The sequence below is a fragment of the Xenopus laevis genome, chromosome 3S, assembly GCF_017654675.1.
Source record: "Xenopus laevis strain J_2021 chromosome 3S, Xenopus_laevis_v10.1, whole genome shotgun sequence".
In the NCBI taxonomy this organism is placed as follows: Eukaryota; Metazoa; Chordata; class Amphibia; order Anura; family Pipidae; genus Xenopus; species Xenopus laevis.
The window spans coordinates 62,944,698-63,088,876 of NC_054376.1; the positions used below are offsets into that span (position 1 = coordinate 62,944,698).

Consider the following 144,179-nt stretch of genomic DNA (forward strand, 5'->3'; position numbering starts at 1 on the left):
AGAGCTTTCTGAATAACTGATTTCTGTTTAATTAAAGGATTGGGCTTATTTACCAGGCAGAATAAAGACAGAGAAAGGATTGCCACCTGTGTGGTTTTGAACTGGACATCTCAGTCTTTGAAATAGCTGTCCAGAAAACTTTCTGTCCGGTTTAAAACATTGAGAAAACTTAACAGAAATCCAGCCAGATAGCTAGTGATGCGATAATCCCACCCTGGTGTCATAACTCCATAATTGGCCTGCCTCTGATATTATCATGGCCAATCAAAAATCACTGCCCCATCCCAAATTCTATTTGCCCCACCCTCTTTGTTCAGGTTTAGCTGCCAGCAAAGGTGGCAACCCTTCATTTTACAGCAGCCCCTCTGGTATTTGCCAGAGCCCACAGATTGCTAGTCTGGGCCTGTACTGGGCCCTGTGATTTCTAATCACAGCCCTGCATTGACCTCTGCTGTTTTATCGTTTTGTACTGGTTTTAAGAAGTGACTTGGAACAAATGGTGAACCTGGACCAGTTACCTGAAGGGAAACCCTGCATCAAAACTAAGAGTACTATGCTCATGCACCTACAATATGTTGGCAATAATGTGCAGTCCCCATATGCCAGGGGGGTTACAATGGAAAATGCGTTGGAATACACTGAGACATTTACTAAACTGCCATAAACTATACAGAGGCACTCTGTAACTGTTTCTACATAATAAACGATTGCTGTAAATTCTTCAGAGTGCTGTGCATAAAAATCTAAAAGATAAAAATTTTTATAACTCTTTATTTGTCATGTTTATCAACATATGAATAAAATCATAATAGTACATAAGAAAAAGGCAAATGACAAAAATAATATACACAAAATAAAATAATACAAATAATCAAACCATGCAATGTCTAATCATAATTGCAGTATGGACGCTAGTAAACCTATGGTTTTTCAGAGAGAAGCTTATCCTAAGTTGACCATATGGAGGTATGTAGATCAAGTTTGTCTTCCAGGAGAGCCGATAAATGATGCATAGACTGTATAAATTTAAGTCTGTTAATAACATGTGAGATAGGAAGGGAAGGAGCCAACCAATGTAGGGCAATAACCCAACGTGTAGCTGCTAATATCTGGGATACAAGCTTGCATAAATGCGAGGCTAATTTAGGGTAGGGTAAAGATAAGTGCTGTTTTCATTGATGGTTTTCTACTATAATCTTATAAGCCATAGTGTACACTACTGTCCACAGCGCTGATGCAATGGGGCAATGACATCAAGCATGAAGATAAACACCCCCAATCGTGCATCCCCTGAAACTAGGGGGACCTTTTCTGGACAAAATACCGGCCTTCCTATTTATTTATCTTTTTTCCCTATTAATAACATTAGGATCAACCATCATTTTTACCGGCCAGACTGGTTAAATATCGGCCAGGTGGCAACCCTATCTGAAACATGTAGGAGGAAAGGCTGGAATAATGGCATGTTTGCGAATGGGTGTAAAATACCAACGAAACAACACTCTGTACGACGTTTCCTTAACTCCTACATTGGGGGAAGTTTTCTGATTGAATTCCATATTTTAGTCCAAGTCTCCAAAAAAATAGGGGTACCTAAATGTGTTTCTAATGCTATCTTTTATATTTATGTGAGACAGGAGAAGTAACCTCCACCAACTGAGAGTAAAGTGACGAAATTACTCTCCTGGTTCCAAGTGGATTCCTTCAACAGTATTATACAATAAACCCTCCAATCTGACTCTATGCGGAGTTAAAGATGCATTTTAACCTAGGCAAGGGGTTTTCGGATGCAGCAATTTATCATAAGTATTTAAACTCTAAACTGCGATTATTTTATATACTACTGTGTTAAATAGCCCCGCCCTTCGATCAAACGAAATACAAGACAAAGTCCTAGTTACCAGTCTGTCACGCCCACGTGAGGGCACGACAGGTTTACGCAGCGTAAATCATCCTTCCTTGGTAGTAACCAACGTGCCCTCCTCCTGACCCTATGCAGGACTCCGCCCAGTAATGTTAGCCCCACCCCGCGACCCTGCCCAGATTCGGTCATGCGCAGTCCCTGGCCCGGCTAGCAGGAAACATGGCGGCCACGGGACGAGTTTTAGGCTGAGGAAGCAGCCCGGGGTACGGGGGTGACATGACGAGACTAGCGGATTACTTCCTGTTGGTGGGGTACGACCTGAAGAAGAGAGGTGAGATGGGCGGGCCTGAGCAGTATTGAGGAAATTGATATTTTGTGAGATTAGGGAGGGGTTAAAGACCCGGGACTGTGGAGGGTGAGCTATTTAGGCAAAGAATCAGGGATGCGCACTCTCAGACCATTCATCTTGTCACACTGTGTATGTTCCTATTCATCTGGAGGGTTCTTTAGGTTTATGGAAGATGTAGCTGGAAATCTATGACCTGGCCCTATTTGTTGAATAAGGAGCTACGAGTGATTACTTACACTCTCTATTTGTTGTGAGTCTATACTGACAGTTTATGTGGGAAATGGAGGAAGCAATGGGTGGGGACAAGCTCTTCTACACTGGCCAGGTCTTTAGTGGGGTGACTGGTTAATAATAATACGCCTCTGCTTCTCAACTCAATCTGTGGCTCTCCAGTGGATAAACTACTACAACTACCAATAGCCTAATGGAAAATGTGAATAAGAGTTGGTTGTTCAATGGCCCTTTTTTCATGGCCTATTCGTGTTTAGGGAGTTCAATAGAAATAGAGAGTGCTGCTCTTGTTTATTTTCTTGCTTTTATTGCAGTCCTGTATATCATTGTTTCTGCTTAAAATGAATTTATTGTACAGGTATAAGACCTGTTATCCAGAATGCTCGGGACCTAGGGTTTTCCGGATAATGGATCTTTTCATGTCTACTAGAAATTCATTTAAAGATTAAATAAACCCATCGCTTCTCGGCCTTTTGGCTAAGATCAAGTGAAGTACCTAATTTGTCAGTTGGGGGTGGCTGTCCCTTCTGATGAAAAGGGGAAAAAACCAAGAGGCCATAGCACTATGGAAGCCGGAGTTGTAGTGGACCCTACAGGGGGTGCCTGACTCACCACTGGGGTCACGCACATTGCACTTCACGCTTTTCATTTTGCTTTTTACACTTTTCTTTGCTCCGGCCTTTTGGCTAGACAAGAAAAAAATTTTCTACCGGCCTCCAGCCGGAGCCTTAATTGGCACATATGGCATAGCACTTACACTTTTTTTGTGTTTGTGTGTCCTTTTTTGTGTGCGGTTTCAGTTCTCACGGGCTTTGGGTGTCGATAGTCCTCAGGCCAGGTATTGGTGCCCTGGGGGAAGCTTCGGCGGAACCCAGGGTAAAGGGACTCCCCCTAGCCGCGAGGTGAAGGGGAGTCTAAAGACCCTAAGCCCCTTGTCGGTGCCTTTTGGCCAGTGGGGCTGGGGAAGATGGGGCACACCCTAGCTTCGGCAAAGGTGAGCCCAACGATCCATGTTGTCTCTTGGCCTGGCCTGGGAAACAGCCATTCTGTAATTGGGAGCTTTCTGGATATCTGGTTTCCGGATAAGGGATTCTATACCTGTACTGTTGCCTTGTTTGGATTCTCTTATCAGATATGTTGAGCTAAAGTGTTGAAGGACACTAATTTGGGAGCTTGTTTATTATGTATATGTTATGTGCTATTAAATGTCTGTTTTAGCAAAATTGACAAAACAATCCAAGAATTTTGTGTAAATCATTCTGAAATATCAAATGCCAATGCTTATTATTCACGTAATAATAATGTAACAGACACCAGTAACTGTATTCAGTGCTTGCTATGTTTTGGAGAACACATTGGGGTATATTTATCAAAGAGTGAAGTTAGAGATCACCACAGTCCACTAGAGTGAAATACCGCCACTCTCCATTCATTTCTATGGGATTTTTAAAGGCATATTTATCAAAGGGTGAACTTTTCACCCCTTGATAAATATGCCTTTAAAAATCCCATTTTTCCCCATAATTCCAGCATCACGCATCAAATGTGGCCAATTTATCATTTTATAGTTCTGCTGGAAAGTTCAGATGGCACCACTTTCATTGCTTGGCATTAAAGTGGACCTTTCACCCAGACACAAAAATCTGTATAATAGTAGTCCTTTTTAAATTATACATGAAATAGAATTTCTGTTTTTTATTAAAGCATTCATAGCTGTTGTAAGCTCATTTAAAAATCTCAGCTGTCAATCAAATATTGCCTGCCACTCCTCTATGCCTTGGGCATAGAGGCGGGGCAGACAATTACTTTCACTTTCCATTCAGCACTTACTATATGTCACTGCTCTCCACATATTCCCCATTCTCTTTACAATTTAATTGTGTAGCCAGGGCATGGGGATGGACATTGGGTCCCCCATTCTGGTGCACAAACAAGATTCTGAAATGATGGAAGGCTTGCCTTAATAAGTGTCCACAAAATGGCTGCTGCCTGCTTGCTATAATTATGAGTTCCCAGACTGAAGGAAACAAGATTCAAATAATGTATACAGTGTAATTAAAGTTCATTTTGCTTGACTAATGTGATAAAATAGGATTTTAAATAATTTTTTTTGGGAAACGGACCCCCTTTAAAATGATGTCCACCTAATTCGGTAGGTGCTACTTCTCAGGTCACTGACCTTCGGAGGTGGCAATAGCTCCAGGGTCCCCCTGCATTACTTGCAGAAATTCATAACAGGATGCAGGACAAAGGTAGCAACACTGAATGTAACTATACAGAAGTGCCAGGAGCAGCTTTGGACAAATTTTTCATGCAGCAAACTTTTTATGACTGCAGTTGCACATGCAGAAAGTAAATGCCTCCTGTAATCTCTGCAAAAAGCTTTGAAATATGTTGATGCCATATAAATAAAGGACAATAGGGTTGCACCAAATCCATCATTTTTGTATTTAGCTTGATATGGAGCTTTTCACAAAAGTTTAGTCTAATAATGCAGAGAATCCAAAAGCTAATATCGCATATTAAGTTTTTTTGCAAAATGAAAAATAATCTCTATTAATGGAAAAAATATTTTACTTTAGTTGCGTTATGGGCAGTGGTGCATGATGATGATGATGATGATAGAGGCCAAAACAACCCTTGTGTGGATTTTGTCCAGGAACCATAAAGCAAAGGTGTAAGTTGGTTCCATCCTGTGCCAGCATTTTTTTCCACTGGAGAAAAAAAATACTGTGTGCCATTACCTTATAGTCACATAACATTAAGGGGGTTATTTACTAAAACTCGACTTTTTCCTAATTTTAGTAAAAAAAAAGAAATTTGACCAAGCTCCCATATGCGAACCCCCCCCCCATTTTACCAATAAATATTCTCAAAAAAATTGGTGAGACACAAATTTGCAACAAAATCGTACAACAATTCGAGTTGCGCAACTTTTTCTAATAGTCGCGTGACAAACACGAATTTGTCAAGTTTTCAAGTGAAAACAGAAGTAAAAGACAGGACTCTGTCTGTTAATTGGCTCATGTGACCTAACATGTATAGTTTGTTTGGTATGTTTGTATGCACTGTAAATCATAAGATCGCAGGGGGCTGTCCTTATGTTTTAAAATGACAATATTCTATTAATGATTACCAAATGGCACATACTACTAAAAAAGTATATTATTATGAAAATGGTTTATTTACATGAAGCAGGGTTTTACAAATGAGCTGTTTTAGGCAATATCTTTTTATAGAGACCTACATTGTTTGAGGGGTATAGTTTCCTTTAAGGCAAAAAACCTCCAAGTGGTTAGGGATTTGATTTGGATTTTAGCTACTTCGGAGCTTTATAAATCTCTAAAAATTTAATTTTTTTTTTCCTGTAAAAAAACTCAACCACAGAAACTCAACCTTTAATAAATGGACCCCTAGGAGTTCAGATATGGTTTGGTAAAGCAATCAAGATATATTCGCAAATTGCAGGAATTTGGCCAAATCCTTGAACTGAATCCTGGATTTGCCTCATCCCTTAATAACAGTAATGATTCTTCTAGCTATGGTTCTCAAGCTGTTTTTGGTGTAGTTGCAATACAGCATCTTGAAATTCCTGAATTGGCATTCACTCTGTTTTTTGAGAATGCATCTTACTCTCACTATTGTTTATACTGTGCCATGTTTTTTTTTTTTTAAAAAATATGCCTCTGTAGTGTATATATGTATTTGCGCCTCTTTTTCTGGGATTGTGTTGTAATGTTCTGTGCCACATTTACAAAATCTCAGTACACATATTAGATTTAGACACACCCAAGATCATAGAGCAATCTTGGTTTTCATATAGAAACCTGCATTGTTGCAGAGCACTAGGCTGCTTTTATCTTTGCTTTCTGGTTTCTGTGGCTTACTCTGTTTTTCTCTTCCGCACTAGCCTATGTTACAATATGAACCCTGTTCTGAAGCTTCATCCGGTAAATTATGTGACTTGCTCATTTTATGGAAGGAAATAATAAAGCATATTATTTTTCTTTTCTGTAGAAATGGTTTCTTTTTAGTTATCTTTACCTGTACCTCTGTTAGATATAAATGTTACAATTCCTGTCTTAAGTGATTTATGTAAGAATCATTTGTACTTTAAGTTCCATACATCCTACATGCCTGGACTGTGTATATTTTACAATGCTTATTTCTTCCCAAAGCCCTGTCTCCATATTCCAGTGCAACTATGCCCAGTATGTCTTGTTTAATCAGTGCTACATTTGTATATCTCTCTGTCAAACTGTGACTACGTTAGCTCCCACCATCCAATTCTATGTGTATACTACAGCAAATTCAGTTTTTGAGCGATCTGTATATAATGGACTTTTAAATGACAGCACTGCTTATACCCTACTGTTCGGTTTTTGTTTTTAGTAGTGCATAACTATCATTTTTTAAAACAATTCTATTTACATATTAAAGCTATTCGGTGCTCTGGACTATTTCTGTCAGGCAGCTGTAACCCATTTGTTTATGATATATTTTATGTATGCTTTTTTTACAGCTTGTCTTTTCTGCACCCTTAAAAGAACCCTGTCCTCTTACTTTATACAGTGCTCCCATTGCTTTGTATCTCTCAGTATCTGTTCAGCTTCGTCATGACCTGTTCCTCTCATTCCATGTGGCACACTGTGTCACACTATTCCAAGTATCCCTTCTGTGTGTACATTTTCATGCCCTATTATTTCAAGAGCGAAGTATATCTCACAGTTCTATTTCTGTGCAGTGCACATTTCATCATCCCCTTAACCACATGTACACCTCTAACTTCCTCCTCAGCCCCATCACTGACTTTGTTAATGTAACATGATTCTTCCTTCATATCTCAGATATGTGTGCACTTGTCTCTTCTCACAACCTGTCATGGGGAAAACATGTTTTTTTTTTAAAAAATGCATCTGTTAATAGTACCCGTCCAGCAGAATCCTGCATTGAAATCATGAGAGCAAACAGATTCTTTTTTTTCATATTTAATTTTGAAATCTGGCATGAGGCTAGACGTGTTTTAAGTTTCCCAGGTCCCTCCCAGTCGTTTGACTTGTACTCTTATAAACTTCAGTCACTCTTATACTGATGGCACATCAGGAGATTAATTGCCAGTGATAAATCTCCTCTTCTGCCTCAAGAGGACACGATTTTGGAAGACTGAAGTGATTTGCCACACTGTAAGTTGGAGTGATATCACCCTCTCTCTTTCTCCCCCATTAGCCCATCAGCAGAACAATGGGAAAGTAGCCATTGCTCCCTGCATGGTAGAATGAGAACAACCCTAATTAGTAAAAATTCAAGTCTGGCTTACCCAAGTTGCGAATCCTTCAGTTACATTGAGTTTGAGAAACGATAGCTTATCTGAAAGCAGTTCCATTGTTAAGTGCTGGCCAGTGGTGTAACTAAATATCACTGGGCCCCACAGCAAATAATTTTATAGGCCACAAAAACGTCTAGAGATTGACTTGTTTTACCAAGTTTTATTGAATTTGTATATGAATTAGAGCCTCGTGGGGCCCCTATACCTTCTGGGCCCCCCTGCAGCCGCAGGGTCTGCTTCCTCTATAGTTACACCCCTGGTGCTGGCTCTTTCTGAAAGCAAATGACCAAGCAAAATGACATGAGGTGGCTGCCTACACACCAATATTACAACATAAAATACATTCATTGGTTCAAGAAATTTTTTTTTTTAAGTGGTGCAATGTACAGAGTGTAATTAAGCAATAAAAACTATACCATAAAATCATGACCGAAAATGAGTTATAATTAAATATCATTTAATCTAAGTGTAGTTATAAATTCATTTCTATTATAATTAAGTCTTTAAGTCACACTTTATTACTCACTGAAAGCTTACAAATATTTACACAAACATTCTCTAACAATCATCTTTTTATAACTAAAGGGTAAATTTAGCATTTCTGATAAATTACTCCCAATGCATCATATATGTTAGCTGATGTAAATTAAAAAAAAAAACCCAGTTACATTTAGGAATTACACCTTACATCTTTCCCATAGATCCTTACTAGCAGTCCATCCCCAGATGCACAGTAGGATGCTATTAGCCAATAACAGCTCTGCCTTCACACAGGGTATTGTCAATGCCCATCTAACTGCTGAGTGGCTGTATCTGCAAGCCCCCTTGTATGACCTGGGAGAGCAGTGAGCAGGGACTGGAATGTCTGACTGGCTGGGCACTGCACAATAGAGCTTACAATCAAAAAGGAAAAGCAGTTACTTCCCCCTGGGCAAACTTTGTGCCTTTTATAACATATGAGGGTATGTGTGCAGAGGGAATTCTTAGTATTGTCTATGGCAGGTTATTTTTTGGCATTTTGTTGCCACAAGTAGCTGCTGATGTGTGTGTGATGGTAGGGGTGGTTTCTTGTGTTATAGCTGTAGAGTTTGAGACCTGACCCAAAGAGGTGTTACTAAGATGATTGATTGATGGATGATTGATTGGACCGCAAGTCTAAAGGTGGCATTAGACGTAGAGATCCGCTCGTTTGGCGTGGATCTCTCCCTGATATGCCCACATTGAAGTGGGCAATATCGTGCTGATTCGATCGTGGGCCCTATGGCCCAATGATCGGATCATAATGGATCGGATCAAAATGGATCCGATACAGGCGGTCGGGTCGCAGGGCCGCATATACGCATAGATGTAGCCGCGATCAGACAGGGTGTTTTAACCTGCCCGATCGAGATTTGGCCGACTTTCAGCCAGATATCGATCGGGGAAACCCATCGGATGGCCCCACACACTGGCCAATAAGCTGCCGACTTTGGTCTGTCGGCAGCTTTTATTGGCCCGTGTATGGGGGCCTTAAGAGTTCTCTATGTGGCATATACAGCGCTGTTTGCGATATGGAGTCAACCACCAGGCTATATAAGTAGATTCAAATATGTAATTTTGTCTTTTTGAGTTAAATCAATAAATGGTACAAGGCTGGCCATGGCAGTGATGGTACACAGTACAATGTATCAACTTGTTGTCAACTAAATTATGAGCATGGGCTACAATTTTTTAGAAAATACCTTTTGAATATAAGTTAATATGAATATCTGAGGCCGAAACATTTCAGTCACGTAACTGTTGAAAAATGCAGAAGTCTTTTTCCAGCAATTACATGATTCAAATTTTTTAACGCCAGAGATTCACCTAGACTTCTGTTAAGATTTATTTTTTTGATGTTTTGTCCCCCATAACACGTACTGTTTCCATCAGCAACCTAGAGGACCAGACACCACGACAAATGAGTGTTCTGTATGCATTTAAATAGAATGCACTGGGCATTATTGTGTTTGCTTCAAAGTCATTACTGCAGTTAATATGCTGGTGTATATTCAATTTCAATTGAAATAGGGCAGTATAGCACATTTTTAAATTAAATTGCAAATAAGCTGTGTATAATACAGTGGTGTTAGGTCTTGCACTGAAAGATGAGCTGAGTTTAAAGATACTCATGACCTAGTAGAGAATAAAAAAAAATAAACATTTGTCGCATAATATTTGTCATTTGTTAGCAAGGAATCTATTGTTTCAGATGGTAAAAGAATATATAAACCCCTGGCACATGGAGTTTGGCCACCACTGCCCTCAGATGGACAGATGCATTGGACAAAGTCCTTATCTCCACCTTTCTGAATAGTGTATGTGTTTGTTTATAAGACTTTCGCTAGGATTCCCATTTCTTTATCCTTGAACATGCTCACTGCTGTACTCGAGAGTGTGATACTGAATCATGTAGTTAAATCTCTTCCAGGATGAGATAATAAGTTCCAGAATAACAAGCTCTGCCTGAGAAAGCCACATCATGTTAGTGACAGGGCTGGTTTTCTTTTCTTGTTGTAGATTATGGTGTTACACATTTAGAATGTGCTGTATAAAATCTGTTAAAAATAACATTTGGGATCTGGGGTTTTCTGGATAAGGGTTTTTATTTCTGTAATGTGGAGCACCATGGCTATTAAAAAAAAATGATAAAGTCAATAAAATTGTTTCATCGTCTTCAGTGGTTTATCCTTGCATATTTAATATAAAGTATGAGGTATTGTCTTTTTTTTAAAATTACATATGTATTTTTAAAAAAATAACATCGGTCCCATATATTCATTTTCAAGCACTACACTGTTCCCAATATAAGTGTGTTTTAATATAAAATGAATTAATATCAACATATACCAAGGCTGGGCAAAGCTGACAAGTGCCCTAGACAACCTGTCTGCCCTCCCCCAGTGCGCGTGTGACCGTAACTTTTGCTGTAGTGAGATTTCTTGCGAGCTTAGGTGCTGGCAAGAGGGCCCTTCAGTTTGCACAAAGGGCCCTTAAAGTTGCTCTCCCAGTGGGGCCTGCACATCTCAGTCTGACCACAGTGGAAAAGACCCAATTAGATTATGACTTTTTGCCACTTTTCCCAAAATTCTTATATTTGTAATGAAATAAAAATCTTCAGGTGTGTCTAAGAGCAGTAATGTTTACATTCCACGCTTAGTGTTTTCTAAACTGGGAAACAGGTTGTTACAGTTTCTAGAACTTTTCCAGGACAAGTCTCTGTGTTGAAAAATCTGTGCAGGAAATTAACATTTTAAAGCAGGAACCGCTCTTGGAAACCTTATGTATATGTCTTCTCTCCCTCTGTATGATTTAAAGGCATTAACCACACAAAATAGACTATAAACATTACTGGAGCAGTTTTTTTTTCCATTAAACGTTATGGGGACATTAGTATGTGTATAAATTGGATGGAAATATCTTTTTAATAGGGACATTTTTTTTTAAATGTATACGTGTGTATTTTGCTCTTTGTACTGCGGAAAAAACTTTTCTAAGCTTTCATTTGGCTGAAATGGGAATGAACAAAATGTACCCAATTATTTTGAGAGGGATATAGATTTAGGTCCATAAATATTTTGACAGAGGCACAATTTTCACAATTCTAGCTCTGTACGCTATCACAATAGATCTAAAATGAAACAATCAAGATAGATGTGGTTAGTAAAAGCTCTCCTTGTTGCTTATGCAATATGTATTTGGGTATTTTCCATCTTTACTGTGAAATGCTATATTATCAATTATTTTATGAATTCTATCACTTTTATGGTGTGGCTTTCCTTTACATTAAAATTGTCAGTCTGCACTTTTAGGCCAGGTTCATTTATATAAATTCAACACCAATATTTTGTGTTTAAATGCTAAAATAACTTAAACTTTACTATGTCCAAATATTTATGGGCCTAACTCATTATGGCACGGAGTTGACATGAAAAGTGCAACACTTTCTTAGGAAATCCATTTGTAGTACTTTATTTACATTATTTAAGTGTGTTAATTTCTGGCATTATGATGTTTTGCTTTCAGAAAACTTGCTTTTTTAGCCAGTGTGTAGAACTTTTAGGACTGTGAGATTCGTAATGTGAGTTTGTTTTTCTTAGGTAGTCGGGAAATGTAGATCTGCTTCTCGGAACCTTCTGTGATATGGAAGTCTAATCTAAAAGTTAGACTAAAAGAAACTAATCACTCCGATGCAAAAAGTCCTTTTAATAATTATAGTTTACGTATGTGCTATTGTGTGGAAGCCTCAGTGTAGTGATGCTTTTTTTAAGGCCAGAATCAGTGTCCTGTTCAGCAAAATGCTAACCTTCTCCAAACATATGTAAAAGGCTCTATAACCTTTTAACTGAGAAGTTTTGTGAAGATTGCTGTTCAATTTTTTCACAAATGTTTGCATCTATGTTGCAATTTTATAGGTAAATCCTTAATGACACCTGTAAAAAAGGTAAGGTCTAGATTTGCTACCTGGATAATTTAGGAGTGAATAAAATAGTTATAAGCTTGCCTTTGACCTTCAGTCATGTTCATTATCAAGACTATCGAGTCTTCACTGTGATCAAGACTTGAAGTAAAATTTGAATCAAATTCAAAATGAGTTTCCTTCCGAACAAAAACTTGAATTTCAGGAAGGCAATTAACATCTTCAAATAGTTCAAGGGACCTCTGCCATTGACAAGTACATGAACTCGGCAGGTCTTAGGTGGCAAATATTCAAATTAGAAGTTTCCAGGGTCGAGTTGTAATCAATCTCACATTTGAATTGGATTTAAATTAGATTTTTTTCCGACCAAAAAATATTTTGAAAATTCAATTCACCATTCAAAACTTAATAAAAAAAATTTATTTTTAATTGCATATGGTTGTGGGATGCCAGCCCATATAATTGTGAAATGGCCGTCTATATAGTTTAAAGGGTGGTGAGTGAATTGCTCAATTTTGGCACCGTTTCTTATTATATTACACATATCTATTTGTTCTTTAGCTCAGGATTTTTCTTTATAAATTTTTGTAGTACTACAGGTTTAATTAAATGCAATTAGCAAATCCAGTTTCAGATAGCTGTCTTAATTACTGTACATGTATATACTATTCCACAACCAGTACTCTCATCCTTATACTACAGCATGCAGAAGAAGCACAGCTTTCCTTTGATACACACTCGCTACGGACGGCATGACATTTAGTATAAAGCAAAGCAGTTATTGGCTATGCCAGTCATCTCGCCCACACATATAACTCACTCATTTTGATATGTACAGCTGAAATTCTGTGCAGGAAGCAATCATGCCAACCTCCTTCACACCCACTTCTGCTGAAATTCATTGTTTTTGTTGTGTGAACCTCAATAAACAAATCACTAGCCACATTCAAGGTTTTGCTTTTATATTCTGAAGAACATTATGTGAAAAACATAATTGAGAAATAAATGTTTGTATCATTTTATAAAATAATCGATGCAAGAAAATCGCAAACATGCACATGCCGTTGCACAATTGCAGCAACCAGTAGCAGTAGCATTATATTCATTATGACATATTAAAATATTTTTGCATGCAATTAAATATTACTGTTGCCCTGCCGTGCTGTAATTGTGTGTTTGCTTAAGAGCTCTTAGGGCATTGACCCACGTCGTCATTTTTTTAAGCTGCTCTGTGCTGCTGTCAGTTACTGAGCTTAGGGGCAGACATACAATATACTGAATATATATCATAAAGATGTCAAAATATAAGGCTGATTAGTAATTAATACAGATACTGCACAGAAACCAGTGCAACTAGAGTCAGAATTTAATAATCAGCCTTGTAGCATCAGCTTATGTTACAGGCCAACCTAACTTTCTGCTCAGAGCACACTTGAGGATGTAAATGTCGCAGACCCTTTCCAAGATAGTGACCCTCTATGACAAGTTTGAAGTCCTGAAACTGAAACTTTAGGCTGGAGCAATAGGTTCAGTATATAAAATTTGGATTTTTTTTAGCCATATTACTTAGGATTTAGTTCACTCTTTTTAAGGCGTTCTCTCATGATGTTTATGATATATGAGGGAAATATCACTACAACTTGCAGTGCAGCAGTAAAGAGTGACTGAAGTTTATCAGAGCACATGACTGAGGGTACCTGGGAAACTAACAGCATGTCTATCCCCATGTCATATTTCAAAATGAAGTATTAAAAAAAATCTGCTCTTTTCAAAATAGATCTAGCTGCAGAATTCTGCTGGAGCAGCACCATTAACTGACTCATTTAAAAAAAAAAAACAAAAAAAACCCCCATGTTTTCCCATGATAGAATCCCTTAAGTTAATGGAGAAGGAAAGGTCAATAAACAAGATTTAAGCATGTTTGCTATTGCAAGTAGACCAGAGCTTTCTTTTTTTGCAACGATCATTTGTCACATGACCATGTCGGTGCGTCATTGGCTCGCAAGTTGGTTTTTTTTGTGGCAATAAAATGGATCAAAAATGAAAAATAACTATGCATGCACACTGATAGGTCGACTTTTGGGAAATAACATTGAATGAAAGAGACAGTGGACACAATGTCAGTGTAACAGACAGCATTTCTTCAAAGATGTATTTGTAAGGTGAAGTATACTGAGAAACAAACAGAACCAAGCAGTAAGGAGCATTTGGCTAAATCTATGCTGTAGATATACCTTTCCTTTTCCTTTCAGGCAAGTTGGTTTTTTTTGTGGCAATAAAATGGATCAAGAATGAAAAATAACTATGCATGCACACTGATAGGTCGACTTTTGGGAAATAACATTGAATGAAAGAGACAGTGGATACAATGTCAGTGTAACAGACAGCATTTCTTCAAAGATGTATTTGTAAGGTGAAGTATACTGAGAAACAAACAGAACCAAGCAGTAAGGAGCATTTGGCTAAATCTATGCTGTAGATATACCTTTCCTTTTAGGCAAATATCAGATGTGGCCCACTTCCAGGTATGCTAATAGATCCCATATTCTGGTTTGGGAAACAATATTATTTTGGCCAGAAAATGCCCCAAGCAGTGTTATGCCACTTGCGATAGGTGAAAGTCCCCAATGCAGACATCCATGTTTGTTCACGCCAATGTTCTTAAAGGAATTCTTCAGGATACAAGTAAAAACTGGGTAAATTGCTAGTCTGTGCAAAATAAAAAATTTTTCAATATAGTTAGCCAAAAATTTAATGTATAACATAATAGCCAGAACACTACTTCCTGCTTTCCAGCTCTCTTGGTTTCCACCGATTGGTTACCAGGCAGTAAGAGCCTCCCAGGTGACATAAGAAAAAGTAAAGAGTCAACCAATACCAGGCCACATGCATAGCACTCTCTAAGTGCATAGTATGGCAAAAATAGCATTGATTAATTAGCGTTCTATTAGCCTGCACCGCTGGGGGGGGAGGAATATTGTATTTGTAGAGGCCCTTTAAGTGTTAATAAGCAGTCTGTGTAATTTATGGGCCTCTGTACCCTGTTGGATGGCAACCTTGCTCATATAAAATAAGGGCTTGTGGAATATACAACTGATGACTTTACATGTTCATTAAAATGTGAAAATAAGAGATTTAAAAAAACAAGGGCTTGTGCCAAGAAATAATTTATTTGCAGGCTGACTAAGATATATTCTTTTAAATAGTCTACAAGTTGGTGTTACTGATTTTAAATATTTATATAACCCATTGCTTTCTAATAAAAATATATATTTAATATATTAATATTCAATAGCACCACTACTTTTGTGCTTTGTAAAAAAAAAATTCATTTAAGTACTGTGGCGAACCCCTGCTCAAGTAGTGCTTGGGGCATACAATATACACTATCCTTTAACTAACAATTTATAGAGGCTGTGCATGCATATTATTCAGAATTACTTTAATGGCATGGGTTGACAATGATCATAATTATACATATTTACATTTTTGGTGGCTTGGAACTTAATCTTAATGTGTAGGTGAACTTCCTGTTTAATTAAAGGGGTTGTTCCGTTGTTTTCAAATTGATTCACCATAAACAAAGACCATCTTTAATTTTTTACCGGTTTCCTAAAATTTTAGTTTAAAGTTTTATATTTGTGTCTCTGGTGTTTCAGTCTGACAGCTCAGTGGTCCAGGAGTATTCTGAACTGTACACACTGCTATATTTAGTTGTTACAATGAGTTGATACATTTTTACTGCAATATCTGTGGAATATTTGCAACAATTGTATCAGTTCTAACAGCTGAATAAAACTCAGGGAATGCTCAGCAGGGCTAAAGATAAATGTATCAACTAAATGTATCACTTTAAAACTGTCGAGTCTGTGACTAGTGATGTTCTAGTCAAGTTTTCTCGACCCGCACCCGACTTCCCTATTCCATTTATAGACGTGTCTCCCTTCCCTGCCGATGATATCATAAAAGTGGCGGGGCAGGTGTGAGTCTACAAAACAGGAAGCTGGAAGCCAGCAGTCTAAGGTTGCGGGTGGGGAGAGCAGGCAGAAGAGCTTAGTGAAGTGGACCCTTTACTGAAGTTCACCCTGTACTCTGGTGGTGGGCCTGGACATTGCTGCCAAATCTATATTTCCTGTTAGCTCATTGATTAAGTATTGAGTTAAGTATGAAGACCGTGGGTTAAAAATATGCCACTCATACACCCCCCCCAAACAATGTGTGCTACCCCTCAGTTTGGGCGTTCCAGATATGAAAACTATTTGGGTTACCCAAACAAAATCCCAGCAATTAACTTTCTTTCTTTCTTTCTTTCTTTCTTTCTTTCTTTCTTTCTTTCTTTCTTTCTTTCTTTCTTTCTTTCTTTCTTTCTTTCTTTCTTTCTTTCTTTCTTTCTTTCTTTCTTTCTTTCTTTCATAGCTTTACTTCTCCTTTAACCATGTTACAAACTCACATAGGACTATTAAAGACTCAGCTGTAATGTAAAAAATAAAGACTATATACATTTATAAGGAAAGTGGTGTACAAGCATGTTGGAGACTTGCTGCATACAAAATCTAAAATGGTCAGCTCTTCTTTTACCTGTTTTGTGAGTCATAGTTTCTGCAGATCTGACGATTATTTACAAATGTTGAAACATTTGCTTTTGGTCTAATTTTATTACATCTATTTTTTGCTTGCAATGTCTCTGGCACTGCATGAAATAGTAAGCCAAAACTAGTTCTGGAAAATGTTATATTGTTTATCCATGTAATTTGCAATATAACAGCATATCCAAGGGACTAGACCCAAAATTTCTCTTTCCTGTGTTAGTGCCACAATCCCCATTAATACTCTACAAAAAACAACAAACTAGTAATTAAGTTAAATTCTAACCAATATTTGGGTAACAAAGCTGCCTTTTCTTGACCCAAGGTAAGCGGCAAAGGTTTGTGCATATTTGTACATACGTGCTGCAGGTAGGGGAACCGGAAGTAGCTTTGACATAAATGTTGCCCTTTTATGGAGTGGATCACCGTCTCACATGGTGATGGAGCGGCACCACACAGGAAGAGCTGTCTGCTGTATTTCTTTGTAGGCTGCATGCACAGTAGAAAAGTACTGAAAAGTGTTTCTCATATTTAGAGGCGCACAACCAAACATTGAAATTATATTCACTGAAATTATGTTTTGTTGCATATTTAGGGACCTTGCATAATCACAAAAAAATGACTCAAAAAAATAAAATAAATAAAGCTTTAAAGACTGAGGAAGGGCCATACGGCCCGACACGTTTGATCTTTGAATTGTGTCGAGCACCATGAAATAAAACTTGGGATCACCCCGTTTGCTGCATACAAAGGTAATGGCTTCTTTTTCGTTAGTGGATTCATTACTGGCGTGCGGCTAGGCCAGTGCTAATATCTGCATCTCTGCTCTTTAACTTCATCTCCCATAGTCTCCATTTTTTAAGATCGTACCATGTGTTTGATCCAAACTAAGATATAATTAATCCTGACTGCAAGAAAAACAGCCTATGGGGTTTATTTAATATTTCAATAATTTTCTAGTAGTACTCAAGGTATGAAGATCCAATTTATGGAAATATCCATTATCTGGGAAAACCCCCACATCCCGAGCATTCTGGACAACAGAAAAATATTGACATTTTATAAATGCACTTACAGTGCACTTCCTGTGTTTTGATTATACCCTGTTTTTGGATTTACAGGGCTTATTTGAACCATACTTAACATTTAAAGAAGGTGACACATGTAACCTGCACATTCTACCCTCTTGAAGGCAACCTGGAATATTGTCTAAAAAATAGTTTTTCTGTAGTTGTATTTTTTGAGGTTTTTTTTATTTTAAAGGATCATTGTTTTTTTTTTCAAGTTATTTGTATATACATTGCTATTGAAAGCAGTGTCCCTTTTTCTATACCCTGGTGGTCCAGAATTTTGAAACAATGTAAGACAATGCAGCTGATTAAAGGAACAGTAACACCAAAGTGATTTAAAGGGGAAGGAAACCTAGTTGGCGCAAAAAACCCTCCCCCCCCTCCCGTGTGTTTCCCTCCCTCCTCCCCCTGGCCTACCCGTCCCGCTGGGCAAATGCCCCTAACTTGTTACTTACCCTTCTGCTCAGGTCCAGTCCAGGGAGTTCACAGACGACATCTTCTTCCATGCGATCTTCTTCCTGCTTTGACCGGCGCATGCGCGGTAGGAGCATTTCGCCGGTACGATCTACTGCGCATGCGCCAAAAGTACTTTGTGACTTTTGGCGCATGCACAGTAGATTGTACCGGCGAAATGCTCCTACTGCGCATGCGCCAAAACGCCGTTCAAAGCAGGAAGATCGCGTGGAAGAAAATGTCGTCTGTGAACTCGCTGGACTGGACCTGCGCAGAAGGGTAAGTAACAAGTTAGGGGCATTTGCTTCGCCTTTAATGGAAAGACAATATAACTGCTGCCATGCACTGGTACAACTGGTGTATTTGCTTCATATAGTTTATATAACAAGTTGCTGTGTAGCACAGGATACACAGTAGATAATAGATACATTCTGAATCCCATGTATACTACACAACTTATCTATTATGTACTTTTTACCTTTTTTCCAGCTTCAGTGGTTGCCCCCATTGCTACACAGCAACTTCTTTATATAAACTATAGTATTCTTCATAAAACAAACACACCAGTTTTATCAGTGCAGGGCTACACTACATTATATTTTAATTTGTTTTAAACATTTAAAAATTTTTGGTGCTACTGTTCCTTTTACAGAACTGTCTTTGCTGGGGAAAAAAGACATTTGCAACATTGGTTAAAGTAACAACCACAAGTTAAGCAAATGCTGCTTTCAAAAGCAAATGTTTTTCCAAATAACTTTAGTAAAATGCTTGAATTAAATAAATTTGTATTGGCAAGTTAATTAGAATTTTATTGTGTGGTTGACTTGCTCTTTAAGCTTACAACACGATTTCAGAAAAATGAAAAGACTTTACTTAAGATCTGGAGTGTCCAACTAAATGTGGCCATGCATGGGACAATAACTTCTGCTGTACTGGCCCCTGCTAAACAGGGTGATGAATTGTACTGTATAGGGCACTTCCAATAACCTGTCCAAATAATATCTACATTAAAAAATGGGTAGATATCTATTTGGTAGGTAAGAAGTTGCATTGAACAAGGACCTCAATGGTGCATTGATGTGGCCCTGTCACATATATATTTGTTTAGGCTTCAGCAAATTGCTTTGTTATTGTGAACTAGTAGGCCCAAGACATGCCATAATTTGGCCCAATATGTAAAAAATATATATAGGCAAGCCTCCTTTCTGTGCTTAATTTTTTAAAGGAACAGTTCAGTGTAAAAATAAAAACTGGGTAAATAGGCTGTGCAAAATAAAAAATGTTTATAATAAAGACTGGAGTGATTGAATGTCTAACTAATAGCCAGAACACTACTCTCCGCTTTGCAGCTTTCTTGGTTGCCACTTGGTTACCAAGCAGTAACCAATCAGTGACTTGGGGGGGGGGGGGGGAAATGTGTCATAACTGTTGCTTTTGAATCTCAGCTGCATGCTAAGGATCTATTGCAAACTGAACAGAAATGTACCATGTGGCCCCCCAAGTCACTGAGTAGCTCAGAGTTATAGAGCTGAAAAGCAGGAAGTAGTGTTCTGGCTATTGTGTCAGACATCCAGTCACTCCAGTCTTTATACATTACATTTTTGGCTAACTAACTATTAGAAAATTTTTATTTTGCACAGCCTATCTATTTACCCAGTTTTTATTTTTTTACACTGAAATTTTCCTTTCAAGGATTGTAAATACTGAACTTTTACAGACTATTTATTCCCTTTAGGCTTGTGACACACGGGCAGATTCGGGGAAATTTAGTCGCCTGGCGACTAATCGCCTCTTCTTCTGGGCGACAATCTCCTCGGGCGACTTCGGAAAACGAAGTGCCGCGTGTGCTTTAGCACAGGCGACTTTTCATTATAGTGGACGGGAAGACACGCAAAGGCAGTTCGGTGGAGATTGATGCCCAGAAGAAAAGGTGGCTAGTCGCCAGCCGACTAAATCTCCCCGAATCTATCAGTTTCACAAGCCTTAAAGGGGTGGTTCATCTTTAAGGTAACTTTCATTATGTTATAATGTTCTAAGCAACATTTCAATTGGTTTGCATTATTTATTTTTTATAGTTTTGCAGTTATTTACATTTTTCTTCTGAATTTTTGCAGCTTTCAAATGGGCGTCGCTGACCCCATCTAAAAAACAAACGCTCTGTAAGACTACAAATGTATTGTTATTGCTACTTTTTATTATTCATCTTTCTATTTAGGCCTTTTCTATTCATATTCCAGTCTCATATTCAAACCAGTGCATGGTTGCTAAGTTAATTTGAACCCTAGCAACCAGATTGCTTAAACTGCAAATTGAAGAGCTTCTGAATAAAAAGCTAAATAACTCAAAAACCTTAAATAATAAAAAATCAAAACCAATTAAAAATTGTCTAAAAATATCACTCTCTACATCATACTAAAAGTTATCTTAAGGCGAACAACCCCTTTAAGAAAAAAACTCTTTAAAAATGGCCTAATTAAGATAAATATGTTAGTTCACATTAATTGCTCTAAATATACCGTAATCACTGTCCATATGGTTCACTGGGAGATTTTGTTTTGTTTTCTTTGTGTTTGGTTCCATGGGGGATTAGTAGCTCTGTGGGTGGGTAGAAAACCCCTACACCTCTTCACCTCTGTGGCTGTAGCCTTCAAGTGTTTGCCAGGTGATTGTGAATTTGATACCAGAGTTACAAATTCCCACAGTTGAAATTGGATTACATTTTCCGTGTGCCGTAGCCATTGGGGTGAGAAAAAAACACAACTGTTCCCCCCAAGCCAGTCATTTCTTATGTCTTTGGTTTAGAGATGGAACTGCTCTTCGCTTACCCAGCTAAACAATGATTTGTTGAGCTACCAGTAATAATAATGCAACAAGCTGAACTTCTTAATGACATATTCAGTGGATCATTTGGTTTTCTAAATATCTCCCTTCTTCATAGGAAGTGGGATAGGACAGGGCCGAATCTTGCAGAGATTCCCAGAGAAAGATTGGGAGGATAATCCTTTCCCACAAGGTATTGAATTGGTGAGTATTGAAAAAGCTTATCTTAAATGATTGTCAGTTTTTATTTTACATGTTGTTTTGGGATTAATGTAGAGTTGTGTAAGTAACCCTCCAGAACATGGTTATACCGTTGCCTCTTACCTTTATGATAAATGGCATCTTATGTTGTCCTGATAATTTCTCATCTGTGTTTTAATATCATTGCACCATATACTAAAAACTGGAAATTAACCCTTTATACTGTCCTGCTGTGTGGACTTACTGGAAATGTCTACTTAAATCTTTATTTTTGTAATGCAACAATACCAAACAAGGCAACCTTGGGGCAACCAGTCAGATATTCGCTTTTATCGTTCTACCTGCAGCTAGCTGAAAAAAGTCTAATCTTTGGTTGCTTTGGGTTACTACCCAGGTGCAAATTTGCCCAGTGTTTATAAATAAGCCATATTTTATTGCTCATTCATGCATACAAAATCTAAGCAATTGTCGGGCTACATATACAATATATAAAATTGTGAACGTTGCCCATGTCTCTTGTAGTAGTCCAGATGTTTTTTTGTCATTCGCTTTACTTCTGTATTTTTGTTGTGCCCTGCATGTCTGTGCAGTGATAGGGATCCATACTTCCTAATTATTTCTATTAACTATAAAAGCGTAAAGCAAGTGATGCACACTAGGTATCTATCTGGCCCTTATGTATAAAATGTGTAGTTTACAAGTAGTTTTACAGGTAGCAAGAACCATTAAATTCATACTATATACCCACTTGTTCAGCAGAGCAAATTGCTCCATAGCCAAATATCCCCTCACTTTCATCTGCAGGGCAACATTTTCTTTCTTTTACTACTTCTGGCTGTACAACACATATTAAATTTCCCCTCTGTTCTATTCATTCACTTTCTTATTTGTACGTTATTTTATTGTTTAACTTTTCTTTTGAAGTTCTGTCAACCCAGTGGATGGCAGTTAAGTACAGAGAAGAAACCACCCACATTTTTTATTGCTGTTCTAACTGACATCAACTCAGAGCGTCACTACTGTAGCTGCTTCACCTTCTGGGAAGAATTGGAGAATGTACAGGTACTTTTTTCATTTTTTAGGTTTTTTTGGCTGCCTTTCTGTTTTTTATCCCCTCTTTGCATGAAATTATTTTTTATTTCATGCACACCAATTCCTCTTTCTTTTAACGTACTGTAATGCTAAGTAGTTACAGGTACTTCATTTTTTTTTTTTTTTTTTAATAAAACTTTGTGGGTATTTTGATAAAAGGTACGTTTGCACCAGGTGAATTTCACACACATGCATAAGCTAAAAGGGAACACAGCAGATACGTTATCTTGTATGTATTTATTTAGTGCCACAAGGGTACACGTTAGACTATAAAGCATAAAGTCACAGAGGTGATCACTTAAAGGAACAGTATCACCAAAAAATTAAAGTGTTTTAAAGTAATGAGAATATAATGTAGTGTTGCCCTGCACTGGTAAAACTGACCTGTTTGCTTCAGAAACACTACTATAGTTAAAGGGATACTGTCATGGGGAAAAAAAAAGTCGCATGACATGGGGCAGCTGGGAAATTGACAAAATGTCTAGCCCCATGTAAGATTTCAAAATTGAATATAAAAAATTCTGTTTGCTCTTTTGAGAAATGGATTTCAGTGCAGAATTCTGCTGGAGCAGCACTATTAACTGATTCATTTTGAAAAATTTTTTTTTTCCCATGACAGTATCCCTTTAATAAAAACTAGCTGCTGAGTAGCAATGGCGGAAATTGAAAAAAGGCTACATGGCACAGGCTAATTAGTGGATAACAGATAACATTATGTTCTACAGAGCTTATCTGTTATCTACTGTGTAACTTGAGCCTTTTCTCCTTTGAATAGTTGCCCCCATGGCTACACAGCAGCTTATTTATATAAACAATAGTAGTGTTTCTGAAGCAAACACAGCAGTTTTATTAGTACAGGGCAACACTGCATTATTTTTTTATTACTTTAAATCATTTTAATTTTTTGATGTTACTGGTCCTTTAATACTTATAAATAGAATTAAATGGAAACAGTTTTTGTACCATTTAATTGATCCATTGGTGGGTGATGAAGAGTGCAGAGTTTTGTACTTTCTTACAGTTGTGTTCTTGTTAGCAGTATTTCCGATACTGGCTTTTACTGTTTACCTGGCCCGTATAGTATTATTGTTGCTTACTGTAGGGACGAGAGGTAGCTGTGAGGCAGTCACAGAACTTTCTTACGAACTCCCTGCAGCCACCACCTATATATAAAATGTAAAAATTTAGGGAGTGCAGAGGTATAGAATTGTTGGTACATTAAGTTGTGAAGTGAGAGTTTGGTATGTTATACTCTACACGTATGCAATGGGTTCAAGACAAATCAGCCTTTTATCTAAACACCACATGTGGCTAAAATTTATTTTGTGCTTCTAAATTTGATCTTCTCTATATGGATCCTGAATTAGTGTAGTAGTTATGACTTCGCAGTACATGTCCATCACCTGTTGTACTTTCGTTATCTGCAGTCTCTACATGATCAGAGAGATGGGGAGTTGGAAGAAGATGCCCCTCTACCTTCAACCGATCAGCTCTATGCTCCGAAAACGCTTGTGCTTGTGTCACGTCTGGATCATCCTGAAGTGTTCAGGGTAAGTTTTTAGGTTCAGTTGCTGATGATGTACTTATATCTAATAGTGGGAATATAGGTTAATATAGTGAGTAGCATTATACCTCTCTTTTCCTTTGATTTAGTGAAAGACTTTCCAAATACTCAAAACTGAAATCCATAATCTTTCTATAGTAGAATATCATTCAATAAGACATGTTCAACTGAAAGACGAAATATGTGCCTGTTAAAGCCCTCTATATGAAACTTCACAGATATAATTATATCAAAATATACCTGTTTTTTTTTTTTCATTTTCATTTCACAGGGTATTTTTTATAAAACACGTTATATGTTATTTCTGTGGTATAAAACTGTGATACAGCTGTTAGAGCAGATTCATGCATATGACATGTATTTGTGCATCAACTGATGTGTAATAAAATAAGTGTATTACATGCAAGCTGTAGTTTATCTGTAGTAATATGAATATTTATATAACTACTATTTTTTTCTAGGATTCCCTGGGCTTGATTTATACTATTCACACAGATGGCTTGGGTGTGTCACTGGAGAATGTAATTGGAAATCTACTAACTTGCATTGTTCCTGTCACTGGGGGATCCCAGGTCAGTACCATGTCCTGATATGGTGCCTCTGCAGGCTATTTATGAACCTCTGTAATTGTCTTTCATACTTGTCCTGTCAGAGTTATGTTGTTCATCTTGTTTTGTTCAGTCTGACTCTGTATTAATGTATTTTTCTCTCAGTCTGACCTGGAGCAAGATAATGTGGTATGCATCAAATTTTAAACCCCACACTGCATGCATGTATCCTCCTACTGCCACCCTTTTTTTCTAGTAATAGTGCCTATCTTTCAAGACAATGGTAATAACTCCCTTGACAGAAAAACACAAATGGTCTATTTACAACTGTGTACTAGAGGCAGGGACAGCTTAACCAGGAAATACTCAGCGGTAAAGGATACTCCAAACACTCTTTAGGAATGGGATTGGTTTCCTTGTTGCTCTTTGTCTTGGCACCCTAGAATGGGGACACCGCATTTCTCTGGTAGTGCTGTTTTCACCTGAGCCGTGTGGCTGTAAACCATGACCTATCGCTGAAATTCAGTAGGGATTAAATATATATATATAATGAAGATTGCCATTTTATTTCTCAACCCAACTGTTAAGCAAGTGTTTATAGTAATAAGATACACATATTCCCTGTCATATTTTTGGAAAAGGTTAAAAAGCTGACAAACCAAGCAGCATGCAGTAAATGCTAATGCATAGAGAATAGTATATTGATAGATGCATAGCACACTTCATGACTTGGCATGGAAAGTCTCTTAAGACTTTTTTACAGTGAAAGTGTTGGGGAGAAATGTTGCCGACTACTTTTTTTTAAAGATTACATTTGTTTCATTTACAATAATGCTATTGAAATTTCAATCTCCTGATCAGCCAAAGATATAACAATCTGCAGGACTAAAATTTAGCACTCATGGCATTATTGGCTTCTAGTGACTTAATTAACATGAGTAAAAAAACAAAGCATTATGACATCAGTTCTGCCATTATGTGTGAAGGTTTGCACACATAGAATACCAGCTTATCTGTAATTCTAATACATTTGTGCTGGAGAGACTATCTAGCAGTTGTGTAATTATACTGAAAATTTTTAGAGAGCACCACAAACAAAGTTGTTCTGGAAAAGCATTGCCTCTAAGTATGACCTTGCTGCAGCTGTTGGAGATCTGCTCTGTAAACATGAAAAGGGGCCAGAATACAGTTTACACACACACACACACACTCACACTCACACTCACACTCACACACACTCACACTCACACACACTCACACACACTCACACACACTCACTCACACACTCCTATGTAACGAAGTAACTCACCAGATCAAGGAAAAGGCCCACGTGCACCACTCTGATCCTTCAGCAAAGGGAGCAGTTCAAACCAGAGATTTGTAGAGCAGGCACTCGAATAAAGGCAATCTTCCACCAGGCAGTAGCCATAATCATAGGTGTGTTGGTGACATAAAACGCCTAAGGCTATTCTTGTGACATTATAAATAAATCTCTGGTTTCAACACAAGCGCACACACACTTCTTATATTACTTTCTCATCTCAGGGGGGGACACAGGCACTGGAGGGTTAACTTCATCCGGGAGGAAAGGATTCCAAAACAAGCCCTCCCAGGGGGATTCAACAGCCCTACCAGGGGTCCAGCCCACCTATGCCAGCATGCTACACCCCGTCCAGGAGGCTGTCACTCCCCAGTTCTTTTAGTGTCCTCATGGGAGGAGGACACTCTTCCCTTAAGGGAGTTTTTTCTTATTGTTTTTTTTCTTATATTCTTTTCAGTTCTTCTCCTTTTTTCCCCACAGGTTCCCCAGGCAGGAATTCCGGTTCCGCTCCATTGTCACAGGGCATCATTCAGGGACAGGAGCTCTTGCTCTGTTCCCTGCACCCTCACGACATAGTTCTCCAGGCTGGGGGCAGGTGCTGGAGTTCCTCTGGCAGACCTCAGCCCCCAGTCCAGTAGTGGTTCCACCAACACACGCCGCAACACACGCTCTCCTGTGTCTTTTTGGATTTGGACGGCAGGTTCCTTTTTTTCTCAGGGCCATTTTTAAAATTGGCTCCATTTGGCACTGTCGTCATCCTGCCACGATGTAACGTGCGATCCTCCGCTCTTCTTGCGCCGTTTGTTCTGGCAGACGCAGCTGAGCCTACCACAAGAAAACTCGGCTGCCACAAATCTCCACCGAGCCCCTTCTCTACATAGGCACTGGCAAGATTATCTCTTCTCCCTGGGGCAGGTAAGGACCGAGGAATCTTCAGGATTCTGCTACAGCACTGGGTTCTGCTGCTTCAGGCTACATCCCCATGGACGGCTGATACCTTATTTCAGTCCTGTATTCTGCCTTGCTCCTTGAGGTACCTTGACTTATTATTATTATTTTAACCTATATATATATTTAAAAAAAAAAAAAACCCTTCTGCTTCAAGGGTAACATTTTTCAGGGTACCATGGCTGACCCCACCAGAGAAGGTCCCAAACTGCGTTCTACGCAGACAACTGCCAAGACCCCTTCTACTCACAAGGTTTCCTTTTTGGCATGCGCCCGTTGTCGCGCCAGGCTCCCCCCAGGTCACTCAGAGCCTACCTGTACTGCCTGCTTGCACCCTTCTCAAGCCCCTGTTCCTACAGACACTCGGGGTACATTAGCTTCAGTACCTGAACCTCCCTGGGCACTGGGATAAGCAAACTCTCTATTTTTTTTTTTTTTTACCTTCAGGGGTTTGCGCGGCTTCCTGAATCCCTAGATATGTTCCTTGCCCAGCTTGCTTCCCAACCCCCCTCTGGAGTAGCAGGGAAACGCAAAGTATCAAAGACCCCTTTGCTTCTGGACTCTTGACAAGGAGTCAGCATTTGCAGAGGATGGGCAGATTTCAGAAAGGGCTTCTGATGATTCCCATCTGGAGTTGGACGCTCCTCCTGCCATCTCAGACATAGACTGCACCTGTTTCTTCGGATCCTTTCTTCGGTTCTTTTTAAGAGACAGAAAAAGACTGCAAAGTTGTTCCCTTCACATGATCAGCTTTTTTCTGTAGTCAAGGATGAATGGGCCTCTCCAGAGTGCAAGATTAGTCTTTCTCGTCGCTTCTCTCTTCTTCCCTTTTATTTACCAAGGATGACACTGATCTATAGTGCATTTCTCCCACAGTTGATCCCCAGATCTCTCGCCTAGCCAAGTCCACCACCATTCCAGTCCCTTATGCCGCGGGCTTCAAGGACCACATCGACAAAAGGCTGGAGGTCTTCTGCAAATCCATATTTTTTGCCTCAGATGCGACCCTCAGACCGACATTTGCTACGGACTGGGTCAGCTGTTCTTCCGCGGTTTAGGCGGATCAGCTGTATCAGGCGGTCATAGACTGATCCGACCAGGCTTCCATTCTGCAGCTGGCTGAGCAATTCAAAGAGGCATCTCAGTTCCTCTGCCATGCATCCTTAGACTTTGCCAAGATGTTTGCCAGGGCCTCTGCCACCTCCATAGCTGCCAAGTGTTTCCTCTGGCTCAAGCAGTGGGGGATCTAAATCCAATAAGTCACTGGTCACCAGCCCCTTTGCAGGAAAGGTTCTCTTTGGCACTGAGCTGGAAAAAATCATCAGCCAAACCACAGGTGGTAAGAGTACCCTGCTTCTGCAGAACAAGCCAAAGCATCAGTCATCGAATCGCTGTTTATCTCGCTCCAGACAAGCAAAGACTCCACCCACGGAAAAGACTACTTTCTTTAGAGGAAAGTGGAAGAGACCTGCCTGGTCTGCTGGAAGACAAACTCAGAAACCTTCCAGTGACAAGACATCCACTTCCTGAAGGTTTGCCCACCTCCCGAATTGGGTTTGCCCGCGTCCCCTCTCCTTTCGGCAGGTCTGGTCTCATTCTTTCGTAGATACCTGTGTTCAAGACAGAGACCTGAGTTCTCAGTCACAGTTACTCCATCGAGTTCCATCACCTCCCTCCGAAGAGATTTCTTTCTTCAGAGCAGCCTTTTGGAAGGCCATTTCCTCCCTCCAACAAGCGGGAGTCGGTGTTCCAGTACCCAAGGAAGAGGAAAGACAGGGTTTCTATTCCATCCTCTTCTGCATCCCAAAGAAGGAGGGAGGAATTCGTCCCATTCTAGATCTCATGAAGCTCAATTGTTGTCTCAGACGATTCTTCTTCCGAATGGAGTCCATCTGATCCCTCATTGTAGCAATGGACCCCGGCGAGTTTCTTTCCTTGGTCGATATCAATTATGCATACCTTCATATACCCATCCACAAGAAGCATCATCGCTACCTTCGCTTTGCCACCCTGGGAAAGCACTTCCAGTTCGTGGCACTTCCCTTCAGTTTGGCAACTGCTCCTTGAGTCTTCACCAAGATGCTGGTTCCAGTTCTGGTCCTCCTTCACTCCTATGGGTATCAATTACCCCATACCTGGACAACCTCCTTATCAAGGCTCCGTCATCCCAAAGGAACCTGTTCGACCTCTCCCTTATGATCCAGACTCTGCAACAACATGGCTGGATCATCAACTTCAAGAAGTCATTTCTGACACCCAGGCAGAGAATGATTTTCCTGGGACCCTCTTCGACACCCAGCTTTGCCGCACCTTTTCATTCGCATTCATTCCTTAGCAGACCTTCCATGCACCCCTCTCAGATCCTGCATGAAGCTGCTGGGATCGATGCTCTCGGCCATAGACACCATTTCCTATGCTCAGCTTCACACACGCCCTCTTCAGCGAGCTATTCTGACACAGGAGATCTCAAGGGTGGTGGTTAGAGACCTCAAAATCTCAACCAGTGCAAGCCATTTGCAATACACCACTGGACCATCCTTACCACAGATGCCAGTCTTCGGGGTTGGGGCATGTTGTGTCAAGGCCAGACGTCACAGGGCAGATGACTCCCCTCAGAGACATCTCTTCTGATCAATGTTTTGGAGCTCCGAGACATAAGTCTAACTCTTCTTCACAGGACAGCCTTCCTCAAGGGCAAGACCATCAAGATCCAGACAGTCAACACCACGGCAGTGGCATACATATATCAATCACCAAGGAGGTACCCGCAGCAGAGGTGACATACAAGAGGCCATTGCGCATCCTGAGCTGGGCAGAGAAGTACATACCTGCCATCTCCGCAGTCCACATACCAGGGCTGTACCATTGGACAGCGGACTTCCTCAGCAGGGAAACTCTCTACAAGGGGGAATGGGCTCTGCACCCAGAAGTTTTCCAGACTCTCACAATCTATGGGGCATGCCGGACCTGATGGCCTCCAGGACCAATACCAAACTTCCACTCTTCATGTCTCGGGCAAGAGACCCAAGCGCCGTAGGGGTAGCCACGATCACGGCTCCATGGCCTTCAGCTTCATTTACATATTCCCACCCCTGCCTCTCCTTCCCAGGATACTTAAGAGGATCAAGCGAGAACGGATCAGGACCCTGCTTGTGGCACCATATTGGCCCAGGAGAGCCTGGTTTGTGGACCTCATAAATCTCGCAGAGACAGAGCCTGTCCCTCTTCCACTCCGACAGGATCCTCTAAGCTAAGGACCAGTATTCCATCTGAATATTCAACTGTTCCATTTGACAGCCTGGCTCTTGAGACCCTAGTCCTCATACAACAAGGTTTCGATGATAGAGTCATAGAGACCATGATCGCTGCCAGGAAACCATCCTCTTCTAGGATTTATTGCATGGAGGACTTACTTGCCGGGTGTGCCGCTCACACCTTCCCACAACATCGCTACAGCACGGCACGCATCCTCGGTTTCCTATGGCAAGACCTCGATAATGGTCTTCACCTAGCCTCCCTCAGGGTTCAGATCTCTGCCTTGTCCATGCTTTTCCAGTACCAGATAGCACAGGAACCGCCCATTCGGACCTTCTTTCAGGGGTCGCACACGTCCTTCCCCCCCCCCATTTGCTCTCCCGTCCCAGGCTGGGATCTCAACTTGGTGCTATCGGCCCTGCAGGGTCGAGCCTCTCGCTCACGCTTCAGATACTCTTCTCATCTGGAAGGCTATTTTCCTCCTCGCAATCACCTGAGCCAGGAGGGTCTCTGAGCTAGCAGCACTGTCTTTGGGCTCACCTTTCCTGATTTTTCATCAGGACAAGGCCATGGTCCAGCCCCTACCCTCTTTTCTACCCAAGTTGGTATTAGCTTTCCACCTAAACTAGGACATTGTGGTTCCATCTTTCTGTCCACATCCCAAGAGTCCGAAGGAGACCGGGCTCCATTCTCTGGACGTAGTTATAGCACTCAAATACTACGTCCACAGATCTGTAGCCTGCTGGGATAGGAGGGCTTTCGAAGTTCTTGTTTTAGTGTCCTTTCCTCTCAAAAGATAAAGTTAACCCTCCGGTTCCTGTGTCCCCCTTTCGATGAGGAGAAAAAAGGATTGTAGAGGTAAGACAAAAATCCCTCTTTTGTCATGAGATGGACATGGAACCTGATCAGAGTATGACGAGCACATATTTATAGTAATGCATAGTGTCCCTCCTCACGCTGCATTCCTTTACTTCCTTTATCTTGGTACCAGCACCTGCACTGCGCTTTGATATTTTTGCTCTGTTCTGGGCCATTTGCCTTATGATTACTTTGCTTTTGTTCTGTCAGTTTTATTTTTTAATGTAACCCCTGTATGGCAGCTCTTCATTTTCCTGTTCTGAATTAATAATTTGTAGATTTTTTTATATGTCTGATCTTTTCTACTGCATTCCTTTTCCTTTCACCTGAACTTACACTTCTGTCTGCCTCCCTTGGGTGCATTTGATACTGGCTTCTGGTAGAGGACCATCTCTCTTGGAGCAGGAGACCGACAAGTAATACAGACGCCAATATGTGACTCCCTTCCAATCAGCAATTGCAGTGTGGCTCTGCTTTTACGACAGCTTGGTAAGCAATTAAAAAATGCTGTCTATTCTTGCCTTTCTAATTGTACAAAAGATGAATAGATTGAGGGTATTTACTTTGAACACCTAAGTATTATTTTAAAGTCAATATTGTAATTTTAACTCAATTATTTTTGGCTGCATCTCCAGGTATTACCAATGTACTTTGCCTGTTTTGCGCAGCTCTTACTGAGCACAAAATTCTCTTCCTATCCAAGAGTTACCAGCGTCTCACTGAAGCTTGCAGAGGCCTTCTAGCCATAATGTTTCCACTCAGATATAGGTGAGTCAATCACAATGGGGCAATTTCATGCAATTAAATCTGAGGTTTTTAACATAACAATGTTGTTCATTAAGTTGTTTATTCTGGTAGTCTTCAGCAAGGATCAATGTTCTGTTTCTCTTTTTCAGTTTCACATATGTACCCATCCTCCCTGCACAGCTACTAGAGGTTCTCAGTACTCCTACACCCTTTATCATTGGTGTTAATGCCCTATTCCGGGCAGAGACTCAGGAGCTGGTAAGGAAAATGTTGATTATTTATTATGCTGTATGAAGCTAAACTACTGCCTCCTAGTGTTAGTATATGGGTGAACATGCAAGCAGTTCTTCTTTTTGCATTGAGAAGAACTGCTATTTGAAGCAACGTAGGTGGAATATCGGTTAACTCCTCTTATCTCCTACTCCTCCACGATCCTCAAAGACACAAAAAGAATACTTTGTGTAGTTCTGCGTTGTTTAATGAGCAGTTCCCTGCTAAAGAATGTACTCACAGGATTCCACTGATCACACAGGCAGATATGCTCCCAGGTGTCTGCTTCTCTCGCTCGTAGTGCAGTTTGCTGCTGTCTGTTTCACTTGCCCACGATCTTCTCTTCACTTCCTGGTTGCTTCAAACAAGCTACAAATCTCCAGGAGGGTCAGTCACGGAACTCTGTGGGCTGGAATATCTTTGCTGATTTGTCTTGATACCTAAAAGTATGTGGGTAATATGATGCTGTTGGTTGGAAATTTTGAGGTAATTTTTGGAAATGTCACCAAAATCGCCAAATTTAGGAAAGTTTTGTGACTTGGTGCTTTGGAGTAGAAAGAATTGCATTCTTGGATTTGGGGGAATGTGTACTTTCAAAAAATATATGGTTTTCTGGGTTGAAGGTACTATTTTATACATTTACCCCCCCCCCCCGCAAAACTATGTAAATGTGTTGATTTTGTAGTATCTGGAATTACAGAACTGATAGCTCAAATGGGGTGTCTATGTTTTGGGGGCCCTATATGCCATGTGCTTAGGAAAGAATTGAAACTTGGTAGTTTGGAGTACATAGATATATTTACCCATTTTTGATTCTCTAGAATCTGTTCTTTCTAATAATGGGTAGTTTTCTACTGTAAACCTGCTATATATATATTGGCAGTGTTCTCATACATTAAATAATGTTTCTGATATATGTGATTGTACTTTGTGAAACATGATTTTTTTCAATTTATTAGACACTTAGAAGCCTATATTTTTTTACAGAAGTAGAATTACACCAAAATTCTAGAATATTTTGAAAGCTCCTGTTGTCCTGAAAAAAAACAAACAATATATTGTTTTCCTGGGTAAACTAAAAGACCCCAACAGGAAAGGCCCTTAAAGTGAAAGAGTACAAAATGTCTAAAAACTACTTGGCAGTAGAGGTTCGCATTTAGGACCAAACGGCTGGCAGGGAAAGGGTTAAGAGTGGCTTGGATGATTTCTTGGACAGACATAATATCAAAGGCTATTGTGATACTAAACTTTATAGTTAGTATAGGTATGGGTATATATAATGTATGTGCGTGTATCTAGGGGTGTGTGTATGGATGCTGGGTTTTATTTGGAGGGGTGGAACTTAATGGACTTTGTCTTTTTTTCAACCTGATTTAACTATGTAACATACTGGATTATATCATGTGTTAATTGCTACTCTTAAATTCTCTCTCTCTATCAAGGAACTTTCTGAGCATGAAATATGAATGAAATCTCTAATTTCAAGCATAATTCCTGCTGTTTTGATGCCTAGGAATAGTGCTGTTTGTCACAAAATGTCTTTGCTTCTTCACAGAAGTCTTTAGTACAGGACAAATGTATTGTCTTCTCCCCCAGGCCAACATTGAGACATTTGTATGTGCTAGCAGCAATTTGTATTGGGTCATCTAATTTCTCTGATCAATATATTTTTATGTAATCCACTGTTTGCTATAAGACTTTACAATGGACACTCTTCTAGATATATATGCTCTTCCTTGATCACATATTCTCTATTTTGATGGCAATTCCTTGAGTTGTAAAACATTTTAAGTGTGTTGTTAGGTTACTTTTGCCTGTCTCTCTACATTTAGGATTAGGTAATTCATTCTCCGAGATTAAATCTGTTTTATTCCATTTCCTCTCCAGCTTGATGTGATTATTGCAGATTTAGATGGTGGCACTGTTACAATCCCAGAGTGTGTTCAAATCCCTTTTTTGCCTGAGCCATTGCTACATCATACACAGGAAACACTTTCACTGGTGAGTTTGACCCGTTATTATACACACACATATATACATATACATATATATATATATATATATATATAATCCTCTCCCAAGGAAGCCGCACTACTCAGGACTTATTGTGAAGTAATACTTTTATTGAACACACTAACGTTTCGGCTGCGACACCAGCCTTTGTCAAAGGCTGGTGTCGCAGCCGAAACGTTAGTGTGTTCAATAAAAGTATTACTTCACAATAAGTCCTGAGTAGTGCGGCTTCCTTGGGAGAGGATCGTATGAATTTTCACGTGGCATGCACCCAGGCTATCAGAGAAGATTTATCGTGAGTGCTGGGATTTGGGGGAAATATATATATATATATATATATTTATATTTATATTTATATATATTCTCTTAATCATTATCATTGCACATGATGACTTTCTCATATCAACGTTAAAAATTGTGTCCCTTTTTTATACCTACAGCCATTTCTTCCACAGAACTCTGTTAGATGGTTCCTCTTTTTTTAAAAAAATTATATTTCTTTCTTCTATGTATTCTCAGTCTTTGCCTTTTTACTTTTGTTTCTCTAGCTCATTCCTTCAAGTTTAACATATTTTCTATTTTAAGGTTCTAGATCCCTCATTAGTGATTGCAGATCTGGCGTTTCCACCATCTTCCATTACTGCATCTACTCTCAGAATGCAGGTAATGCTTTTCAGACAATTTCGTTTTGAGCACTAGACTAGCTAACACTAATTTTGTTTTCTGAATATGAGATCCACATACTGTCATGATGTTTGTAAATGTATAATATAAAATGATAAAAGGTAAAAATTTTTTTAGAAATGTGATTTTCATATTTTACATAATTTTGTTTTATAATATTTATATCTTACAGTATAAAATAATTTTGTTCATACTATTCAATTTGTCTGATGGACTACAGTGCTTTGTAATGTTGTACTGAGGTGTGTGTTTATTTGGAATATTCTCATATTCTTTTGCAGGATATGGAAATACGTGCTTCGTTTCTGCGTCTCTTTGGTCAGATCCTTCAGGGATATCGTTGTTGTCTGCAACTAATAAGGGTTCATCCTGAGCCTGTTATTTGTTTCCACAAGGTAAATTCACAAATTATTTACTTTCCTCATGTTGTATATTGTGACTCTTCTCAGACCTACCTCTTTCATCTACATTGTATTGGAAGTCACTGTCACTTATAATCATTTTGAGTACAGGAGTACAAATAAGAATTGTTTTTCCTTTCTATCTTCACTGCTTTTCCCAATCTTATTTGTAAATAGGCTTCTTTCCTTGGTCAACGTGGTTTGGTGGAGGACGATTTCCTGACTAAAGTCTTAGAAGGAATGGCTTTTGCTGGGTTTGTTACTGAACGTGGGGCACCATACCGAGCACTTGACCTATTTGATGAGGTATATGCTTTTTGACTGTATGTAAAACACGTTACTGGTCATGTTCTGACTGGTCATAGGCTGCCAGCAATAACAGTCTCTAGGCCAGGGCAAATTTCACACACAGCATTTTAAAGGGATCCTGTCATCGGAAAACATGTTTTTTTCAAAACGCATCAGTTAGTAGTGCTACTCCAGCAGAATTCTGCACTGAAAACCATTTCTCAAAAGAGCAAACTGATTTTTTTATATTCAATTTTGAAATCTGACATGGGGCTAGACATTTTGTCAATTTCCCAGCTGCCCCCAGTCATGTGACTTGTGCCTGCACAGGAGAGAAATGCTTTCTGGCAGGCTACTGTTTTTCCTTCTCAATGTAACTGAATGTGTCTCAGTGGGGCATGGGTTTTTACTATTGAGTGTTGTTTTTAGATCTACCAGGCAGCTTTTATCTTGTGTTAGGGAGCTGCTATCTGGTTACCTTCCCATGGTTCTTTCGTTTGGCTGCTGGGGGGGGGGGGAGGGAGGGGGGGGGTGATATCACTCCAACTTGCAGTACAGCAGTAAAGAGTGATTGAAGTTTATCAGAGCGCAAGTCACATGACTTGGGGCAGCTGGGAAATTGACAATATGTCTAGCCCCATGTCAGATTTCAAAATTGAATATAAAAAAATCTGTTTGCTCTTTTGAGAAATGGATTTCAGTGCAGAATTCTGCTAGAGCAGCACTATTAACTGATTCATTTTGAAAAAAATTTTTTTCCCCATGACAGTATCCCTTTAAGTTATTATTGATCAAAAACTTAGAGGGCTTCAGTTTGGTGGCACAAATATTTTCTATGTTCTGTAAGCCCCAATGGCTTATGTTGCCAGTGATAAACAGGCCCAAGTTTTGGGTGCCATTTTTTCCCCAAAACATTTAGATTCATCAATGTCATTGCCGGCTTTACGCTAATGTCCTACTACCCTACTAGTCCTAACTACTACTGCAAGGGGCATTATAGGACTATTTTCCGCTTGCACAGAAATATTTTGATATTAGTCTTTGTATACACCTGGTTATAGTGCAATAATACAGAGTATTAGGGCAGTTTTCACATGTATATAACCCACAAGAAATGTTAAAATTGTACTTTTATTGCCCATATATTCTTTCCTGTAAAGCTTGTTGCATACGAAGTGAAAAAATTGCAGTACGAGGGCAGTCAGCAGAACATAATGAAGCATATACGGGAGTTGGCAGAGAAGCTGTATAGAAATGTAAGTGATTTGCTGTTGGATTACTCTATATATTACATTCTCGTGTATTATGTTGCCTGTTATTGTACCACTGATGTGGTTCAGTGGCACATGGCGCAAATCCTAACATTTGTCACTTAAAAAACTCTGATTAGGTTCTGATTATGAAGATTTTCATTCATCCAGGTCATGGTATATCTAGTATAGGTAAATCTAAAACAACTTGCTGAGTAATTTTTGTCTTTAATGACAATTGCTTACACCTGAGATTGCACAAACAGGTCCAAGTAATTGCCACTAATAACAGAAGGGAGCGAGTGCTTTGTCATTTGCTGCATCACGTGCTTTGTTCTGTTGTCTTGAGGGTCTCAAGAGTCATTATCAATAAGATCAGGCCAAACGGTTAATTAAAGGGGAACTCCAGCTTTCAAAACAAAATTTGATAAGGCCCACATAACACAGAAACCCCTAACTAAGCTGTTTAACAGTTCTTCTCTTTATGCATAATTTGAAATCCTGGCAGGGAAGGAGGGACTAAAACACTGATGTTACAAATTGTAACAACTACTCTACAGTTTACAGACAGCATTAAGGAACTACATAACCCAAAATGAGTGCACTGTGATGTTCCTTTCCTTATTGAAATCATGTGCGCAGGGAATTGTGGAGTTTGTAGGATGCAGGCTGAGGACAGATGGCTGCTGATACAAAGTAACAGTAGTCAGCCAGCTCAGCAAAGTAGTCAGAGAGATCAGCAGGAAATCAGGGGACTATGCTTAGAGAACTGTCAGAAACCATAAAAAATCATGAAAAGTCTGCATATTTTTTAAATGATGTATATTGCAAAGTTGCTTGTAATTATGTTTACTTTTCAAAAAGCTTTTTATGTTTTTGTGGAGTTCCCCTTTAATATCTTTTGCACATTTCAGTGTTGTATGTCTATAATAGCTGGATTTTTTTTACAAACATGAGGTGAAATTGATTAAACTATGAAAAAAAGTTTGAAAACTATCATTGGTTTGTTTAAACCAATAATTATTTTTCCTCCAATTTTTTGCTTCATGATGGTACTAACATGAAAGTTTTTTTAAAAATATTTTGTTCTTTTTTCATAGTGAGATACAGTCTATACAACACATTCTCTAGTATTCAACATACAGATTTAAATTCTGGTGCATGTTTAAATTATTTAAAAAGTGTTGCATTGTGGCTTTTTTTACCCCAGCATTCTTGGCTTTTATACAGACTACTGTAAGATCCATTGATGTTTACTGTGTATATTTGTTTACAAGTTCCGGTGCACACAACTAAAGGAATTGCACATATTACAACTACTGTATTTCTAATAAAAAATACTATACATCTTCTTTGTCTCTTACCCTCTTCAGGAAAATCCTTATCCTGCTGTCAGTATGCACAAAGTGCAACGTCCAGCAGAGGGCAGCTACATGCGGCCCCAACACATACCTTTTCCATTACTTGATGAAAGCAATATCCAGTGGATCCTAGACCAGGCTGCAGCCAAGATGCAGCATGCGTCTCCTACAGTTCGAGTAGAGAAGAAGTGCATGATACCCCCTGGGCCACCAATTGGTATGACTTGTACTTCTGGGGACTCATTGATTACTGTAGAGTTATGTCTTAAGTTGTGTAATTTTTTAAATGTTGTAAAGCATTATGTACTTTTCTCTTTTCCATTTAATTTTACATGGAAGCTGCAATTGAGCGTAATGGCACAACACAAGCTAACAGCAACCGGCGGCTTGAAGTTGTACGGAACTGCATCTCCTACATTTTTGAAAACAAGATGTTAGAAGCCAAGAAGGTAAAAAAGTTACAATATCTGGTTATATTGCATCAGGGTCGAACTTGGCCTGTGGGACACAGTGGGAAAAACCCGATGGGCACCACAGGCCCAGACCTACTCCCCACGGCCGCTGCTCTCCTGGACCTGCACCTCCCCAATTGTTAATAGAACAGAGCGGGTATGCGCTGGCTTGGGGGTTGGAGGTTGTATGCAGCCAAGATGGGGCACTGCGGAGGTGGCAGAAAGGTTTTGGGGGCCCGGGGTAGGTCCTCATTTGGCAGCCCTGGTGGAGCCTTACACCCCTCCCCGTCTGACACTACATTGCCTGAAACATTCATGTAATATTTGTGTGTTAAGGTCATTTCTCTATGGACTTGGATTATAGAACAGAATCTATAATCTGTCTAATGAGACCTATTTCTAGGGGCACACTTATCATTGCAATATACTGATTCTAGATAATTAAAAGTCCGGTTCATGCTGGACTGCACAAGTGGACTGCACATATGGACATTAAACCCGAACATTTATATACAGAGCTACAGAAATGGAGCATCTGTGATTTAATGTCAAGAATACTGCAGCAATGCAGTGCTAGATGTGTAGTTATCATTTTACATTTCATTTTATAAGTAAGCTATATGCTACAGATGCATTGCTGCCAGAATGATAAATTTGCCACCTTTAGAATTGCAAATGCATTACTGGGCTGAATATATGGTGATTTGTTTAACTCCTGTATAGTGCTAAAAACCAGTGAATGTTAGAGCACAAAATGTCTAAAGAGAGAATGCAGAGATCATGTGCTAGTATTATTGGCAGGGGCGTAACTACAGAGGAAGCAGACCCTGCGGCTGCAGGGGGGCCCAGGAGATACAGGGGGCCCCATGAGGCTCTCATTGATGAGCAATTTCAACATATACAGTGGTGTGAAAAACTATTTGCCCCCTTCCTGATTTCTTATTCTTTTGCATGTTTGTCACACAAAATGTTTCTGATCATCAAACACATTTAACTATTAGTCAAAGATAACACAAGTAAACACAAAATGCAGTTTTTAAATGAGGGTTTTTATTATTTAGGGAGAAAAGAAATCCAAACCTGTGTGAAAAAGTAATTGCCCCCTGAACCTAATAACTGGTTGGGCCACCCTTAGCAGCAATAACTGCAATCAAGCGTTTGCGATAACTTGCAATGAGTCTTTTACAGCGCTCTGGAGGAATTTTGGCCTACTCATCTTTGCAGAAATGTTGTAATTCAGCTTTATTTGAGGGTTTTCTAGCATGAACCGCCTTTTTAAGGTCATGCCACAACATCTCAATAGGATTCAGGTCAGGACTTTGACTAGGCCACTCCAAAGTCTTCATTTTGTTTTTCTTCAGCCATTCAGAGGTGGATTTGCTGGTGTGTTTTGGGTCATTGTCCTGCTGCAGCACCCAAGATCGCTTCAGCTTGAGTTGACGAACAGATGGCCGGACATTCTCCTTCAGGATTTTTTGGTAGACAGTAGAATTCATGGTTCCATCTATCAGAGCAAGTCTTCCAGGTCCTGAAGCAGCAAAACAACCCCAGACCATCACACTACCACCACCATATTTTACTGTTGGTATGATGTTCTTTTTCTGAAATGCTGTGTTACTTTTACGCCAGATGTAACGGGACGCGCACCTTCCAAAAAGTTCAACTTTTGTCTCGTCGGTCCACAAGGTATTTTCCCAAAAGTCTTGGCAATCATTGAGATGTTTTTTAGCAAAATTGAGACGAGCCTTAATGTTCTTTTTGCTTAAAAGTGGTTTGCGCCTTGGAAATCTGCCATGCAGGCAGTTTTTGCCCAGTCTCTTTCTTATGGTGGAGTCGTGAACACTGACCTTAATTGAGGCAAGTGAGGCCTGCAGTTCTTTAGATGTTGTCCTGGGGTCTTTTGTGGCCCTCGGATGAGTTGTCTCTGCGCTCTTAGGGTAATTGTGGTCGGCCGGCCACTCCTGGGAAGGTTCACCACTGTTCCATGTTTTTGCCATTTGTGGATAATGGCTCTCACTGTGGTTCGCTGGAGTCCCAAAGCTTTAGAAATGGCTTTATAACCTTTACCAGACTGATATATCTCAATTACTTTTGTTCTCATTTGTTCCTGAATTTCTTTGGATCTTGGCATGATGTCTAGCTTTTGAGGTGCTTTTGGTCTACTTCTCTGTGTCAGGTAGCTCCTATTTAAGTGATTTCTTGATTGAAACAGGTGTGGCAGTAATCAGGCCTGGGGGTGAGTACAGAAATTGAACTCAGGTGTGATAAACCACAGTTGAGTTATTTTTTAACAAGGGGGGCAATCACTTTTTCACACAGGCCCATGTAGATTTGGAGTTTTTTTTCTCCCTTAATAACGTAAACCTTCATTTAAAAACTGCATTTTGTGTTCAATTATGTTATCTTTGACTAATAGTTAACGGTTTTTGATGAGCAGAAACATTTAAGTGTGACAAACATGCAAAAGAATAACAAAATCAGGAAGGGGGCAAATAGTTTTTCACACCACTGTATTGTTAAAACAGGACAAACACTGAATATGTCGGGGGCCCTAAAATTAATTTGCTGTGGGGCCCAGCAACATCTAGTTACGCCACTGATTATTGGTAAGGCATATTGACCCATGAGTAAGAGATCTAGGTCAAGAGCATTAAATGAGTTGTTGAAATGTCTAAACTTCTTCTCATACAGTTACAGCCAGCTGTACTCCGTGCTTTGAAGGGTAGAGCAGCTAGGTTATGTCTGACGCAAGAGTTTAATCTTCATGTGCAACAAAACCGGGCTGTATTGGATCATCAACAGTTCGACTTTGTTGTTCGTCTGATGAATTGCTGTTTACAGGTAACAGTGTACATGGGCTGGTAGATGGGTAAAGTAATTATATCCATTGTCAGATACAGGTTAGATATCCGTATGTACTGTGAACTATTGTGTTTTGAATTTTTCTGGTTTTATGCTAAAGGGTAAAGTTACTAATGATTTTCATATTACAGCACTATACTACACTTTTCCCTTAAAATGAAAAGAATATATATTCGAATTGCAGAAAGCACTCACGAAATGCAATTTCATATGATAGATCAACAGAAATGTATTCCTCTATATTCATATCAATGCATTTCGACCTCCAGAGGATATATATATATATATATATATCTTGTTGTAGTGGACAGCACTCCGTTCCAAGTCCTTTACCTGGGTGCTCGGTAAGATTAGTATACAAAATAAAGAAGAGACCAGCAACACCAGGGTTTCTGTGAGTAAAAAAAGTGTTATTGCATATGTAACCAAAATATACATATGCAATAACACTTTTTTTACTCACAGAAACCCTGGTGTTGCTGGTCTCTTCTTTATTTTATATATATATATATATATATATATATATATATATATATATATATATATATTTATTTCTCTAGAACGGGCTTTCCTGTCAGTGCAGACGCTATGGGGGTTAAGTATCCAGGAGGCAGGAAGAAGAAACTTTTGGCTCCACCCTCCTGGAGGTTAGGACAGTATATATATATATATATATATATATATATATATATATATATATATATATATATATATATATATATATATATATATATATATATATATATATATATATATATATATATATATATAATACCAGCGAAGAGCCAGCCAGCACTCTTGAATAAAGTGTTAATTTGCCTGGATGCACGATCAATATAATATCTCCATCCATCCAAAGAAGATCAGCACTCTCAGGGCTTAAAAATATGAAAAAGGTTTTATCGGATAACACAGCATAGGACTAACGTTTCGGCCCTGTCCAGGGCCTTTTTCAAAGTGCTGAATCTATCAATGTACATGCCTTATAACTACTATCTGGCGGGAAAAACAACAGCTGTGGTCATATCACTTAATTAGCATCTGAGCCAAGTCTGTTGCTGAACTACTCAATTACATTCTTGTTGCAACACTAAAATCTTTATGCTATACTAAAATCCTTTTCATGTTCTACACAATATCAATACAAAGTAAAAGCAAGTTAAAAACAAGATACATTGTAACAGTGTTATCATCAAGAAAATAGATAATGAAAACAGCTTGCATTGTAGATATAGCAAGTATACTTTGTATCAAATTATACACAGATTAGTTAAAAGAAACACTTGGTTCATGCTGTTACTAATGTGTCAATCTCTGAATGGTGTTGAAGGTCTAACATATGATCTATCTCCTCTATTACTGGATCAATTAAGTACTATATAATATTCTCGTGGCCCCTAGCTGTAATGCTGCTGAAAAAATACATAGAAAAACACAACCTCCAGCTCAAATCCCATAAGCTTTGTTAATGGTAACGGATTACTCTCCTATCCAGGTAAGTGGAACATGCATATGCCATCCAATCATGTGTCAAAACCCATCATAGCCCAGGAGTACATGTATGAGGAAATATGTGAGCTAATGTTGAAGCGTATACATATACAAATATTAATGTGGTGATATAATTAAAAACAATAACATGTGTTTCACCAATATTATTTTCTGTTTGATGGGCAGTTTTACTTGCAACTACGTGGAGCCGCCATGGGGGCATCTTTCTCACCCACCTATGCCAATTTGGTCATGGGTTGGTGGGAGAGAACCTTCATTTTCAGTGATCAGAACCCCTTCAAACACCAGATCATATGTTTTTACAGATATATCGATGACTGCATAGGAGTATGGGAAGGGGACGAAGCTTCCTTGTCATCCTTCATCAATTACTGTAATAGCGCGGTCAAGTGTTTACAATTCACCCATGAGACGCATGTCTCTGAGATCCCGTTCTTAGACATCATTTTTCAGGCACAAGGGGATAGGATCACCTCCACCCTCTTTCGCAAGCCCATAACCCGCAACACATTGCTACATGCACAGAGTTTTCATCCGGGTTCCTGTGTTAGGGGTATCCCGGTGGGACAATTCCTGCGGCTCCGCCGCATATGTTCCACTTGGGATACCTTTAATGAACAAGCAATGATGTTGTGGGATCGCTTTGTTGAAAGGGGCTACAAGGTGGAAGATATAAGAACAGCCTACGAGAGGGCAGTCAGAGCTGACCGCAATAAACTTTTAGAACAGAACCCCAAATTTGAGAAACATTCTAGATCAAAAACAGCCAAGAATGAGGGAAAATCTGGTGTTCGCTTCTGCACAACATATAGTCGTGATGCTTACCATATTCAAGGCAGCATCAAAAAACATTGGAGTATTTTACTCCAGGATCCGATTTTAGGAAAGATCCTGGAAAGTGCACCATCTTTTGTCTACAGGAGAGGCAAAAACGTAGCAGCACACATATCCAAAAGTTTGTATACCACCAAAGCACAGAGTGATGAGAGTGCCTGGCTGAAATACAAAGGTTCCTATAGGTGTGGACGCACTAGATGTAAAACATGTACACTCATGCAAGTATCCAAAACGTTTCACAGCACTGTAACTGGCGCAGAGTTTAAAATCAAACAATATTTTAACTGCGCATCAAAAAGGAGTTATATATATCTGGTGTTCGCTTCTGCACAACATATAGTCGTGATGCTTACCATATTCAAGGCAGCATCAAAAAACATTGGAGTATTTTACTCCAGGATCCGATTTTAGGAAAGATCCTGGAAAGTGCACCATCTTTTGTCTACAGGAGAGGCAAAAACGTAGCAGCACACATATCCAAAAGTTTGTATACCACCAAAGCACAGAGTGATGAGAGTGCCTGGCTGAAATACAAAGGTTCCTATAGGTGTGGACGCACTAGATGTAAAACATGTACACTCATGCAAGTATCCAAAACGTTTCACAGCACTGTAACTGGCGCAGAGTTTAAAATCAAACAATATTTTAACTGCGCATCAAAAGGAGTTATATATATGGCAACCTGCAGCTGTGGATCCCAATATGTAGGGAAGACTATCAGGACAGCTAGCATTCGGGTGTCAGAACATATGTCTGCTGTGGAACGCTTGGATACTAAGTCAGCTATAGCGAAGCATCTAATTGATAAGCATCAGGGCGTATCATGTGTAACTTTTCAAATTATAGACAGACCACGAAAAGATATGAGAGGGTGATTTAGATCAAAAATTATGTCGCCTCGAGGCTTACTGGATATACCAGTTGAAAACCACTGAAAATTATGGAGGGCTAAACAGAGAGTGGGAACTCGCTTGTTTCTGCAATTAGTGCATTCCCTAGCGTGTCTATATTTGTATAGTACATAGTATATATTTATCTATTGTTATTTTGAGATTCATTTGGGATTATAATATGTAATATCCATAACACGCTATTTGTCTAAAATCACCCCTTTAGGAACATGTCAGACAGCTCCAATTTGCTACATTGTGATGCTTTAATCATAAGATACAACATAACCATTTTCAAACATTGTATATTATATCCCCTTTCTTATTTTCATAGTAGCAAATTTGTAACACTCAATTTGTCCAGCATTTGTTAGGATGGGTGTATGTGACTTATTATATATATTTTGTCGGTTTTTTGGTATTTCTTGGGGTTAACTTGTTAATTTATTGATGTATAAACCTTTTGGGGTTAATGTTTTTATGGGCGTTTCCATGGGTGTGTCTGCTTGTTGAGGTGCTATATTAACCAACATGGGGGTTAGCATACCTTATGCTTCTGAGGAAGTGGCGAGACGCCACGAAACGCGTCAAGCGTAGGGGAACATGTCATTGTCATTCATGTTTTTAACCATTTCAAATAAATGAAGATTTTAAAGATTCAGTGACCGACATGCTCCGCAATCTTTTCGTTTGTTTCTACACCAATATTAGTGTGCACACCCTCATTGCACCCACTCATTTTTAAAACCATTAGGGTGGATGCAACGAGGCTTTGACCACAAAATACATATAGACAAATACAAGAGTCCTCTGCACTCAACCCATTATCAATATATTTAAGACAGAGACATTTTGTGAATACTGCTACTAAAAAATACCTTACCCTTTAAACAAAACAGGGATTGTTTGTCCATATATTGCAATATATTTAAGCTGGCCAACTACGTCAAAGTCATCCCATATCTGGCCAGTCCTACGCTCAATTTTCATCTGATTCATTAAGAATTCTATTGCTTCATTATACATTTTACAAAGGGACTAAGTTGTGCCTGCAATTTACTTGCTGCTTTCAAAATAAAACTCCCAAACTTGGTTGCCCTTTTATTAGACACCAGTGGGATCACCTAACTATAGTTGGGAAGGGTGGGAGCTACAACATGGAGCTGGTCACTGCTCCTGTATAACTATAACAAACGAAAGTTGTGCTCACCACTAATTTTTAAAACCATTTTATATATATATATATATATATATATATATATATATATATATATATATATATATATAGCAAAATGCGTTGATATGAATAAATAAATCATTAAAAAATACTGCCACGCACCACATTCCAAATTAATCCCACGTGTTGATGTGGTGGATTATATGACACTCCAATAAATTCACTATTCATTATGCCAGTGAGTGCCTCCAGTACTTCTAAATGTGTGTGTATTGTTCGTTCAGTTGTAAAAAAAAGATGCCTAAATGCTATCTGAATTTATAGAAATAAAACCACAATAGTCTGTTCCATGTGTTCTAGTTCTTTAATCTTAAAATCTTCAAACTGTTAAAACCTGTTCTGTCTTCCCATTTTGTTTTGAATTTGGTTTCCCTTTCATTATCTTTTTCCACCCTTGTCCTTACTCTTTGTTTGACTTTTCTTTGTCTTTTTAGGATTGCACCCCTTTGGATGAACATGCTATAGCTGCTGCACTCTTGCCTCTGGTCACAGCATTTTGCAGGGTGAGTTTATAGGTACAGGGCCAACTTTGTCATATTTGTTTACTGTACCTCTCTAACCACATATCTTTAATTATTTTACTCCCTTTTCCATTACTTTCCTTTTCTATCTCAAACCCAACCATATCCAGCCTGAAGCCATCCAGTTGGTGCTGAACTCTTTTCCTCTACATCCTCTAATTTTTCTGTTCTTTCAACTTTCTGTGTCATATTTTATATTTATTCATCCACATGTTCGCACACTCAAAGTAAAAACAACTTGGCAAAAAAGGTGGTTTGAGAGTAAATTTTTACTATTTGTTCAAAAAAGCATTTAATACAAACAATGCCTAACAATATGGCATAATATTCACAATGTTTTAAAAGTAAGTATCAACCACACATTAGTTATATACAGCAAAAAAGAAGACAGCAAGGGAGCGGATACACCTACCAGAAAAATGAGAATGACCCCAACGTTTCGGCACCAAGGCCTTTGTCAAGGGGATTCTGAGTGAATCCCCTTGACAAAGGCCTTGGTGCCGAAACGTTGGGGTCATTCTCATTTTTCTGGTAGGTGTATCCGCTCCCTTGCTGTCTTCTTTTTTGCTGTATATAACTAATGTGTGGTTGATACTTACTTTTAAAACATTGTGAATATTATGCCATATTGTTAGGCATTGTTTGTATTAAATGCTTTTTTGAACAAATAGTAAAAATTTACTCTCAAACCACCTTTTTTGCCAAGTTGTTTTTACTTTGAGTGTGCGAACATGTGGATGAATTAGTGCTGTTAGTTACCTTAAGTAGGGGTAACAATTGTTTCTGCACCTCCAATTAACCTTTGAACTTTTTCTGGTGTGCCCTCCATTCATTACTAATTTTGTATATTTTATATTTATGTCTGTCTCACCACTTCTGCTTGCAATACCTTTTACCCCATTAGAAACTGAGCTCTGGTGTCACACAGTTTGCATACAGCTGTGTACAGGAACACCTGGTATGGACCAACATGCAGTTCTGGGAAGCCATGTTCTATGGGGACGTCCAGAACCATATCCAAGCCCTTTATTCCTCCCCAGAAGATACCACAACCAACCCGGTAACCTATACACAATAAGACAAGCCATACATGCTTTAATAATAAATGTACACCCATGTAGTATTTTTTACCTTTTGACATATTCCTGTATGAAGACTTCTGCATTCAATTTTTGTTCTAAAATAAAAAGGGAGGGCTTCAAGTGTAAATAGATTTTTATTAAGCCATGGACTGCTCCCACAACCTTTCCTTTTTGAAGTGTAAATATTACACACAAAGTAGTTACATTCATTGATGTAAAAGCAGCACAAGTTACTTTAAACACCCTGTACATGAACATGAAGGGGTTTACAACAGTGCACTTTTCATTACTGTCACTATTGGAAGCTCTCTATAACAAGAACTGATTTCTCATGTGAGAGGCTTACTTGTGAGCCTTAAAGGGATACTGTCATGGGAAAAAATTTTTTTTTCAAAATGAACCAGTTAATAGTGCTGCTCCAGCAGAATTCTGCACTGTAATCCATTTCTCAAAAGAGCAAACAAATTTTTTTATATTCAATTTTGAAATCTGACATGGGGCTAGACATTTTGTCAATTTCCCAGCTGCCCCTGGTCATGTGACTTGTGCCTGCACGTTAGGAGAGAAATGCTTTCTGGCAGGCTGCTGTTTTTCCTTCTCAACGTAACTGAATGTGTCTCAGTGGGACATGGGTTTTTACTATTGAGTGTTGTTCTTAGATCTACCAGGCAGCTGTTATCTTGTGTTAGGGAGCTGTTATCTGGTTACCTTCCCATTGTTCTTTTGTTTGGCTGCTGGGGGGGGGGGAAAGGGGAGGGGGTGATATCACTCCAACTTGCAGTACAGCAGTAAAGAGTGATTGAAGTTTATCAGAGCACAAGTCACATGACTTGGGGCAGCTGGGAAATTGACAAAATGTCTAGCTCCATGTCAGATTTCAAAATTGAATATAAAAAAAATCTGTTTGCTCTTTTGAGAAATGGATTTCAGTGCAGAATTCTGCTGGAGCAACACTTTTAACTGATTCATTTTGAAAAAAAATTTTTTTCCCTTGACAGTATCCCTTTAAGCTAAGTGCTTTAACATGGCCATTGCTTAACAGTGTGTGCCTAAAATGTGAATAGTGTATATATTCTAAGAATAGTATCCAACTTTAGGTTTTTACTCCTCTAATGTGTGGCTTTTGAATGTGCTACAACCAGATTCTTGCTTATAGTAAAACGGAGACAAATTTATCTAACGTTTTTAAATCCTGAAGCTCTACGTAGAACTTGTCTATCTTAAATATATAGACCCTCCCATATTTTTACTTTGTATTCTACTTGTATTCTACTTAAAAAGTGTATTCTTGCTGGTAAAATTCATTCTATTTCTGGCAATGTATTCTTCTTTTTGGTAGGACGAATTTGAGGCAGAACAGCGATCTGCACTTGAGCTGGCTGCTGAGCAGTGTCGTCTGTGGCCTACTTTTCCCAGGGAAAAGCAGCTGGAACTAATCCAGAAGGAAGAAAGTACTGTATTTAGCCAAGCCATCCACTATGCGAACCGTATGAGCTACTTGCTTTTACCTCTTGATACCTCAAAGAACCGTATGCTGGCAGGAAGAACTGGTTTTGGGGACACAGAAAGTGTGACTAATAGTTTCATCACAAATAGGCAAGTGTGTTGCACTGGTATTTTTCCAGCCACCATAACCAGTTTATCACAGTATTTGTTTGATGACATAGTAGCTATTTGTAATAGTGTTTCAGTCAGTCTTGCAAACTACCATATTCTTTCAAATGTAACAGTAAAGATTACATCCACCTGTCTGGTCTTTCATTTTGCACAGTATGGCTGGTAGTATGGCTGAAAGTGCAGATACAGAGAGTGGATTTGAAGATTCAGAGAGTTCCGATGTGGCTCATTATGTTGTTCGGTTCATCACACGCTTTGTTGACAAAGTATGCACAGAAAGTGGAGTGACAGCAGAGCATCTGAAGAACCTGCATACTATGATTCCAGGTAAACTGTTATGTCACTGAATCATAAGCAATTATGGATATTAACTTTGTAATTGTTCAGTCTTTACTGGGAATCCTGTAAGAAACGACATGGGGCTTATCAGTGGCGTAACTAGATATTACCGAGCCCCACAGCTAATTATTTTTCAGGCCCCCAAAATGTCTAGAGGTTGACCTGTTTTACCAATATTTATTGAAATTGTACATAAGTTAGGTGCTCATGGGGCCCCTATACCACCTTGGCCCCCTGCAGTCGTAGTGTCTGCTACCTCTGTAGTTACACCCCTGCAGCCTATGTTTTTTTTACACAAGTGCCATGTTGCCTGTAACAATGTTTTAGTAACCCCTGCCATAGCATGCAGCTTAACAGAAAATGGATTTCCTCCTCTGTAGAGGAGATTAGGAAATTTCTTGACAAATTTTTCTTCAAACACATACAGTAGTACCTGGGAAAATTGGAAAGTGTGTGTTCTTTCAGATTGGCATTTAAAATGAAAGAAAATCTATTATCTGAATGGTTGCATCACTAGTACAAGGTTTCAGGTTTAGGACGAATAAGACCATTTTGGGAAATGTTGTGCAAAAGACAAAATCTAATTTATTGTCTGTTTGAAGGATAAATCTATCTCCACTTTTATTTTGTTTCAATATCACCATTTTTTTAATAACAATTTTGGTTTTTCTTTAACAATTTTGGTTTTTCTTTGTAGATATTGTTCAAATGCATATAGAGACTCTGGAAGCAGTGCATCGAGAAAGCAAAAGACTGCCTCCTATACAGAAGGTAAGAATGCAGCTTCTACTAGTCAACCTCTTTATTTTGTATATCCCTTTGGGTCAATGTTGATTTCTGTAGGGTGCAGTCAATGCATTAATTGGTATAGCTAAATGTAGTGAGCTCAGTATGTATACATCTGTTTCCATTGTAGAATCTGGGAAAACTGTAGTCAGATACAGTTTGCTATAATGAAAAGAGGATAATTTTTTTCTTTACTTAAAATGTTTAATATTAGATTAAGAACTAATTTTATTATTTGTTACTTGAGTTCTGTAACTTTTTTTAAAGTTTTTCTTTGCCATATTCTAAAGTAAATTGTAATTGTGGATTTTGTCTATTCTTTGGTCCATATATTAAAATGATGTCTAAAAAAAAAGCTAATATGCACTTTATCATTAAATAACATTTTTTATTAAAAATCCCTTACATGGATTATTGTGGGGGCATCCAGAATCTTATTTCTCTGTCGTCTAAAGGGGGACACAGGGACTCTTGGGGTTTAAGCTCCACCCTCCAGGAGGCAGGACACTATTAATAAAATTAAAATTAAGGGGGCGTGCCCATATAGTGGCTTAACCCCACATGCTGTAGCATTCCTTCAGTTTTAAAAGTGTCCTGCTTCAAGGAGGATGGATACCAGCTTCAAGACAGAAGCATATCTATGGGGTGTCACCAGGGCAGGACTGCCTGTCCCTTGAGTGTACCCCCCCCTCGAGGGATCTCTCACCGGGGTCATATTCTAGCCCTCTAGGCTATAACCGACCTGCACAGAAAAATCCCTGCAACCCACTGGGGCCAGCAGATGTTCTGACCGGTGAAGAGCCAGCAGTGAGTATGATATAATATTCTACTCGTGTTCTGGCGTGCTCTCCCCCCCCCCCCCTCACCCCAGCCCAGACCTAGCTGCACTAAGCGATGTATTCGCTGCTCCCTCCGACGGTCTCCCCACACAGGCAGGCTGTTGGTGAAGTCGCGCGCCTTTCTCCTGCGCGCAGTGGAACGCATCGCGCTTATGCGTTCCAGGCGCCATTTTGTTTTTCGGCGCGAAGCGTAGAGGAGGCTTCAGAAGGCGCGGAACTTCCTCCCGCCACTTCCCGCAGTCACAGTAAGCTGCCGCTTACTGTATCCTCCTCTCCTGCTTCCACTCTGCCAGCAGCCCTCCTCCTCCTGACCCGGAGCCACGGGAGCCACTTGCTCTTGGGGATTAGGCTTCTACCTTCAGGCAGCAGTCTTGGGTTACCTCTAGGCACCCTTTTACAAAGCACATTCCTGACGGCCATTACTTCAGCAGGTACCTCAGCCACTGTTCACATGGCAGAAGGTAAGTCAGGGGGACTTTTCCCCAGGGCTGGGGGGAGAGCACCAGCAGCACAGGTGACTTACTTTACCTGCAAAAACTGCCACCTAAAAATCCCTGGGGGCCAGGCTGACCCGCTCTGCAGATCTTGTTCAAAGGGGCAGGGTCCAGCGCCCACCCAGGGGTCCATCCCAACGGTCCCTGAATCTGGGGAAACCGCACAGGATTTGGATGCAATGGATGGGGTAGCGGGCACTTCCTCAGAACCCCCTGCCCCCCTATGGGCCATTCAACTTTCCCAATCCCTGGCATCCCTGCAGGGCCTTCCTTCCATTGCCACCAATTTGGGCAAAGCCCTAGCCAAACTAGGTCACAAAGCCAGTGGAAAGCGTAAAAGGCTTCCCAGCTCCAGGGGTGACACCGGCACCCATACCCCCTCTGACGTCTCGTCAGCTGGAGAGGATTTTTCTCATTCAGAGGGGGAACTCCCACCTTCTGATGCTTCCTCAGAAGCAGAGGAGGATAATGCGGAAGATTCCAAAAGCAAGGAACTCCCTCACGACGTAGAGGGCATTATCAAGGGGGTGATGGACGTGCTAAAAATCACACAGACACCTGAACAACAGGCTTCATCTTCTAACCTGTTTAAAAGAAAACACAAAGCTTCTGCATGTTTTCCTTCGCATGACCAACTCCTTAACATAATACAAGAGGAATGGAATTCGCCGGAGCGCAAGTTCCAAGCTACTCGGAAATTTTCGAAATCCTATCCATTCCCCAAGGACTTGGTAGAGAAATGGTCACTGCCTCCAACTGTGGACGCACCAGTTTCGAGATTATCTAAATCCACAGCGTTACCAGTCACGGACGCCGCAGCCTTCAAGGACCCATCTGACAGACGTCTGGAAGGTTTCCTCAGGGCAGTCTACTCATCCGCTGGCTCAACCCTTCGTCCAGCTCTCGCCTCAGCCTGGGTAGCGAGAGCCATTCAGGCATGGGCAGAATCCCTCGTTGCTGATATTCAAGATGGCATCCCCAGAGCTGACATCCTGCCTTCCGCACAGTCCCTCGCGGAGGCAGCAGCTTACTTGTGCGACGCTTCCCTGGATACAGCACAGATTACTGCCCGCACATCAGCGCTCTCCGTCGCAGCACGCAGAACGCTCTGGCTGAAGAACTGGTCTGCGGATGTCAGTTCCAAGAAGTCCCTTACCTCACTACCCTTCAAGGGACAGCGACTTTTTGGTGAGGAGCTCGAAAAGATAATCTCACAGGCCACGGGAGGGAAGAGCACCTTCCTCCCCCAAAGCAAGTCAAGACCCACGACTTCCTCCAGGCGCGGTCGGTCCTTTCGCGGCCACACTGGACGTTTTTCCAGACGGCACAGTCCTCCCCAACGTTCTCAGTTTCGCTCTAAACCAAACGACAAGGGACGGCCATCGTGGAAGAACAACAAATTCCACAACAAGTCTCCAGCCGACAAGGCCACTTCAGGATGACGGGTCACCCCCTCCGGGGTCACTGCAACCGCTAGGGGGACGATTGCTGAGATTCCGGGAGGTGTGGATACGATACTCGTCAGACGCTTGGGTAACCGAAATCGTTTCCGAGGGCTACCACCTGGACTTCGCTTCTCTTCCTCCCCGAAAATTTCTCATGTCCAGAGTCCCCTCAAACCCAGCCAAGGGCCGAGCCTTCTTGGACTGCATTACGAGCATGGAACAGAATGGAGTGATCATTCCAGTTCCCCCGTCAGAAACATTTTGCGGATTTTACTCCAATCTGTTCCTGGTTCCAAAGAAGGACGGGTCCTTCCGACCAGTATTGGACCTGAAATTCCTCAACAAACACATACGGTCAGTCCGGTTCAAAATGGAAACTCTCAGGTCAGTCATCCGAGGAATGGAACCAGGTCAACTGATGATGTCCCTCGACATCAAGGACGCGTATCTCCACGTTCCAATCTGGCCTCCTCACCATCGTTTTCTCAGATTCGCATTCCGAAATCTCCATTACCAATTTGTGGCACTCCCATTCGGCCTCTCCTCTGCCCCCAGAGTGTTCACCAAACTCATGTCAGTGACGGCAGCAACCCTACGACTCCACGGAATATCGATCACACCTTACCTGGACGACCTTCTCCTGAAGGCTCCTACACTAGAGAAGAGCAGAAGGGACATGCAACAAGCGATATCGCTGCTTCAGAGCTTCGGGTGGACCATCAACTGGAACAAATCCAGCATGACACCCAGTCACCAAATGCTATTCCTGGGTCTCCAATTCGATACACTGACTCAACGTGTCTCGCTGCCCCTGGACAAGCAGAGGAAGATCAGAGCGCAAGTCAATCTCCTCCTTCAAGACCGGCACCCCACAGTCCACCTCGCAATGAAGGTACTCGGTCTGATGGTCTCGTCCATCGAAGCGGTTCCCTTTGCTCAAATCCATTTGAGACCTCTACAGGCCAACGTTCTGTCGGGATGGAAAGGGGGTCCCCTGTCCCAACGGATTCTTCTACAGCAGACAACACGGGAGTCACTCCTCTGGTGGCTGAACCACCACAATCTGACGACGGGCCAGTCCTGGGCAACTCCGGACTGGACCGTGATAACGACAGACGCAAGTCTCCTCGGGTGGGGCGCCACGTGGAACAACTCGTCGGTACAAGGCCGTTGGTCTCCCACAGAAACGAGGCTACACATCAACGTCCTGGAGCTTCGGGCAGTCATGCTTGCCCTAAGACATTGGTCTCCCCTACTCCAAACAAAGTCTGTCCGCGTCCAAAGCGACAACTCCACAACCGTCGCTTACATCAACAGACAAGGAGGTACCCGCAGCAAAGCATCCCTAGCGGAGGTGGTACAAATCCTAGCCTGGGCAGAGCTCAGCTCAGTCAGGATATCTGCCATACACATTCCGGGAGTGGACAACACGCAAGCAGACTTTCTCAGTCGGAACCAGCTCGATCCGGGAGAATGGGAACTTCATCCCGCGGTGTTCACAGACCTAGTGAAAAGGTGGGGACGTCCTCAAGTCGACCTCATGGCATCCAGAGCCAACCGCAAAGTTCCAGCCTTTTACGCCCGTTTTCGGGATCCGACGGCGCTGGGGGTGGACGCCATGACACAAGTCTGGAGTTTCAACCTGGCTTATGTCTTCCCTCCGTTTCCAATGCTTCCTCGGGTTCTGAAGAAAATCAAGCAATCCTGTGCGACGGTCATAGTGATAGCTCCGTATTGGCCCAGGAGAACCTGGTTTACGGATCTTCAGGACATGTCCATAGCTCAACCAGTTCGCCTCCCTCCCAGGAGCGATCTTCTCCAGCAGGGTCCCATATTTCACCACAATCCGGGACTGTTCGCTTTGACGGGATGGCTGTTGAGGCGGCCATCTGGAGACGTAAGGGTATAGCGGACGATGTGATTGCCACTATGCTGAAGTCACGCAAAGCTACGTCTTCTAAAGCCTACCACAGGGTCTGGCGCAGCTACTGGAACTGGTGCGAGGAATCAAAGTTTTCCTTCCATGAATGCAATATTCCCAGGATCTTATCCTTTCTACAGCGAGGTTTTCGACTCGGTCTGAAGCTCAGTTCCTTGAAGGTCCAAGTATCTGCCCTCTCTGTCCTTTTCCAGTCTCGTCTAGCCCTAGACGATTCAGTCCGCACCTTCCTACAGGGAGTACAACATATCGTTCCACCTTATCGATCACCAGTCCCTGGATGGGATCTCAACCTCGTTTTGGAGGCTCTCCTTGACCCTCCCTTCGAACCTCTGGGTGTCGTCCCTGAACAGTGGCTTACCTGGAAAACTGCCTTCCTTGTTGCCATTTCATCTGCTCGCAGGGTATCGGAAATAGGTGCCTTATCTTGTGATCCGTCTCTGCTGGTTTTCCATAGAGACAAGGCAGTCCTGAGGACTGTGCCTTCCTTCCTGCCTAAGGTCGTGTCCTCGTTTCACGTCAACCAGGAGATTGTGGTTCCATCTCTCTGTCCGGAACCCAAGAATGACAAGGAACGGAGATTTCACAGTCTGGATGTGGTCAGAGCACTTCGCTGGTACCTTGACCGTTCTAAATCATATCGGCGCTCTCAAGCCCTTTTTGTCATTCCGTCCGGGCCTCGGAGGGGCCTGTCAGCTTCCAAGACTACCATCGCACGTTGGATCAGAGAAACCATCAGACAAGCCTACCTAGCTAAGGGCAGAACTCCTCCTGCCAATGTTCGAGCTCACTCCACACGATCCTTGGGTGCTTCCTGGGCTTGGCGCAACTCGGCCTCCTTGGACCAGATCTGCAGAGCAGCCACCTGGTCTTCGGTTCATACATTCACTAAATTCTACAGACTGGACACGTTCTCATCAGCGGAAGCCGTTTTTGGCCGCAAAGTACTACACACTGTGGTACAGTAACGTGTCTTTGCCTTTTCTGTATTCGCTCCCACCCTGCTGTCTGGGGCTGCTTTGTTAAGTCCCCAAGAGTCCCTGTGTCCCCCTTTAGACGACAGAGAAAACAGGATTTTTTGATACTCACCGTTAAATCCTTTTCTCTGTAGTCGATAGGGGGACACAGGGCTTCCCAACCCTGAGCGAAATGTTGACCACTTGGTCTTATGGAAACGTTTTCCTGATTTACTGGTTTGCTAGTTGAGTATTGATACAGTTTATCTTTCAGCAGTCTCTTTGGTACCAACTGAAGGAATGCTACAGCATGTGGGGTTAAGCCACTATATGGGCACGCCCCCTTAATTTTAATTTTATTAATAGTGTCCTGCCTCCTGGAGGGTGGAGCTTAAACCCCAAGAGTCCCTGTGTCCCCCTATCGACTACAGAGAAAAGGATTTAACGGTGAGTATCAAAAAATCCTGTTATTTCCACTGTACTTTTCTCAATTACATGTTAGGCTCCTCCATGTCACATTTTGTGTGTTTCTAAATGTACTTTTGCCTAATAATTCTTGCTGCAGCCAAAGCTCCTTCTCCCCACACTATTCGCCGGTGAAGACATGGTAATGGATGGACTTCGTGTGTACCTGCTGCCAGATGGAAGAGAAGAGGCTTCAGGTGTAAGCCTAGGTGGCCCACCTCTCCTCCCTGCTGAAGGTGCCCTCTTTCTTACATCCTACCGCTGCATCTTCAAGGGCACACCTGTAGATTCTTTAGGTAAGAATCAAAACTGGACAAACAGAAAAAATATTTTTATATTATTGAGAGTTAGTGAGGGATTATGTCTGTCTCTGCTGTTGCCTCCATTATTTACATAGTAACATAGTAAGTAAGGTCGAAAAAAGACACATGTCCATCGAGTTTTTTTACATTGCTGTAAGTGCATGCACATATCATAGAGCAGGGATCCCCAACCTTTACAACCCGTGAGCAACATTCATAAGTAAAAGGAGTTGGGGAGCAACACTAACATGAAAAATGTTCCTGGAGTACCAAATAAGGGCTGTGGTTGGTTATTTAGTAGCCCCTATGTGGATTGTCAACCTACATTGAGGCTCTGTTTGGCAGTACACCTGGTTTTAATGCAGTAAAACTTGCCTCCAAGCCTGGAATTCAAAAATAAGCACCTGCTTTGAGGCCACTGGGAGCAACATCCAAGAGGTTGGAGAGCAACATGTTGCTCGCGAGCTACTGGTTGGGGATCACTGTCATAGAGGGTTCCAAAAATAATATTTCTATATGCAGGGAAGCCCTCAGCCTGTAAGACATCCTTTGGCAATTAGCTTTTCCTTTATGTGACTCTTACTGTGGCAGGTGTCAGTTATCAGAACAGGTGGACCTGAACTGTAGCCACACATTGCCATTCTCTGTCACCCTGCCTTCATCCTCCACTCTTAAGTAACCCTATAGCTTACCCTAACACTAACCTTATTATTACAATAAGATCCAATGTTTCATTTACCCCTGTACCCCTATATTTTATCTTTTATTTAGGTACCAGCAATTAACTTTTTCAAACGTGAGCGCACCGATCTTGATAACTTTCTGTTTTACTTATATAGCAAGTATATAGTATAGGCTTATACTCGAGTCAATAAGGTTTCCCAGTTTTCGTAGGTAAAATTAGGTACCTCGGCTTATACTCGGGTCGGCTTATACTCGAGTATATACGGTAATTCATCTATTACACCTAACAAACAGTGACTCCAGGGAGAGACATATTTTCATTACTATATTGAGTTACCTCCTTCCAATATGATATTACTCTAGGACATTCCCAGATTATATGGAGAAATCCTGCTTCCCCTGTACGCATTTTGCACATTTCGCTCCTTCTGATCTACCCATAACCTTGAGCCTCTTGGGTGTGATGTATATTTGGTGGAACATCTTGAATTGGACCATTTTGTCCCTTAAGGAGATTAGGAAGGCTTATAAATTATCTATAGCCTCTTCCCAATGCTCTTCCTCTAATGAGGGGAGCGTTGCTAACCACTTCCTTTGGGCTTTATCAAATGGTGCAGGCTGAAAGGTTTGGATTATGTTATACAGTTGAGGTAGTATTTTTCGCTGGGTCTGGTGCCCATAATCTGGCCTCCCATGTCAGCTGCGTTGGTGTGTTTTGGTATGATTGGAATTGGGCATAGAATGCATGCCTCAATTGGAAATAATGGAACAGTTGTATATCCATCGTTCAAGTTTAGTTTTTAGCTGTTCCAGGTAGGGAAAGGAGCCCTCAACTAGTAGGTCTTCTAAGTGCCTAATTCCTAGGAGAGCCAATAGTGAATGTCTGTTAGTTGTACCATATGTGGTAGGTTCGAGTTTCTCCACAGAGGAGTTTTTCCTGATAGCTTATGATAGGTAGTGCCATATTTAGTTTGTAGCTTTGCCCATACTTTAATGGGAGTAGTAATTACTTTAGGTAATGGAGGGAGGTCACCCCTCCTCCTATAAGGGGCATTACGTATAGCTTCTAGAGAACCTACAGTTGTTGCATGGAGATATGTTAGAGAGTTGCTATTATCTGGATTAAACCAGTTATGTATGTAGGATAACTGGGATGCAAGGTAGTAATTTTGTAGATGAGGGAAGGTGAGCCTTCCTGTGTCCTTAGAAGCAGTGAGTGTAAAACACGATAATCTAGGTGTTTTGTTGGCCCAAATAAATGAAAGCAACTCTCTATTTACCCTCTTAAAGAATGGAGTGGTTATGTAAACCAGAGAATTCCAGAGTGGGTAGAGAAATCTATGGAGATATATAATTTTAAAGAGGTTTATTCTGCCCCATAATGTCAGGGGAAGTTTAACCCAGTGCGGGATTGCATTCTTAAATCTTACAAGGATTGGTTCCAGGTTCTCAGATACATATTCTGTTGGATTTGTACTGATTATAATGCCCAAGTAGCGGAACTTGGTCACTAGGTTAAGGGTAGGGGCACCTTCTGCAAGTTTGCGTTCCCTAAGGGGAACAGTACTGATTTTGTTTTATTGAGCAAAAGAGCACTTAACCTTCCAAAACCCTCAAGTATCTCCATTGCAGTGTGCAGTGATGGGCCAGCATCCACCAGGAAGAGTAGTACATCATCTGCGTACGGTGCTACTTTCTCTTCAATGTTGCCTATTTTGATTCCTTTGACTAAGGTTGTCTGTCTTAGTTTTGCTGCAATTGGTTCAATTGCCAATGCAAATAGGAGGGTGATAAAGGTCAACCCTGCCTAGTCCCCTTCCCTAATTCAAAAGATACATATAGGGTATTGTTAACCCGAACTTTGGCGATCGGTTTTTTATACAGTAGCTTGATCCAAGCAATAAAGCTGGGACCAATGCCAAAGATCTGCCATAAATATGACCAGTTTACAGAGTCAAAGGCTTTGGTTATGTCCAGTCATGCCACCGCCCTAGTATTTTGGCACTGCCAAGCCATTTGTATGTGTGTGTATAGTCTTCTTAGGTTAATGGAGGTAGTTTTATTAGGCATAAAGCTAGTTTGGTCAGGGTGTATGAGGGAAGTGATGACTTTTATTAATCTGTTAGCCAATACCTTTGCCAGTATTTAAACTAGGGATGCACCGAATCAGGATTCGGTTCGGGATTCGGCCGAATCTGAATCCTAATTTGCATATGAAAATTAGGGGCAGGGAGGTAAATTGTATCACAAAACAAGGAAGTAAAAAATGTTTCCCTCTTCCCACCCCTAATTTGCATATGCAAATTCAGATTCGGTTCAGTATTCAGCCGAATCTTTCGCCAAGGATTTGGGGGTTTGGCCTAATCCAAAAAAGTGGATTTGGTGCATCCCTAATTTTAACATCAGTATTAATCAAAGATTTAATCCTATATAATTCACAGGAGTATGGGTTTTTTCCCTCCTTAAGTAGTATTATTGCCCCGTAACACGTTGGGGGAAGTTCCCTGTTCAAAGTTGCATGAGTAAATGTGTCTAATAATCTAGGGGATATTTGGTTATTAAGCAGCCTATAACAGGCAGCCGGTAGGCCGTCTGGGCCTGGTGTTTTGTTTGCTGGAAGATCCGCAATTGCTGAGTCTATTTTCGTTAATGGATTATTGAGAAATTGTCTTTCATCTGGTGTAAGGTGGGGAAGATCCACACCATCCCAGAACTGTTCTATGTGTATGTACTGGTTACTGAGTTTGGGGGAATAGATCTGCCTAAAATACTCGGCAAACATGTTGGCCATAGCTAGCAGTTTGTTAATTAATTCTCCCGTGTGGTTCCTAAGACCCGGTATGACTATGATCTGGTCTGTTAGCTTTGCCATATGTGCCAGGGTTTTACTGTTCTTATCATCCAGATCAAACCCCTGCTGTCTAGAGTATAGTAGTTTTTTCCTTGTGTTGTCTGACACCAGGAGATCTGGATCTCTTTGGGCCCTGGAAAGTATGTTATGGTTTTCTTTAGATTTGATTCGCAATAGGTCTGTTCTGCCTCCAGTAATGTTTTTTCTGCAGCTTTGATGTCTGTCTTTTTTGTTTCCCTGGTCGCATGAATGGTAGCAATTAAGGTCCCCCTAGACCAGGGGTCCCCAACCTTTTTCCACCCGTGAGCAACATTCAGATGTAAAAAGAGTTGTGGAGCAACACAAGCATGAAAAATGTTCCTAGTTAGTGCCAAATAAGGGTTGTGATTGACTATTGGTAGCCCCTATGTGGACTGGCAGCCTACAGGAGCCTCTGTTTGGTAGAACACCTATTTTTTATGCAGCCAAAATTTGCCTCCAAGCCTGGAATTAAAAAATAAGCACCTGCTTTGAGGCCACTGAGAGCAACATCCAAGGGGTTGGGGAGCAACATGTTGCTCATGAGCTACTGGTTGGGGATCACTGCCCTAGACACTGCCTTGGCTGCGTCCCAGACCATTAGTGGTGAGGCAGTATTTTGGTTAGTATCCCAGTATTTTTCAGGCATCTGCCACAGTTTGGTCTGTAAACCATAGTGGAGAAAGTTGCCACAGTCTTTGGCCAGGGGGCGGACCCAACTGGAGTTCTACCCATAGTGGGGAGTGATCAGAGTGTGTCCTAGGGAGATAGGAAATGTTTTGGGCCTGATGGGCAAGATCTATTGACCCTAGTACCAGATCCATATGTCAGAAAGGCCCACAACCTCCATCCATTTAGTTAACTGAGGGGCTGCTGGATCTACTGCAGATGTTCTATCCATTTTAGGGTTAGTGGTGGCATTAAAGTCACCTATTAGGCACAATGGGTAATTCAGTAATTTAAGTAATTTAATATAAATTGACCCTGTGTAACAGTGCTCATATTGGCAATAAAGTAAAATAATTCATTTGGGGGTTGCATTCCATTCTATTCCATACTCCTTTTCACAATAAGGTATTTTATCCAGCAGCAATCTCTCAAACACGCTTGCTGTAACATCAGTTTTCTTTTTTCTTTTTTTTTTTTACAAGATTAAATCTTTGTTATATTGTCCAGTCTGTAGCATTACCTAGTAACTACAGGGCTGAAGTAACACATACAGGGAAGCAGTTGGTTACATAGCTTTTGCAGTTTTTTAATGCATTCCAATATGGATTAAATATTATAGAGGAGCATCATTTTACATTTCTTGGTATTGGCATATTTCCATACAGTTGGCTATGGATTTAAAATGGTTTTACTACCTATCAATTTAGTCTTTATGAAATAAAGATTTTGCTTTAGTTTAGTGCTAAGTAGAAAGTTCAGAGGTCTGTTAAATGTGTTTATTCTCCAATAAATATACAGAGCATGTTATTTGTTGTATGTCTACAGTTGCTGAGCAGTCTGTGGTCCGATCCTTCCCAATTGCTTCTTTAACTAAGGAGAAGAAGATCAATGTCACTGTACAGCTACATCCGTTCTTGCAGGAAGGTCTGCAGCTACGCTCCTGTACTTTCCAGGTGAGTTTTTAACCTGAACAGAGACATTTTTTTTCATAATAGACATCTATGGAAATATTCAAGACATGAAATCTTAAAAGTGGTGCAATGAAGTATTTATTTATGACATTAAAAAGTTGTAATCAAATAAAGTCCTATGTTGCTTGCAGATTAATTGCCTAAAGTACCATTTAGTAACAGAGCTATTGTTTCAGGATTTTCACAAGGGAGGTTAGACTGTTTTTCATTTAACTTTTTAAAATTGAAAACCTGTTAAATCTACCTGTGACTGGGTTGAGAGCAAATCTGATCTGATGTACACTGCAGACTAGTTTCCATTGCATAGAGAAAGCATTTGTATGAACCATAAGTGTGATACACAGTCACATAAGTTCACATTTCAGTGACATTTCTTAGAGATACAGTGGCTCTAAAACCAGATGCTAGTGATGTAAATCTGTGATATAGATGGCAATTCAGGGAGATTAGTCGGCCAGCACGAGCACGCATGAACACTGTGAGCCGGTCGCGGCAGTAAGAACTTTAGGCACACATGCGCACTGTGAGAGCCAGTCACGGCAGGAGGAACTTTAGGCACGACGGGCCAGTCCCACCCTGCCGCTGACTAGAATGTAAATTGCCAGCGGGATGGCACTCGGATTGCCTCGGCTTTCTGAAGTCGCCCAAAGATTCCTCGTGAGGTATCTTCAGAAAACGAAGTGATCCGAGTGCCATCCTGCAGGCGATTCACATTCTAGCTGGCGGGAATGCATTTCGGGGAGATTAGACGCCCGAAGAAGGGGAGATTTGTCGCTGGGCGACTAATCTCCCCAAATCGGAGCATGTTCCACCACCCTAAGGGTGAAGACACAAAGACAAATAGTGATAGTTGGCTTTACTAAGACACAAGTGGGAATGTAATATTGCTTGCTGACGCAAAAATCATTCCTAATTAGTTTGCAATGCGAATAAATGGTCTCAAAGTGAGCAATTTAGCAGTTGCAAATTTTTATTGGTTCTTAATGACCATCTTAAGGTTGTGCAAATTAGAGCAAATTTGATATATCTGTGTGGCACTGGTCCTAGAGAGCCTCATCATGTTCTATTGAGATGCCAAAGCTAAACTTGTAGTTTCTACGCTTTCAGCTATAGTCACCTGTGTGTACTATAAACGTCCTTTTTTGAGAGAAAGAAAAAGAAACCCCACCAATAGTTATGATTCTAAAGTTGTCCAAAAAATTCTAAAAAATGATGTACCACAATTATTTAATGACAATAGTTCCTAAAGAATTATAAAGTGCCAGTGCCGCTATAAATTCATCCAAAGATAGAAAAATTCATTATTTTAAGTAAAGTGCAGTGCAATAATTTAGAATATTAGACCCAAAAAAGATTTTGATTTGGTTTAAAAAAAATTTTTTATAAAAAAAAATGACCAAACATGGTAGTGGGTTAAAAAATGCAGTCACAATCCAAAGAATTAGATGGTAGAAATTGGAAAGAATAGATGGTGGAGTTGTCCCATAAACTAGCTACCTGATTTTTTCTAGAGCCTGGGACACCACAAAGATAAGGCAGGACAGGGTAACCGGGGCTGTGGCCTTGGTATTTAGCTTGCCCTAGATGTTTACAAGAGGCTAGATAACCCTAAAAAGCCACAAACCCTCGGCCCCTTAGAATAGAAGGAAGATTACAAGAGGTTGTATAGGATAAGAGAGGATTTGACCCAAAGCTTTCTTGCCCCCACTTCCGTTGAAAGAACCCAACCAGACTATTATTACTAGATCGATTTTACAAAAAGATTCAATTTGAGCACAAGAGGATTACTAGGAACGCCGACGTACGTTTTGCTGAATAGCTTTGTCAAGGACTATAAACGTCCATCATGATTACATGAGAGGTGACAAATCATTGAAAAAATCTGGAAGTGCGAATTTCAGTTGTGGAGCAAAACTAAAAACTATCTGTTATTTCATTGAATTGTCCAGTTCACAATATGAATCAGTTAGCTCTATGTCCAGCTTGTGTGTGTGTGTGTGTGTGTGTGTGTGTGTGTGTGTGTGTGTGTGTGTGTGTGTGTGTGTGTGTGTGTGTGTGTGTGTGTGTGTGTGTGTGTGTGTTTTCATGGTATTCAGTAGCATCTATTCATTTGTCTTAGCTCCTGAAAGTGGCTTTTGATGAAGACGTTCCATCAGAGGCATCTGAACTTTTTAGAAAGAACCTGCATAAATTACGGTTCCCCCAGGATGTCCTGGGAACCTTTCCTTTAGCTGCTGGTGTAACAGTCCAGCACAGTACGCAGACTAGAACAAAGGACAAGAACCCTTCCCTCAAGTAAGTATCACCACATCTTTCTGCAGATCATAGCTGAAGCACTCCTTTTCCTAATCTAACTTGAAATATTTCTAAACGCTGACAGATGCCCCATTGAATTAATCCTAAACTCCATTTTAGTGATACTGTGTTAATGCAGCCTATAGTGTTGTAATCCTGTTGCACCTGTATCTTGATAAACATTTAGTATACGGTAAATCATGTATCGGGCATTATACGTATGGTTATGCTGTATGTATTGCCAATCAAGCAAGCAATACATTCATAAATAGACCACTTATATTAAAACCATAAAATTCCTTAAAGGGGTGGTTCACCTTCATTTTTAGTTTTTTCTTTTTTTTTTTTTAATTATTATTATTATTAAAGAGTCTTCTTTGTACTCTTTCAAGCTTTCAGATGGGAATCCATGTTGCAGAAGACTGAGACAGGAGTGCCAATTAAATTTTTTGTAGATTGTATCATTTTCTTTAAAAAAAAAAATATTTAAGAACTAAAAATCGTGCTACCTAAAATTTGGCTTTAGGGATTGTGTGGATATAAGGAAAGTGACTGAAAAGTTATTGCTGGGAAAAAATTGTGATTGAGGAAAAAAATTAGCAAATTTTTTCATTGGGCACAGCAAAACACAATCTGAAAATGACTGAATTAGCCTGAAGTGTTTATTTTTACCCAATCCTGTACTCAGTCCTGCATTTGATGCAGATTCGAAATCCACAATTTGCGTGAATGTCAACGGAAGGTATTAAGCAAAATCAAGGGGACAGAACAGTGTTTCATTACTATCCACTGGATTGTTTTTTTACTCAGTCTAATGGCCACTTTTTGGCCACGTATCATCAGGTTGCATGTTATATGCCCTTGCAAAGCAGCCCATGTGCAATTGGTCTTAAACTAATGTGACATGTAGCTGTTTGTACCTTAATTTATAAACCAACTCACAATATACAACTGATATCAAATATAAAACTTGCATACAATAAAAAATTAATAATATAAGCCTAATTGTTAAGTAATAGTTTTTAGTATGTATTTATAAAATGGCATAGTTCCATACTCTTGCGAAAAATCTCTCTTTTGACCCTATTGTCAGGATCCTCTAAAGACCTGCTATTCTTAGAAGAGAAAATGTATTTGGAATGTATTTATTAAAATATTGTTGTGCTATATTGTTTCTCCTTACCTTCTTTATCCATTGTAATGATTGTGTTTTAAAATACACGCACACGCTGAAGCTTGTTAATTCTTTCCTGGCTTAAGCAGCATATTTGTTCACTATACCTTAAGTTAGTTTTGCAAATTTGCACATACCAATAATATCATACAAACAATTATTGAAATGTGTATGGTGACCTGCCAATCCCAGCTGATATTTTTGTGCTGTGGATGTTGTTTCGGTATTGGCCAGATTTAAACATTCATCTGCAGAATCACTGGCAACCACTGCTTGGGACATCAGCAGACAAATTAAAGAGGCTCTGCAACTCATCTTCATTTTATGCTGTTCTGATGATTTGGGCTGTTTGTCCAAGCAATTGGAATTATAGGCAGCAATAAAGTGTACGGCCCCTTGTACTCCGTCAAAGAGAGCATATCGGAACACTGTCTTTCAGGTTAGTGTGGCTCTGTAGTCCTATCTTTTGCAGTGACCCCATGTCTTCTTCTATAGCACACTCCATGTCAGTGATGTATTCTTGAGCCACCTGGGTGCGGGTTTTACTCTTGGTCGCTTCTACAAAGACACGTAAGACCCTTATGGCCTAATTTTGAGCTAGTGTGGACAAATCAGTGTTCAGCTTGGGTGCTCATATTTCTTCCTCTCGGTTTACCATGATAATTGGTTAAAGCTAAATCCAGCTCTTAACACCAGGACTAGCCCACATGTCTACAGTAGGTATAGGACTGCACAGCCCAAATGTGTATGAGAAACACAATAGCATGTGCGTGCTTTATATAATAACTAGTTCAGTATACAGCCATAATATGAATAAATACAGTAAGTTCAGTTTGGGCATTGCTTAAACGGAACACGTGCCCAGCAAATTGTGGATAAAGAAATGCATCATAATCAATCTGCAGTTCCATCTACTGTCAGAGAAACTATCACATTGCTGTGGCAGTAGTACTCTCTTATGTGGGTTTATTAGTATATATTAAACCTGTCTGCTTAAAAATCATGGTGTGATGAGAAATAACCCAACTAAAAAACATCTTTTGTTTGTTGTAGAATCAGTGCTGTTTTTATTACTGTCTTTGGTGTTTCCACACTCACAACCCTGCAGTTTTAACAAAGATGAAATGCAAACAAAATTATAATATATTTTATGAGATACCTCCAAGCTGTGCCCTGCGTGTGCATTTATGTGTTACGAGAATGTATTAACTGTACGTAGCCCGCAGGTTCATTTTGCTCAAGGAGGTCCCAGCTTAGGTAGCCCCATATTAAATGCCAGAGAAAGCATATTTTGGATTCCTCTAAGATGTGGTTTTAATCTATTTTATCCACTAATAACACAACATTGCACAAGACTGTTACTTGCCTTTGTCTGAAAGCACCAAAACATTACGTCACTTACCAAACATTACACAATTTTGTTCCATATTCACAGCTCTATAAAGTGCATCTCTGATTTACCTATATAAATATTAATAGTAACAGCTGGCCATTGCAGCCTGCATTTATGTCAGAATGTTATCAGATCTTTATATTACTGAATATTCTTGCATACTGCTGGATTGTAGAGCCAGGCATACTCATGTTATCAGTCCCTTTTAGCAACTGCACATGAACAATACCAGAATGAGATTTGCTAGTGTATTTTTTATTTCTACTATTTTCTCTGTTTGCTGGATATGGATATATTTTTTTAATAATTGCAAGGCGCGTTAATTAAAATAATCATTAATGTAAAACCACTCTCCGGTATCTACTTTTCTCACATTGACATGTGAGAATACTGTATTGTGCGGCTTCCTATAATGTACATGTCCGTCATCCATATGAACCAGACCCTACTCCCACATTTACATAGTAGCATTGTTACACATTCTTTATCCTTGTAGACCAGTCCCTAATACCTCATTTATACTTAAAGCACACTTTTTTAAATGTGTGTTCTTTATATAAATACTTGCTCAATAAATAATTAAAATGACTTGGTCAAGTTTAATACATTTTCCTATTTATCCTTTAATTCTTCTGCAACTTAAATCTTGCTGTCTGCAACAGGAATAATTGGTGCTATCCTTCTCGAAAATTTTGCATGGTTTGGGGTGAAGGGTTATTGATTTGTTCACCAAATATATTACTTCAGAAACGTAGATTTCTACAGTTGTTTGCTACCTGGACTCACTTCACTTTGCCTGTTTTGTGGTTCTTTGTTCAGAACCCTATCTAAGAACCTAGTTAAGAATGCAAAGAAAACCATTGGGCGACAATACGTGACACGCAGGAAATATAGTCCACCATCGTGGGATCCACGTGGAAGTCAGAATTCGTTGGAACAACAAAGTGATGACATTTCCTGTAAGTGTTTATATAGGTTAATGAGTATATGGAATTAACATTTTATTGTATGGGAAAAGCTAAAATACAAGCTGCTCATGTGTACAAGAGTTTGGTAGCATTCACAATGTAAATATAAACCGCAGACAGACCAGTTTCCTCTATCATGTAAACAAAGAACATGTGTGAACTGTAGCATTGTTTACTGTGGATTTATGTTCAGTTGACTAATTGCAGAAGGTTGTTTCTTGTTAAAAATCAGGGTGCAGTTTATTCTTTTTTTCTCAAAGTAAAGCTAGAATTATTTTTTTTATTACGATATGTAAATGCATCCTTATCTGCATAGTTAGCCAATGCCCGGCACCATTATCTAGCTACATGAGAGTGATGTGGCACCATACTACAACACTTCTGAAATAGGTATGAGTCACTCTTCCTAATAAAAATAAAACTATCCATTTATGTTTTGGTCTCTACAGCATTTATGTGTAAACTGTGCAGTGTTTCCAAACAATAGTGCGGTGACTTATAGACTTTCTAAAAAAAATACATTTAGTCAACCCTAATATAGAAAGCTGTAGATCTATGTGAAAACTCTAGCAACAAACCAAATGCTAACTGAGCTGAGAAGGACTTAGAATTATTAGTTCCATTTTTTGGGGTCTTCAAATGGTGGGTGGGGTTAGCTGCATGGTTTAGAAACCCTTGCTTTTGTATTACAGTTGAATATCATAATTTTATTTTTTATTACCTTTGGTGTGGTTGCACATAACTGTTTACAGCAAGTTCTCCCATTGTGTGAGGGTGGAATTTTATTTTTATTTTTTTACATTGTCCTTTAGTGTCAGAAGAGATGGAAAGGAATACTCTTACCACCTCAACTTTAAAGGCTCCAGAGAAACAAACCATAGGAAATGTTGCAGAACGCGCCTGTTGCCGTGATTACCAGCGCATGGGGCTAGGGACTCTGAGCAACAGTTTGCAACGCAGCAAGAATGAACCCTTCAGAATCTGTACTGTAAACCGCATGTATGCAGTGTGTAATAGGTGAGAGATGGACCTTTCATCAATAAAGACTTGCCTAGTTCAAACACAACCCATGTTATTGTGTGAATGTCCAAACTTTGATCCTCCGGCTGTTGCCTTTCCATTAAATTTCCCTCTAACATAGCAGATTATAGCAATTAATAATACTGCTTCCACAATAATCTTTGTACTTGAATAAAAAGGTTTGATTATGAAGTTTGCATTAAGCCAGTATTTTTGCCAGAATGCATTTTTTAGGCTTCAGTGTACATCCTCAATTATCACAACATTAAAGAGATACTGACTCCAGAAAATATATATTCATCATAACATTATGTTTGAATGATATTTATAATTTTACCATTAAAGGAATAGTTCAGTGTGAAAATAAAAACTGTGTAAATAGATAGGCTGTGTAAAATAAAAAATGTTTCTAATATAGTTAGTTAGCCAAAAATGTAATATATAAAGGCTGGAGTGAACAGATGTCTAATAAAACAGCTAGAATCCAACTTCCTGCTTTTCACCTCTATAACTCTGAGTTAGTCAGTGACTTGAAGGGGGGCCACATGGTACATTTCTGTTCAGTGAGTTTGTAATTGACCCTCAGCATTCAGCTCAGATTCAAAAGCAACAGATATCATTTTGTACAACCATTTCTCCATGCTCAGTGTAATTTGGCTCAACCGCCTTTTGAGAAAATAATCAAGGCAGGCTGGCCTCAAAAAGCTCTGCTGTCAAGAATCTATGCACTTCTCTCAACGTTGCCACCTCTAGATTTCGTAAAACATAAATATATGACTCTTTGGGAACAAGAACTTAATGTCACTTTGCCACTGGATGACTGGGAAGCTATTTGGCTTAATGCTAAGAAGGGAGTCACATGTGTCATACAGAAGGAGAACGTATATAAAGTAATGATGCAATGGTACATGACACCCATGAGGCTTAATAAGATCTTTCCACAGATCCCGAATCAATGCTGGAGGGGGTGCCAAGACCCAGGTTCCCTGTATCACCTGTTTTGGTCATGCCCAATTATTACTGCTTATTGGACCGAAATCCATAGTATAATTTCGAAGGTCACCTGCACAGATGTGGTGAAAGACCCTATAACCTTCCTATTGGGAAAACCTATTGAGGAGATTTCTAGTTCGTCACAGGTTCTGGTTAACCATATATTAACAGTGGCTCGTATTACGTTAGCGGCTAAATGGAAATCGGTTGAATCCCCATCTGTTCAGGAGGTCCATAGAAGACTTTCGAATATGGTTTTTGAAAACATGATTGCATATACTCAAAACAGGACACCTAAGTTTCTAGCTATTTGGGCACCCTACGAGATGTTGGCAAAGCCACAAAATCCCTAACTACTTTTACATTTGACTAGGTGGCAAGTGTTGAGATACAAGTAGTATAGATTCTTGATTTTTAGTTAACTCACGATGCTTTCTTAAGATGTGGAATTTGCTCTGGTATCTGAGTTACTATGCAATGTACTGTACAATTTTTTGTTAATCAATATGGAGATTATTTCATGTAAGGTAGAACTTTATTTTTTATTTTTATTTTTCCTTTTGTTTTCTGTTTATATGTTAATGTTTTAACATGTATGAGAATATCCAGAACGATCTCTGCTTGTAATACAGACTTGCGGCAATGTCTAATTCTACTGTATTGTCTGGCACCTACTTCTGTAATGTATACATGTGATATCGCAAGCTTGGAATGCTTTATTTTTCTTTTTTTCTCTGGAGAATTTTATTCTTAATAAAAAAATTTAAGTTACAAAAAAAAGCAACAGATATGACCCATGTGGCCCCCCCCTCAAGTCTCTGATTGGCTACTGCCTGGTAACCAGGGTAACCAGTCAGTGTAAACCAAGAGAGCTGAAAAGCAGGAAGTTGGGTTCTGACTGACAAGTTATACATCAAATCACTCCAGCCTTTATACATTACATTTTTGGCTAACTAACTATATTAGAAACATTTTTTATTTTGCACAGCCTATCTATTTACCTAGTTTTTATTTTTACACTGAACAATTCCTTTAAAGTATTTGCTTGATGCTTTTACGTTACCTTTCTTACCCCCATGTTCCTCTATGAGGGGGCTGCCATATTTGTGCAGCAGTAGTCTGTTAGCATTAGAAACTCTGAACTGACAGACTGAGATGGCTCAGATTGGCAAAACAGTCAGGAACTTCGAATAATAATAATTTACAAAAGCAGAACTATCTGCTGGTAAGATGCTTTGAGCAAGAAAAGATTATATTTGGTCTTAATCTCTATATACTTGGAAGAATAAGTCTGTCTGGATATTAGTTATGATCCCAAGCCAAGATGTCATTCTCCAGCAATGGTGACCCTGCAAGTGTGGATTGCTGGATTATAAATTGACCATCACCTCCTTCTCCTCAGCTATCCAGGGCTTTTGATTGTACCACACAGCATCCAAGACAATACTCTGCAGAAGATTTCCCGTTGCTACCGTCAGAATCGATTTCCTGTCGTGTGCTGGAGGAGCTCCCGGAGTAAAGCTGTGCTACTGCGCTCAGGAGGGCTTCATGGCAAAGGGATGGCGGGTCTTTTTAAATCTCCCAACACTACTACTGTTGGTAAGTTATTAGTCCTGGTTAGATATCTGCCCATGATTAATAAGTAGCTACCTAGAAGTTTTGTAAAAAGCAGTCTGTTGTAACCTTTATTAGTATTTCTCCATTGTATATTAATATTATAGATTAAAGCCATAATGTTGCTTGTGTAAAAAATAAATGATCATCTTTAAAATTATGCAGTGATAAGACAGAGCAGTGATTTGCCAACGCAACCTAGTGATAATTTTCAAAGAAAAAATACAGACCTGAAACCTGGCCACTTTTCTAAACTCTATACCTTGTTGCAGTGGGCTTTATTCTTAGAACATTTTTTGGATTTGTCAAGTTTTGTAATCAGTTAGTTTTTAAATACCAATGAAAGTTGAATCATTAGCAAATCCTATATATTGTGGCCATTGTTTTGCTGAAAAAACTTTCTCCAACTTCTTAAAGGACCAGCAACATCAAAAAATATTTAAAAAAATGTGTTAGTATACCATTAAAAAAAAAACCACCAAGACTAATTAAACTTTAAAATCGCACAGCCTTTATTAAGAAATAACTTACCGAAAATCCACTTACACTCCTCTTCAGAAAAGGCGACAATCCATCGTGCGGCGCTCAGTTTCTCCTCCCTGGCTATCTCTTATAAGAAAGGCAGGAAGGAGAAATCGAGCGCCTCACGATGGATCGCCGGGTCGTCTTTTCTGAAGAGGAGAGCAAGTGGAGATTCGGTAAGTTATTTATTAATAAAGGTCTGTGCAATTTTAATTAGTTTTGGTGTTTTTGTTTAATGGTATAACTCTGCTTAAATTCTTTAATATGTTTGTTTACATTTGTTTTTTTATTAATTCAATCATTTTTTTTTTTCAACAGGACAATCTCAGACTGATTCTACTTCTCTTGAGCAGGAAAAATATCTGCAAGCTGTAGTTAATTGTATGCCACGATTTGCAGAAATGAGTGGACGTAATACGCTTAGTGCATTTCCTTCTGCACATCTTTATGGTGAGGGGGGTCAAACATACTATGGTAGGGCAAGTGTATAGGTGATGGTGAAGCAAGGAAGGTAAAAGCAATGTATGCGGGATGTAAGATGCTCAGTTGCATGGTGGAGTTGACTGGTATAAAGGAACTGATATTGCTTCATACAGTTTGCACATAATTACAAATTATAATCCGTGAGGGTTCTATTTTCATGGAATCAAGAAACCACGTTTTAGCACCTTGTTAATGGAGTGACAACAAACTGTAAAATTGTAAATCCTGCCCAATTTCCTTGTAAAGGTCTTTGATAGGGTGAAGCAGACTGTGTTTGTTTTCCTATAACAAGATAATGCTTGTTTAGTTTTATGCAACTAAAACCTGCTTCCAAGCTTGGAATTCAAAAATAAACACCTGCTTTGAGGCCACTGGGAGCAACATCCAAGGGGTTGGAGAGCAACATGTTACTCATGAGCTACTGGTTGGGGATCACTGCAGTAGAGCCTCCCTCTCTTCCATAACTGAAAACTGAATCTTTGTACAGGTATGGGACCTGTTATCCAGAATGCTCGGGACCTGGGGTTTTCCGTATAACAAATCTTTCCGTAATTTGGGTCTTCCTGCCTTAAGTCTACTAGAAATTCATTTAAACATTAAATAAACCCAATAGACTGGTTTTGCTTCCAATAAGGATTAATTATATCTTAGTTGGGATCAATTACAAGCTACTGTTTTATTACAGAGAAAAAGGAAATAATTTTTAAAAATTTGGATCATTTGGATAAAATGGAGTCTATGGGAGCCATTCCGTAATTCAGAGCTTTCTGGATATCAGGTTTCTGGATAAGAGATCCTATACCTGTTCAAGAGTTCCTTTCTCATTCACCCACACCAAGTCCTGCATGATACACCCTCATACTTGTGCCAGTTTCATGCCTTTGCTGAATCTATCACTCTTCACCTTACAAACCCTTTCCTCATGGTATTGTCCTCTGTCTATTATAACATTGTCTCTGATAATGCAAGAGGCATAGCCAAATGTGTCGGAGTGCACAAAAATATATTTATTTATACGTTTTTTTTTGTTGTTTTTTTTTTTTAATCTATGCAGATTCATATTGTACGGCCAATTACAATAGTGTCATAAAGGAGAATTAAACACAAAAAATGAAAATGGGTAAAAATTTAATATTTTAGATACTGAACCTATTGCACCAGTCTAAAGGTTCAGCATCTCTACAGTAATCCACTCTTCAAAGTTGACACAGGAGTTTTCCATCTTGAATTTTGTTTGAAGTGTCTGCAACACAGACATGCTCTGTTTATTCTGAGCAGCTTTTAGACGCTAAACTTAGGGGTCATCCCAAATCATAAAGCAGAAAATTAGCTTTGCCTGTCGTATAAAGTCCTACAGGCCCTGCTGCAAGGCTAAACTGCCATCTACCAATAATCTGAATTATTTACTTATAAGTATCTTCTGTGTCTGTCCCTAAGTAAGTAACAGCAGCACAGAGTATGTGCAGTGATTCAGCAGAAAAGAAGATGGGGAGCTACTGGGGCATCATTGGAAACACAGATCTTGACTGCTACAGGGCTGTGGTTGCCTTGGGCTGGTTTATAAGCTCAAAATATAATGTACAGCATTTCTGCACTAATTACTTAGTTAAGCTTTAGTTCTCCTTTAGGATGACATTGTAAAGTTTTTTGACATTGGCTTGTATTTCATGTCCCAAAAAAGGCAATATGTTTGCAATTGTAATTAAAGTTGCACCCCACTTTTTAAGTATTGTACAGTGGTGTTTTGTATGCTCTTCCCCTACCCTGCATAATGTGGGCTGGAGGAAATGGACAAAAAAAAGAACCCCTAGTCCAAGGGACTGAGAGCTCTTAAAAGAAGTGATTTGCAGGGTTCTCTTGTGTCCTTTTTAACCTGTTTGGTGGGAAATGATTAATTCATGAATGTTTAGGGTCCTGTTTTACCTTTCTAACTAGTAACTAGTATCCCCCCAAGGAAATAAAGAAAATGTATACTATATTGCATATAACTTAAAACCTTAAATCCATTTTAAAAAGTAATAATAATAATAAAAAGGGCATAAGTCTCCCACTCTGCATTATAGAAATTTCCAGAAATCACAACATTTTAATTCAAATGTTCTTGTAGTTTTCTGCAAGGCAACTTTGGGATCAGGTGTATCTATATTATCCAGTGTAGATGTAGAACTAATGTAGATGATCTAAGTAACAGTATGAATGTGTTCGTACACAGGCTAAAGTTGGTATAACCTTTTCCATACCAAGGTTTGTTATCTGTTGTTCTTGACCAACGCAAGATTTTGTCATTCACATCAGTCCCTGCCCTAGTGGAGCTCCCATTCTAAGGTCCCTATCTGATACACTATGGTCAGTTTTATAAGCCAGTGTTTCTGCTGCAGATTCTCCAGACAAACGACAGCCCAAGCTGGGTTCCTTGATGAAGCAGGTGATAGGAGGGAAGGAGGACACCCGAGGAGGTAGGAACCCTAGGGGTTCAATTACAGATGTGCGTAACATGTATATATGTTGTATGGGAGTTTCTGAAGCGTTTTACTAAGAAAGCCACTAACTGTAGAATGTTTTCTAACAGTGTCCCCCCCCCCAGAGTAGTATGAATGCACACTTGGATATTTTTATGTATGGTTATTTTCTGGACTGGTTCTGTGTGTGCCACATATTCATGCTGTCACTTCTGTACCAATCCCACTGTTCCAGACTCATCCCCCATTGCTCACTGGTGTCATATAGTGCCTGTATTATTGGCTCCTACCTGAGTTGATCTATTCTCATATTGACCCCCATCTGACCAACCTGTCATTTCTTCCCATTCCAACAACCATGCCTTACCTCCCACTTGGTACCCTTTCCCTGTGACCCAGCTACAACTTTCTCCCTGCACCAGGTTACTCAGTTCGGGGTATAAAACACCCTGCAGTGCGGCGAGGCTATGTAGAGCAAGGTCAGTGTGCATTTTCTAGTGCTAACACTGTCCTGCTTACCAATGACAATTACAATTACAGTTACTGATGTATTTACTTTACTCAACATGCATTCCTGAGCTCTACTATTAATATTCTTCTACAGGTGAAATAATAGAATTTTTTTTAGTTATTAACTTACCATAGCTTTCCAAGAAAAACTGAACTTGTTCACTATTTCCCTACCCAGGCCAAAGATTATCCTTGCTAATTCCCACTGATGCCACTCTGTAGAAATAGATTTTACCATTTACTAGTGGTGGTAACACCTGGTGGTAGAAGTGTTCCTGTGCATAAACACTAGAGCTGCCATCGATCCTGTTTTCTCTCTTGCAGGAAAGTGGGGCAGTATGCGAGGCAGTGGGAGGCTCAGCGCTGCTATGAATTCAGATGTGGGAACGAGATTGGCAGGCACAGAGCGCCTCACCCATAACCAGAATGGCGGCCCCTCTGAAATTGCACTGACTCCCCGCCGGGCTGCATTGTACATCATTGGAGACAAGTCTCAGTTTAAGGTACATTTTCTGTTTTGTACTGTTTGCCCCTGTCTGTTCAGGATCATTATAATCAATGTGATATTTCCTTAAAAAAGTGTACCTTGTTCTTCTGGCACATATCTTAAAGGAGAAGGAAAGGCTAAAACTAAGTAAGCTTTATCAGTAAGGTCTATATATAAATACACAAGTAAATTCTCAAAGGAATACCGCTCTGAGTCCTCTGTCAAAAGAAACACTGCATTTCTGTCCTTCTATTGTGTACACATGGGCTTCTGTATCAGACTTCCTGTTTTTAGCATGAACCTCCAGGGCTAGGGCTTGAGCATGCTCAGTTTGCTCCGCTCTCCCCCTCCCTTTTCCCCCTGCCTCCTCCCCTCCCTGCTGTAATCTGAGCCCAGAACTATGAGTGAGTAGGGAGAGACTCAGGCAGGAAGCAATGTCACACCAAGCAAATATGGCAGCTGCTATCCTAAACAAACAGAGAGCTTCTAAAGTTGTTTACACGGGAATAGAAATGCAATCTGCAGAATAATTATAGTGGTATAGTTTGCACTTTTGTGGCTAGTCTATTGGCAATAAACTGCTTTGGTAGCTTTCCTTCTCCTTTAAACTCTGTTAATGCACTTTACTACATATAGAGACTGGTTTATTAATTTTCAAATTTCTGCCACAAATCAAGTTTGTTTTAGTTAAAACTCCAATCAATATTTATATTTGGATTATATTTGGATTTTTTAATAAATAAGCAGATATTTGATATTTTTTAATATGTGAAATTTAAATTGTGATAAATAAGCCTCATAATGTGAATCAAGCCATCCAAATTCTTACAGAGAGTGGGGTGGTGTGGCTGCATGCATAGCAGATAAGACTTGTATTTTTTTAGATCCCCGTAGCACATACTTTCCTGATCAAAAAAGCAAACTGATATGGGCAACTGACTCAATCAAATCATGTGGTTAGCCTGAAATTGCTAATTACAACTCACAGGACCTGGACCCACAGCCAATACAATAGATGACATACTCAATCTTAGTAGTGGAAGCAACCTGCCAAACAACACTATTAACCCCCTGTTGAGCAAATCAAAATATCCTTATCCCTTATTTGGACAGATCTGCAAAATATATAAGGTTGCAGCCATAAAGGACACTTGCCATCCACTGCACAAATGTTTGATTTGATTACAAAAATCAGCAGTAACGTAATAATATAAAGGTGGTGGGTCGGCCGGATGGATCAGAATAGAGTTCACAGCTGACAGCAGAACAGTGGCCAATTTACTACTGAACATACCTTTTGCCTATTAAGAAATAACCATGGTTGGTTTCTGGAACTAGATAAGAATATGAAGCCATTTCCAATGAAAAGGATTGTTCACCATCCAACACTTTTTTCCCGTTTCATTGGTTTTGGATAGTTAATCCAGAATAAAAGATATTTTTTCAAATACTTTCTGTTTTATATTTGTGACAGTTTTTTTTTTTACCTTTATATGTTTCGAAAAGCATGGGGGGGCACTGACTGTAAACTTTTCTAAATTGGTACATTTCTTATCTTTGTCCCTGCTGAGCAGAATCCATGAATGTCGTAGGCAGCTGTTATAATTGGTACAATAGTTGCTAATTTTCCACAGACGTTGCTGAGAAATGTATCAACTTTTCTAACTAGCAACTGTATCAACTAGCAAATTGTAACAGTTCAGGATCTACTCCTGGATTACTGAGCTGCCAAACTCAAACACTAGACACAGGAATATTACATTTTCGTTTTGGAAAAAAAAGTAAAAAATAAAAGATGGAAAGCAATTGAAAAAAGTCTATATTTATGCTGAGTTATTTTATTATTATTATGTTTATTTATATTTAATTATTATATTTATTTATATTTATTATTATATTTATTTATCTGAAAACCGCTGAACTGAAAAAAGGAGCTGCCAAACCTAATCGCCAATTCACTAAGAGGTCCATGATAGTGTGTTACCCAAATGTTGCTGCTTACAGAAGGGAGGGGTTTGTTTGTCAAAGGTAGATTGGAGGTCTGAACAAATTGGTTGTTTAGTGCTTCAGTGCTTTATAATGGCAAAAAATTCGAACACTATAGAAATCTAAAATTAAGTGCTGTGTAAGAATGGAATGTGCACAACTTCATCTATTTGAATAATTGAAATTGCAATACTGTATATTAAATTACTGTTGGTTAATACACGCTAAACACAACAATCTTTTTTTGTATTGCAAGAATGACAGCATGTTTATTTTTTATGGTTTTAATTGCACAATTAATAAAAGGACCCTGACCCTTTAAAAAAAACAAAGGAACAGTAACATCAAAAAATGTAATTGTTTTAAAGTAAAAAAAATATAATGCAGTGCACTGTTAAAATTGATGTGTTTGCTTCAGAAACACTACAATAGTTTATATAAATAAGCTGCTGTGTAGCAATGGGGGCAGCCATTCAAATAAAGGCTCAGGTTACAAAGCAGATGGCAGATAAGCTCTGTAGAAAATAATGGTTTTATCTGTTATCCACTATTTAACCTGTGACATATAGCCTCTTTTTTTCTAATTTCCGCCATTGCTACACAGCAGCTTGTTTATATGAACTAAAGTAGTGTTTCTGAAGCAAACACATCAGTTTTACTGCCACAGTAAATGAAATCATCACTTTCATTATTTTCAAGAGATGCCAGTAGGTACATTTGTACGTCTTTTGTGTTCTCAGTTTATTTTTGATGTATCTTATAAATCTCTATGTGTAACAACTGGTTGGCTGTGTGCTGAGAAATCTGACTTCTGCTTAGGGAGTGAAACAAGACCCTTTGCAGCAGTGGGAACTTGTCCCTATCGAGCTGTTTGATGTCAGACAAGTGAAGGGCAGTTTTAAGAAGCTGATGAAGGCCTGCGTGCCAAGTGCCCCATCTACTGACCCCAGCCAATCATACCTGCGCACCTTGGAAGATTCAGAATGGCTGGTGCAGGTCAGTTTGAAATTCTATATTACATTGATTTAACAGAACACTACCATGGTGGTTTGTGAAGTGATTATTTTATTATATACTGTTTTAGTTAAATGCATTTGTAGTAGAACCATGCTTTTATGTTTTCCCGGGGACTGTAAAAATCAACATAAATTCCAGGAAACGGTAAAATGCAGGTATAAGCAAACAATTACCTCTGCTGGACCATGAACAATTGCCATAGTTTCCAGGAAGCAATAATTTCTGGTTATATAAAAGCAGGGTTCTACTGTGTATTTGTATGCAATGTTAATATCCTAGGTTCATTCAGCCACTAGGTGGAGCTTACAGTAAACATTATAACAGTAAAGAGACTTGAGTGCTAAAATCTTTGGCACATTTGAAGTAATTCCATTTTGCAGACATCCCTGAAATATTCTCATTAAGCATTCTTTTTTTTTGTAATATATTCTTTATTTTCATTTTGCATAGTTGCACATATGTACAAAACAAATAAAAAATAACATCTAGACATCAGAAGCACGATAGGTGATTAATGGCAACATAAAGGGCAAAAAATATCACAATAGCAAATTTAAACTGACTTGTTTCCCTTTAGTGTATACCGCATAAACCTTGAATCATAAACATAAACAAATTACAAACTAAGGAAAAACAAACGGGCGAAGCAGATATGAATTGAACACTTCCAATGACTTTCTTTTCAGAATTAGAGGAAGAGAGAGAGAGAGATAGCGAACCTTAGCTAGGTATAGAGTAGGTCACAACCTATCTGGAGAGGATAAGGGTTCCTTTCACTTTACTGCCATTTACAAACTGGCAGGTGCCGGATTTAAGTATATGTATTCAGAGGACCCATGCTGACCACATGATCACATAGGGGTCTTGAGTATTATTAGAGTTGGATAGTAATTCATACATACACATAATAGCAAATGCGCGGTCTTGACCTCTTGGTCCGCTATTATTGGGCATTGCATTGGAGGGTTATTTCTTATTGCGTTGAGGAGATGTTCTTTGGGGAGAGGAGGTAGCCCTGAAGTGTCCCATTGGAAAGTTTGAATGGGTCTGACAGTATACCATTTACCCTGATTCTGGCTATATGTGTGGTATATAAAACCATGGCTTTAGCTACGAATGTCTCTCCCAAACCTGCCTGCAGTATTGATGCCCTGAGGAAGGCCCAACTCACCCTGTTTAATGCCTTTTCTGCATCAATGAGAGGAGGGGGACCTGAATTGTTTCTGCTGGACATGATGAATAAGCATAAAGGCTATTGGCTAGCATTTTTTCGTAGAGCTTGGTATCGCCATTTAAAAGTGAAATAGGTCATTCAGCCTTCTTATTTTTTATAACCACAAGTACAGAAAGGGACGAATGCTTTCAGTTGCTTACAAATAAATTAATATTACCACTGAAAATATGTGACTAATGTAATTTGGAAAATTGCTTAGATTTACATTTTGATTCACTGGGCAAAACTTTATTTTTGGGTTTACATCTCCATTAAGGTGAAGACACGTGGAGCTATGAGTAGCAGCTACTTGTTGTGGTTACAAAATGCCAAAAAATATCCTGCCATAGACAATACTGAGAACTGCCTTTACTAAAACACATGTAGTGTCTTAGCTAAGCCAAATATCACTATTGTCTAATTTGTAGCCATGACAGACTTAAAGATACAGTAACACTAAGATTTTTTTATTATAAAATCCGGCACAACCTTGTTTGTTTGTAAAGCTTTATCAGAAAATACCATCATAAGATGCATCTTCTGACTGAACTTCCTTTCAAAATAAGGCAATAGGGTCACATTTTTTCCTGAAGATGTAGTGTGCATGGGTCTAAGCCTCCTTTAAGGGTGGTGGCAGATGGGGAGTTAAGTCGCCCTTTGACAAATCTTTTCTACGGCGGGGGACTAATCTACCAAAATGCCTTCCCGCCGGCAACAATACGAATCGCCAGTGAGATGGCATATGAATTGCTTCGGACAACTTAGAAAATCCGAAGAGATTCCTATGCCATCTCGCTGGCGATTCGCATTCTTGCCAGTGGGAAGGCATTTTGGTGGATTAGTTGCCCACAGTAGAGAAGATTTGTCGCTGGGCAACTAATCTCCCAGTGTTCTTTGTGTAAACGGAAAGGCTGACCTTGATGAGAGGAGGGGTTCTTCATCTGTGAAAGATTCATGGCACTAAGGACCGGAAGTTAATGAGGGAGCATGCATGCAGAGGTTAGTGAGCTTCAAAACATGGTAGACAGTGATAAAGGAGCCATTGAAAAGCGGCAACGTATCCCTACACCATCAAAATGCTGGTAATCACCATTTAGCAATGTTTATTGGCTCTGCTGTGGTATATTAAGAATATGGGAATGAGGGTCAGGAAAGGTGTTACTTTCCCTTTAAGGTCTGAGCATGACCTGAGGGAGGCTATGGTGGAGGGATGCAGATAAAAAAAAAAACCTTGCTGCTTAAATTAAAAAAAAAAAAGTTTTTCTTTTAAACTTTAACTTTTCTGATATTCTCTCTCCATATTCAGCTGCACAAGCTTTTGCAGGTCTCTGTGCTGGTTGTGGAATTACTAGACAGTGGATCCTCTGTTCTGGTTGGACTCGAAGACGGGTGGGATCTCACTACCCAGGTGAGAAAAAGCTTTCATCTGTCTGACTGTATCTTTTAATTTGGGAAATGTTTATGGGAAATGCAAGTCAATGGATTGCTATTTGTTTCACTGTGTATTTGCAATGGTTTATTATTTTTATCCTTTTATAATGTTATAAAAGTCAGTATTGTATAGCTTTGCCATGTAATTTGCCAGGATTTATAGCTATATCATATTTGTATCCCACCATTTCTCTTACTCAGAAATGGATTTGATTTGGTTGTGTTTTTTCAAGGTATAAAGGTTAGGTTAGCCAAAGCTTTTAAGATTCATCAAAGATACAAAAGATTCGGTTTGACAAGCATATACTAAAATAATGCATAGTTGTTTTCCGAATCCAGTATCCGCTTAGCCCCCGGTGAACAAGAGTACTCTGCAGTGCAGATTGTAACATCACACAATGAGGATAAATCATTTTTGTTGCATAATGTAATTAGAAATTAGAAGCTGTACTTTTTACAAAGGTAGGCAGAGATGTAATTTACCATATGAACTATTCCAGGTTGTGTCACTGGTCCAGCTGCTTTCTGACCCATACTATAGAACAATTGAGGGATTCCGGTTACTTGTGGAAAAGGAGTGGCTCTCGTTTGGTCACAAATTTAGCCACCGCGGGGCCCACACAGCAGCAAGTCAAAGCAATGGCTTCACACCTGTCTTCCTACAGTTTTTGGACTGTGTGCATCAGGTGAGTTGAAGTCATATTATACACGCATGTTGTGCAAACTGTTAGTTTAATATTTAACTGTTTCTGGAAAAATGGCATAAAAACATACATAGGTATATGGAACTAGTTCTCTTAAAGGGATACTGTCATGGGAAAAAACATTTTTTTCAAAATAAATCAGTTAATAGTGCTGCTCCAGCAGAATTCTGCGCTGAAATTCATTTCTCAAAAGAGCAAACAGATTTTTTTATATTCAATTTTGAAATCTGACATGGGGCTAGACATATTGTCAATTTCCCAGCTGCCCCAAGTCATGTGACTTGTGCTCTGATAAACTTCAATCACTCTTTACTGCTGTACTGCAAGTTGGAGTGATATCACCCCTTCCCTTTTCCCCCCCAGTAGCCAAACAAAAGAACAATGGGAAGGTAACCAGATAACAGCTCCCTAACACAAGATAACAGCTGCCTGGTACATCTAAGAACAACACTCAATAGTAGAAACCCATGTCCCACTGAGACACATTCAGTTACATTGAGAAGCAAAAACAGCAGTCTGCCAGAAAGCATTTCTCTCCTAAAGTGCAGGCACAAGTCACATGACCAGGGGCAGCTGGGAAATTGACAAAATGTCTAGCCCCATGTCAGATTTCAAAATTAAATATAAAAAAATCTGTTTGCTCTTTTGAGAAATGGATTTCAGTGCAGAATTCTGCTGGAGCAGCACTATTAACTGATTCATTTTGAAAAAAAAAATTTTTCCCATGACAGTATCCCTTTAATGTAAAGGTTTGTCTTGCCATTGGCCAGTTTATATGAACATTAAAGTTTCAGTAGCAATTGGAAAACCCCCCTATGTCATTTTATTTTCTTTAAATAAGCATTAAATCTTTACTAAAAATCTTCACTAAAACATTTACCATTTTTTTCCTTCTTCCTGCAAACAGATCCATCTTCAGTTTCCCTCTGAATTTGAATTCAGTCAGTTCTACCTGAAGTTTTTGGCATATCACTATGTGTCAAACAGATTTCGCACTTTCCTCTTGGACTCTGACTGCGAAAGAATAGAGAAAGGTAAATAGCTGCCATAGACAGGAAGGAAATGGTACAGTCTCAGGGGTGAATTAACCCCTATATGTTCAGTTGCTCTTACAAATGTGTTTCTCTTCATTCCCACTTGATTGCTGTCAGCTGTAGTAGTTCTATATATTCTGATGTGCAAAGTTCTGACAGGGAATGGTCATAACTGGCTGATATCCTGCACAGTAAGCCCAGGGAAAAGGGTATTCTGCACCAAATTATTTTTAGAGGCAGTCTGAAAGGTTTTTACAGTGATAATTTACCTTGTAAAAACCCATTTTACATCTTAGGTGTTCTCTATGAAGAGAAAGGGGACCGTCGCAGTCCCCACATCTGCCGCTCAGTCTGGGAGTGTATGGAGCGCCTGCACAAGAAGAATCCTGTGTTCTATAATTACATGTTCAGTCCAGAGGATGGTGAGGTGAGATGTCCATTGTATGTTGTGGTTAAAGTTTACCAGCTTGACCAATATGAAGTTTCTCAGCAGTGTGACCATGATGTGAAGTTATGTAAAGCGATGCACTGTTGTTCCATAGGTTCTGCGGCCATACAGCTCCATTTGGGCTCTTCGTGTGTGGGATTATTACACCCATGAAGCACTGAGTGAGGGCCCCTCGTATGACTGGGAGTTGCTTCAAGGACCCCAACACGAGGAGCCAGAAAGAAATGACAGCTCTGCACCACAGACTAAGCGCAAGATCATTTGGCCATCTTATAATTCACCGGCACGCGTGGAGCCAGATGCCATCACCCGGCTGTTAGAGGTCAGACACTGGGCTGCAAAATAAAAGCTATATTGTGGTGTTCACATGGGATACAGCACTAGAGAACTATAAAAAAATGATAGTGCACTAATTCTAAATAACCCTGGTCTAAGCTCTTCATTCTACTATGTACAAAGAATAATGGGAAGTGTGTTTAGAATATATTCAGCAAACTCCAGCAGTTTTCTCTGTATCTTTGTTTTTATCATGTTTATTTATTTACAGGAATTGCATAGTCTAGAAATGGACCTTGGCCAGGTTCCAGAGCGGTGGAAGGACACATGGGATAAAATAAAAGCTGCTCACAGAATAGAAGCTAGACATGAAAGCCGTGTAAGTGAAACAAATGTATGATATGTTGGCACTACCTGCTTTTAATTAGCTTCTGCCATATATGTATTAAAACAAGTTGCAGAAAGCAATGATGATATAATGTAATAACACAATACTTTTCCCAAATGTATATGGTATGGACAGTCAAGAAATAGGAAAGCTGTCTAATATGAAATGTTTGCAGTAAATTTACTGTTTTCACACTATATCTCTCACAGAAATCTAGTGCTCTATTGATCTCATCAAGTGTTTCCTCCCATCGCCACTCACTTGGTGTGTACCTTCAGGAGAGTGGTGTTGGCTCCACACTAAACTTGAGCTTGGAAAGTGGACAAAACACATCAAGCACACCCAGTAGTGCTGGAAAACTGGGTGCACGGAACAGCACCAGCACTTTATACAGTCAGTTTAACACTGCAGAGAGAGAGAACAGGTAAATGGCAAGTAGTGTGATATATGTAAGCCATAATGCACAATAGATAAATATAGTGAATCAAGAGAAAAAGTTGCACAACACAACTCAGAACAGTATAATATAATTAGCAGACAAGATAACAGTATAGCTGCACCTATGTAAGAGCATAAGAGAGAGTCAAGTGTGAGTTTATTGTCATTTCATCCATATACGTTTGTACAGTACACAGTGAAACAACACAACGTTCCTCTAGGACTATGGTGCTACACAACACAACATAGATGTAACGGACAACAGTCAAAAAGTGCAAGTGCAAAAATATGCAACTCCTGCAAGACAGGACAGCATAGTGCAGGGACAGGACAATACAGTGCACACTCAGCAGATGTAATATGTTAAGTAAATAATGCTAAACGTCAGACATGATGGGTGTATCATTGTGACATGACAGTAGCAAGACAGTGGCTGTGTAACTTTGTGGTATATAGTAAGGTCAGATGGAGTATGTGTGTAAGAGAGATCTGTCCGGTCCCTGAGTATTTAGGAGCCTTATGGCTTGGGGGAAGAAACTGTTACACAGTCTGGTAGTGAGGCCCTAATGCTTCCGTACCATTTTCCAGATGGCAGGAGTGTGAACAGTGAGTGTGAGCGGTGTGTTGGATCAGCCACAATGCTGGTGGCTTTACGGATGCAGCAAAGGTGTAAATGTGGAAGGAAGAGAGACACACATTCTGGTGATAGATATTCCACATAGGCAGGGGAGAGTGCAGGGAAATTTTTTTTGAAATATAATACAGCAAGGCCAGGAATGCCAGTTGATAAAGCAGTGTTAAAGGAGGAGAGGGAAATAAAAGGGAAGGCTTAACAATGTGGTAATATTTGTGGTCATAATGCCTCACCTCGGGTAGAGCACAACTGGTTACTCAGCTGGAAATATCATTCATGTTGCGCAAAATTCAGAAATGTAATATTCCTTTGTTTTGTTACACTGTAGGTCATATGAAGGGACTCTCTTTAAAAGAGGTGCATTTATGAAGCCCTGGAAACCCCGGTGGTTTGTGTTGGACAAGACAAAACATCAGGTGACAAAATTACATCTTTTTCTTTGTGTCAAGATAGTCATACACAGGCTGACATTGGCTGACGGCTAATCCATTCCTGGCAAAAGTTCATTGGCCGATTGAATTAATCCAAGCATGCATGGCCAGCTTTACTGTAACAGATGTGTCTCTGCTTCCTTACCTGTTTTGTTGAACTCTATTTATCTGTAGACATGCCCTTCTTTTCATATTCTCATGCTTCATGAAGAGATTTCCTTCCTAAGACACGTTATTAAAATCTCAACAAATATTGTGAATATTTAGCAATGCCTCCTTACCCCTTTAAAACTGGGCTCATATTAAACCCAAATGCTGCATGGATAATTATCAGTTAAGTTAGATTCTTGGCTGCCCAGAAACTACTACAGTCTACATATTCGCTAATCAGCCATGCAGGATCTTGATTTTTTGAATATGGAATTTTAAACAGGTGTGGCACCAGACCTAATTTTTTGAGTTAACCATGAGCTGTGGTCCCAATTAATTGTTTCCATTTATACTGCTGTTTTCCTTTGGCCTTTTCCCCTCTTCATAATTTTATTTTTTTTTCTGATTAGCTTCGATACTATGAGAGCCGTACAGACACCGAATGTAAAGGGTTGATTGACTTGGCTGAAGTTGAAGTGATAACACCAGGCAATCCAACATTAGGAGCTCCCAAAACTGTGGATGAAAGAGCTTTTTTTGATGTAAGTTTGTTCTTTTTTTATTATTATTATATGCCAAATATATCCTTTTTATGATTCTCTACGATGCCCACTATGTACATCACTCTCTAGCTCATCGTTTTTCTATCCAATTTTATCTTCTCCAGGTAAAGACGACACGGCGAGTATATAACCTCTGTGCTACAGACCCTCTGTTGGCTCAGCAGTGGATAGACCGAATCCAGAGCTGCCTGTCAGATGCGTGAGGTCTCCCAAATATAATTCTCATGTCTGGCAGGGACGCCCAGTGGTACCATGAAGGAGCTATGACACAGGGGCACTGAATACTGTCAGCTGTGATGAGTGGCTGTTGCCCAGAACCTTAAGGGCCCCTACCGAACAAGAGTAAAGCCAGAGTAAATCTAATGGTTTGATATAACCATCATTAAAATAAAAGGGTGATAGCTACCCCAGAGCTCTATAGATTCCCTAAGTGAAGGAAATCAAGGATGCTGTGGTGCCTGCAGAGAAAACGGCATCCCTTAAAGTAACATCTCCAAATTCTGTATTAGAGGAAACTCAGTATTCCCATGAAAACATTTGTCACCCTCAGAATACAGACTGGTGCAGACTCTGACCAGATTATAATAAAACTGTATTCACTGTAATTAGGTCCCACTCCCCCAGTTGGGCCCTCACACATTCTTGGAATATTCTGCAATTCTTTCAGTAAGCCATTATTTTGCTTTAATGAACATTTTGTAATAATATACACTCATACAGAGTGAAGTGGTGAGGGGGAAGGGCTTGTCACCTTTTCTCCCATGTTAGAGAGTAACGAGTTATATATTAAACAACAGCAGGGCAAAGTAGGAGTGAATACAGAACCAACTCACTTTCTACATTCAGTGTTTACAAATATGTGAAATGTTTCACAAGTGCAGATATTTGTTAGATTTTAGTAGATAAGTTTCAGCCATTTTATTTAAAAGCGTAGATCATGAGCATCCACCGTGTTATAACTTCAGAACTAGTAGAGTAGTGAGACTGTACATATGCACAGCACCTGGGGGTTTGGGGATCTTCCAATCAGCTTCACATGTCTGGTGGAAGATTATGAAGAATTGGATTCTTTCTCGCTCTCACCCTCTCATTCTTAAAGGAAAATAGGTGAAAACCACTATGGATTTTATGACATGTACTGTCATCGTATTTTATTATCATGTAGCACCTTCCCTGAATGCAGACTCAAAGGCCAACTGGGCAGACATTTCTGAAAAGCATCACTTATAAATCTTTAGCAACGCATCATTACTGTCATTGAATCTTTGATGCATTGTGGACCTCAGCTGTCGGCATCAGCTGGGAAACTAACCAGATAAACAACATCTTCTATTGGATACCAGTAGAACTGCATTATTTGTACCGTGCACCTCAATGGAAAAGTGTTTCCAGAGTGCAGTTATACTGGCCACACCAGTTTATATATATTGCAGGGAATTAACAAGAAACCACAATAACTGTATTTAACTATTTGCCCATTGTACTACAATTAATTATTATTGTATATTGTTGTATATAAAAGGATGCACCAAAGCAGCACGAGTCTGAGGAGAAATATGGTCAGTCTGGTGGAATGGAAAGCCTGATAAGCCCTTTAATACCTGAGAGCTGGATTAATAAGTCATTTCTTGAAAACCACCTGGGTCGTTATTGCACAAGTTAGAGTTAAAGGTTTGTCCACTTATTTCAACTGAATCTGACAATGGAAGCCTTTCTATTTCCACTCTGCTATCTTTGGGCATGTATAAAACAACTGAATATGGCAAAGTCCAAGACTAAAATGCTACACTTATTGATGGTGAACATGAAATGATGAACTGTTTAGTCCAGGTCTTGCACATAGTCCAGGTCTTAAGCACATGCTGACGGTACATCTTGCCCTGTCTTCAGGGAAATTCATTTCAGATATATGATCAGGCCTTAGGCTAATGACACAAAGGGTGTTTACTAGCCAGCAGTGACTTGCCAGAGAACATTGTACCTCCTCCCATTCACAGTGACTAGCAGGCTTTCCATTGGGCAGAGACAGGGCTGTTTTTTGGTGTTTCTCTGCTTGCTGGAATAAACACCCTGTGGGCCATTAGCCTTAGACTGAGCTTGTCAGCTCTTCTGAGTTTCCCAGCCATTGTCTGTAAAACCGCCTTGATAACCTAAAGTTGTATTTATATGTACAGTATTTTAATTATCTATATTTTTTACCGTGACTGAACCATAGTGTTACAGGGCCTTAGACAATGCCAGGAAGATTTATTTTGCACTGCTGTATGCTGACTGGCTTCCAGACTCTCCACCTGTCTGGGTACGTTTGAACGGTGAATGTAAAATAATGAGCAGGTTTTGTTTTGCCATGAACATCTGTTGTTTGAGAGACATGAGTGAGAATTATCTTTGGGGTGGGAGCTGTGTTACCTGTTGAGCTGGCACTGGCGGGGGTCGCTGATCTGCATTTCATATCCAACTACTCCTGCAATGCATTGCCTGGTATCTCATTAGAAAAAAGATTGTATTCAACAATATAGAAATGTCAAAGATCATGAACATGATCACTGGAACCAATTTGTTCAGCTTTGTGCATACACTTGCTTGCTTTAAAAATATCCCCTCTCTCTTGTTTTGAAAGGACTGATCAGCAAAACATTCCTACTCCACAGCCCCAAGGATGTCTATTGTTTGCTCAGTGCTGCCATTTTAAAGTTGGACACCCTTTGTACATAATCCTAAATCTCAGGCTTGAAGGTTCCTGATTTTGTAGAATACATTGGTTCTTGTACAATGTGTCAAACCTACAGTCCTTGAGTTGTGCCTAGATATATAAAAGAGGAACGTATCCAGAGACATCAAATAAAGTAACAAATGTTTAATAAGATGCACAGTTTGTTTGTATTCTCATAACCGTCTGATTAAAGTGCTGACTTTTGTGCCAGTCTGAGTCACTTGTACAGAAACTTCCAACAAGAAGATGTTGATACAGAATGATGAGATGTGGCACCTTTCACTGTCTGTACAGGCAGCCAAACTTGCTTCCTGAAAGGAATGTCATTATTTACAGTTGTGTTCAGAATAATAGCAGTATATTTCTACATGGCAAATAATTTACTAGTAGGTTCAGTAATAGTAAAGCAACAGTCATGACATGCATGCTGCTGATTCTGTGTAATTGAATCGTTAATTGAGGCTTGTTCCAAATAATAGCAGTGTTCAGAATAATAATTTGTTCCAAATAATAGCAGTGTGGGGTTCAATTAGTGAGATCATTCATTCTGTGAAAAACAGGTGTCAATTAAGGCCCTTATTTAAGGAAGGAAGGCAACAAATGTTGTGCATGCTGGTTATAGTGCATTTCTCTCTGAAAATCTGAGTAAAATGACTCATTCCAGACATTGTTCAGAAAAACAGAGTACTTTGATTAAAAAGTTGATTGGAGAGGAGAAACATATAAAGAAGTGCAGAAATGATAGGCTGCTCAGCTAAAATGGTCTCAAATGCTTTTTAATGGAAAGCAAAAAAGAAAATAGAAATTGATCATTTAAATGGATAGAAGAATAGCCAAAATGGCAAAGACTCAGCCAATGATCATCTCCAGGAAGATCAAAGAAGGTGTAAAGTTACCTATGAGTACTGTTACAATTAGAAGACACCTATGTGAAGCTAAACTATAGGCAAGAAGCCCCTGCAAAAGTCCTATAGTTAAAAAAAAAAAAAAAGACATGCTGAAGAGATTACAATTTGCCAAAGAACACATTGACTGGTTCTGTGTGGAGGGAGCACGATGTGAGAACTGGTCGCCTTTTCGCCATTTTACAGAGAGTCATGGAGAAAGGCTATTTTGACATTTTTTTGAAAAAAACAGCTAGGTAATTTATATCAATGTATTAGGGTATGGCTATTATTTTAGCATTTGGAATGGAATTTTTAGATAAAAATTTTTGGTGTTACTGGTCCTTTAAATAAAAATACACAAAGCATAGATGTCATGTAGTAAGCAGCTATGGTGCTTGAATTGTGCAATTTCCACCAGTCATTAAAGGGCACCTATCACAGCCAAAATCAAACACAAATTAACAATCTGACCAATACAAGATAAACACGTTTCAAACTACATATATAGTTTTTTCAAAAATAACTGCAGGTTTTAAAAAATCCCTTACTTTGTCAAATCTTTCACTGAGGGAGGCCATACTGAGACTATAACAGAGACTATAATTTGCAAATTTCAGGAGCATGCTCAGATTGTAACACTACTTTGAGTATTCTACCCAGAATGCCTTGTTTTAGTAAACTCCTCCACTAGAAGTTTCAGGAGATTTCCCTATCTTGTCCCCTGCTGGTGATGTCATTATGCAAATGAAGGGCACACACTAACATCCAGCAGGTGGCAGCACTACTGAACAGCAGCTAACACACAGGTTTGGCTGATTTGAAAATAGCTTAGAAGGGTTGATAAGCAACAAGGCATTTCAACTGAGCATGTGCGAGATTTCAGAGCTGCAGTTGGCTGGGAAGATATAGGTAGGAGGAGCCAGTGAAATCCAAGATGTCTGCCTCAGCTAGAACTGCAGAGGAGATAGGGGAGATCTTGCAGAAGGAATAGTGAGCTGATGATTTACATTATACAAACAATTCTAACTGTTTTAAAAATTGGATTTATTGAACTTTCACATAGTGTTTTTACTTAGTAAATGATTTTAGTTATGATTGGTGCCATTTAAGTTTACACAGGTTTGGCAGAATTTCTAAAATGTTAGCAAGAATACTGGTCAGCTGTGCCTGACCTTTAGTAAACATAATGGTTATTATTAACATGAATTTATCAAAACCCTAACATATTCCACAGCACTATACAATAAATGGGTGTACACATTAACCATACAAGAAAACATACAAAAACAACCAATTCAAGAGGTAAAGAGGGTCCTGTCCATAAAAGCTTAGAATCCAAAAATACTTGAAAACCCACAGACTGCCCAGATCAACCGTTTGCATTTCCTTAAAGGAAAACTAAAGCCTAACTAAAGAAGTAGCTACAAATATTGTACATTATGTTTTGTGCTTCTGTATCAGCCCAATGCAACCACAGCCCATTAGCAGTAAAGATCTTTATCTCCAAAGACGCCCCAGTAGCTCCCCATCTTCTTTTCTGCTGATTCACTGCACATGCTCTGTGCTGCTGTCACTTACTGAGCTTAGGGATCGAAAATCAAAATATAAAGAAAATCGCTAACCACTTTTTCTGCTTAATTTGTGACTACCCCACTGAGCATGCGAGTGTTGCAGACAATTTCCAAGATGGTGACCCCCCTGTGACAAGTCTAAAGTCCTGGATCATTGCTGCTATTGACAAGCTGAAACTTTTGGCTGGTGCAATAAGTTCTGTATATAAATATGGAATTTTTAGCCATATTAATTTTTAGAGTTTAGTTCTCCTTTAATTGTGTGGGCTGATAATATACACTCATGTTGAGACACACACACAAAAGTAGTTAAATGTAAAAAAAAAAACATAAAAATAATATAACAAGATATCCAAAGATATGAAAATGCCAGTCAGTACTGTTAAAACTCCAATCAAGAAGAAGAAACTTAGGGATTCTGTCAGTTAAACCAAGAAAGTTTTCAGACACAACTGCCAGGGAAATTTTGGATGTAAAGAAAAAAAAAACCCACATGCAATTTCTACTGATATATAGGCTTCACTGAAAGAAAGTGGATTGAGCAAAGTTTCCACATCTCAATAAGCAGATACTGTGACATCGCATCTCCTCAGAGGGGATTCAAGAGTTTTTGAGTCTTTTGCTCCTCTTCACTTCTGCATGCAAATAAAATGCAGAGGTAAAATAAAATATAGTTAAATATAAAGAAGAAATAAGGAGAGAAAAGAATGCTGGGAGAGAAGTAGAAAAAATAGAAAAGTGTTAAACAGAAAGAAGATTGAGGCATCAGAGAGGATTATAGAGAAAAGGAGAGAAGAAGAAACAAAAAGAGAAAATGAAGGTATTAAACAACAGCAGATTAAGAAATAGTGAGAGAATGATATATATGAAATAATCTTGGGTAATATAGAATATGACGGGATTGTGCTATGTTATAACACAAACTACACAGAAAAGGTGCTGTGTTTGCAGACGCTGAATTGACAGCCAAGAAAAGTCATTCACAATTTTCAGTTTGGGGTCCCTACAGGTCACGTAAATCTATGCATACTGGGCATTACACTGTGCATGAGAAGGAAATACCAAAAAGGAAATGGCAAAATGGCTTTGCTATAAAGTGGGTGAAACCAGAAAGTATTGGCGCATGAGGCTTTTTATAACAATGGGTGTGACTTATGGTTATGGGACGGGCTTGTTTTAATACGCTCACCACACAGAGCATCACTCCAATTTAAGCACTGCTTGTATGAATATGGGAATATAGGCTGCAAGGCAGACTTGCTAAAAAAATACACAAATCCCACAAAACAGCTCCTAGAGAAGCCTCAATACCTCTGTAACAAAGTCATTTGGAATATTAAAATCACAATTTGTCAATTTCCCAGCTGCCCCTGGTCATGTGACTTGTGCCTGCACTTTAGGAGAGAAATGCTTTCTGGCAGGCTGCTGTTTTTCCTTCTCAATGTAACTGAATGTGTCTCAGTGGGACATGGGTTTTTACTATTGAGTGTTGTTCTTAGATCTACCAGACAGCTGTTATCTTGTGTTAGGGAGCTGTTATCTGGTTACCTTCCCATTGTTCTTTTGTTTGGCTGCTGGGGGGAAAAAGGGAGGGGGGTGATATCACTCTGACTTGCAGTACAGCAGTAAAGAGTGATTGAAGTTTATCAGAGCACAAGCCACATGACTTGGGGCAGCTGGGAAATTGACAAAATGTCTAGCCCCATGTCAGATTTCAAAATTGAATATAAAAAAAATCTGTTTGCTCTTTTGAGAAATGGATTTCAGTGCAGAATTCTGCTGGAGCAGTACTATTAATTGATTCATTTTCCATGACAGTATCCCTTTAAGGAAGGAAGGCAGCAAATGTTGTGCATTCTGGATATAATACATTTCTCTCTGAAAATGGGTTGCTCCAGTCATTGATCAGAATGACAGAGTACTTTGATTAAAAAGTTGATTGGAGAGGGGAAAACATATAAAGAGGTGCAGAAAATAATAGGATGCTGAGCTAAAATGATCTCAAATGCAACCAAAACCTGAAAGACGTGGAACAGAAAACTACCATTGGAATGGATGGAATAGCCGAAATGGCAAAGACTCGGCCAATGATCAGCTTCAGGAAGATCAAAGAAGGTGTAAAGTTACCTGTGAGTTTTGTTACCATTAGAAGACGCCTATGTAAAGCCAAGCTGTTGGCAAGAAGCCCCAGAAAAGTCCTATTTTGTGGATTGGCGAAAGCTAGATTGTTCTTTTTGTGTCTAGGGACTGCAGACAGTTTGTCAGACGACCCAAAACACTGAATTGAAGCCACAGTACAGTGTGAAGACAGTAAAGCCTGGTGGCACAAGCATCATGATATGGGGATGTTTCTCATACTATGGTGTTGGGCCTATTTATCACATACCACTCTCCACGACCTTCACTCTTTTCTGCTGCAGCCACTGAAGTGTTTTATATCACTGTGCACAACTTCCAGGCTGATAAATGAAATACATTTTCTAACAATTGTAATTTTAATATTCCAAATGAATATTGTGATTCATTTCAAGCTCCCCTTGAAGGTCCAACCTTGAGCAGTCCAACAGCTTAAGGAAGTGCAACACTGGGGTGTCTGGGCTGCTATCTGGAGCTTCACCTCCTCTAAATGCCCTCACTTTCTCCTTGTGGCTGCTATGGGGGGGGGGGGGTGAGTGGAGCGCTGGCACCCACAGTTCTTAGCAGGTCTGGGTCAGTGAGGGATGCAGGGCCCACCCCAACCCTGGTTTAGGGATCACTAGAGTATGGCCATCTTTACTCCAATCACACTCTGGCCTGTGCAATGGGAAACGATTCATCAGATTTCTTTGCATCTGTAATAGAGGGATTTTGATCTGACCAAGTAGGAAGAAGGTTGGTGGTAGAGTCCTGCGCGGAACCAATTTTGTAAGACCCGACCACATATTTACCCACTTTGATCTGCTACCCGGACCCGCAGCTACCTTATCCACAACCCGCCGACCACCATCAAACAGGAAGTGATGGTGCTGCAAACATGAAGTGACATCAAAAGTGGCAGAGCCAGAAACAAGTTTTCTAAACCTTTAAAAGGAGTAAAATATAGACAATATTACATAAGATAAGAAATTTAGATGAGACCCGCAACCCAACTCGCACCTGAAAATCCTCCCCTCATTCCACAGGGTGCCCGCTTTTTTGGCGGGTTACCCGCAGGTACCTGACCCGATGCAGGACTCTAGTTTGTGGTGCGAAAGAGGAGTAAACAAAGCGGGCACACAGTAAATATTCCTAAAAATGCTTGCAATTCATTTATCATTTTGAGCTGACAGTAATAAGTAGCTTTTCATACCTTTTCTGTATTAAAATGGAGGAAAAATCATATTACGCACAGTCTCAAATATTTAAAATGCTTTTACAAGGTTTATATATTTAAAATACCTTTAAAAGATTGCTCAATATTATACCCTGTTCTATCACTTCCATGCTTCTAACCTTCCAGCATATGTCGTGGAGTGAGGAGACTGTAGAATGCAGATTCCATGCAGAAGGCACATTCTACTTTTGGCCTTACAGTAATCTCAGGATAACCTAAAGTCATTGCTGTGCAGAAAACACAGGGTTAATCTTCTTCCACTGGCTCTGAGGAAGTGCCGGGTGACCCGGCAAGAAACACGTAACTCAGCTCAGCATACCCACCCAGGCCCGGACTGAGAATTAAAATAGGCCCTGGCATTTCAGGTACACATAGGCCCAAACAGCCCCCACCAGCCCACTAAATAGTGACTTTCTATGGCATCTTACAGCAGCCCCTTTGGCATTTGCCAGAACCCACAGATTGCCGGGCCTGTACCCACCGCAAGATTCCCCCTGTGTGTTTGTTCCAGTAAAGCCGATATTTCAACATAAACGCTTGTGTCCTCACATAGTGTCCTGGATCAGCGCCTAGTACGCGGGAGTATCGTTCTATTTGTATTAATCTTCTTCCACTCAAAGTCCACAGAGATAATCGTGGGGAAAAAAATAAATATTTCCGCAATATATATGTCTTTGTAGGAGAAATGGCACGCTGCTATAAAGCATACAGTATAAGGTAGTACAGTAATATGCTAAAAAAACAAAACAAACATACAAAATCAAAATGCTACACTTTACAAGAAAGTACAAGAACAAGAAACATAAAAGCAGAAAATATTTTTCAAACAAGTTTCCTTTTTTACAAAATTAAAAAATGCTTGGATGTTTTAGTCGAAACCCATAAAGTGCAGAGGATATACCTGGGAATGGGGACAGGGTTTATTTTGAAATAAAGTGGCGAGAGAGAGGGAAATAAAAGTCTCTTTTGAGGACAAGATTTGTTAAAAAATATTGCCAAGTGCTGGACCAGCATGTGGTTCAAGGCTGCTTTATACTGCTAAGAACATAAATAGAGAAGCAAGGCAGGGGCTCTGCAGCAACTTATGAAGGATTATTGCTAAAATAAAGATGTGTGTTCATAAGAGGGCAGCCATCTTGTTGGTCACAGCTGTCTCAACATGTGTGTTTTTCCTCAGGGTGCTCTGTGCAACCTCTGAAGCAGTGAGATGAGGTGAAGCAGACTGTGCTGAGAGAAGCTTCTTGTAAAGGAGGCAGTGTTTATTATCATATTATACATCATCCACACTGGCCTTCTTCCCGTGCACACACAACTCCCAGTGCTACATTTCCTCTTGTTCAGCATTTTATCACGCTGTGCTGCTGATTCAGTTTTGTTTATCCTAAAGCACCCAGTCCATTTGGATAATGTTTCCAAATGAATATAATGTGACAAATATGCACAGATCCCAGGGAGCAATAGGTCCAGTCACAGTCCATATACACCTTGGAGACTGGACTCACGCAGGCCCATTTACTGTGGTTTCAGGAGCAAAGGCAAGGCTTCCGTGGCTGCAAAACAAAGAAAAGATGGCAGTTATCGCATATTTAAGAGTTTACAATGACTGTCTTACAGAGCGGAAGAATGGACACCGCTGAACCCCACCAAACAGAACAATTAAAGTGGTTGTTCATCTTTAAATTAACTTTTACTGTAATGTAGATATATTCTGAGACAATTTGCAATTGTTTTTTATTTGTAGTGTTTGAGTTATTTCACTTTTTTATTCAGCAGCTCTCCAGTTTGCAATTTCAGCAATTTGGTTGCTATGGTCCAACTTACCCTAGCAACCACACACTGATTTGAATGAGAGACTGGAATGTGAATAGGAGAGGCCTGAACATACAATTTCAATGTAATCACAATTCTATTTAGAGCTTTGCAATCGCTGCAAAACAAGCTCCATGTAAGTGTTAAGGTACAAGTGGAGACTTTAGCAGCGTATCTAAAATATACTGATCTACTGCAAAATAAGTTGCTAGTTGAAAAAAGCAGGCTCTCAAATTCCTTGTTTCATTGTTAATATTACATGATTTCATTTAGAACATTAATGTATGCTTTAAGATCTGAATAAGATATGAGAATTGTTGGGCCCAACGATCGGATCCTAACAGTGGCTTTACGGGCGGTCGGATCACGGGACTGCATCAACGAACATAGCGGGCGCGATCCGACGGTATTTTTAGTCCCATCCGATCGAGATCTGGCCGACTTTTAGCCAGATCTCTATCGGTGAAGCCCGTCGGGGGGGCCCCTTACACGGGCCAATAAGCTGCCGACTCGGTCTGTCTGCAGCTTTTATCGGCCCGTGTATGGCCACCTTTAGACAACCGACCAAACCAGTACACTAAAGAGCTCTTTTGTATTTGGCACAATGATCAGAAATCTTTTCAGCAACCATTGTGTGTGTCACCAAATTGCATATTATGTGGAAAGAAATGTTTCTAAACTGTCCTTTCTTACCAGATGTCTATACAAACAAGTGAAAAAAATAATAAACAGCTGCACAGTCCTAATACAAATTGCAAAATGCTACTGGATATGTTCGCTGGATGAGCAATGAGAAATATCTCACCCGGTAACGGCAGTGACCTGGGTGTACAAACCCCAGGTCAATCACATAAATGAAGATTATGGTGTGGAGTCTCAAGTAAAAGAGGGAAAAGCACTCACCCGACGTCTCAAGTGGTCCAGGTGCATCGCCCCGAACCCGTAGCTGCGGGTGTATGCACTTGTGGAGTTTAGGAAAAAGTCAGCAAGCACTCCGGAAACCTCTTGTAGTGAGTAAAAGTTATTGCTTTATTTCAAAATACATTAAAACCATTGCATCCTGACGCGTTTCGTATCTAAGCGATACGTAGTCATAGGCATAATTTCACAGAAACTTCTAACGGCTTTTTAAAGGAGTTTTTAGGAAATGACATCATCCTACACTAGTAATTCGATCAAAGCCGGTATTTAGCGTTCATTGGAAACTCCTGTTATTAACTATTTCAAAGCTGTAGTACACCTTAAAATGCCGTTTTTAAACAAATAATTTTAAAACCTTTATATTATAAGGAAAAAATGTTATTGAAACAAAGCTCATCAAAGAAATAGAACCTAAGAGAAATAAATATATAATAATATAATAATGGTGTAGTATAATAATCAATTCCGTTGAAAACCAAAGAATTAGATTGCTTCACGCTTAAATCATTTTTCTTTCTTTTTCTCTTTTTTAAATATATATATAATAAATCCATAGGATTTCAGAGCATATTTGATCAATTAAAATTCTTTTTAGTAACTCTTATTTATTTTCGGCAAACATTTTAAGCCAAAGCTCTGTGCGGTTCTATATAGTTAATGAATTTTACTCAGATGGAAACAACTTAACGAGGATAACTAAGGAAAAACTAAGGAAACAATGTAGATCAAAACTGAAGTTGTAGCTAAAAAATTGAAAGCGTAGCGATCTTGGTTACTAGCGTGATATCTACTTATAATTAAACATAACTTTTCAAAGAATCAGTTTTAGAGGCTTATAGTATCAAGAAATGGGACATACTTAAGGAATAGTCAAGAATTTTTAAGCAAATAAACATATAAAAATAAATATAAAATAAAAATAAAAAGTTCAAAAAATAGTGATAAAGTGTTCAGAAAAAGGGGGGGGGGGAGGGGGAGAGAGGACTCACACCAGGGTAGTCAAGAGCCTAAACATGACAGGCTATACCAAATCTGAAATTGAGACCTGTAGGCTGTCGAGTCCCTAGTGTGAAAATCCAAAAAGCTTCTCTATGGAGAAGTTTCTCCATTAAGTTCCCTCCTCTATACGCAGGCTCAATTTTTTCTATACCCTGAATATCCAGATATTTAATGTCTCCATTGCCGCATTCAAGAAAATGTCTCGAAACTACTGAGGAATTTCTCTGAGATGTTATATGATTAATATGCTCCCTCATTCTATTCTTTAAATTTCTGGAGGTGCACCCGACATATTGTATGCCACATTTTGAACAACTAAGTAAATAAATAACAAACTTAGTGTTACAATTTATGAAATGATTCATTTTAAAGGATTTGCCTGTGCTGTTACTTTTAAACTCCTTAGATACTAAACATGTAACACACCTATTTGCACCACATTTATAGGTGCCTTTCGTTTGTAACCAGGTTCCTCCTTTTACTTTGCCTGGTACAGCACTAGGTGCCAATAGGTTACCTAATGTAGGTGCTCGTCGTGTGACGAATTTACAACCATCCTTGAGAATGTTATGCAGACTTACATCATTGAACAAAATGGGTAAATTTTTCTCAACAATTGTTTTGATCTTCTGGTATTGCCTGCTAAAGGAAGTAATAAACATAGGTTTATCCTTTATTTTGTTGTTATCACTATCTTTATTTCTTGCTTTTTTATGATCATTCAAAAGGGTCATTCGGTCAGTCCTGAACGCTTTTAGAAAAGACGATTCCAGAAGATTAAAGGGATAGTTTCTCTGAAGGTCCCCATAGACTAAAGGTGGCCATACACGGAGAGATCGCCAAACGAGCGGATCTCTCTCCGATATGCCAATATCGGGCTGATCCGATTGTGGGCCCTAGGGCCCAACGATGGGATCCTAACGAATGGGAACGGGGGTCGGATCGCGGGACTACATCAACGAACAGATGCGGCCCCGATCCGACGGGATTTTTTGTCCCATCGGATCGAGATCTGGCTGACTTTAGGTCAGATCTCGATCGGGGAAGCCCGTCGGGGGGCCCCATACACGGGCCAATAAGCTGCCGACTTGGTCTGTCTGCAGCTTTTATCAGCCCGTGTATGGCTACCTTTACTCTAGTAGTTCCAGGTCATTTGCTGCAATTATATTGTTTATTCAATGAAGAAATATATACATAATAAAGTCATGCTGGAAATGAAGGCTGCTCACCTTTTTTCTTTGCATGTGCTTTGTGCGCTTGCCTCACACTGAGCAGCTACACTTTGCGCTTGGGATGAATCATCGGTGTTGCTGGAGGGATGAGAGGCTTTTTTAGGTCTGTTGTCGGTTACACTCATCTGATCAATGCTCAGATCATCAGGGTTACTGTGGAGGGGAGGGGAGGGAACCATGGGATAGAGCAGTGATCCCCAACCAGTAGCTTGTGAGCAACATGTTGCTCTCCAACCCCTTGGATGTTGCTCCCAGTGGCCTCAAAGCAGGAGCTTATTTTTGAATTCCAGACTTGGAGGCAAGTTTTGGTTGCATAAAAACCAGGTGCACTGCCAAACAGAGCCTCAATGTAGGTTGACAATCCACATAGAGGCTACTAAATGGCCAATCACAGCCCTTATTTGGCATTTTTCATGCTTGTGTTGCTCCCCAAATCCTTTTGCTTCTGAATGGTGCTCACGGGTTCTAAAGGTTGGGGATCCCTGGGATAGAGTGTGAGTTGATGGAGTCTGTAGAGCTAAATAGTGACTGATACATATGCATATGTTTGCTGCCACTGGGAAGGGACGTAAATCTTTAAAGGTGAATTCAACCTTTAATAAAAAAAAATCCTCCCCCCAGCCTACCTGCCCCCCCCCCCCGGGCAAATGCCCCTAATTTTTTACTCTGTGCTGATTCTGGCCTCAGAGTTCACGGGCGCCATTTTCTTCTTCTCTGGTAATCTTCGTGTCTTGGCGGCATTTTCGGCACATGTGAAGTTGGAGTTAATTTCCGCTCCCAAACCATTGCTCATGCGCCAAAAGTCATGAAACTTTTCATGACTCTTTCGGCGCATGCGCAGTGGTTTAGGTCCGGGAGGCCAGAATCTGCATGGAGGGATGAGTAAAAAATTAGGGGCATTTGCCTGGGGGTGCAGGTAGGCTGGGGGGAGGAGGGAGGGGGTCTACCCAGGGTAGGGTTTTTTTTATTACAGGTTGAATTCTTCTTTAACATAAATCAAAGTAAAAATGATTAGAGTGCTATTCTAAGCACTTTTACAATTTACATGAACAATTTGTTTTTCCCCCGAGGTAGTTAAGAAAGTCAAAGTAGAAGAAGAGGATGAATTTGTGGTGCTTGCTGTGGACCAGCGCAGTTTTCTGCTAACAGGAACACCAGCCCAGGGTATCAGGTAAGAGATTACAATCACTGGAGGCCTTTTTTTCGTACCCAAAAAGTGGTTGTGACTTAATATAATAATTTTCATAAAAAGATTGCCACCTGCTGGTCAGATTTATCATTGAGACCAGTTTGGGAAGAAACGGACAGGGGAAAGAAAGAGAACTGTTCTGGTGTTGTTCTACTTTGTAAAGGCATGAGAAAAGTTATGTGAGGATTCTGATGCTTTTCCTAGAGAGAGCAACATCTGAACTGCCCTCTTTCATCTGTCAGTCCAACCAGTTACAAAATTCATCATATTAGCCAGTGATCCCCAACCAGTAGCTCGCGAGCAACATGTTGCTCACCAACCCCTTGGATGTTGCTCCCAGTGGCATCAAAGCAGGTGTTTATTTTTGAATTCCAGGCTTGGAGGAAAGTTTTGGTTGTATAAAAACCAGATGTACAGCCAAACAGAGCCTACTGTAGGCTGCCAGTTCATATAGGGGCTACCAAACAGCCAATCACAGCCCTTATTTGACACCCCCATGGACTTTTTCATGCTTGTGTTGCTCTCCAACTCTTTTTTACATTTAAATGTGGCTCACAATGTAAAAAAGGTTGGGGACCCCTGATATTAGCAATACATATTTGACTTATTATTTTGGTATCTTCAAAAATCTTCACTTCCTATTGTTACAATATTTTGGGCAAAATGAATGGAACAACAGAAAGGTGTGCAGAAGATTGTGCAGCCCATTGGCAGAGGGGTCTGATACCATTATGTATGTTTTTTTACTATATATATAAATATAAATATATATATATATATATATATATATATATATATATATATATATATATATATATATATATATATATATAGTGGATAATGTACCCCCTACTGTAATTTATAAAGATATTATGTTACCAAGGAGTTATGTGACCATATACAGGTCACATAACTCCCAGGTGACTTCTAATATCTTTATAAATTATAGCAGGGGGTACATTATGCATTATAATCTACAATTTCTAGGTGCAGTGTCGTGATTCCTAAAGATGTCTGGCTTTGCTTTATGAACTACAAAATGAGTCTGTTTTGCTTCTGTCCCACTTGCTGTTCGACAGTACCTGTAGCTGATTTCCTAGTTTTTTCTCCCCTTGCCTTCTTGCCTGCCATGGGTAACATCATAGGAGTAAGGCCAGGGTTAGGAGGGAGATTGAAGGTGGGAGGGGGAACAAGGGTTGAGAGAGAGACGGGGAGAGAGAGAAGTTATGCAAAAACTGGGAGGGTGGGTGGAAAAGAGGGGAGGCAAGAACAGAGAGAGACCATGTGAGGGGAAGGGAGATCGAAAGAGGGGGCCTAGATAGAGTGAAAATGGAAAGTCAGGTAGTGAAACTTGAGACGGGGTGCAAGAGAGATAATGGAAAGAGGAAAGGGAGAGCAGACATGGATGTGCTGGGGGGGGGAGTGAGACATGACTGAGACCTAAGCAATGAGGGCCAGTATTTGAGGAGTGACAAAGGTTCCATTCCTAGGGGGATAGAGGGCTGAGTTTTGTTCACTTCCATCTATTCTGCGAGATCCCCTCAATCCCAGCCTATCGCAAATGTGCCCAGGAACAACCTCTGCGCTGATCATTCCCCCAATTATTTTCTTTTGGAGCACAAGCCTTTCTGCTGCTGCTCTTAGAGAGCATGCCCTGCCCTGCCTGCGTTGCCTTTGCATTAGAAGCAGCAGCAGGGCTACTTGGCAGCCCGAGCACTGTGTCAGGCTGCAGCAGTCACTCAGCACTAACAGGAGGGGGAGGGAATCGGCGCCATATAAGGTCAAAACTCCGCCTCCTTAGACGTCACGTCTGACAGTGCAGCTCCCCATGGCTTAGAGTTTTGTCTCCCAGGAAAGGAGGAGTGTTCCATGCTGCTTGTGCTGCGTAAGGTACATTTAATCATTTATTCCTGGCAGTCAGATGGGCGGGGGGCAAGAGCGGAGGTAAAGCTGCAGGGAGACGGAAGTACTGAGCAGTGTGGCGGAAGTGCTGACTCAAATAAACGGCGCGTTCTGACGTCAGAACGCGCCGTTTATAGGGATATAATTTACAGTCTGGTCCCATAGGGAAATGACCAGACTGTAGATTATATATATATATATATCCACAAAAGCACTCAGCAGTCGCCATCAAGCATGTATGCAGCGGGTCGGGTACCTGCAAAAAAAGCGGGCATCCTCCAGAATGAGGGGAGGATTTTCAGGTGTGGGTATAGCTTCCTTTTATTCCTCTTCCCTCCGCCCTCACTGCTCAGTACTCCCCCCTCAGATCTCTCTTTTCAGCCGACAGTCTTATCCATAAGTTTCTAAAGTGGTGAGCGAGGGCGGACGGAAGAGGATTGAGAGCGGAAGGCAGAGGAATGTGGGCGGAAGACAGATGAGTGAAGGAGGAGGATAGAGGGCTGAGGGTGGAAGACTGAGAGAGGAAGGCTGACGGCGGAGTTCATATGACTGACGGCTTAGAAGGGAGGGTAGAGGACGGAGGTGTGATTGCAGATTTGGACGATGGGTGACGGCAAAAGCAACCGATGCGCCATTCCAAAGGCATAGTTCATCGCAGCAGGACAGGTATTTCGCTGCAGGATGTCCTAAAATGCGTTCCGTACAGTACAGGTCATGTGTATGGTGTCCATTTTAGGACAACTTGGGCACCAAATTCAAGTGCTTCCTGCCCTCTAACCCCTTTTAAAACCTTTGTCTTGTAAACAATAATTTATTAGCGCCTCCCCCACCTCTAGTAACAGTTATGTGTCTATTTACGGTTACAGCCGGTCCCGGCTTCCGCATTCATCCACCTCCCTGCGGTGTCACCCTTCGTCCCTTCTATACGCGACGTCATTCCTGGGCCCTCCTCAGATCTATGTCATTTCTCGGCCTTACTCCATCATTGTAAAGGGCTCCAGGGTTTGTACTCCATTATTCCTGCTTTCACATCCCACACAGCAAACCCAAATTTCCCCTCCTTCCATCCTTCTGTCATCCGTTCAAAGCCCTGCCTACTTTAAAAAAAAGTTATATTTCTGTGTTGCTAATAAATGTTTATTGCATATTCTCTGTTCTCGTTGTATCTTTGTGTAATGGATTGTTTCGGGTGCAGCATACTTTCTCAATCCTCTTCCCTCATACCTCCAGCCTGGCTGTCTGTCACAAACAGTGGTGTAACCAGATGTTAATAATTGCAAAATAATTCTTGGGCCCGGAACATATCAAGATATGGTCCTGTTTCACCAATATATGTTGAATTTGCTCTTTATTTGGGGCAACCTATACCTCCTGGGCCCCCTTGCAGCTGCAGGTTCTTCTTCCTCTGTAGTTACCCCTGGTCACAACATATCTCACAATTTACCCAACCTGCTCCCTAGTACCCCCCATCCATCCATGGTGCAGCTTTCTAAATACTTCTCAGACATATTCTGCGCTCCCTATGGTTCAAGAGCGAACTGATCTTTTTGTTTTTAATTACAATGTACCCAACTAACATCTGATACTGGGTCGGCAAACAATCTAAATGTCTAAAAATAACTCATATGTAGAAACATAACTGTCCCTATTAAAAAAGATCTGTTCACTAGCAGCGTTGGACAAATAAATAATTGTATTTAGGCAAAGTACCCTCTAAGTTGTGCATTTGTGCTCGCCCACAAAGAGTTTCATGTGAAAACATATTTTGTATTTAGTCAAACCTGAGCGCACACAAATTAAGGATGTGAGCACAAAGCCACAAAGGAACTAGAGGAAACTTTGTATTTAGGAATTTCTTTATAACATATACATAGTAACATAGTAAGTTAGGTTGAAAAAAGATATGCTCATCAAGTTCAACCGTTTTAGTCTTTTTATAACCTGCCTAACTGCTAGTTTATCCAGAGGTAGGTGGAAAAAAAACCATTTGAAACCAATGATACATTTGAGCATAATGATACATTAACCCAAGGTGGTGTTGTGTGAGCTTGCACCTGTAATGGCAACTTACCTGAAACCAAAAAGCTGGCTATTTCATTCTACTGTGCATGTGTCTGCCCCGGGAAATTTGAAGAAAGAAGAAGCCGTAAAATGATTGCGCCGTTGTGTTCGTTGGAATAACCCCGGGCCGGTGCATTTTCTCCTGATAGGAGCACCGGCCCAGGGTTTCAGGTAAGTAAATACATTCACTTGGGGGTGCATAACATTTGGCACCCCCAAGTGTGCTAGCTGCTAGCCATCAGATAACTGCATGTGTGGCAGAAGTAAGTGAATCCTTAGGATTATCATATCATTTAAAGGTGAAATCAGAGTTTGGTGTTTTCAGTCAATGATATGACAATCAGGTATGAATGAGAGACCCTGTTTTATTTAAAGGACCAGTAACATCAAATTATTATTATTTTTTTTAAAATTTGTTTGTATAGAACGGAAAAAAAAACCCCACCAAGCCATATGTAACTTTAAAATCGCACAGTCTTTATTAAAAAATTTCTCAATTTCTCCTCCCTGCCTTCTATAGGAGATAGCCAGGGAGGAGAAATTGAGCGCTGCACGATGGATCGTCGGCCTGTTTGCTTTTCTGAAGCGCAAGCGGAGTTTCAGTAAGTTATTTTTTAATAAAGACTTTATTATTTTGTGTTACTGGTACTTTAAGGGATGGGGATCACATATACAACACATTTGTGGATGTGTATCATTGCTCAAACAAAGGAGGTATCTGAGGACCTCAGGAAAAGAGTTGTTGATGCCCATAAAGCTGTAAAAGGCTATATCTAAAGAATTTGGACTCCACCAATCAACAGTCAGACAGAATTTGTACGAACAGAGGAAATTCAAGACCCTTGTGAACTTATCCAGAAATGGTCAATCATTAAAGATAACTCCAGCTGCAAGGTGTTTAATAGTCTGAGAGGTTACAAAGGAACCCAGGGTAATTGCTAAGCAGTTGAAGGCCTGTCTCACATTGTTGAATGTTGATGTTTATGATTCCACCATCTGGAGAACACTGAACAGCAACGGTGTGTATGGCTGGATAGCAAGGGGAAAGCCACTGCCCTCCCCCAAAAATATTGCTAACTATTCTACAGTTTGCTAAAGATCCTGTTTTCAAATCAGTAGGATACTGGAAGAAGTGTTTGTGGCTAGATGAAGCCAAAATAGAACTGTATGGCTTAAATGAGAAGCTTTGCATTTGGAGAAAGAAAAACACTGCATTCCAGCATAAGAACTTTATACCATCTGTGAAACCTGGTGGTGAGTGTGTTCTGGTTTGGGCCTGTTTTGCTGCATCTGGGCCTGGACGGCTTGCCATCATTGATGGAATACTTAATTCTAAGCTATACCAGAAAATGCTAAAGGAAAATGTCAAGACATCTGTCCGTTATCTGAATCTCAAGAGACAGTGGGTCATGCAGCAAGACAATGATCCTAAACACACAAGTTGTTCTACCAAAGAATGTTTAAAGAAGAATAAAGTGAATGATTTGGCATGGCCAAAGTCCTGACCTGAAATGGGGAAAGACCTAAAGCGAGCAGTTCATGTGAGGAAACCCACCAACATCCAAGAGCTGAAGCTGTTCTGTATGGAGGAATGAGCTAAAATTCCTCCAAGTCATGTGCAGGACTGATGCATGTTTAGTAGCAATTATTGATGCACAAGGAGTCACACCAAATACTGAGTGAAATTAAGTGAATACCGACTTATTTTTGCCACAAGGAAATAGGTTAATGGATTGTTTTCAATATATACATTACCAAATATAATCATTTTTTGTTTCATTTGTTAAACTAGGTTTTCTCCATCTACTTTTAGTACAATCAGACAATGTTTAGGTCACATTCATATAAAAATATAGAATATGTTAAAGGGTTCACAAACTTTGAAGCACAACTGTATATACAGTATGGGACAACTGTCTATTTAGCGGCCTATTGGTCAGCATTATCACGTCATTGCATTGCATCACAGAATACTTGTCAATGTTGATCATTGTGCATGCAAACATGTCCTTATAAAACAACCGTTTCTGTGCTTAAAGACCTCTGATTGAGAGATGCAAACTATTCATAAGTTAAAACAATAACAGAAAGATTTCTAATATTTAACTGTCAATGCTGCTTCCCTGGTTAGGCTCAAACATCACATTGATGCTATAAACTGCTCACTTCCTGAAGACCAGCAGAGCATCCTGCATCCTCACTTGAGAACCACAAAGAGCATTTTGCTTTCTGCTCAAAGCAATGTACAATGCCCCTTGGAGGCTAGCAAAGCATTTTCCATCAATAGTAGGACAACCAAGTTTCTGTTTCCACACTTAGAAGTCTTTATCACAACAGAACCATTGATAGGTAGCTGTAGAGCATTCTCCCAGCATGTCTTATCTGAGATCATCTGCGGAGCATGTAACTTAATTTAGCAGCTATCTACAGAGAATGCTGCATCTGTACCAATTTAGCATTTTCCCCTCCTTATGTGTTTGATATGAAAAGAAAAGGAGAACATGCCCATAGCCTACTTTCTGGATATAAACACACATAATACATGTACATTATAACCATTTGTTTACTAGCAAGACTCATATTTGTAAGCAGCCATCTTGAACACAATTTCAGAATCTGCTGAAATAATGTATATGGTATATTCCATATCAGTTTTACAGTAACATGCATAGAGTATGTAGTTAATAGAATTTGCAACACAAGATGTAGATTCTGTATTTCCAAGTTCTGCGTTGATCTGTGCTGCGCTACTTGTCAGCCAACACAAACCTACAGAAAGGCTCAGAAGATTTAATACATCATTATTTATTATTCTTTGCCGCTGCTGAGAATATTTACATGATTCATTTTACAAGACCAGATGTTTGTAACAGCACTTAACATATATTTTAGACGACAGTACATAGAGGTTAAACTGTATTATCTCTTTTTTGTGCAATATTGCCAGGTAACTTGCAGTACAGGTACAAACACTAAATTATAGCTGGTTTCCTATATATATCTTCTCTGTATTAGGACTAGGCCTCTATAACAATAAGATGTTATACTGAATTCTGAGCATTTTCCTTGAGTCGTGCATGAGGTGACAGTCGTCCTCTGGTGCTCAACAAACAATAGTTCCAAACAATACTTGCTATCAAAGCTTGCAAAAGTTGTATGAGTTATATTAGGAAAAGCACTAGAGGTTGCCTAACCCTGCTCCATATCTTTTACTCTTATAAATACTCTGCATGTACAAATGAACCCTGTTGATCACAATTGCGTCTTTGTGTTGTGGTCTCAGGAATGTGAAAACATAACATACCAAGTCCTTCCAACAGCTACACTGCCATCTAGTACTACATTCTGTGGAGTCATTAACCTGGGGTTCATATTGAATGCTACTATACCTGCAAAATCCCAGAAGTAGAAGTCATCGTCTTAAACATTTGTCATGATGCACAAATGGTAAATATAAAAGTAATTTATTGTTCTTGGTAGAGCCGTCTTTTTCCATGTAAAAAATACTTATGATTTCTTCATATATGTTCAATAAATAATATTGAGACTCTTTCTCTCCTCTTTTAAACCTATAGGCTGAACAAATTAATTTGGGCGCTATCCAAGCCATGATTGCATGTGTATAGTGGATTCAACCTCCACCTGCTGCCACTTTGTCCATTTAGATTTCAGTTCTGTCCATTTGGATTGCTGAAATGGCAATGCGTTTGTTCTATATACATGTTGAAGGGCAGGTAATACAGAAAATATTACATTAGCTGTGTGGGTGGAGTAGTTGAGACCATCCACAGCTATAAACACATCTGGTCACCTCTTGCTTCCTGGTGCCACATACTTCACTCCTGTGCATGCATGGATATATATATCTATATATAAAACAAACAAGGGAAATTTGTGCTCACCACTATTTTTTAAAACCATTAGGCGGGGGTGCAATGAGGCTGTGACCACAAAATACATATAGTCAAATACAAGAGTCCTCTGCACTCAACCCATTATCAATATATTTTGAGACATTTTGTGCATACTGCTACTAAAAAATGCCTTACCCTTTAAACAAAACAGGGATTGTTTGTCCATATATTGCAATATATTTAAGCTGGCCAACTACGTCAGTCATCCCATATCTGGCCAGTCCTATGCTCAATTTTCATCTGATTCATTAAGAATTCTATTGCTTCATTATACATTTTACAAAAGGGACTAAGTTTTACCTGCAACTTACTTGCTGCTTTCAAAGTAAACCTCCATATTTGGCTGCCATTTTATTAGTCAGGTGATCCCACTGGTGTCTAATAAAAGGGCAGCCAAGTTTGGGAGTTTTACTTTGAAAGCAGCTAGTAAGTTGCAGGTAAAACTTAGTCCCTTTTGTAAAATGTATAATGAAGCAATAGAATTCTTAATGAATCAGATGAAAATTAAGCGTAGGACTGGCCAGATATGGGATGACTTTGACGTAGTTGGCCAGCTTAAATATATTGCAATATATGGACAAACAATCCCTGTTTTGTTTAAAGGGTAAGGCATTTTTTCGTAGCAGTATGCACAAAATGTTGCTGTCTTAAATATATTGATAATGGGTGCAGAGTATATGTGTTACATATGACCATGCAAAAATAAACACAGTTATTGTGTAAATTTATACCATCAATGACAGGTACTTGCCTCTAAAACAGCTCCTTGTTTGTCTACATATTTGTGCTAGGCACAGTTGACAGAGAACACTGATGGCAAGTTCTGTGGCCTTTTTTGTCATCTGTACAAGTATATGTATGCGGTGCTGCTGCTTTTAAACACCACTATAGTTGGAATGTTCTGGTTCAGAATCATAAAATTTCATTTTAAACAGTCTACTACAAGAAAATGAAGCTCGGTTGTAATTGGAAACTGCATTTCTTGTATACATAGAATACGAAAAGATATTTTACTATGATTAATTAGACCAGGGGGACTTTTTCTCTTTTAATATGTAAAACACAGGTGCTCACAATGTATCCAGTAGTTTGCCATAATCAGTGTTTTATTGTTTTCTTTGCAAAGAAGACCATAATTACAATTATATTTTGAGTGCAACTTGGTCTGACTAGTCAGCTCCAACTTGCACCAGTAATTTTCTAAAAGATTACCATAGACACATTCATTCTACTGCAGTCCAATCTGGAATAGTATAGTTGGAAGGAGCATGATTTCAAAATTCATACAGATTTGAGTTGAAAGGTACGCAAAAGGCTATTTGTGCCTCTCACAAGATCTCTCAAGATCTCACAGGGGAAATCACAAATGTCTGCCAAATAAAATGTGCGGTTTACTTATAACTTCTGTAAGTCTTTCATGAGGAGTCACCTCTTGCTTCCTGCCCACCACCTACTCCCCTCCTGCGCATGCAAGGCTGCATTTCGTTCCTCAGGAGAAAAATGCAACACTGCAAGCAGAGCGCTCAGTGTATGTTGTCTTCCTCTTGGGTCTGGCATGGTCAAATATCCTAACAATACATTTTTCAGGTACTCCATGTTTGCCCCCTCCCTCCTCCGGTCTCGCATATCCTTTTTCACTTGCTCCTGCAAGATATTCACCTCCTCTTTCTCTTCTGCCAATTTCTCCTGCATACTCTGTAGTTCTGACTCTAATTCATGCTTCCTCCGTCGTAGGTTTCCAATCTCGGCTTCCTTGCGTGAAAGCTGCTCTGCATACACTATAAAATTGGAGGAGGAACCCTGTGGGAGTTCCAGACCATTGCCAATTGAGTCCAGAGCTGAAATAGGGACCACTGTTGTGATCTTTGTTTCTCTTAATCTCTCCAGCTCTTGCTCTTTCTCAGCTAAAACAGATAGCACACGTTCTCTATGATGTCGCAATTCTTCCTCCAGACGCGCCATATTGTCTCTACCTTCTTTGCGCACAGCTTCTAGCTCCTGTCGGTGAGACTGAAGCAACAGTGCAATCTGTTTTTGGGCAGCCTCCATTTCTGCTTTGTGCCTGCTTTCAGCCTCTTCTGCAGAAAGCCGCAAAGAAACACATCGTTCTTTCAGTTCTGCCATCTGTTTTCTGCCAGCCTCCAGTTCTCCGTCTCGTGCACCTTTGGTTCTCAGTACACCTTGTGCACGTGATTTATAGCGTTCAAATTCCTCCTTCAGTTGCTGAAGCTCTTGCTGGTAAAAAATGGCAGACGCATGCTGCTCTGGACCCTCATCAGTATCTTCCCTTTTATTAGAATTAAAAGTAACTTTAGATGGTGTGTGCAATGAAGAGGCTAGTGCAAGTGTTTTGTTCTCTGCTTCTAGCTGTATTAGACGTTCCCGAAGCTTGCGAACAGTTGCTTGATCCCTTTGTTTGGATGTTTCTGCTGCACCCAGAAGTTCTGACATTTCGGAAACCTGAGACTCAAGGGAGCGGATACGTTGCTCCTCCTGTAGAAAACGCTGCATAGTTTGTTGTTCTTCATCCAATCTCTTAATAGGGAAAAGCAAAGCACAAATTACATTTTTGTATGAAAACTGATGAAAATACAATTTGGTAAAAGGTGAAATAAGTTAGAAGGAAAAAGTACAAAAGGACAGACTAAATGGAAAAGAAACAAATAAACAATGTACTCGAAGGAAAAGCACGGATATGCAGTACTGGAAATTGCAGGGGGATTATAGTGCATACAGTAGACAAGAATCAGGAGTATCCTGTAAATTAAAAACATATAAACAGTGCTCATTAATATCATCAGTTATGATTGGTGTTTAGTAAGGTCATTTGTGTCTCATGTAATATATAAGGGTATTAGAAACCACCTTGTGCACCCTCATGATGTATGATTACTGAACTCGGAGATGGTTTATAATATTCCTATGTTTTACGATAGAGATAGAGATAGAGATAGAGATAGAGATAGAGATAGAGATAGAGATAGATAGATATATATATATATATATATATGCAAGAATACAACTGGTTACTCATCCCAGAACTCTAACCTAGCTGGCATTTGCTAAGTTCAGTAACATATGTCATGGGGCTGTTGTAAAAAAGTCAACAGATCCCTACCCAGAGTTTCGGAGTCAACTCTGAAGCAAAAATTCCAGTACTGAGGAAACCATGCCACATGATATCTCCTATTAATATGTATATAGTATCACCAGCTGATGTTGACATTACCTCTCAGTGATCTGCGCATATAGACAAACTTCACTTAAAATTTAATTAAAGGAACAGTAACTTCAAAAAAATTAAAATGTTTTAAAAGGAATGTCAATATAATATAATGTTGTCCTGCACTGGTAAAACTGGTGTGTTTGCTTCAGAAAAAAGTACTATGGGTTATATAAACAAGCTGCTGTGTAACCATGGGTGCAGCCATTCAAGCACAGTATACACAGTAGATAACAGATAAACTCTGTACACTACGGAGCTTAGCAGTTATCTATTGTGTAACCTGTGAATTTTCTGCTTTTTAAGCTTTGAATGGCTGCCCCCATAACCACACTAACTACTCCTATAAGTTTTATGAGTGCATGGCAACACAATGTTATATTTTCATTACTTTAACACACTTCCATATTTTGTTGTTGCTGTTCCTTTAACATTATATGCTGAATTCTTATACCTTTTTTCTCTCCTCCTGCAGAATAGCATTCATCTCTACTTTCACTCTGCCCAGCTCTGCTTGGAGCTTCTGTACTGCTGGGTCAGGCTCTGCTCCCTGCCGCCTAGCTTCCAATAACTCCTTTCTTAAATCTTCAAGTTCTTTACGCAGCTTCTTGTTCTGCTCTTCAGCTGCCTCAGACCTTCCTTCCAGGCCTGATATGCCTGCTAGCTTGCCTGCTAGCTCTTGTCTTGATTCCTCCAGTCTGAGTTCAGTTTCCTGCCGATGGTCTCGTTCCCCTTGCAAGAGTCGCTGAAGTTCTTTTAGCATAACAGCATGGTCTATTTGCTCCTGAGCACGATCATGTTGTTGGCTAATTAATCTGGTCTTGGTCTCAGCAAGTTGCTCCTGAAGACTCTGAATTTCTTCCTGTAAATTGTTCCTCTCTTTCTCCATGTTTTCCATCAACTCCTCCATCTCTTGCTTTGCATTTCTCTTATCTGCTTGATAGGAAGCCTCCATGCGAGATTTTTCTTGTGTTACTGTTGCCAAAGCACTGTAAGTTAGGGGAAAAAAAACTCATAATAATAAAAGGTTTTTCGAACCTTAGTATAAAAGTGTAAAAAAAAACAAAAAAAAAAAAAACAGATACCTACTACTGACAGAGTCCATGAAATTGAATTCCCAGTGCACATATATAGACTGAACTAACCTAATCATCTCATCCAAGCCATTAAAGGCATTAATAAAATCTGCCATTACATCACCCAGCTGGGTATTCCACAACCTAACAGCCGTACTGCTTCAAGTGAAAGTTCAGGTCTTCAAATTTAAAAAGGTGACTTCTTGTTCTTTGATCTTTTCTAAAGATCCACCACTATCTGTCGCTAATGTAATCTAATCTACTTGTAAACAATAACCATGACCCCTGGCAAAAGCTTTCTCTGCATGGGGTAAAAGTGTAAGTTGTTAGTATAAGGTAAAACACCATTTAAAAAGCAGTCTAAAAAGTCAAAACTCACATACCTAGTTAGCGTAGCAAGCTGGTTTTTTAGCTGCACCATCCTGCGGTCAGTCTCACTTGCTGTGGCTTGACCTCCTTCTCCACTGGCTGTGCTGACCCCACTCTCTGAACCACTGGCCTCCTCTATTACACCTCGCTGAGAAGGATCTAGTCTCTCATCCTCACTGGTCTCACCTCCTCTAGCACTGGGAAGACTTCCTGCAGTGTCAACACTATCCTCACTGTGTATGGAATGCTGGTCATCATGAGCCTCTTCAGATTCTGAGATAAGAGTTGCTGGCTCCTGAGTAGCAGAAAGAACATGGATACTGGCCTCAAGGGCCTCCTTTTCTTTTTGAAGACTCTTATATGCTCGCACAATATCCTTCAGTCGTGCCTGGTATTGTTGTATCTGCTTCCGTTGAGTCTCTACCAAGTCCTGAAGTTCTTTCTTACTTGGACCACCTCCAAAACTCATTCCTAATTTCTCCATGGTAAAAGATCAGCTTACTATACTGATTTTTAAACTAAAGCAGAAACGAAGACAGACTAAAATTAATACCTTGCATATTAGAAAATACAAATGTGGAAGACGTAGATAAAATAAGATGGAAAAAGCAAATAGAAGCAATAATGTAAAATGGGATAGTAAAACATATCTTGGAAAAGGGCAAGAGAAGTAAAAGGGTATATAGCAGAAGAATAGAGCCAAAAGTTAGGCACCCCCAAGTGATTATATTACTTACCTGAAACCCCAGGCCAGTGCTCCTATCAGCAGAAACTGCACCGGCCCGGGATCATTCCAGCAAGCACCATGGATCGATCCTCTTCCTGCTTCTTCTTTCTTCTCATGGCTGCGCATGAGCAGCAGAGTGAAGATCCAGACATTTAAAAAGCCAGCTAATTTATTCTACTGTGAATCTGTCCCGGGAAATTTGTAGAAAGAAGAAGCAGGAAGACAATCGCTCCGTGGTGCTTGCTGGAATAACACCTGGGCCGGTGCCGTTTTCTCCTGATAGATGCACAGGCCAGGGGTGTCAAGTATGTAGATACAATCACTTGGGGTGCCTAACTTTTGGCACCCCAAGTAAAAATGCCTTTTCTTCTCCTTCAAAAGCTATACAAAATGTTAAATGACTATGTTAGAAAATTACTTAAAGGACACATCAACCGCAAAAAAAAAAATTCCCTAATAAAAGAAAACACTTATAAGTAACTTTCCAATTTGAATTTATTAAAAGATGTTAGTGCTTTAAAAGTTATTTATAAATGTAATTGCTATTGAAAGCAGCATTTGCTTAATTCCTGGTTGTTACTTTGTATTCAATGTTGTAAATGCCAATCTCCTACAGCAAGACAGGCCTGTTAATCTGGTGGTTTGTTACATTGTTTCATAAATCAAAGACACCAAGACAAAGACTACAAAGGGACAAACACTGCTTTCAATAGCAATACATATACAAATAACTTAAAAAAGACAGAAAATGTGTAATGAATATATATTGCTAAATTGCTTAGAATAATGGTTTCTTTTATTAGGCAAAAAGTTATTTGTCTATTTGCAGAGAGAAAGGTTTTTTTTCTTCTCAAGGTCAGAGATGGCCGTACTATTGGTCAACAGGAGATGCTGGAACCAGATTTTGCAGGTCAGTTTGTATAAACTCCAGCTAGGGGCTTAGACCATTAAGCAAACTCAAGCTTTAAACCAAACATCCTGACTAAATAATGCACTGATTTGAATGAGAACAAGGAATATAAATAGGGGAGGGTCAGAACAGAAAGGAGTAATAAAGAGTAGCAATAACAATAAATTTGTTTTACAGAGCATTTGTATTCAGACTGGGTCAGTGACCCCCTTTTGAAAGCTAGGAGGAGTCAGGAGAAGAAGGCAAATAATTCCTAAACTATAAAAAAAAAAAATAATGAAGACCAATTGAAAAGTTGCTTAGAATAGGCCATTCTATAACATACTAAAAGTTAACCTGAAGGTGAACCACCCCTTTAATGACTGAACTTTATATCCCCCAAAAAGACTTTAGGTCACAGCATTGTGAAATCGGTACAAAAACCTTTGATTCCAACTGCTCTGTTTTTCATATATTAATGTATTTTCTAAATTGCCATTTCCATTGGCATTCCAAGCTCGTCACTGCCAACAAGAATGAGCATACTGGGTCATATACCATATAGCAGGGCTGTCCAACTGACGGCCCGCGACCGCCCCTCATGTGGCCCTCCACATCAAAGTCTGCCTGCTGTGGTTGCTTACCATATGTAAATTTTAAAAGGTATCACTACAGAAATTAACTGGCCCCTGCATTGTATAAACCTCAAATTCAGACACTAACCCCTGCATTGTTCACACCTGTGATCCCCCTGCATTGTTCACACTTGTGACACCCCTATTGTTCACTCCCCTAAAGGCCTGTACTGTTCACACCTGAGACCCAGACTGAAACTGCCCACATTGTTCACCTGTTCACACCTTATTCAAAATGCTAATGGGGCACCAGCACTGTGTCACTGTATGTAGTACATATTAGACTGGTCCTGATTCCTGTCTCCTGCTCTGTTCTGTCTTCCCTATGCTCCCTGTGTGTGTCATACTTTGGTATTTGTTCTGGGGGTTTGTTAGCATTTGAAAATTATTGTTAGTGGGCCCTAAAGTGTTTAATCATATGCTGGGGTAGGGCAGGGGAGACATATGGATTTATGGGTATGTCTTAATATGAGTTATCTTTTTTCCCATATGAGTGACATCCTTGCCAGGGCAGGCACAAGGTAGTTTGGCACCCTAGGCAAGAGCTTCAATCAGTGCCCCCTGTCCTGTATTACCATTTCCCTCCTTACCATGATGGTTTTTAAATAAAGAAAGCAAGAAAGTGTACAACACTTTTTCATTTATATTACTGCCCCTGTACCTGTGCAAGCAATCTCAGCAGCCATCCATCATACAGCCCTCCAGCAGCCATCATATTGCCCCAATCTTTACCTGTGTCAGCAGCAGCCAAAAATAAATCTGATCACATCATATTGCCCCCAAGTATTTATGTACCTGTTCCAACGCCCAGCAGCAACCGCAAACATGGCCCCCAAATCTGTACCTGGCTGTGCCAGCAGGAAGCTTCACACTTTACAGTAATAGAAAGAATGTCTTGAGTTCAGTGCAACTGTGCAAGGCTGAGAGCAGCGAGAGCCACACCAAGCAGCCCGCCAGCTCTCTGCCATTCAACACATCAGTGACGTCACTGACACGTGTATGCACATCGTGGTGCACCGCACAGAAGGAGCTATTACTTGCCGGCAAGAGGGAGAAGGAGATGGATTCCACCCAACTGGATGACCATGATTACTGAAACAAATTATTAAATAAACGCTTGAAAAAAGTGCGCCCCTCAATGATGGTATTCTAGACAGCCGCCTACCCCTAGTTCCGGCCCTGATCCATGCAGTGAGCACCAACCATTTGTTTTTTTTGGTGTGCTATTAATGTGGACATTGTCTTGAGGTAACATGGGTGTGGTTTAAAGTGGGTGTGGTCTAAAAACAGGGAGTGGCTAACACTGGCTTCCGTTATCGTCCCTCCACAATGTAGATTGGAAAAATTCCGGGCCCTCTGTACAATAGAAGTTGGACAGCACTGCCATATAGCATAATAGTGTAATATTGGGACTGACTGAAATATAGGAACAAGGAGAGTCAGAATCTAACTTGTTTAGCACAAATAGCCTTGTGGTGTAATGGCTTGGATATATACATAGAGAAAAATGAGACCCAGAATCTAGCCTGTGTTGCATGTAGATGCGAGTTCTTATTGTCCTAGAGATCAGGTGAGTGATCACATGACAAGGGCATCACAGAGGTTCTTTTTCATAGTAGGAACTAGCATCCTGGAGTGATACCTTGCTGAGATCAGCGAAGGCCATGGACAAACAGCTCTGGCTGTTGTCAGTCTGTGTATTTTTTCAGGCTGAGAGAAGTAGGGATTCACCAAATCCAGTATTCAGTTCGAGATCCGGCCAGGATTGTGCCTTTTTCGGCAGGATTTGGTGGAATCCTTGTGCCTGGCTGAACCGAATTTGCATATGCAAATTAGGGGTGGGAGGGAAATTGTGTGCATTTGTCAGAAAACAAGAAAGTAAAAAATGTTTTTCCGTACCACCCCTAATTTGCATATGCAAATTAGGCTTTGGGTTCGGTTTTCGGCCGAATCTTTTTTTAAGGATTCAGGGGTTCGTTAAATCCAGATCTGTTCAGTGTCCCTGCTCCATTGATCTAAATCTGATGAGCCTGTGTGCACTCACACGGAGGTTAGTCCTCAATGGAGCAGAGGCACGAGCAGATCAGCTTCTCTCAGCCTGCACAAATACACCGACTGACAACAGCCTGTGTGTCCAAAGCCTTACTGTGCATGTTGTTGCCATCGGACAACTCTGTTTTAATACAGATATAAGGATAATAATATTATCACGGTTTCCAGACCATATCTTATCATAGCCAAGTCAGCGGGCTTCATTCTCTTTAATACAAGTAAGTAGAATGTTATTACTTACTGATCAGCCATCCAGATAGGGCAAAGCCTTGTATCACGTGAACATCTGTCCTTTAGCAAGAACTGGAGGGCTCGAGCTGGACATCCTGGAATGAAGTCAGTGTGCGGCTGTCATTCTAATGCCACTTCCTGTTGCCGGCATGTTGGGAGTTACAGCAGCCTGGTGAGTAAAGAAACAAAGTCCGTCCACCTAAACATTAAAACAACGTCTCACTGACGCCCTCACAACCGAAGCAATTTGTGAGTTCCATTAAGCCAAACCCCGTAGCCTCGCACAACCACCACCATCTTTCTCCATCCGGCAGACGTGGAAGCAAAGCACGCGTTGGCTAGTTCAGCTGCCAATCAAAACTGTCGCAACGCTAAGTCTGATTGGAATACGAATGAAGGCGTGGCTTATACCGTGACAACTTTTTAATTGGTCGATAATGCATAGTATTAACAACAGGAAATCGACTGTCTCTGCTTATCATTTATATTGTACATGCTTGCAGAGGATTCGTGAGGGGAAGTCTAAAGCTACTGTGGCGATTGAGTGAATAAACATCAATCTAATTTCCTACCTTAACACACTAAAGTCTCTCATATATGTATAGAGTTCCGTAACGCCACCAGCAACGCAAACAGAACCTCCCCCTTACCGCTGGACGCGCGCACATACATTGCCCACACTTTCCCATAAGCCCCCTTTTTTGGGAACAGAGCGCGTCCCCGTGTGGACGTGGCGGTCTCTAACCAACCACGCAACTGTGAAGGAAACTTGACATTTTGGAACCAATCAGCTGTAGGCAGCGGGGCAGGTACTTTTACGAAGAGCCTGGAAAAGAAGCCAGTGGTAAGTGAAGGAAGGGAGAGAAGTCCTTCCCACTTAAAAAAAACGCAGCTGCTTCCGGTGTATGCGTGTGAGAGGAAGTCGGGCGGAGTTGGGAAGCGTAAAGGTAACGGGGATCGCTGGTAATATAGTGTTAGCACTCATATGTATTATTTTTAATTAATGATTCTTATTTTACAGAATGGGAGCATTGATAAAGCGTTTTTGCTTATGATCTATGGAGGCATTTGCTGACAATTGAGTTTGCTCTGAGTTCATTCCAGTATTTGCTTTGCCCTCTCTGCATCCTCCCTATCTTACATTCACTATGTTTTTTTAACCGTATCACTTGTTTTTCTCAATGAATTAACGCAGATAACAAAGTATTTTAATAGTCCTTCAAAATGTATATCCCTCATACTTGTGCAGCGTGTTCAGCACCAACGAGTCATATGGGTGGGAAATGTGTGGCAAACCTTCATGTGGTTTTGCAGCTGGAAAAAAGACATACTTTTGTCAAATGGTTGTTCTGTAACAGTTACACATAACTAACTTAAAGGGGAACTAAAGTCTAAAATAGAATAATGCTATCAATGCTGTATTTTGTATACTAAACATCAATATGAACTTACTGCACCAGATGTCTGATTAAACAAATGATTTATGTTTTCAAAGTTGGCCGCAAGGGGCTGTCATCTTGTAACTGTTAAACAAGACCATGCACATGCTCAGTGTGGTCTGGGCTTCAGTTACGTTTAAGGTTTGTCATAGGTTATCAAAATAGCAGTCGAATAATATCTGCCATACAAGCCGATACAGCAAGACTTATTAATAATTTAAAATATGCAGACTGTACTGGGTCTACGGATACAAATCTCTACACAGTCGCAGGCTGCTTTACAGGGAAACAAACAAAGCTGCTTGAGTTCTGGGAAGTAAGGTGTGGGGCCTGCCGTTTGAAAGTATGATCGTTTCCCTGCAGAGCAGTCAGGGACCATTTGACGTTTCCTATCCACAGCAGTCCGAGCAAGTAAAACGAAGGGGGGATTTCACTGCATACAGTCAGGTTTATTATATAAATGGTACATATTTTTTAGTATATTGGAGATAGATTTCTTTTTCATTAAAGAAAGTAAAAATGGGATTTTTCATATTTTGCCTTTAATTTCCCCTTCAATTTCGTGGTATCCTAGAGACATAAAAAAAATGTATGTGTATATCGCATTTTGAGGGGCTGTGCATAGCAAAAGTGTTCTCCTTGAGGCATTTTAGAAAGGATAACTTGAGAGAAGAAATTCACATGCTATTGGCTTTTAGTGCTCAAATTTTAATGGTGGCATGCAAATTGCATTCATTAGCTGAAATCACTTGAGTAAAAAGTTGCAGCATTTTACGACTGTCACAATGCCCATGTTTCAGTTACATCCTAGTTCAGAAGTCAGTGGTTGTGAATGCCACTGTACACACTTTTTTTTATTTATTTATTTATTTATTTTATCAAGCAGTGGCCTTTAGTGTCAAGCAGTTTGGTTGAATTTTTCTCTACAGCCTCGTCTAGCTTTCTTGTCTAAGCCCCTCTCTGGGGTTTCAGCAAAGAAGATTTCAGTCAATTCAAGGACTGAGTGCAGACCGTCTAGTTTGTGGTTGACTTACAGAGTGAGTTCACTCTCACTAATGAGTTTAATCTTTTCATTTTGCTTCTTCAGTTAGATTACGCCATGAAGACTTGTCAGCTTCTTTTGTGCCTTGGCTTATGGGTAGCCTGCACAGTAAGCAAACCCACAGAGAAGAAGGATCGTGTTCATCATGACCCTGAGCTTAGTGATAAAGATCATGATGATGCACAAAATTTTGACTATGACCATGATGCCTTTCTGGGTGCTGAGGATGCAAAAACGTTTGATCAGCTAACACCTGAAGAGAGCAAAGGGAGACTGGGGTAAGATTGATTTCTTTCTGATATATTCATTTGATGTGACATCTACTTCAGAATACATGCATGGCTTTTTTATATTCACTTTTTTTCATAGCTTTATCAACACTTAAAATGCACTGCTTGTCTTAGGAGTTATGTCATGTTGTCTATCTCTGTGAAAGCCTGATACTAGATGCAGTTGCTGTACAGAGCTTATCTCTTTAAACTAACTTTTCTCATTTGGTAGGAGGGTGTTAGCATGGATGGAAAGAAAACCGTGATCCATTAATGTGTATGGGGAAAAAAGAAAATATTTCCATCTATGGTACACTGAGATCCCTCTAAAGAAGAATTGTGGTGATCAAAATGACCTTAACTGGTAGCAGTTTGTTTCTAAATGATAATATTCTGGTTAATTTTTGCCAATAGTCAAACAGACCCAAAAACCTGCCATTTATTGCTTGCTCAGTCACAGAACACTCTGGGATTTTGTATTAAAATGCATGCATCATGTTTAGATCAACTCTAATTATTGACACCTCCACACTTGAGAAGGTGAAGAGCAGCTGAGATGTATTGGGCTTGTCTAGAAATCAAATAACCTTGCAATTAACTCTCCAGTTCCCTGTCCTGAAAATATTTTCTAACCAATCCCCTTTCCTTTTCCTCTAATGGATGCTTTTGCTGACCCTACAGAAAAATTGTTGGTAAGATAGATGCAGACAAGGATGGGTTTGTAACTGTGAACGAGCTAAGGGACTGGATAAAATTTGCACAGAAACGATGGATATATGAAGATGTAGATCGACAATGGAAAGGCCACGATCTCAATGGGGACAGCATGGTCTCCTGGGAAGAATACAAAAATGCCACATATGGTTATATTCTTGGTAGGTGCCTTACTTCTGTGGCCCAACTTCATTCCTTCCATTTTGTTTTTATAGAATGATTGTAGGTAAGATAGACTTGGATAATGATGGGTATGTGACGGAGGGGGAACTGACTGCATGGATCAAGAAAGCCCAAAAGAAGTATGTGTACGACAACGTTGAGCGTCAGTGGCAAGAGTTTGACCTGAACCAGGATGGACTCTTATCGTGGGATGAGTACAGAAATGTCACCTATGGCACTTACCTGGGTAAGGGGCGGGTTCTTTTTCACATATACTATGGGTAAAGTGCCTGGGTTCACAGGGTATGGGAAACATTAATATATTTGATTTTGCAGCTGCAAAGTATAACCTTTTAGTTTTGTCCTCTTGTCTTGATATTTTAACATCCTTTGAATTAATTAATTTCCAGTATACTGGGAAGAGAATGCATTCTGTGCCTTGCTATTCTCTAAAGATCACAACGTTTTTGTGAGCAGGAGGGCCCTGCTGGGGCCGGTCTTCACCAACACCTCTGAGCTTTCTGTTACGGACTGGCAGGGAGAACCTGAACATGGCAGAGTTTGATCGAAGTGCAATGCAGACAAAGCTTAAACTGAATCCTAGTCAAGACAAGTCGAGTCAGGGCAAGCAGTGTAAAATATAAAGCCAGGAAACCGGAAAAAGATCAGAACCAGATACAAGGCTTAGGCAGGAACTATAACAGATCCAGCTTGAGCAAAGAAATGCACCAGGTGCAAAACAGTGACATCACAGCATGATGACATATGTGCAATAACTTCATGGCACACACCTGCACTGAAGGACTCCGGGATTAGCATGTCTGTCTCCCTGGACACATTTACACAGATATAAAATATGCATGATATATTTTTTTGTAATTTGGCTCACCATTCCAAGTATGCTTAAAATTAGGGATGCACTGAATCCAGGATTTGGCCTTTTTCAGCAAGATTCGGATTCGGACGAATCCTTCTGCTGAACCGAATCCTAATTTGCATATGCAATTGAGGGGAGGGAAATTTCAAGACTTTTTGTCACAAAATTGACCAGAAAAAGAAAAAAGTATGACCCATAGTATTGCACCTTCCCACTCTTTTAATCTGAGGTCCCAATGGTAGAAAAATATATACAGTAATAACTGTTTCCCCATGTCCCCAGTTGAGATAGACGTGGGGAAACAGTTATTACTGTGAATTGAAACCCATACAACTATCTCAATTTTTGAAAACCTTTTATTAGCTGCTGACTTCGTGTCTATTCAGCTTCCGCACCTAACCTTGTTTTTAAATAATGTAATATACACATCTTTTGTTTCATATCAATTTTAGATGGTTAACAGTAAAAGTTATGTTTTATTTATTTTTCTACCATTGGGACCTCAGATTAAAAGAGTGGGAAGGTGCAATACTATGGGTCATACTTTTTTCTTTTTATGGTCAATTATATATGCTATATGACCTTGCACACCACCATTTGGGATTAAATCTCTTTCAATGGATGGTGCTACCTATCTCTTCATTGTTGTATATTTTTGTCACAAAACAAGGAAGTAAAAAATGTTTTCCCCTTCCCACCCATAATTTGCATATGCAAATTAGCATTTGGTTCGGTATTCGGCCGAATCTTTCGCAAAGGAAAATTGTGGATTTGGTGCATCCCTACTTAAAATCATTTAACCATTTAAATAAACCAAAAAGCTTTTGCCACCAATATGAATCCATGCACCTTAATTGGGAATATAAGGTACATCTTTAATACAGAAATTATTTGCTTAAAAGGATTCCATCATGATTTTTATGTTGTCGTTTTTATTTCTAAATTACATTGTTTACAGTGCAAATAATTCACTCTACCATGTAAAATGTAATTCCTACGTTTAAATTCCCAATTCCTACTTTACTTTGACTCGCACACACATGCACCTAAACAAGTGATGGTAACTTTACAGGGCTCCTCATGTGGCCGTTTACAATACCCATACCAGTATCCCTGTTAAATTTTAAGGGGAACGTTCGCCAAAACTAAAATTTAAGTTCCATAACAGTTAAAACAACACTAAGGGCCTGAACGCCTGAGTAAAACGGGCAATCTTCACGGCCTAACCCCCTTCTACCCCCCCATTTGTATTGTGTCGGTTATAAAGAAAGAAAACAGGTTTGATTATTCACATACTCAAGCTGGCTGGGAAAATGCATGAAATATGGAATGAATGCATGTATAAAGAAACAGTTTTATTGTGTCCATTGACAAATCTTGTTGTTGTTGTTGTTGTTGTTCAAATAAATAAACTCAAAAGGAAAAAAAAAAAGTTTAATCATGATGAAATAAGAAACTTTATAAATATAATCAAATCAAAATTCTCTACTTTTTCTGAAATAAAGGGTTCCAATGCACTAAAATCCATTTCTCAAAAGAGCAAACAGATTTTTTTTATATTCAATTTTGAAATCTGACATAGGGCTAGACATTTTGTCAGTTTCCCAGCTGACCCAGTCATGTGACTTGTGCCTGCACTTTGGGATGGAATTACTTTCTGGCAGGCTGTCATTTCTCCTACTTAATGTAACTTAATCAGTCTCAGTGGGACTTGGATTTTACTATTGAGTGCTGTTCTTAGATCTTCCAGGGAGCTGTCATCTTGTTACCTTGCCATTGTTCTGTTGTTTGGCTGCTGGGGGAGGGCTCCAACTTGCAGTACCGCAGTGAAGAGTGATTGAAGTTTATCAGAGCACAAGTCACATGACTGGAGGCAACTGGGAAATTGACAATATATCTAGCCCATGTCAGATTTCAAAATTGAATATAATGAAATCTATTTGCTCATTTGAAAAATGGATTTCAGTGCAGAATTCTGCTGGAGCAGCACTATTAACTGATGTATTTTGAAAAAACATGTTTTCCCATGAACATATCCCTTTAAGTTGCTCTTTACAATCCTGTGTCATCTACCTCTTTATTCTCTGTTTATACAGGAGTCAAGTTTTAATTAAAGTGGTTGTTAGCCTTGCCTTTTTTCCAGTAATTTTCTGTTTGTTTTTCTAATATAGAAGCTTAAAGTTTCATTTTTCATCGTATGTCTTTTTTTAGAAACATATCTGGGAGGGGGTTTGTCAACTCTGTAAACTGTTCTAAATTGATACATTCATTAATATATGTATTACCTTTGGCCCTGCTGAGCGGAATTCCTGCGTTTTATTAAAGGCAGCATCCACAGATGCTGCTGAGAAATGTACCTACTAATGTAGCAGATTGTAAAAGTTCAGAATCTGCACCTGGATTACTGAGCTGCCAAACTGAAACACCAGGAACAATCAAATTTAAAACATACATTTTGGAAAAACTGTAAAAAAAATAAAAGACGGAAAGCAATCGACAGTCTATATTTCTGAAAACAACTGAACTTAATTAATGTTTGGAAGGTGAACAACCCAGTTAGATCAAATATATATTTTGGTTGGGGGGGGGCTCCCTTTTTTAGCATATAAATCAGACCTTGCGCAAATAACTGGATATATCACACACAACATTTAACAAAATAACTTGACTTTCACACAAATCTGTATGCAGAGAAACAAAATTTCTGTTGATCTTAATGGAGTCAGTTTGAATACCTCTTATAGGCAAAAGGAACACCCCCAAAGGTTGTTATTAGACCTAACTGTGATTCAAAATCAGACTCCTAACTTCTGCATGAAGAGAGAATAAAGCTAAACTTATGTTGAGAGGGGGTGAAAAGGTACTGAATTTTTAATTGATTAGATTTAAAAATGTTCTTATTTTGGTATATTAAACGTTATGTTAACATTTTATTTCAGCAATAGCTTCTTGACTGAACCATAATGTATCATACTCCCTGTGCATCATTTGTTTGGAGCACAGTCTGTTGTCTGTGCCAATTCATTCACAAATTGCTCACTTATAAAATGCAAGAACAAACTTGTTTTTAGTTTTACTTGAATGCATTATTGTACTTTGAGCATTTTTACAGACAATTAGGAGCACTCTATGAAATATCTAACGACACAGTATGTTCGTAAAGCAGGGGGTTGCGGACGTATACTTCTGTCAACCTGTTGGCCATCAGTAAGCTAAACTGTATGAATTGCTAATGAAATATTGTTGACATACTCAGGACTGCTGTGAGGAGTGAAGAATCTCTGAATTTTTGTCTGTTTTGTTTGAATAACAAACTAGTAAATGTTCACAGTTTTTCTAACACTTCCCTTTATTTCTGACTGTTTCTATCTTTAGATGATCCAGATCCAGACAATAGCTTCAATTATAAACAGATGATGGTAAGAGATGAAAGGCGGTTTAAAATGGCTGACAAAGATGGTGATCTCATCGCAACAAAAGAAGAGTTCACAGCATTTCTTCACCCAGAGGAATTTGATTACATGAAGGACATTGTGGTTTTGGTATGTAACACCCATCCTTACATTGATTGAAAATTTCGTGATGTGAAAGGTTACTGGCTGTTAGATCATCACTGTAAGGCTAGCTTCGAAGTGTGAATGGGCAAAGTGTAAAATCCTTTTTAATGTTACTGTTTGTTTACCTACTATCTAATTATCCATAAATCTTTAATACATTGCTTAGTTTTATATCATTGTAACATTATTATGAGCTAAGGGGGCCAAACACATTTTATAATACAAAGGTGCCTTGAACAAAGTTGGAGAAACTTTACATTAGGCCCCTGTGAATGTGCTAGTTCTGTGGTAACATGACTGATTTAATATATGTCCTTGATATTTAGACAAGTGGTAACGTTAAATCTCTCTCTCTCTCTCTTTTTTTTTTTTTTTTTTTTTTTTTTTATACTACTGTAGGAAACCATGGAAGATATTGATAAAAATGGTGATGGCCTTATAGACCTAGAAGAGTATATAGGTTGGTATTTGTTTTCCTTGGTGCTTGTGTTAACTATAACATTGGTTGATAAGACTTGCATTTACTGCATGAATACAATTCTGTCTGCATTTGGCAGTGCTGTGTTGATGGTGGGTGTCTGTAGGCATCCCTTAAAGGAACAATAATTCTTAAAAACGTGTTTTAAAGTAATGAAAATATAAAGTACTGGTATAACTGGTGTGTTTGCTTCTGAAACTCTACTATAGGTTATATAATCAAGCTGCTGCTGTGTAGGCATGGGGGCAGCTATTCAATGCTGAAGAAGGAGAAAAGGCAAAGGTAACTCGGCAGATAATCTCTGTAGAATCCTGTATACTACAGAGTTTATCAGTTATCTACTGTGCATCCTGTTCTTGAATGGCTGCCCCCATGGCTACACAGCAGCTTTTGAAAATGATAAATTATAGTAGAGTTTATGAAGCAATCACCAGAGTAAACAGTGCAGAGCAATATCACATTATATTGTCATTCCTTTAAAACATTTACATTTTTCCTGTTCCTTTAAAGTGGTGGTTCACCTTTAAGTTAACATTTAACATTAAAAATGATGCTGTGTAAAATGAAATTCGCCAAAACAACGGTGTAAAAGGCTGTGTAAAATAAATGGCGAGTTTATCAAGGTGTGTGTAATTAAATGCCACATGAACGCCAGATTTGACGACATTAAATACGTACGTCACTGTTTAAGCATTGAATAAAGACTAAATTTGACTTAGTTCTGCTTTACCCTATTCAAAGATCCTAAGGCAGATCATACTAATGGATTCTAGGTGACTGAAAGTAAAAAGATTGTGTATAACCTCATTGATCGGAATGATGTCAAAGTATTGACTGAGTTTAAACTACAGCTAGGAAATCAATCTCGACTTCTATTTTCTGCAAAGGTGATATGTACAACCATGAAGGAGATGCTAATGAGCCAGAGTGGGTCAAGACTGAGCGAGAACAGTTTGAGGAGTTCAGAGACAAGAACCATGATGGAAAAATGGACAAAGAAGAGACAAAAGACTGGATTCTTCCCTCTGACTATGACCATGCTGAAGCTGAATCCCGCCATCTTGTTTACGAGTCAGACCAAAACAAGGTAATGCTACCAAGGTCATAGTTGTTAAACTTAAATACTATATGGAGAGGTTCAATAAAAACTGAATTTACAGTATTTGTTTTTAAATATTCTTTGAATAACCAAAATTAAGCTGAATTTCTCTTGTAGGATCCAGTAGTAATAATCTTGTATGCAACTGGGGCTTTTAGCACACCTGTTCTACTGGTGTTGAACAGTGTTTTGTGTAAAGAAATGCAGGGTAGATCTGTGTTTAAAGCAATACCAACACGTTTTTATGAAAATCATATCAAGGAGGTGCTTTACGCTGAGTAGCTTCCACTAAAAGCTGCCCCTAGCCCCGTGAAGTCGACCCTCTGACACTGCTAATGGATCTTCTGCTTTTCTTCAGTGACGCTGGGCTGGGGGCGGAGCAATCATTCCATAGGCATAAGTCCTGTTTTCATTCGTAATTAGCGTCAATCACAGCATCACTGAAACAACACAGTAAGGTCATTTAGCAGGGTCAGCTTAATGAAGGTTTGGGGGCTTTTAGAGGAAATGCATAGTAAAGCTATTGGTAAAGTATTTTATCTATAAATCTAATGTATCTAAGTCAGAAATCTTCATAAAGGCATATATTTCATATTGTCATGAGACATAGGGCCGTCCAAATTGGTTGTATTTAAAATGCTTCTGAAATATATCTCTAAATCTTGAAAAAATATAATTGTTACAGAAGTGGAATTACACAAAATCTCAGAAAGCTCAGACTTATATTTTTCCTAAGTAAACTTTTCCAAAGTAAAAGGTTACCCTCAGGAAACACCCCTAAAAGTGAGAGGGCCAGATGTTTTATTTATTTATTTAACGTTCTGCATGCTAAGTGTGAATGAAATGTATAATTCTGCTAGCAATAATAGGGTTAAAGGTTATGCTTGTGCTCTATGTATGTGTAATTTAGTGAACTACTATCATTTGGTATTCATTTTGGGAGAGGAGTGTCAGGGATTCTCAACACCCTTCTTAAAATTGCTGAAGTGTACATGTACCTCTCCTCAAGATCTGTAAATTCAGCCTTCTATCCAGGAGATTGACTAATAAATATTTAACATCTTTTAAAGTTTGCTTTAGAGAATTAAACCTTTCCAGTCTAAACAGAGAATAAAGACTTTGTCTAACATCTATTTTCACAACCCTCAGGATGGCAAACTGACACGAGAGGAGATAGTCGATAAATATGACTTATTCGTGGGCAGCCAAGCTACAGACTTCGGGGAGGCACTGGTCAGACACGATGAATTTTGAGCGTTGAAAATTCATCCCTCCATCAAGAGACCTACTAAACCCTTCATCTTTGTGCACACAGTGAATGGAGGGGAAAAACGACTTAACTGAGAACAAAAGTTATTTATTGTAAACCAACATCCTGATCGACAAGACCAGCGTTGGAGTGCGTTTCCAGACATTACACGGATTGCATCTGCCTTGGGCCATACTGCAAAAATTGCAGCAGTTTGTCTTGCCCAGCAAATTATTACCCATTAGTGTTCTTAATAATTTAACACTTTACCTCTGAAATGTATTAAGTGTTTAGCATTAGTATACGCTGGCACAGAGAGCTTGTCACATTTTCCTATACATTTATGCCCAGACATAGAAAGTTGGCACCTATTGACTTATATTCTGAAAATCTGTCTTCCAGTAATTTATGGAATTATTGGCAAGTTAGTCGTTTATGGAAAAAAAAAATGTAAATCATCATACCCCCCACCCCCCAAAAAAAGTTTGAAGGTGAAAGAGATGTTTATATATATTTGCACCACAGAATGCTGGGGAAAAACACCTGTTGATTTTTTGGTTTTTTTCCCAATTTTGGGTCCAGTTCTTTAAAGTGTGGACAGAACAAATTTTTTAGTAGATGCAAGTTTGTGGTGCATGTTTCTATCCCTATCGTATAGCATTGGGGAGGGGTCACTAAAAGGTTGTCACTTTTGTACATTATTAGGGTTATGTATTTTATGTAACTTATATGTCCCTTTTTTCTTTTACTCAGAATCATGTCTGATTCTAGCTTGGGGCAATAGCACATTTTTATTCAGGTAAAGGAAGGCAATAACAATTGTTAGAGTGGTTGCAATAGAAGCATCTGTTAGTTAGTATCTCGCAGTTGTCACCAGTGCGCAGTTAATTCAATATTCTATAAGAGGAAGTCGTTCCTTCTAATTTTCAAAATTTTAAGTGTGCCATTATCTTAACACCCCCTCCCCTTCAAACCAGTAATAGCACGAAGTAGATATGCGCTAAGAGCATTGATGCCAACCTTGGAAATATTCTGCACAATTTTCAGGAAGCAGGATCTTGTAAATCATCTTCTGAAACAAGGGGACACAATTACTGTAAATCATGGGCTCATTTTATTTCTTTAGTGCAAATGTGTGAATTCCATTATAAGTAATTGCCATGTTAGGCTTCAACTAATGGGTTTGGGAATTTGAACTATAAAAATGACTGCCCATTTGGCAAAGATGATTTTTTACTTGTCTTCAAATTTTAATGAAAGAGAGGCTGTCAGAGAACAGTGTTTATGCTGCCTATTTCTACTTTTTTCTGTTTTTATTGGGAGAATATATATATTCTTTCAGTTACCCTTTACAAATTGTTCCTATTGCATAAACTCAATATTTGTTATATTATGTCTATCTACTCATTGTCACAAGAGTAACACTGATTTTTCAAACACTAAAATATGAGTACTTGTATTGCAATTCAAATGAAAATTGTCTTCCTATACTGATTTCTGTTGATGCCAGAGTGTATGGCTGGGACATTGAACCACCGCTTCATTTTTTATTTTGTTTTTAATGTACATTCAATAATATTCATGTGTTTCAACAGTTCTTTGGTAAATGGTTAAATACATATTGCTCCTGACTTCTGTTTGTTTAAAGTTAATCAAGTTCAACCCCTCCATATGAAACCCAGCGCACACACTTACACCAACCCATCCATACACTCACATAAACTATATATCAATCTCCATATTAGTTGTAGAGTTTAGTATCACTATACCCTTGGATATTATTTTTGTCTACAAAATCATAGCCCTCTTAACGGCATTAACTGAATCAGCCATCACAACATCACCCGGCAGTGCATTCCACAACCTCACTGTCCTGACTGTGAAGAACCCCCTACGTTGCTTCAAATGAAAGTTCTTTTCTTCTAGTCTAAAGGGGTGGCCTCTGGTATGGTGATCCTCTTTATGGGTAAAAGGGTCCCCTGCTATTTGTCTATAATGTCCTCTAATATACTTATAAAGAGTAATCATGTCCCCTCACACCTTTGTTTTACCCATCGAGAACCAGGGATGGAACTAGGGGTAGGTATAAGAGGCACCTGCCTAGGGCGCAAAAATAGGGGGACGCTGGTACCTGTTAAAAGGTCTTCTGCCTATTCCTAGTTTGGGGGGTAGCAAGTTAGCTGGCCGGGTTCCCTAGGTCAACCCCAACCATGACAGTCTACCCTCATAATTTTTCTTCCATCCCTCTAACCAACTCTAACCAATTTAGTTGCACATCTCTGCACTCTCTCCAGATCATTTATATCCCTCTTAAGGACTGGAGTCCAAAACTGCACTGCATACTCCAGATGAGGCCTTACCAGGGCTCTATAAAGAGGCAAAATTATGTTTTCATCCCTTGAGTTTATGCTTTTTTTATGCAAGACAGAACTTTATTTGCTTTAGTAGCCACAGAATGACACTGCCCAGAATTAGACAACTTGTTATCTACAGAAATCCCCAGACCCTTCTCAATAAGGAAACTCCCAACACACTGCAATTTAGTGTATAACTTGCATTTATATTATTTCTGCCAAAGTGCATAACCTGCATTTATCAACATTGAACCTCATTCTCCAGTTTGCTGCCTAGTTTTCCAATTTAGTCATAGCCCCCATTTCCCTGACCCTGTGGGTGGTCTGTGTGTATCCTGGTCAATTGCAAACTCTGCCCACCAGAGCTTAAGGTTTAGAAGTCTTGCTAAGAGGAGATGTTGAGTGCATGTCACTCTTTCGTTTTATTAATAAGACTGTACATTCAGAAGCTGAGATTTATTAGGTTTTTTTTCTACAAGATAGTGTTAAAGTTCCTTTTTTCCCTCCTGACCTTTTTGAGCCTCCTTCAGAGTGACATCACTTCATGGGTCCCCAGGTCATGTTAAATGTGGGTCCGGTAGTGGGAACAAGTGTAGAGGATGTCTGGGTCCTGTGTTCTGGCTCTTGAAGTTATGTTGCCTATTAAAGCACTTTATAGAAAGTTACTGTAAATACATCTGAGATAGAGGTCTAAGAATCATTTCTGTTTATAGATTACATTTTTTGTTGAGGGGGTGTTTTGCATACCTTTGCATTCTAACCAAACGTATAATAAACTTATTCCATCATTAGAAAAACAGATCAAACAATACTCTTCAAGCATATTCTATACACAATTACAGCTGTGCTGTTGGTTTTACCTGTTTGTTCATGAAAGAATATATAATGTGGTTATAGACACAGGTGCTCTTGGAAAAGAAGGCAGGGATGGTGACAAGGCGAAGATCCAGCCCATGGTTGTGATTTGTCACCATGTACATGGCCATTGCTACATAAGGGACACAGACAGAAGGACCCTACCATGGCCACCATACGGAATACCTCGCGCTCTGCCTTTTGTGTGCTGGCAGATTCCTGCTGCTGTGCTGCCACCTGTGATTGAAGGAAATTTAGTCATTAAAAATCAAATTAGTTATTAAACACGGGGAAATTTTAATTAGAGAAGTGATTGTTCTTTTGTAGGAGAAAATACACAAAGGTTGACATATAGTTAAAGGGCATCTGTTACCAAAATATGTTATCTCTAACCAAAGGTGTCAGCTAAGAAAGCCCCCACTCTGGTTTGGGGTAACAGACTCTTTTTTTTTTTAATGCCCCCCTCCAGTCCTAGGCCATCCACATGGGGAGGGAGCTCCTGGTTCAAGCGGCCATATTGGGACACACCCGTGCGCATAATGAGTGAATGCTGAAACTTGTTAATTATGTGCATGTGCGTGACATAAGAAGCGCGTTATCCATATGCGCTCTGACCAACATGGCTGCTTGCACTGGGTGCAAGTGTTCTAGTGCTGGCAGGGGACAATTTAAAAAAATAAAATTATTGTTACCTCCAATAGAATCTATTAGCCTTCACCTTTGGTTGGGAATAATATATTTTGGAAACAGCTGCCCTTTAAATCTGAAATAAATTTGGGCTCGTCCGGGATTTGAACCCGGGACCTCTCGCACCCTAAGCGAGAATCATACCCCTAGACCAACGAGCCAATTTCTGATCATGTGGAATTCTGTTTGATTCTCATATTCTTTATCAGGTTAAGCATGTAAAATATATATTCTGAATAAAGTACCCCCTCTTGTAAAATATAAGGATATTATAAGTTACCGAGGAGTTTCATGACCATATAAAAACACGAGGCCGAAGGCTGAGTGTTTTTATACAGGTCATGGAACTCCGAGGTAACTTCTAATATCCTCATATTTTGCAACTGGGGGTACTTTATTTATTATAATACACAAATTTCAGTGAGTCATGTGACAGAAATGACATCAGAACTCACCGTTTATAACTGATGACATCAGAACTCACCGTTTATAAGGATATAATTTACAGGATATTCATGACTTTTGTGTATTATATATATATAAAATATATGCTTATAGTCGTGCACTGTGTAAAATCTGGCAAAGGAAAAAAAAAAACCTGCCACGAATTGCCTTGCCAGAAGACAGCTACTGTAACCCTTGCCCTGCCCACCCTAAGGTGCAACATTCTGTTGCAAAATGTAAAACACACATTAAACTACAATAGTGGTACACAGAATGCAGCACACTATCTATGGGCAAAGGTAACATGGACACCTCACAGACTGCATCTTTTACCTTCTTATGGGTGATGGCAGGGGCAAAACAGTGTTATAAGCTATACCTCAAATATTTTGTTGCACATAGAACCCCATTTCCCCACCGCCCCTGGTTAAACAGTGACTGTGACCTTCAAGTAATTATTTAAGCGAATTCTTGGACTGCAACTAAAATCTAATGCCTAATGCGTTTCACTCATAATAATGGATCTTTCTATGTTTCTCTTTTTTGCCACTAAACAGCTTTTGGACGGTTATATTAGTAGAGGGAACCTATTTGCCTCGATATACTGTGTGAGCTGACCAAAGCATTCATAAACTTGGGTAATACAGTAACATTCACATTGTTAGTCAACAAGCATTCCCAAGACCTCGGATACCTCTTCCCACTTATGTGAAATGGGCTGCCTAAGGTAGACACTGGCATTCTCAGACACAGACTACTCAGACACAACACCAGCACTTAACACAGGCCTCACATATCCCATTTAAGTGAAGGGAAAGCAATGCCTTAAAGGATAAGTAAACCTTTAAAATAAGTGAATGTAAATTTGAAGAGAATGCTATTCTGAGATATTTTGCAATGCACATTCATTATTTATTTTCTTTTTATTCCAAGATATTAAGGGATACATGTGCTGTTAATATGAATGAATTTTGTTACAACAGCGCCACCTGCTGGTCAGTTTCCCACCAGTCTGACCAGCAGGTAGTCAAGGAAGTTGTCAGGAGAAAGAAAGAGGCTGCTCTGATGCTCTTCTGTTTAAGATAAAATAGAAACATTTCTCACATCTTTCCTAAGCTGAAGAAAGAGCAGCCTCTTTCTTTCTCCTGACAACTTCCTTGACTACTTGGTGGTCAGACTGGTGGGAAACTGACCAGCAGGTGGCACTGTTATAACAAAATTCATTCATATTAACAGTACATGTATCCCTTAATATCTTGGAATAAAAAGAAAATAAATAATGAATGTAAATTACAAAAGTGCTTAGAATAGCGCCCTCATCAATTTTACATTCACTTATTTTAAAGGTTTACTTATACTTTGTTACCTATTTCATCTGCCTGTCAAGCAAAGGCACGTGTGACAACATTTGTACAGGTCAAGAATTGTATTGTCTGACTGGCAGGCCCGGATTTGTGGGAAGGCCACCTAGGCCTTGGCCTAGGGCGGCAGGATTTTAGGGGGGCGGCATGCTGCCCAACCACACCCACATTGGTTCAAAAACACTGGGGATGCGCTGGAGATACAATCTCCATGAAAATTTGCACGTATAAATGGGAGGGGACAGGGGTGACAAATGGCAGTGGGCCTAGGGGCGTCCGCTATGTAAATCCGGCCCTGCTGACTGGACTGTCTGTGAAATGAGGGTTAGTATTGGTGTCTATATTGTGCTAAAAACACAACATCCACATCAACTGTGCAAATCTAATGGCTGAGGTGATATTTTACTGCACACATGTAGCAGCTGAGCTACTTACCGCCCGCAGAGCCCCCAGGAGTCTTCCGTTGGAGAAGCAGATCAGTGACAATGGCATAATGAAGCAGAATATGAATATAAACCAGGTGTAATATTCACTCCGGTACTTTGTTCCAGTCAGGACCACAGGAGCACTACAATCCTTCCGGCATGTACCTGAGTTAAAGAGCAAAGGCTGTGAGGCAAGGGGGCAGTAGAAACAGGATTAACCTTGCGATTTCTATTGTGTTGTAACTAGAGTTGACGCTTGATACATTTTCTAGCAGCTAAACCCCAACAAAGGGGGCAGGGAAGATAGCACTGGGGGTGGGGCAGAGATGTTGGGGTGAGCATGATGACATCAGAGGTGGGCACAATAATGTTGGAGCAGTTATGATGCTGGGGCAGGGATATTGCATCACTTACATGCAACTGGCTGGATTTCTGTCCCGTTTTCTCAATCCTTTAAACTGCGCAGCCCTTGAAAGACTGAGACGTCCAGTTCAAAACCACACGAGTGACAACCTTATCTCTATCTATATTCTGCCTGCTAAATAAGCCCAATCCTTTAATTAAAGGTATGGGATTTTTGATTGATTTGCTATTTTTTTTTTGTTTCTATAGTAATAAGAAATAAACTGCACTTGATAATAACTAAGCCATGTGGAAGTGAGTATTTTAGTATTGAAATGTTTTTTAATTTATTGGCCAGATTATTGTTCAGGTTTCACAAGGCTGAAAACCGAACAGAAAGATAAGACCCGAACGGGCCTTAGAAATACAGTACTGTTCGGATCAAAACCGTACAAGTTAGATGTAGCTTTATGTTCTCTGTGCTTTCCCTCAGGGGAAAGCAGTTATGGTCAACTCTGCTGGTAAATAACTTTGCTTGAATCCGCCCTTGTCTTATTCTTATGAATGTATGATTTTCATAAACAGTGGCTTATAATAAGTATATTAGTACTCTGAAATGTCTGGCTTTGAGTTGATTGGAGAGAGGCAACTTCGGACGACAATAGAAAACGAATCGCCGCGTGTGAATTAGCGCAGCGATTTCGCCGCGATTTGCATTGACGCCAGCGCCAAAGTTAGCAAAGCTATTTCGGCTTAAAAAACGCAGCGACAACTCGCTTAGCGCAGAATCGCGGCGAAATCGCGCCGTGTGCCCCTACCCTAACGGTAATAGATAGTATTAACAGATATGTGGTACAGAAAAAAAAAAAGTGGAATGAGGCACTGCTGAGATTCGAACTCAGGATCTCCTGTTTACTAGACAGGCGCTTTAACCAACTAAGCCACAGCGCCACTTCCTGTTTTGAGCTGCAGTACTTTGTGTATCTTAGATTGTATAGAAATTGCTGTTCTATTTGTGGCTGTATTTTGAGAGTCTAATGTTAGAGCAAAATACTATTTATTTGAGAATAGTATTTTATTCATATGTACAACTATAGGAGGAGTCAATGACTTTTTAGTATTGCTGTGTGTGTCATGATCAACAGACAACTAAGTTCCATTCTATTCTGCAATGCTGTGAGAAGACATTACATGTATTGGTACTACACCAAGAAGGTGAATTGAGAAACTTGCTCAGACAGCAGCAGCCTGCAAGTTTCCAGGGGTGGCAAAAAGCTGCTCCTGGTAACTTAAAGAGCGAAATTCCGAATTTTAAATTGGAAATTTTGCTCTTCTAATTAGGGTCGGACTGGGGGGCCCACTGGGGTTTCTGCCTGGAGGCCCACCAGGTTTTTTTCTGGTGTCCTGCCAGCCCAGTCCAAACACATTAAAAGTTGCCTTAAAATATTCTTCCCATTGCTGAAAGCACTCCTATCAGGGCTAAGCTAAGCCGATCGGGCACCCTAAGTAATCCGGACAGCCACCACACAACCCATACAATTGACAACCCTCCGCACCACACATTTGCACACGCGTGACAGTGAATCTGTGCAAGTTTTCTCTGTAACAGGGGAGAGAGCGGCAGCAGGAAGGGATTGGAGAATGTGGCAGAGTGGAGGGAGGGGAGAATGTGGCAGAGGGGAGTGAGAGGGGAGGGAGTGGAGAGCAGCAGAGGAGGAAGGAGAGAGTGACAGAGAGGAAGGGAAAGTGGCAAAGGGGGCAAACCCCCCATCATTGTGCCCTAGGCAGGTGCCTCTTCTGCCTACCCCTAGTTGTGGTCCTGACACCTATGTGGGGAATTAAAGCCCTCCTTTGCCAAGTTTATAGTTGTGGAGGCTTACACTGCTTGAGTTGCAGAGACCTGTTCTGAAATCTCTGTTTATCTTTGTAATGCATTAGGTTTGCACAGAACAGAGTATGTCCTCAATCTAACTACTGCCTCTGCTGCAATGGAGCTTGTTTCAAGTGCCTACGGAATACAGACAATGAAAAGGTGGTACAGTTTCAATACTGTTTTCCGAAGTCGCCCGAAGTGGAAATTGCCTCCGGTGGGGAGGCAATTCGGGGAGATTAGTCGCCCAAAGGAGACACATTTTTAAAGAGGTAAAACTCTTCCTCCTCCAACATTCTAACAACTTATGAATGTTCTGAATGTGATGGTTGACTTTCCTTGCAACACTATTATATAGTTCCTGTGGCTTATGGAAATCCCTTTAAATTCCATTGGAATGAACCACTAATCCTACTCGACAAACTGGATTAATTTCTCAGCTATCTCACTCATTTTTTTTATTGTACCAAAAGGGAAGAGGAAAAGTACAATACCTAAAATGGCTTTTGGGATGAGAGATGGAAAGGCAAGTGAGGGTAATTCAGTGATTTGTATTTTGATCAGTTGAAAAGCAATTATTTAATATTCAAGTTTATTTAATAATGTGTTCATGGACAAGCCGTGGCAGACGTAGTATAATGCATAGACAGCCGACCAAACACCCAAACAGGAAGGAAATGTATATCTGCAAATTGTGATTTCACATACAATTATACAGATATAATAGAGATTTTATTTAGATGATGATTTTGGCATAAAGAATCATGGCTAACAACTCATTCCTCTATTTGGAAAAAGTTAAAAGAAACGGATATTTTAAGGAATACTGTCATTGGGAAAAAAAAATAGTGCTGCTCCAGCAGAATTCTGTACTGAAATCCATTTCTGAAAAGAGCAAACAGATTTTTTTATATTTAATTTTGAAATCTGACATGGGGCTAGACATAGTGTCAGTTCCCCAGCTGCCCCCAGTCTAGTGTTGCCACCCGCCCGGTATTTTACCCGCCTAGCCGGTAAAACACCAGCCAAGGCCGGGCCGGTATTACAAATTGTAATACCGGCAATGTAGCTGCCGGTAAATTTGTAATACACTTAAAAAAAAGCTCGTGGCCTGCCCCCAGCCTGCTCCAAACGTACCTTTTCTCCTGGGCTTCTTGCCAAATGCACGCGTTTGGCTCTGCCCCCTTTGACGGCACGACCCGGCCAGCCAATAGCGCTTCACTGCCCCACCGCCTTTAGCGTCATGGCCCCACCCTTTTAACCCCGCCCCCTCCACCTGCCGGTGAAGATTATTTTAAAAGGTGGCAACCCTACCCCAGTCAGGTGACTTGTGCTCTGATAAACTTCAGTCACTCTTTACCGCTGTACCGCAAGTTGAAGTGATATCACCCCCTCCCTTCCCCCCCCAGCAGCCAAACAAAAGAATAACGGGAAGGTAACCAGATAACATCCCTAACACAATATAACAGCTGCCTGATACATATAAGAACAACACTCAATAGTAAAATCCAGGTCCCACTGCGACACATTCAGTTACATTAAGTAGGACTATGCCCATTTTTGTGACCACAAGCCCTAATTACCATGTTCATTTTATAAAATTTGTCAGGTTATGAAAGTTTGAACATATTTCAGTGGTTATTTTCAATTATTACAGTTTTGCTAATGAAGGTGAATTGTCCTTTAAGCTGTGAGTCTAACTTTTTCACAGGAGACCTGTTATCTTATGTTATTACAATTACTTATTTGCTTAAATTGTTATAAAAGTATCTTATCAGCTGCTCTGGCTGTTCTGGGCTCTCTGCCAAAAGCCAATTAAGTTAGAAACTTTGTTTCTTTTTTTGGCTGTTCAGTGCATAGAAAAACTGGACTTTCCAGTACAAATGAGGGACTGCGGGTTGAGCTGTACAAAGAGGGACTGTCCCTCTACAAACCGGACAGTTGGGAGGTATGCGATAAAGACAGATGTCCATTCCTGGCTGTGGGCCTTAATTTTAAAGAGTGTAGTATTTCACCAAATTCTATAGTGTCTGTAATATTAGAAACACAAATAAAATACAGTTTTCCCTGTGTAGTATAAGCAGTGTGCAGTAGGGTTGAGAAAACTGTTTTGCCCAGAATAGTTTCATGGCAAAATTGGCATTTTTACCATGCAGTCTGTATTGGCAGTAAAAAAAATGAGAACCATAAATAGAGTAGTCCTTTGTGCAATCATCAGTGTATGTGTGTGTGCTTGTCAACGCGCTGCAAACCCTGCGCCAGAGTGAAATAATAGCCCATGTAGCCGAAACATGTTGTGCCATAATTTCTGCGAATAAAGAGATGACATTTTAATTAAAGAATTACGTGCTCTCCGGCTATTATCTTTCTTTCCGGCTATTATCTTGCTACAAAAAAGACAAACCTAGACATCATTATTATCCATTATTACTACTTTTCAATTAGCCAATGGGATGGGGGCCCTCTCTAGCCCTCCCACTATCTATCTAAAGAACTGTCAGGGGCTCTCTAGCAATGCATATACTACTGCAGATCTATAATACCTTAATTAAAATTAAATTTCACACATTAACTCCAATGTATTTTGGGGAAATTTCACATTTTTGCCTATTTTTCAGCAGAGCAAAGCTTTTTCTTCATCATTAGTGGCCGACAAACTGAGACGGTTAAGTCTGCACTGACTGTGCATGCTTATTTCTCTGTTCTTAAAATAAATATTAAATGCATCTCAGAAGTAGCTATTTTCAATGATACATAAATATTCTATACCTTTAGACAGGATCTTTTTTTTTTTAATCTACAGAATACTGTAGGGAAAGCAATTTTCCCAGCTGGCTCGTTGGTCTAGGGGTATGATTCTCGCTTTGGGTGCGAGAGGTCCAGGGTTCAAATCCCGGACGAGCCCAATTTTAAATGCAACTATAACTATCCCCATTATTCCCCAGGACTTTTAATATGTTGTACGTGATTGCACTAAGCCTTTTTTATGTTGCACAATTGCCCTGTACTAAAGATATCAAACACAGACATCAGAGTGCACATCTGCACACACACTGCATATTACATTACACAGTTCCTGGTTCCTGTGTAGCATATGTATAGTAAACTAGCAACTGAGGTTGAAAAAGCAAACTGTACACATTGTCTTTTTTTTTAAGAATTCCTACTAGCTTGTAGTTGACCAAGAAGAAGGCTAAATCTTATCTATTTATTGCAAAAAGGCAAACAATCATTTAATAGAACAGTCCAAAACAATCTACATTTTCAGCCCAGATATGATCTTCAGATATCATCTGATATCACCTTGCCTACCAGTACACCCTAGCACTCCTCTCTTGCAACCTAATACTACACAAGAGCTTTACATACCTCCCAACTGTCCCTCTTTTACAGCTCAACCCGCAGTCCCTCGTTTGTACAGGAAAGTCCAGTTTTTCTCTGCACTTAACAGCCAGAAAAAGAAACAAAGTTTCTAATTTAGGGTAAGGGCAGATTCGGGGAGATTTAGTCACCTCTTCTTCTAGGCAACAATCTCCCTGATCTGCCTTCCCCTACCTTACAGCCGGCTATAATGAAAAATCGCTAGCAGTATGGAACTCGCAGCGCTTCATTTTCCGAAGTTGACTCACAAGGAAACTTGGGCCACTTCGGAAAACGAAGCGCCGCGAGTGCCATACCGCTGGCGATCAGGGAGATTGTCGCCCAGAAGAAGAGGCGATTAGTCGCCAGGCGACTAAATCTCCCCGAATCTCCCCGTGTGCCTTCACCCTTAATTGGCTTTTGGCAGAGAGCCCAGAACAGCCACAGCTTCAGATAAAATACTTTTGTAACAATTTTGAGATAAGCAAATAAGTAATTGTAACAATATAAGATAATAGGTCCCTTGGGAGAAGCTAGACTCACAGCATTAAGGGCAATTCACCTCTATTAGTAAAACTGGAAAAACTGGGAAAAAAAACCCCACAGAAATATGTTTAAACTTTCATAACCTGCCAAATTTTGTAAAATGAACATGGTAATTAGGGGGTGTGGCCACAAAAATGGGCGTAGTCAAAAATTGGCATGCTACTTGTGCCAACTTTTTTGTCCCTCTTTTTACTTTTAAAATGTTGGGAGGAATGTGGTGAAGCGAATGTAAGCACTGAATGCATGTGGAAGGCATCAATCAAGTTTCAATCCTCACCCAAGTGAATTAGGCTTCCCTTGATCTTGTTTATTTCACATAATTAAGTTTGTAAAAGTCCAAATAAAGTGCCACACTCCTCTAATCTGCTGTTTGAAGCGTAAAGATTTCTCTTGTTGAACGACCAATTTTAGGGAAGTCCAACCAATCCTTTGAAATTATCGATCGAACATCTCACGATTTTTTCGGCCGACATCTGTCAGGAAATTGATCGGCCAGGTTAAAAAATCTTTGTCGGTCCCAGTGCAATCTATCTATGTTTGCAGGGCCAAGCAGGCAGCTACCCTTTGTTTTCCTGCCAAATTGGTCAATTATATTCTACCTGGCTGTACTTTTGCGCTTGTTGTGTTTTACCTTATTTGCATGTCCGTGTCATTGTTTAGAAGCAGCATGCTGTATTTTCTTGCGCTTGATGCACGTTCAGCTACTGTATCAATAGAACTCACACAGACGCACGGAAGAGAACACAGATGGAAAGCAACATTATGCTTTCCACAAACATAATATTGGTGTGGCTGTACTCACACAGGCGCGTGTAGGAGCCGAACGCAGGAAAAATGCAGCATGTTGAGTCTCAACCTGCGTTTAAAAGTAGCCCAAATGTCTTTACATGACTCCTGCATGACATTCTTAAACCTTTCATAAAAACAATATTGTGTTGCACATGGAATGGTTTTTGAATAATTTTATATGTAATCTCCATTGCTGCTCACCTCTTATTATTGAGTGACTGGGAAATGAGTGACACCACGGTTACTGGAACTTTTTCATCCATAAATGCTCACTATAGCAGTTTGGGTTGAAAAGTGCTACTCACTTGCTTTCCATTTAAGTGAAGTATCATCAGAGTTCACACTCATATACTAATGAAAATTGCACCTCTTCCCACTCAATTTGCACGTCAAAAGCAGCAATAAAGCTTTTTAATGGAGCCAAAGACAAAATATATAATGTAGATAAGGACTCTGATCATTCTTTGCTCCCCTGTGGTGCGACACAAGAAAACTGACCCCAGGGGAGTGCAGAGTATAAAGGGCCATCTGGATGAGCCCTTATTGTGACCCCCTGTGCATCAACATTTCAGATCCTGACAAAAGGAAGGGCAGTCCTCCAAAATGCTGATTCACACGTGGTCTCTATAAGGGTCACATGGGCAGATTCGGGGAGATCAGTCACCACGCAAAAAAATCTCTTCTTTGCGGCGACTAATCTCCCCCCGATTTGACATCCCCTGCTTTCCGTCGGCTAAAATGAAAATCTCCTGGGGGCAGGCACATAGAGCACTTTGTTTTGTAAAGTCACCAGTAATTGCCTCACAAACTACAAATAATTTAGTTGTATCTTGAATGCATCAATACCAAATATATATATATACACACACACACACACACACACAGATATATATATATACACATATAGAGTAGTTTTAAGATTTCTGACTTGTTTAGATCAAAATCTCCAAGCAGTACACTACCAAATTTCCAAAGCACTTCTCCACAAACCAACTTACTTCTGTTATCCTCCAAAACTATACATTTTTGAAAAGAACAAATTCTGCTGGATCCATAAATATGTGCTTTTAAGCCAACCTATCAGGTTGCAATGCTTTCCTAAATTAATTTTTTTTTAACAAAAAATGTGTGATATTTGTGAAAAATAACCTCAAAGCTTCCAGTCTACAGAATTTTATCTCCTACAATTTATTAGGAAACCAGATAAATCATTTGAAATATGAATGGCTGGGGTCAGCTGAAACATGCATAGGTTTACTGAATTATGTGGCAAGTAGGGACCCCAAAAAGAAGATGCCACATATGACAAATCATTTTGGTTATTTTAGTTACTGCAAAATCAACATATTTACTGCATTTTTTGTGTGGAAAGTCACAAAAACTTAAGTTAAGCCATATATTTTTGGAAAGTACACATTCCCCCAAATCAGTTGCATTAGTAGAGTGTGCTTGGCCCCCTGGAAAAAAATCTTCAGAGGGGCCCAGCACACTCCCCTCCCCATCCTCTGCCCACTTTCCATACTGCCTCCACCCGCCCCTCATCCTCCCACTCCTTGCCGACTTGAGTTCCCCTTCCTCGCCACAGGTAAGAGAGCGGCTGGGGAGGAGGGGGGTTTTCTTATTAGTTATAGAGGAAGCAGACCCTGCATTCCCGTTCGGGTGACTTCGGAAAATGAATCGCCGCGTGTGATTAGCGCCAGCGGTTTTTCATTTTAGCCAGCGCAGGGGAAGGGAAGGCATTTGGGGAGATTGACCCCCGCAAAAACGAGGCGATTAGTCGCCAGGCGACCAAATCTCCCCAAAACGCCCAGCGTGGCCTGACCCTTAGATCCAATATATCTTATATGGGGGCTTCCTTTCTTAGCAGATGTATTAGAGCTCACTCAAATAACTGATTCCAGTACAAACAAACAAAATCTAACAAAATAACTGCCTTTTGCACAAATCCTGCATGTAGAGAGACAATGTCTGGTGATTTTAATAGAGTGAGCTCCAATACATCTTCTAGGCAAAAGGTGCCCCCCTATAAGATATATTGGATCAAACTGTCAATGAATATCTGACACCCAACTGCTGCATGAAGAGAGAATGAAAAGAAACAGATGCTGAGAGAGGAACAGTGAAGATGAACTTGATTATTTCAGAAATGGTACTGAATTTTTAATTGATTG

General features: G+C 39.9%; 3 protein-coding genes and 3 non-coding genes across 17 annotated transcripts; 3 read left to right on the plus strand and 3 right to left on the minus strand.

Moving 5' to 3' along the window:
* Positions 1–2,000: 2,000 nt before the first annotated feature.
* On the plus strand, positions 2,001–89,203 carry sbf1.S (SET binding factor 1 S homeolog). 6 transcript variants are annotated; one of them, XM_041588407.1, is made up of 44 exons: positions 2,001–2,195; positions 21,256–21,341; positions 22,263–22,400; positions 23,858–23,980; positions 24,456–24,566; positions 24,708–24,731; positions 31,308–31,413; positions 31,560–31,692; positions 31,821–31,929; positions 33,829–33,942; positions 34,540–34,617; positions 34,920–35,033; positions 35,217–35,345; positions 36,488–36,583; positions 37,951–38,155; positions 38,278–38,387; positions 41,082–41,231; positions 46,163–46,231; positions 47,154–47,309; positions 48,671–48,927; positions 49,103–49,275; positions 49,985–50,058; positions 56,312–56,507; positions 61,561–61,688; positions 63,826–64,001; positions 65,671–65,745; positions 67,388–67,527; positions 68,349–68,553; positions 70,952–71,148; positions 72,004–72,135; positions 74,547–74,624; positions 75,050–75,106; positions 75,462–75,640; positions 78,430–78,606; positions 81,147–81,248; positions 81,772–81,957; positions 82,883–83,009; positions 83,306–83,436; positions 83,552–83,779; positions 84,005–84,112; positions 84,331–84,545; positions 85,522–85,609; positions 86,185–86,316; positions 86,442–89,203. In XM_041588407.1, the coding sequence occupies exons 1-44, from the start codon at positions 2,141–2,143 to the stop codon at positions 86,538–86,540; spliced, it is 5,766 nt and encodes a 1,921-aa protein (XP_041444341.1). In that variant the 5' UTR covers positions 2,001–2,140; the 3' UTR covers positions 86,541–89,203. The 6 variants fall into 6 exon arrangements, with proteins under 6 accessions (XP_041444341.1, XP_041444342.1, XP_041444345.1 ...); XM_041588408.1 differs by lacking the exon at positions 24,708–24,731 and having other exon boundaries at positions 2,002–2,195; XM_041588409.1 differs by lacking the exon at positions 75,050–75,106 and having other exon boundaries at positions 2,003–2,195.
* Positions 89,204–109,972: 20,769 nt separating this feature from the next.
* On the minus strand, positions 109,973–118,798 carry gcc1.S (GRIP and coiled-coil domain containing 1 S homeolog). Of its 2 annotated transcripts, XM_018254346.2 has the most exons (5): positions 118,662–118,798; positions 118,100–118,258; positions 113,570–114,073; positions 112,565–113,099; positions 109,973–111,422 (listed from the first exon to the last, which is right to left on the minus strand). In XM_018254346.2, the coding sequence occupies exons 3-5, from the start codon at positions 114,037–114,039 to the stop codon at positions 110,313–110,315; spliced, it is 2,115 nt and encodes a 704-aa protein (XP_018109835.1). In that variant the 5' UTR covers positions 114,040–114,073; positions 118,100–118,258; positions 118,662–118,798; the 3' UTR covers positions 109,973–110,312.
* On the plus strand, positions 118,798–130,606 carry calu.S (calumenin S homeolog). Of its 6 annotated transcripts, none has more exons than XM_018255674.2 (7): positions 118,798–118,933; positions 120,616–120,848; positions 121,521–121,714; positions 125,968–126,134; positions 126,549–126,609; positions 127,515–127,714; positions 128,876–130,606. In XM_018255674.2, the coding sequence occupies exons 2-7, from the start codon at positions 120,628–120,630 to the stop codon at positions 128,978–128,980; spliced, it is 948 nt and encodes a 315-aa protein (XP_018111163.1). In that variant the 5' UTR covers positions 118,798–118,933; positions 120,616–120,627; the 3' UTR covers positions 128,981–130,606. The 6 variants fall into 6 exon arrangements, with proteins under 6 accessions (XP_018111163.1, XP_018111160.1, XP_018111158.1 ...); XM_018255671.2 differs by lacking the exon at positions 121,521–121,714 and adding an exon at positions 121,769–121,962; XM_018255669.2 differs by having other exon boundaries at positions 118,888–119,036.
* A 2,354-nt stretch (positions 130,607–132,960) lies between these two features.
* Positions 132,961–133,032, minus strand: trnap-agg. The gene has a single exon. It is a non-coding gene; the product is annotated as a tRNA-Pro (tRNA).
* A 3,288-nt stretch (positions 133,033–136,320) lies between these two features.
* trnat-agu lies at positions 136,321–136,394 on the minus strand. The gene has a single exon. It is a non-coding gene; the product is annotated as a tRNA-Thr (tRNA).
* Positions 136,395–140,146: 3,752 nt separating this feature from the next.
* On the plus strand, positions 140,147–140,218 carry trnap-ugg. Its single transcript has one exon. It is a non-coding gene; the product is annotated as a tRNA-Pro (tRNA).
* Positions 140,219–144,179: the final 3,961 nt, after the last annotated feature.

Bases quoted from the DNA above. Each gene is read 5' to 3' on its own strand.
- sbf1.S (XM_041588407.1), top strand. From the start codon at position 2,141: ATGACGAGACTAGCGGATTACTTCCTGTTGGTGGGGTACGACCTGAAG. The intron at 24,732-31,307 runs GTATGCATCAAA...GGCTTCTGGTAG, and splicing joins ACCTGGAGCAAGATAATGTG to AGGACCATCTCTCTTGGAGC. The intron at 50,059-56,311 runs GTAAGAATGCAG...TTCTTGCTGCAG, and splicing joins GACTGCCTCCTATACAGAAG to CCAAAGCTCCTTCTCCCCAC.
- calu.S (XM_018255669.2), top strand. From the start codon at position 118,995: ATGCGTGTGAGAGGAAGTCGGGCGGAGTTGGGAAGCGTAAAG. The intron at 119,037-120,615 runs GTAACGGGGATC...TTGCTTCTTCAG, and splicing joins CGGAGTTGGGAAGCGTAAAG to TTAGATTACGCCATGAAGAC. The intron at 127,715-128,875 runs GTAATGCTACCA...CACAACCCTCAG, and splicing joins ACGAGTCAGACCAAAACAAG to GATGGCAAACTGACACGAGA.
- gcc1.S (XM_018254346.2), bottom strand. From the start codon at position 114,039: ATGGAGAAATTAGGAATGAGTTTTGGAGGTGGTCCAAGTAAGAAAGAA. The intron at 113,100-113,569 runs GTATGTGAGTTT...CCTAACTTACAG, and splicing joins CAGCTTGCTACGCTAACTAG to TGCTTTGGCAACAGTAACAC. The intron at 111,423-112,564 runs GTATAAGAATTC...TTCCCTATTAAG, and splicing joins TGCAGGAGGAGAGAAAAAAG to AGATTGGATGAAGAACAACA.